Source organism: Papio anubis, chromosome 7 (genome assembly GCF_008728515.1).
Source record: "Papio anubis isolate 15944 chromosome 7, Panubis1.0, whole genome shotgun sequence".
Taxonomy (NCBI): domain Eukaryota; kingdom Metazoa; phylum Chordata; class Mammalia; order Primates; family Cercopithecidae; genus Papio; species Papio anubis.
The window spans coordinates 85,219,335-85,362,815 of record NC_044982.1 but is presented as its reverse complement, the minus strand read 5'-3'; the positions used below and the strand labels follow the sequence as shown (position 1 = coordinate 85,362,815).

At 41.1% G+C, this 143,481-nt stretch overlaps 2 protein-coding genes, 1 non-coding gene and 2 pseudogenes across 19 annotated transcripts; 1 reads left to right on the top strand and 4 right to left on the bottom strand.

The window, feature by feature from the left end:
* Window positions 1-23,731: 23,731 nt before the first annotated feature.
* On the bottom strand, window positions 23,732-25,968 carry LOC101021137 (olfactory receptor 5AU1). The gene has a single exon (XM_003901529.4). It carries the CDS (start codon window positions 24,947-24,949, stop codon window positions 23,972-23,974), a length of 978 nt encoding a protein of 325 aa, XP_003901578.3. The 5' UTR covers window positions 24,950-25,968; the 3' UTR covers window positions 23,732-23,971.
* Window positions 25,969-30,543: 4,575 nt separating this feature from the next.
* Window positions 30,544-37,521, top strand: LOC101021498 (annotated as a pseudogene).
* A 16,135-nt stretch (window positions 37,522-53,656) lies between these two features.
* Window positions 53,657-74,219, bottom strand: LOC110743645 (annotated as a pseudogene).
* Window positions 74,220-75,630: 1,411 nt separating this feature from the next.
* HNRNPC (heterogeneous nuclear ribonucleoprotein C) lies at window positions 75,631-135,067 on the bottom strand. Of its 17 annotated transcripts, none has more exons than XM_009211109.4 (10): window positions 134,646-134,800; window positions 133,971-134,016; window positions 127,962-127,987; window positions 99,795-100,071; window positions 96,859-96,973; window positions 96,219-96,266; window positions 79,170-79,327; window positions 78,032-78,145; window positions 77,630-77,790; window positions 75,631-77,530 (listed from the first exon to the last, which is right to left on the bottom strand). In XM_009211109.4, exons 4-10 carry the CDS (start codon window positions 100,033-100,035, stop codon window positions 77,447-77,449), a joined length of 921 nt encoding a protein of 306 aa, XP_009209373.2. In that variant the 5' UTR covers window positions 100,036-100,071; window positions 127,962-127,987; window positions 133,971-134,016; window positions 134,646-134,800; the 3' UTR covers window positions 75,631-77,446. The 17 variants fall into 17 exon arrangements, with proteins under 17 accessions (XP_009209373.2, XP_021796677.1, XP_021796678.1 ...); XM_021940985.2 differs by lacking the exon at window positions 133,971-134,016 and adding an exon at window positions 128,271-128,480; XM_021940986.2 differs by lacking the exon at window positions 133,971-134,016 and adding an exon at window positions 128,318-128,480.
* A 2,403-nt stretch (window positions 135,068-137,470) lies between these two features.
* Window positions 137,471-137,611, bottom strand: LOC116276299. The gene has a single exon (XR_004185711.1). It is a non-coding gene; the product is annotated as a U4 spliceosomal RNA (small nuclear RNA).
* Window positions 137,612-143,481: the final 5,870 nt, after the last annotated feature.

Sequence of the window (143,481 nt, the reverse complement as noted above, 5' to 3'; positions counted from 1 at the left end):
AGATGTAAATTGTGTCATCAAAAATGCAAAGTGAGAAAGTGGAGTAAAAGTGTAGAGTTTTTTTGTAATCAAAGTTATTATCAGCTTAAAATAGCCTGTTATAACTATTAGAAGTTTTTATAAGCCTCATGGTAACCACAAAGCAAAAACCTATAGGAGATACACAAAAAATAAAGAGTAAAAAATCAAAACATACCACTACAGAAATCTCTTAACCACAAAGGAAAATAGCAAAAGTGGAAGAAAGGAACAAATGATCCACAAACAACCAGAAAATAATTAGCAAAATGGCAGTTAAGTCCTAACTATCAGTTATTACCCTGAATGTAAATGTAGTAAATTATCCACTCAAAAGACATACAGTGGCTGAATGGATTTTTTTAATTAAAAAAGACTCAATTATATGCTGCCTACAAGAGACTCACTTCACCTGTAAGAAGACACATAAACTGAAAGTGAAGGGATGGGAAAAGACATTTCACCCAAGTGGAAACAAAAGCGAGCAGGAGTAGCTGTACTTATATCAGATAAAACAGACTTTAAATCAAAACTATAAAAAGAAGGCCAGGCACAGTGGCAACCCCTGTAACACTAGCATTTTGGAAGGCCAAGGCAGATGGATCACCTGAGGTCAGGGGTTTAAGACCAGCCTGGCCAACATGGTGAAACCCCATCTCTACTAAAAATACAAAAATTAACTGGGCATAGTGATGGGCACCTGTAATCCCAGCTACTCAGGAAGCTGATGCATAAGAATCACTTAAACTCGGGAGGTGGAGGTTGCAGTGAGCTGAGATCAGGCCACTGCACTCCAGCCTCGGTGGCAAGAGTGAAACTCCATCTAAAAAATATATATATATAAAAAGAGACAAAGAAGGTCATTATGTAATGAAACAAGTCAATTCAATATTCAATAAGAGGGTACAACAATTGTAAATGTATATTCACCCAACATCAAAGCTCCTAAACAGGGGTCCTCAACCCCTGGGCCACAGACCAGTACCCATGGGTGGCCTGTTAGGAAATGGGCCACACAACAGGATATAAGCAGCAGGTGAGCGAGCATTACTGCCTGAGCTCCACCTCCTGTCAGATCAGCAGTGGCATTAGGTTCTCATAGGAGTGTGAATCCTATTGTGAACTGTGCATGTGAGGCATTTAGGTTGTGCACTCCTTATGAGAATCTAATGCCTGATGATGATCTGAGATGGAACAGTTTTATCCCAAAACCATCTGTCCTCCCCCTCCCCACCCATGGAAAAATTGTCCTCCATGAAACCAGTCCCTGGTGCCAAAAAGGTTGGGGACTGCTGCTTCTAAATATATAAAGCAAATATGGATAGATCTAAAAGGAAAAATAGACTATGATACAGTAATAATAGAAGACTTCAATATCCCACTTGAAGCAATGAAGAAATCATTCAGACAGAAAATCAGTAAGGAAACATTGGACTTAAACTACACTCTGAACCAAATAAACTTAACAGATATATACAGATTTGACATACATTCAACAATAGCAGAATACACATTCTTCTCAAGTGCACATAGAACATTCTTCAGGATAGATCATACATTAAACCACAAAACAAGTCTTAATAAATTTATGAAGAATGAAATTATCTCGTGTGTTTTCTGCCTACAATGGTATAAAACTAGAAATCAGTAACAAGAGAAACTTCAGAAAATTCACAAATACATGGAAATTAAATACTATGTTCCTAGACAACTAATGGGTCAATGAAGAAATTAAAAGGGAATTTAAGAGGCCAGGCACAGTGGCTCACACTTGTAATCCCAGCACCTTGGAAAGCCAAGGCAGGAGGATTGCTTGAGCATAGGAGTTTGAGACCAGCTTGGGCAACATAGCAAGACCCCCATCTCTAAAAAAGCCAGGGAGGCAGTGGATTAAAAATATCTTGAGACAAATGAAAATGGAAACACAACATATTAAAATTTATGAGATGCATTAGCTGTGTGTGCTAGTCTCAGCCACACAGGAGGCTAAGGCAGGAGGATAACTTGAGCCCAGGAGTTGGAGTCTGCAGTGAGCTATGATCACACCACTGGACTCCATCCTAGGTGAAAGAGTGAGATCCTGTCTCTAAAAAACAAAAACAAACATTTGCAAGATGAGCAGCAGAGGTCAATAGCAATAAATGCCTAAAAAGAAGAAAGATCTCAAATAAACAACCTAATATCTCATTGCATTTCAAGAGACTAGAAGAACAAGAACAAACTAAGCTCAAATTTAGTAGAAGAAAGAAAGTAATAAAAATAAGAGTGGAAATAAATGAAATAGAGACTATAAAAACAAAAAGTATTAACAAAACATATTAGTCCATTTTCACACTGCTGATAAGATACCCAAAAATGGGCAATTTACAAAAGAAAGAGGTTTAATGGACTTACAGTTCCATGTGGCTGGAGAAGTCTCACAATCACGGTGAAGGCAAGGAGGAACAAGTCACATCTTACACAGATGGCAGCAGGCAAACAGAGAGCTTGTGCAGGGAAACTCTGCCTTATAAAGCCATCAGATCTTGTGAGGCTTATTCACTATTACAAGAACAGCACAGGAAAGACCTGCTCCCATGATTCAATTACTTCCCACCAGGTCCCTCCTTCAACATGTGGGAATTCAAGATGAGATTTGGGTGGGGACACATCTAAACCATATCACAAAATGACGAGTTTGTTTTTTAAAAAGATAATCAAAATCAGTAAACCTTCAGCTAGATTAAGAAAAAAAAGAGAAGACTCAAATAAATAAATCAGACCAGGCACAGTGGTTCACATCTCTAATCCCAGCACTTTGGGAAGCTGAGGTGGGAGGATCACTTGAGACCAGGAGTTCAAGACCAACCTGCAGAACAAAGCAAGACCCTGTTTCTACAGAAAATAAAGAAAATTTAGCTGGGCATGGTGGCTTGTGCATGTAGTCCCAGCTACTTGGAAAGCTGAGGCAGGGGAATTCCTTGAGCCCAGGAGTTCAAGGCTGCAGTGGACTATGATCACACCATTGCACTCCAGCCAGGGTGACAGAGTGAGACCCTGTCTCAAATAAATAAATAAAATCAGAAATGAAAAAGGAGATATTACAACTGGTACAGTAGAAATAAAAATGATCATAGGAGACTATTATAAGCAATTATATGTAAACCAATTGGATAACCTAGAAGAAATGGATAATTCATGACACATATAATCTACCAAGACTGAAGCTTGAAGAAACAGAAAATGTGAAGAGACCAATAACAAGTAGGAAGACTAAAAATAGTAATAATAAGTCTTCCATCTAAAAGCCCAGGACCTGATAGTTCACTGCTGAATTCTACCAACAATTTAAAGAACTAATACCAATCTCTCTCAAACTTTCAAAAAAATTGAAGAGGAGGGAATACTTTCAAACTCATCTTATGAGGCCAGCATTACCCTGATACCAAAGCCAGATAAGGACATTACAAAAAAAGAAAACTACAGACCAATATTCCTGATAAACATAGATGCAAAAAATCCTCTGTAAAGGTTCTCACTTATCTGTGGGAGCTAAAAATTAAAACAACTGACCTCATGGACATGGAGATAGAGAGTAGAAGAATGGTTACCAGAGGCTGAGAAGAGTAGTCAGGGTGAGGGGAGGGGGATGGTTAATGGGTACAAAAAATAGTTAGAAAGAATAAATAAGACCTAGTATTTTCTAGCACAACAGAGTAAAAGATAATCTAATTGTACATTTAAAAATAACTAAAAGAATGTAATTTGATTGTTTGAAACACAAAGGATAAATGCGTGAGGTGATGGATACCCTATTTACCCTGATGTGATTATTATGCATTACATACCTATATGAAAATATCTCCTAAATCCATATATATACACCTATATATATATACCATAAATATATATACCTACTATGTACCCACAAAAAATTTAAACTTTAAAAAACCCTCAATAAAATACTGGCAAACAAAATTCAACAGCCCAGAAGAAAAGATGATTCACCATGATCCAGTGAGACTTATCCCTGAGATGCAAGAAAGGTTCAAAACACGCAAATTAATAAATGTGATATGTCACAGTAACAGACTGAAGGAGAAAAACCATATAATTATTGCAATAGATCCAGAAAAAGTATTTTACAACATCAATGTTATTTCATAATAAAAACTCAACAAATTAGGTATACAAGGAATGTACCTCAACACAATAAAGACCATATACAACTAACCCACAACTAACGTCATACTCAATAACATCATACTCAGTAAGGAGAAGCTGAAAGTTTTTCCTCTAAGATCAGGAACAAGACAAGGAGGCTACCTCTGGCCAGTTCTATTCAACATAGTACTAGAAGTCCTAGCCAGAGCAATAAGCCAATAGGAAAAAACAATAAAATGCATCCAAATTGGAAAGAAAGCAGTCAAATTGTCTCTGTTTGCAGATAGCATGATCTTATATATAGAAAACTCTAAAGATTCCACAGAAAAACTGCTGGAATTAATAAATGAATTCAGTAAAGTTGAAGTATACATAATCAATTACAAAAATCAATAGTGTTTCTATACACTAACAGTGAACTGTCTGAAAAAGAAATCAAGAAAACAATCCCATCTGCAATAGCTACAAAAAAATAGGCCAGGTTCAGTGGCTCATGTCTGTAATTACAGCACTTTGGAAGGCTAAAGGAGGATCACTTGAGCCCAGGAGTTCAAAATCAGCCTGGGTAATATGGTGAAACCCCACCTCTACAAAAAAAAGAAACAAAACAAAACCTTAGCTGGGCATAGTGGCACATGGATGTGCTTCTAGCTACTCAGGAGGCTGAGGCAAGAGGATTGCTTCAATCCAGGAGGCTGCAGCTGCAGTGAGCCATGTTCATTCTACTGCATTCCAGCCTAGGTGACAGAGTGAGATCATCTCAGAAAATAAAATAAAATTTGCCAGGCACAGTGGCTCTTGCCTGTAATCCCAGCACTTTGGGAGGCTGAGGCGAGTGAGGTCAGAAGTTCAAGACCAGCCTGGCCAACATGATGAAACCCCGTCTGTACTAAAAATACAAAAATTAGCTGGGTGTGGTAGTGCACACCTGTAGTCCCAGCTACTAGGGAGGTTGAGGCAGGAGAATCACTTGAACCTGGGAGGCAGAGGTGGCAGTGAGCTGAGATCATGCCATTGCCCTCCAGCCTGGGTGACAAGAGCAAGCTCTGTGTCAAAAGTAAATAAAATGAAATAAATAAAATAAGATAAAATAAAATACTTAGGAATAAATTTAACCCAGGAGGTGAAAGATATAGATGTTGAAAACTATAAAACATGGAGGTAGCTCATGCCACCAGCACTTTGGGAGGCTGAGGCAGGTGGATCAACTGAGGTCAGGAGTTCAAGACCAGCCTGGCCAACATGGAGAAATGCTGTCTCTACTAAAAATACAAAAAATTATCCAGGCAGGGTGGTGGATGCCTATAATCCCAGCTACTTGGGGGGCTGAGGCAGGAGAACCACTTGAACCCAAAAGCTGGAGGTTCCAGTGAGCTGAGATCACACCATTGCACTCCAGTTTGGGCAACAAGAGTGAAACTCCATCTTACCAAAAAAAAAGAGAGAAATAAAAGAAAAGAAATTGAAGAAGACAAATAAATGGGAAGATATTCATGTTCATGGAGTAGAAGAATTAATATTGTCAAAATGTCATACTACCCAAAGAGATCTACAAACTCAATGAAATCTCTACCAAATACCAGTAACATTTTTCACAGAAACAGAAAAAAAAAATCTTGAAATTCATGTGGAGCCACAGAAAAACCCCTAATAGCCAAAGCAATCTTGAGCCAAAAGAACAAAGCTGGTGGCATCACATTGCCTGACTTCAAAATATACTACAAAGTTATAGTAATCAAAACAGCATGGTACTGGCATAAAAACAGATACATTGACCAGTGGAATAGAACAGACAGCCCAAAAATAAATCCACATATTTACAGCCAACTGATTTTCAAAAAAGGTGCCAAGAACACACATGGGGAGAGGACAGTCTCTTCAATAAACAGTAGTGGGACAACGGGACATCCATATGGAAAAGAATAGAAGTAGACCCTTACCTCACACTATATACAAAAATCAACTCAAAATAAAGACTTAGGCCAGGCACAGTGGCTCACGCCTGTAATCCCAGCACTTTGGAAGGCCAAGGTGGGCGGATCATGAAGTCAGGAGATCAAGACCATCCTGGCTAGCATGGTGAAACCCCATCTCTACTAAAAATACAAAAACAAAATTAGCCAGCTGTGGTGGTGGGCGCCTGTAGTCCCAGGTACTCAGGAGGCTGAGGCAGGAGAATGGCATGAACCCAGGAGGCGGAGCTTGCAGTGAGCCAAGATCACGCCACTGCACTCCACCCTGGGTGACAGAGCAAGACTCCGTCTAAAAAAAAAAAAAAAAAGAAAGTAAAGGAAAGGCCTTAAACATAAGACCTAAAACTGTGAAACTACTAGAAGAAAACATACAAGAAAAGCTCTATGACATTGCTCTGGGCAATGATTTTTTTTTAATATGAGCCAAAAAGCACAGGCAACAAAAGCAAAAATAGATATATGGGATTACATCAAACTAAAAAGCTTCTGCATAGCAAAGAAAACAGTTAACAGAGTGAAGAGGCAACCTACAGAATGGGAGAACGTATTTGCAAACCAGGTATCTGATAAGGGATTAATATTTAAAATATTTAGGGAACTCAAATCAACAGCAAGAAAACAAATGACTCAATTTAAAAATAGGGCCAGGTGCAGTGGATCACTCCAGTAATCCCAACACTTTGGGAGTCCGAGGTGGGTGGATCACCTGAGGTCAGGAGTTCGAGACCAGCCTGGCCAACACAGTGAAACTCCATATCTACAAAAAATGCAAAAATTAGCCAGGTGCGATGGCACGTGCCCATAGTCCCAGCTACTCAGGAGGCTGAAGCAAGAGAATCGCTTGAACCCAGGGGGCGGAGGTTGCAGTGAGCTGAGATTACACCATTGCACTCCAGCCTGGGCAACAGGAAAAATATAGGCAGAGGACCTGAATAGACATTTCTCAAAAGAAGACATACAAATGGTCAACAGGTGTATGAAAAAATGCTCAACATCATTAATTAGTGGGGAAATGCAAATTAAAACCACAGAGAGCTATCACCTCACAACTGTTAAAATGGCTATTTTCAGAAAGACAAAGAAGTGTTGGTGAAAATGTGGAGAGAAGAGAACCATTGCACACTGTTGATAGAAATGTAAATTAGTACAGCCATTATGGAGAACAGTATGGAGGTCTGTATTATTCTTTCTCACACTGCTATAAACAACTACCTGAGACTGGGTAATTTATAAAGAAAACAGGTTTAGTTGACTCACAGTTCTGCAGGCTGTACAGGAAGCATGGCTGGGGAGGCCTCAGGAAACTTACAATCATGGTGGAAGGCGAAGGGGAAGCAGACACGCTGGAGAAGAAGGAATAGTGGAGGAGGAGGTGCTATACACTTTTAAACAACCAGATCTCGTGAAAACTCACTGTCACAAGGACTGCAAAGGGAAATCCACCCCCATGATCAATCACCTCCCACCAGGTCCCTCCTCCAACACTCGGGTTTACAATTCCATATGAGATTTAGGTGGGGACACAGACCCAAACCATATCAAGGTCCCTCAAAAAATTAAAAATACAATTACTATATGATCCAACAATTCCACTTCTGGATATAAATCCAAAAGAATTGAAATCAGGATATCAAAGAGATATTTGTGTGCACCTGTGTTCATAGTAGTATCACTCACATGGAAGCAAACCAAATGCTATCCGTGGATTAATGGATAAACAAAATGTAGCATATATATGCAATTGAATACTACTGAGCCATTAAAAAGAAGGAAATCCTGTCATTTCAGACAACACGGATGAACCTGGAGGATATGATGTTAGGTGAAATAAGCCAGGCACAGAAAGACAAATCCCACATGATCTCACTCATGTGTGGAATCTAAAAACATTAAACTCATAGAAGTAGAGAGTAGAATGTGGGATACCAAGGGCTACTGCTGTGGTAGGGGAGGGAGTTGGGGAGATGTTGGTCAAGGGATACAAAATTTCAGTTAGATAGGAGGAATAAGTTCAAGATATCTGTTGTACAATATGGTGACTATAGTTAATAACAATGCATTGTATTTTTGAAACATTCTAAGAGAATTGATTTCAAGTGTTCTCACCACAAAATGACAACTATGTGAGGAATTCCATCTTATTTAGCTTGATTTAGCCATTCCACTATATATATATAGGTTTTAAAACATCATGTTGTATATATACAATGTTATCTGTCAATTTAAAAACAAAGCAAACTTTTTTTTCTATCATGACACTGCCTCTTTTCTTTGCTCTCCTTCTATGTCAGTGGGAATTAGGTCTAGTCACATATAACAGAAAACCCAAATTAAAGTAGCATATATAAGATAGGGTTTGTTTTCTTCTATATGAAAGAAGTCCAGAAGTAGATATTATAGTTCCATATAGTCACTAGGGACCCAGCCTCCTTCTGTCTTCCTGCTGTGTCATGTTTAGTGCAAAACTTCCATCCTCAAGGTCACCTCATGACCCAATATGGCAATTCTAACTTCAGTCTTCATTTTATCTCAGTTCCAGGCAGGGAAAAGGAGAACGTTGGGGGCAGGGAGTGACAAAGGAAATAAATCCCAGGCTTTTTTCCACACCTCTGTCCTAAAAATATTTTTATTAATTACCTCCATTTCCCTATATTTCATATTAAATTTTCTGTTCTCATCTGATAGAACTCCCAGTGACATGTGATATGCTTGACCTCACCATACTTTTTGAAAGAATGCTTTCATCTGTTATCAGGGACTCCACATTCTTCTGATTTCTTCATACTTCATTGGCTGCTGCTTCTTAGTCTTCTTTGTTGGATCCTCCTTGTCTTCCCAATTTAAATATCAATTGCCTCTGGCTTCATTTCTTGGTCCTCTTTTTTACATACACTATTTCCCTAATGATCTCATCCAGGCCCATGATGTTAAATACTCCCTTATGCTGCGATTTTATAAGTCTGCAGGTCCAGACTTCTGTACTGAACCCCAGACACGTATGTCATCTCCACTTGGGTGTCTTATAGGGGTCTCCAGAAACATAGCATGACCAAAACAGAACTTTTTTTATTTTTTATTTTTAGAAGGAGTCTCACTCTGTCGCCCAGGCTGGAGTGCGGTGGTGTGATCTCAGCTCACTGCAACCTCTGCCTCCCGGATTCAAGCGATTCTCCTGCCTCAGCCTCCCGAGTAGCTGGGATGACAGGCATGCACCACCATGCCCAGATAATTTTTGTATTTTTAGTGGAGATGGAGTTTCACCATATTGGCCATGCTGGTCTCGAGCTCCAGACCTCAGGTGATCCACCTGCCTCGGCCTCCCAAAGTGCTAGGATTACAGGCATGAGCTACCACAGCCGCCTCCAAAACAGAACTTTACATTCTCATCCTAAAATAAATAAATAAATAAATAAATATTATACTTTATTATTTCCCATCTCAATAAATGACATCACCATTCATTACAGTTACTGTGGCCACAACGTAGGACTCATGCTTGGTTACTTTATTTTCCTCCCTTTCCTGTTCTCTTTATGTCCGAAATATATCCCTAACCCAACAACTCTTATGCCTCAAATGTTCTTGCCCACATCATCACTGTGTCTTGTCTGGTTTATTTTAATAACCTCCTAATATTTTTCTTTCTTCCAGTTTTGTTTCCACTAAAGGTCAGGGTTAATAGTTACAAAAAAAACAGACATTAACTGGCTAATTTAAGCAGAAAAAGAAATAAGATTGGGTGTGGTGGCTCACACCTGTAATCCCAACACTTAGGGAGGCCAAGGCAGTAGGATCACTTGAGTCTAGGAGTAGTCCAAGACCAGCCTAGGCAACATAGTGAGACCCCCATCTCTACAAAAACATTTTAAAAACTTAGGTATGGTGATGTGTGCCTGTGGTCCCAGCTACTTGGGAGGCTGAGGTGGGAGGATCCTTTGAGCCCAGGGGGCTGAAGCTACAGTGATTCATAATTGTGCCTCTGCACTCCAGCCTGGGCAACAAAGCGAGACCCTGTCTCAAAAAAAAAAAAAAAGTTTGGAGGAATACTGCCAGGGAATTTGGAGACAAACTGTGTACAGCATTGGTAAAGTATATAGTAGGATGCAGCAGATAAAATAATTGAGTATTATGCAGTTGTTAGAAGCAACATATTGGAGCTCCTTAACACAGCCTCCATAGATACCATCCACAGTGGTCTAGGATGTTGCCACTAGTTTTACTGTGAAGCCAAAGGCAACAACTGTTCCAAAGCAAACCTGCAGAAAGGGGGAAACAGAATTTTAAGAAGCCTTTTTTCACTCTCACTGCTACCCTCTGCCCAGACTATAGTCTCCCCTGCTTCCCCCTGCTGTGCCCACTCCCATCTTCTCCCACTCCTTCTCACACACTTTAGTGCAAGACAATCTCTAGTTTTCCCGGGGGGTTCTTACAGAGGTAGTGGTAATGATGGTTAATTCCTGGAGTCTATGCTTACCTCTTAGTTTATATTTTCTGCAGGGCTGATTTCAGAAGAAGGAGCCAGCAACCTGAGTTCACTTGCCATCTTAGCAGTCGCAGGTGTGTTCTGATTCTTCACAAGTTCCTGCGGTTATTGGAGGATGCATTGTTACTGAAAGGAGGGGTCGGCCTAGAGATATTTTTAAACCCCAAATTGCACAACTTATAGAAAGCTGACTTAGTGCCACCAGTGCAATAATTACAACCCTGGGAAGGGATCTGTAGTGCATCATGGATTAAGAGTCATCTTAATGAACTCAACAAATACAGTTACTTGGCTAGTTATTGTAAGTCCCTCATGTCGCTAGAAATAAAAATGGGGGGAGTAGGCCAGGCACGGTGGCTCAAGCCTGTAATCCCAGCACTTTGGGAGGCCGAGACGGGCGGATCACGAGGTCAGGAGATCTAGACCATCCTGGCTAACAAGGTGAAACTCCGTCTCTACTAAAAAATACAAAAAACTAGCCAGGCGAGGTGGCGGGCACCTGTAGTCCCAGCCACTCGGGAGGCTGAGGCAGGAGAATGGCGTAAACCTGGGAGGCGGAGCTTGCAGTGAGCTGAGATCCGGCCACTGCACTCCAGCCTGGGCGTCAGAGCGAGACTCCGTCTCAAAAACAAACAAAAAAAAAGTGGGTGGAAAAGCTGTCTCTGCCCCCTAGTGGAGAAGGAGAGAAATTATCTTATAATTGTAATATTGGAAATTTAGATAATTGCTTTAATAGAAGCATGCACAAAGTTATTAGGAGTATGGATGCTTAGCAAAAGGATGTCTTCACAGGAAGGTAGCATTTCAGCAGAAAACTGGAAGAATGTATAGAAATTTTCAAAGAAAGCAAATAGAAAGAAAATGTTACAGGCAAAGAGTACAATACGATGCAAAGAAAAAAGGCTTGAGGAATACAGTGTATTTTGGGAAATACAAATAGATCAGTGTTTCTGGAGCATAAACTCTGTGAAAGGTACCAAGAGATGAGACGAATGAGAAGGCAGCCCTAAGGAATTTAGGCTTTATCTTATAAGTCAATGTTATCAACTTTAGAGAAAATTTTAAGAACAGATTAATTTTAATTTTAGAAACTAATAATAAAGATAAACCACAATTAAAAATAAAAGCTGCCTGTAATACCAGCACTTTGGGAGGCCAAGGCAGGTGGATCATGAGGTCAGGAGATCGAGACCATCCTGGCTAACACAGTGAAACCCCGTCTCTACCAAAAACACAAAAAAATTAGCCGGGTGTGGTGGCAGGCGACTGTAGTCCCAGCTACTGGGGAGGCTGAGGCAGGAGAATGGCGTGAACCTGGGATGCGGAGCTTGCAGTGAGCTGAGATCACGCCACAGCACTCCAGCCTGGGCGACAGAGCGAGACTCCGTCTCAATAAATTAATTAATTAATTAATTAAAGCTAAAACACATTCATCTCATATCTATCTGTGGAAGGGCTAATATTGTTTGTACCTATTACTAGGGTATAATGGTTAATTATACGTGTCAACCTGACTGGGCCTGGGGGTGCCAGATTAAACATTATTTGTGGGTGTGTCTGTGAGAGTGTTTCAAGATTATCCTTTGAATCAGCAGATCAGTAAAGTAGATTGCTCTCCTCAATGTGAGTGGGCACCATCCAATTTGTTGAGAGCCTAAACAGAAAAGGCAAAGGAGGGAGGAATTCACCCCTCTTGCTACCTGCCTGCCTGAGTTAGTTGGGATATCTCATCTCATCTCATCTTCTGCTGTCTGACTGGGATTTACACTTTTAGTCCTCCTGGTTTTCAAGACATCAAATTCAGACTGAATTATACTGCCACGTTTACTGAGTCTCTAGCTTCCAGATAGCAGATTGTGAGACTTCATAATCATGTGATTCAATTCCTAATAATAAACCTCTCTCTCTCTTCTGCCCCCACCCAGCTCCCCCTCTCTCTATATATAGTCGTAACCCAAATAATCATGTTTTGGTCAATGACAGACCTCATATACAGTGGTTGATCCATAAAATTATAATAAAACTGAAAAATTCTATCGCCTAGTGAAGTCATAGCCATCATAACGTCATAGTGTAACACATTTCCTTTTCTATGTTTAGACGTGTTTAGATACACCAATATTTATCATTGTGTTACAGTTGTCTACAGTATTCAGCACAGTGACACGCTATACAGGTTTGTAGCGTAGGAGCAACAGGCTATACCATATAGCCTAGGTACGTAGCAGACTAAACCATCTAAGTTTGTGTAAGTACACTCTATGGTGTTCACACAATGATGAAATCACCTAACAGGGCCAGGCACGGTGGCTCATGCCTGTAATAGCACTTTGGGAGGCTGAGACAGGCAGATCACCTGAGGTCAGGAGTTCAAGACCAGCCCGAACAACATGTGAAACCCTGTCTCTACTAAAAATACAAAAATTAGCCAGGCATGGTGGCACATGCCTGTAGTCCCAGCTACTCAGGAGGCTGAGGCAGGAGAATCACTTGAACTCAGAAGGCGGAGATTGCAGTGAGCAGAGATCGTGCCACTCCAGCCTGGGAGCCCGGGTGACAGAGTGAGACTCCATCTCAAAAAAAAAAAAAAAAAAGAAATCACCTAACAATGGTTTTATTAGAATGTATCTCTGTTGTTAAGCAATGCGTGACTCTATGTGTGTATGTATATGTGTGTGTATATATGTATATAATGATATATAGATATAAATGGTTATATATATGTGTATATATACTGGTCTGTTTCTCTGGAGAACTCTAATACACAAGAGTGTCTTTATACAGCTCAGTGACATATAGAGAGCCACATTCATTTCTTACTCTAGGTGGCATGTATATGTTGTTTGTCTCAAAGAGTTCTGGATATTAGTAAGAAATAGACCCAGAATTTATGCTTTATCAGATACTTAGCATTTCACATGAATCTCAATTCATAAACTCAGGTTTGCAAGAAGTGTTTTTAAATTTTTTTCATTGCCAAATAAAGCACCCATTTAGAAAAAAAAAATGCATAAAAGATAAACATTTACTTTAGTGAACACTCTTGCATGCAATGAGTACCCAGTTCCAGAAATGGAACATTCTCAGCATCCCATTAGTTCCCCTTGTGCCCTTTACCAGTTGAAGTCACCTGCCTCTCCCCAAAAGTAGTCATTTTCTTGAGTTTTATGGTAATCAATTCCTTACTTTTTGAATCCTTTTTCCACCCAATCTGAGAATTTTGTATATATGGAATCATATGTATCTTTTAGCATCTGGCTTTGTTCACATAAGACATTTATTGTTGTTAGCTATAATTTGTTCACTTTCATTGCTATATGGTATTCTATTGTATGAATGTATCATAATTAATTATCCATCCTGTTGTAAATAGACATTTAGTCTGTTTCCATTGTTTGGTTATAATAAATAGGCTTAGCCGGGCGAGGTGGCTCACGCCTGTAATCCCAGCACTTTGGGAGGCCGAGGCGGGCGGATCTCAAGGTCAAGACAGTGAGACCATCCTGGTCAACATGGTGAAACCCCCGCCTCTAGTAAAAAAAATACAAAATTTAGCTGGGCGTGGTGGCACGTGCCTGTAGTCGCAGCTACTCAGGAGGCTGAGGTAGGAGAATCGCTTGAATCCAGGAGGCAGAGGTTGCAGTGAGCTGAGATCGCACCACTGCACTCCAGCCTAGGCAACAAGAGTGAAACTCTGTCTCAAAAAATAAAAACTAAAATAAAATAAAATAAATTTTTTAAAAAATAGGCTTAGCTGAACATTCTTCTACATGTCCCCTCATGTACATGGTCACATATAGCTGTTGGGTGAATATCACAAGGAAAGCTGTTAGATCATAATACATGCCTATTTTCAACTTTAGCAGCTAATGCCAAGCTGCTCCAAAGTGCTTATACAAACCTACATGATACAGGTTTGAAACTTGCAGTTGATTCAAATCCTTGCTATAGACACTCAGGTGAATATATAGTTGGATCCTATTGGTGAGTGCGTAGTATAATTCAGTCTGAGTCTGAATATATAGTTGGATCCTATTGGTGAGTGGGTAGTATAATTCAGTCTGAGTCTGAACGTATAGTTGGATCCTATTGGTGGGTGTGTGAATTATGAGTGTTTTCTTGATTACTAATAAATGAGATATCTTTTTTTTGGATTTAATGACAATTTGAATTCTTTTGTGAAGTGCCTGTTCTTCTCATCTATTTTTTTCACGAGGTTATTTATCTATCTGTTTGGTTCATATATTCTGGATGCTTGTCATTTGTTGGTTATATGTGTGCAAATGTTTTCTCCCAACTTTTGGCTTCTCTTTCTTTGCTTTTAAAATGTCTTTTAATAAACTGAGGTTTAAATGCTGATACAGTCAAATTTAGTCTCTGCCTTATGATTTATAATATTTATGAAGTGTTTTAGAAATGTTTTCCTATCTCAAAGACATGAAGTTATTTTTGTGTATTATTTTCTGATAGTTGTATTGTTTGCCTTTCTCACCTAGATCTAGTGTGCACCTATATTGAAATGTTGTATATGTTTTGATGAAAGTTTTGTGTTGGGTGTGTTGTGTGAATTTCCAGTTTTATTGGTCTCTTTATCCATCCTGGCACCAAAACCACATTGTTTTAATTACTCCAGCTTTATCATAAATCCAATCTAATAGACTATGTTCTCCCACCTTATTTTTCAAAGCATTTAGGTTATTTTTTTGCCATTTGCATTTCTATATGAATTGTAAACTCAGATTGTAAGGTTCTATAAAAAAAAAACCTATTGTGATTGTGATTGTGATTGCACTAAATCTGTATGTACTTTATCAGTTTAGAGAGAATTGATATCTTTTTATAAGAATTTACTTTTCCAGTTCCTGAACCCTGTATATTTTTCTACATATAAGATCTTCTTTACTTTCTCTCAATAATGTTTTACATTTTAAAAATAAGAGGTCTAGGCCGGGCGCGGTGGCTCAAGCCTGTAATCCCAGCACTTTGGGAGGCCGAGACGGGCGGATCACAAGGTCAGGAGATCGAGACCATCCTGGCTAACACGGTGAAACCCCGTCTCTACTAAAAAATACAAAAAACTAGCCAGGCGAGGTGGCGGGCGTCTGTAGTCCCAGCTACTCGGGAGGCTGAGGCAGGAGAATGGCGTGAACCTGGGAGGCGGAGCTTGCAGTGAGCTGAGATCCAGCCACTGCACTCCAGTTTGGGCGACAAAGCGAGACTCTTCGTCTCAAAAATAAATAAATAAGAGGTCTCACCCATATTTTATAATTTATTTATCAGTATTCGATACATTATTCTATTGTAATATTTACAACTCATATACAAAAATAACTGGGATAGCATTAGGAGAAATACCTAATGTGGATGATGAATTGATGGGTGCAGTAAACCACCATGGCACATGTAAACCTATGTAACAAACCTGCACGTTCTGCACATGTGCCCCAGAACTTACGGTAATAAAAAATAGTAATAAATAAAATATATTAAGCTTGTTAAAAAAAATATCTGCAGCCTGGATAAGATAGTGAGACCCCCATCTCTACAAAAATAAAATATTAACCAGGCATGGTGGTGTATGCCTGTGGTCACAGCTACACAGCTACTCAGGAGGTTAAGGCAGGAGGATTGCTTGAGCCCAGGAGTTTGAGGCTGCAGTGAGCTATGATGATGCCACTGAACTCTAGCTTGGGCAACAGTGAAACTCTATCTCTAAAAATAAAATAAAATACATTTTTAAAACATTCTATAAACTATGACTAGATAGGGACTTCTTCAACCTGATAAAACCGCAGAGCTAACATTTTATTTAATGGTGAAAGGCCAGATACTTTTCCCCTAAGATCAGGAACAAGACAAAAATATTCACTCTCACCAGTTCCATTCAGCATTGTATTGGAGGTTCTAACTAGGGCATCAGGCAAGAAAAAGAAATAACAGTTATCGGGTCGGGCGTGGTGGCTCAAGCCTGTAATCCCAGCACTTTGGGAGGCCAAGACGGGCGGATCACGAGGTCAGGAGATCTAGACCATCCTGGCTAACACAGTGAAACCCCGTCTCTACTAAAAAATACAAAAAACTAGCCGGGCGCGGTGGCGGGCGCCTGTAGTCCCAGCTACTCGGGAGGCTGAGGCAGGAGAATGGCGTAAACCCGGGAGGCGGAGCTTGCAGTGAGCTGAGATCCGGCCAGACTGGAAAGGCAAAAATATCCACAAACCTATGTCTATACACAGATTACATAATCTTACACATGGAGAATCCAATGGAATCCGGTAAAAAAAAAAAAAAAACTATTGGAACTAATAAATCAGTTCAGCAAATTTGTAGGAAGTAAGATCAGTAGGCCAAATTTTTATAGACTTGCAATGAACAATATGAAATGAAACTAAGAAAATTTCGGCCAGGTGCAATGGTTCGTGCCTGTAGTCCCAGCACTTTGGAAGGTGGAGGCCGGCAGATCACTCCAATCCAGGACTTTGGAACCAGACTGGGCAACATGGTGAAACCCCGTCCCTAAAAAAAAAAAAAAAAAAAAAAAAAAAATTAGTCAGGCATGCATGGTGGTGCATGCCTACTAATCTCAGTTACTCAGGAGGCTGAGGAGGGAGGATCACCTGAGCTCAAGAAGTCAAGGCTGAAGTGAGCTGTGATTATACTACTGCACTCCAACCTGGGTGACAGAGTGAGACACTGTATCAAAAATAAAATAAAATAAAATGAAATTTTATTTATTACGATGCATCAAAAAGTATAGTAATAAATTTGACAAAAGAAGTGCAAAACTTATACTCTAAAGGCTATAAAACATTGTTGACAAAACTTAAATATCTAAATAAACAGAAAAAAAATCCACGTTTATGGATCAGAAGACTTAATATTGTTAAGATGGCAATATTTCCCAAATTGATCTACAGATTCAACACAATCCATTTCAAAATAGCAGCTGACTTCACCATAGACATTGACAAGCTGATTCAAAAGTTCACATGGAATTGCAAGTAAGCTAGAATAGCCAAAAATATCTTGAAAAAGAAGGACAAAATAGGTGCAGTCACATTTCCTGATTTCAAAACTTACTAAAAGCAACAGTAATCAAGACAGTGTGGTTCTAGGGTAAGGATACACATGTAGATCAATGGAATAGAATAGAGAATCCAAAAGTAAACCCAAACATTTGTGGTCAACTGATTTGTGACAATGGGGCCAAGACCATTCAATGTGGAAAACACTATTTTCTACAAATTGTACTGGGGCAACTGGATAGCCACATGCAAAAGAATGAAGTTTTTCCCTTATCTCACACCATATAGAAAATCAACTCAAAACTGATCAAAGACCTTAATGGAAGAGCCCTGCATCACCTACCTTTTGCACTAGAAATGTCCCCTTTTGCAGGTTTGTCACACTGTCTCCTGATCATAAAAGTTTGGGAGCCTTGAAGTCTCTTTTAATTTTGAATTCTGCCCTTTTTAGCCCAAGAGATCACCCTCCCACCAATATAATCCTTTCTAAAAACTAGGAGTTCCTAGGAGTCTGGTTCAGGTTCACTCTATCAGTCAAAAGCCATACTCACCAATCTCTTCTAGACAGGCCATTCCTAGCTTGGACTGTGGGTCAGGAGGCTGCAGGGTGTCCTTAAGATTCTTTAAAGTCTTTTTTTTTTTTTTTTTTTTTTTTTAAAAATAACATATATATTTTATATATATTATTTTTTTTTTTTTTTTTTTTTTTTTGAGACGGAGTCTCGGCCTGTTGCCCAGGCTGGAGTGCAGTGGCGCGATCTCGCTCACTGCAAGCTCCGCCTCCCAGGTTCACGCCATTCTCCTGCCTCAGTCTCCCGAGTAGCTGGGACTACAGGCGCCCGCCACCGCGCCCGGCTAGTTTTTTGTATTTTTTAGTAGAGACGGGGTTTCACTGTGTTAGCCAGGATGGTCTCGATCTCCTGACCTCGTGATCCACCCGTCTTGGCCTCCCAAAGTGCTGGGATTACAGGCTTGAGCCACCGCGCCCGGCCATGAAAGTCTTAATAAAGGGCCTCTCAGCAACACCCTTAAGATGATCTTTACTCTGAGGTCTTTATTTTTGCTTGTTTTTGTTTTTCGTTTGAGAACATTTTGCCATCTGAATAAGATGGGAAAGAGAAACTACTTTTGGATTTTTTTCAATTAAAAATTTTTTTGGTAGAAATGGAGTCTCACTATGTTGCTCAGGCTGGTCTTGAAATCCTGGCCTCAAGCAATCCTCTGACCTTGGCCTCCCAAAGTGTTGAGATTATAGGCATGAGCTTTCACACCTGGCCCAGTTTTAGTTTTAATCCTAGCAAGCCCTGGTTACTTTATATTCCCTTTAAATTTTGCATACTGAACAGTTTCTTTTTTATTTCATCTTTTTTTAGCCATATTTCTAGTGTAGCCATATCTCGAGTGTGAATCTGATGTAGCTGTATCTCTTAGTATATGCAGCCAAATAAACCATTTGGCACCTTAAACGTTCTGCTTGAAAATCTCCTTTGTCAGATCTACCAGTTCATTAGATACATTAGGTACATTCTATTTTTGATGTTGCCAAAATCAACAGTTTCACAAAACTTCTTATCACCACATAATGTGTCATATCTTCTCCAGCTCCAATAACATTCTCCTCATTGTCCTTCAAGCTTTCACTATCAGTCTCTTCATGGCCCTTCCAGTTTCTGCCCACTGCCCAGTACCAATGTCAATGTCACATGTTTTTGTTACAAAAGCACTCCTGACTTCCAAGTGACTAATTCATTTTTTGTTATCTACTGCTGCGTAATAAACTGCTCCAAAACTTTCCAATGACTTTCAACAACAGGTATTTTATTACAATACATCTCACAATTTCAGAAGTCAGGAATTCAAACAGGGCTCAACTGGGGTGATATTTTTTTCCACATGACAGTAACAAAGGTTACTCTGTGGTATTCAGCTGGCATCTGGGCTGGTCTGAGCTGGTCATTCATACATCTGGCACTTTGATGGCGAAGGCTGGGCTCAGCTGGGAGCTTCAACTGGAGTGTCTACACGTGGCCTCTCTAGCATCACAGCCTCAAGGTAGCCAAACTTCTTATGTGGCAGCTCAGGGATCCCAGAGAGTGTTCCCAGACAGCTGTGCCAAAGGTGCAAGGCCTCTTATGACCTAAGCTCAGAAGTCCTAATATCTGCTACATTCTAATGGTCAGACCAGACAATAAGGCGAACCTAGACTCAGGGGAAAGAGAATTAAAATCCATCTCTTACTGAAAGAAACAGAATAGAGTTTGTGGCCCTATTTTGACATCTAGATTGATGTATAATTGCCATACAATAAACACAAATATTTAGAGTGTAAAATTTGGTTAAGTTTTGACACATATATATCCACGAAACCGTCACCACTATCATGATAATAAACACATTCGTCATCTCCTACAGTTTCTTGTGTCCCTTTGTAATCTTCCCTGCTTTCCCTCATGTCTCTTCAGCTTCCATCACCATCTCCTGACCTGTTGTTCTTCTGTTATTACAGATTATTTTGCATCTTCTAGAATTGTATACAGATGGAAATGTACAATACATACATTTTGTCTGTTTTCTTTTATTTGGCATATTTTGAGATTCTTCTGTGTTATAACATGTAAATATTAATTCATTCATTTTATTGCTGAGTAGTATTGCCTTGTAGGGACTGGGGGTTTTTCCCCTCATTTACCTGTTAATGGACATTTGGGTTATCTCTCGTTTTAGAGTATCCCAAACAGAGCTACTAAGAACGTTTGAACACAAATCTTTTGTATAGTCTACCATATACAACAACTATTCCATTTATTATATTCCACCAAGAGAAATAAAAGCATATATCATAAAGCATATATATCATATGCTTTTATTTCTCTTGGTAGAATATAATGAATGGAATAGTTGTTTAATATGGTAGTTATCTATCGAACATTTTGTGAAACCACCGAACTGTTTTCCAATGTGGTTTTACCATTTCACATTCCCATCAGCAGTGTATTAGAGTTCCAGTTGCTTCACATCCTCACCAACACTTGCTATAGTCAATCTTGTTCATTTTACCTATTTTTAGGTGTTTTGTTATCTCGTTGCATGTTAATTTAACTTGCATTTTAATCTGCATTTCCTTATGATGTTAAACATCTTTTCATGTGCTTTTTTGCCTTCTGTGTATCTTCTTTGGTGAAGTGGCTGTTCAAATCTTTTGCCTCTTTTCTTACTGAGATGTTTTTATAGAGCTTAGGGAGTTTTCTATGTATTCAGGATGCAAGTGCTTTATCACATATACAATTGAAAATATTTTCTTATAACCTGTGGCTTGTTTTGTGTGTGTGTATGTGTATGTGTGTGTACATATATGTTTTCAGAGACGGGGTCTCATTATGTTGCCCGGGCTGAAGTGCAGTGTCTATCCACACGTGAGATCATCATACTGCAGCCTCCTTGAAATCCTGGGCCCAAGTGATCCTCTTGCCTAAACCTCTCATAGTGAGGACTACAAACACACACCGCTGCACTTGGCCTTTTTACTAGTGTAAGTCTCTTTTGATGTATTTTAGTTTGAATGAGGTTCAATTTATTAATTTGTTCTTTTATATATCATGCTTTTTGTGTCATATCTCAGAAATATTTGGCTACCTCAAGGTCACAAAGGGTTTCTCCTGTGTTTTCTTTTTTAGAAGTTGTATAGTTTTAGGTCTTACAGTTAGGTCTACGATCCATTCATAATTGTTCTTATTTGGTGTGATGTATGAATAAAAGTTGATTTTTATACATATGGATAACTAAATATTCCTACGCCACTTGTCGAAAAGACTATTCTTTCCCCGTTAAATTGCCTTGGCACCTTTGTTGAAAATCAGCTGTCCACATATTCGTTTGTGGTCTAATTGTGGTCTCTCTATTCTGTTCCACTGATCTATTTTTACAGCAATACCACACTGTCTTGATTACTGTAGCCATATAATTCTTGAAATCAGGTAGTCAGACTTTCAACTTTGTTCTTTTTCAAAGTTGCTTTGGTTACTCTAAGTCTTTGCATTTCCATATAAATTTTAGAATCGATTTGTCAGTATCTATACAAAGCCTGGTGGGATTTTCATTGGGATAGAATTGAATCTCAAGACCAATTTGGGGAATATTTACATCTTAACAATATTAAATTTTGTAACCAACAAACTTGGTATATATCTTCATTTATTTAGGTGTTCCATATCTTTAAACAGTATTTTGTTGTTTTAAATATACAGCTCTTTTATATTTTTTGTCAGATTTTTTTTTCAGATAAAAGTCAATTGAGCGTAATCCAAGGGATTATTTCTTGATTCTCAATTATATTCCATTAACCTAAATACTCATCCTTATGCCACTCCCCCCATTATTTTGATAATTATAGCTTTATGGAAAGTTTTAAAATTTGGTCTGTATTCCTCCAACTTTGTCCCTTTTCTTAAATTTTTATTTTTAAGACAGGGTCTTGCCCTGTTGTCCAGGCTGGAGTCCAATGGCACAATCACTGCTCACTGAGGCCTCAACTTCCCAGGCTCAAGCGATCCTCCCACCTGAGCCTCCTGAGTAGCTGGGATTAAAGGCGTGCACCACCACTACCAGCTAATTTTTGTATTTTCAGTAGAGACGGGTTTTTTTCCCATCTTGCCCAGGTTTGTCTTGAGCTCCTAGCCTCAAGCAATCTGCCTGTCTTGGCCTCACAAAGTTCTAGGATTACAAGTGTGAGCCACCAAGCCCAACCTGTCCTTCTTTTTAAAATGGTTTAGGTATTCTGGTTTATTTGTATTTGCATATACATCTTAGGACCAACTAGTCAAATTTTTAAGATACAGCCTCTGAGATTTTCCTAAGGATTATATTGAATCTACACAACAGTTTGGGATGTATTGCCATGTTAATGATATTGATTATTCCAATCCATGAACATTGAAGTTCTCTCCATTTATTTAGGTCTTCTCTAACTTTTCTCAGTAATGTTTTATAATTTCCAGTATATGAGTCTTGAATTTATTTTGTCGAGCTTTTCCTAAATATTTAATTTTGGGGGGACACTATTGTGAAAGAATTGTTTTGTTAATTTCATTTTTGGATTGTTTCTTAACAATATATAAAAATATAATTAATTTTTCTATATTTTTGTATCCTATAATTTTACTGAACTTGGTTATTAGTTCTAGTGGAGTTTTTTAATAGATTACTTGGAACTTTCTATATTCAGGATCATGCTATCTACAAATAAACACAATTTTTCTTCTCCCTTTCCAATCCAGATGCTTTGTTTGTTTGTTTTAATGTACTTGCTATAACCTTCAGAACAACGTTAAACAGAGATGGCAATAGAATACATCTTGCCTTGCTTCAGATCTTAAGGGGAAAGCAGTATTTCACTAGTAAATATAATGCTGGGTGTAGATTTTTCATAAATGCCCCAGATGAGGCCAAGGTAGGAGGATCACTTGAGCTCACGAGTGCAAGACCAGCCTGGGCAACACAGGGAGACCCCATCTCTACAAAAATTAAAAACAGCCTTCTGAAGATGAGTCTTATTGAGGGCATTTGGCTTTGTAGATGAAATTCTGTCATAGAGAGGGTCTTATCTCCTTGGTTGACTGGTTGGTTAGTTGATAAGCATTACTTGAGCAGCAACGGAAAATATAAGAGCAATATCCACAATTTGGTCTTGGGGATCTTAAAAATTCTAAGTAATGAAACAGTCACTCACCAAGTATATATTCATAATTTTCCATATGCTCAGCTCTGTGTTCTCCCTAACAGGAATTTAGCCAGGTATGGTGGCATGCACCTGTAGTCCCAGCTACTCAGGAGGCTGAGGCAGGAGGATCACTTGAGGCCAGGAGGTTGAGGCTGCACTGAGCAATGTTCATACCACTGTGCTCCAGCCTGGGGGGCAGGGAGAGAGAGAGAGAGAGGGAAAGAGAGAGAGAGAGAAAGAGAGAGAGAGAGAAAGGAAGGAAGGAAAGAAAGAAAGAAGGAAGGAAGGAAGGAAGAGAGGGAGGGAGGGAGGGAGGAAGGGAAGGAGGGAAATGAAAGGAAATACACAAACTGGGAAAAATGAATGAAGTGTCTCAACATGGATAAATAAATCTTGCCAACAGGTTGAATTATGCAACAAGCAGACACACCCTTCTCGCTTCTTAGTCTCTAGGACACCATCAGTTCTTCTGTGGCAGGTAGATGCAGAAGCACCTGCAGACCAGAAGGCATGCCCAATATTCACAGGGGCAGGCATGGGAATGTGCTCAGGGTGACACCACCTAAGGTAAAAGTTCCCTCGGCTTCCTAAAGATGTGTGGTAATGCATTGAGAAATCATTCCATTGTTTTCCTACCCCAAACCTTTATTAAAGCCTCCTTCACGTCCTTGTTTCTCAAAGAGTAGATGAGGGGGTTCAGCATTGGGATAACCACTGTGTAGATCACAGCAACTGTGCGGTCCTGGGTCAGTGAGTAGCTGGACCTGGGGCGCAGGTACATAAAAAGTGTTGTGCCAAAGAAGAGGCAGACAGCAGTGAGGTGGGATGCACAGGTGGAAAATGCCTTAAACCTGCCCTGGGCTGAGCTCATTCTCAGGATGGTGTTCAGAATTAAGAAGTAGGAGATCAAGATTGTGAGGGTGCAGCTCAAAAGGTTGAAACCAGCAAAAATGAAGAGCAGGATCTCACACAGTGAGGTGTCTACACAAGACAGGGACAGGATGGGTGGTCCATCACAGAAGAAGTGAGTGACCACATAAGCACCGCAGAATTTCAGACTAAAGATACAGCTAGTGTGGATAAGAGAATTGAGGAATCCTGCACTGTAGGAGCCCACAATCAGCAAGGCACAGACCTCAGGAGACACGACAGTTGGATAGAGCAGGGGCTTACAAATAGCAGCATAGCGGTCATAGGCCATGGCAGCGATGAGATAGCACTCACTAGTGGCAAAACCCGCATAGAAGAACATCTGAGTCATGCAGCCAAAATAGGAGATCACTTTCCTCTTGGCTAAGAAGTTCACCAGGGTCTGGGGCACAACTGTGGAGGAGTAGCAGAAATCCAAGAAGGAGAGGCTCTTCAGGAGGGAGTACATGGGTGTGTGCAGGGTGGCACTCACATGGATCAGGAGGAACATGACCAGGTTGCCCAGCAGAGTGGCGGTGTACATGCCCAGGAACACCACGAAGAGCAGCTTCTGGAGCCGGGGGTCAGTGGTGAGGCCCAAGAGCTCAAACTCAATCCCTTGGCTCAGGTTTGCCCCTTTCATGCTTCTCCAGTGCTCTGTGGTGGAGAAAGAAGGCACCACCATAAATTAGATTGAACACCTGGGGCTCTCACTGAGTTTAATTCTGCCTAAGGACAGCCTTCTGAAGATGAGTCTTATTGAGGGCATTTGGTTTTGTAGATGAAACTCTGTCATAGAAAGGGTCTTCTCTCCTTGGTTGGTTGGCTAGTTGGTAAGCATTACTTGAGCAGCAGTGGAAAATATAAGAGAAATATCCACAATTGGTCTCGAGGATCTTAAAAATTCTAAGTAATGAAACAGTCACTTACCAAGTATATATTCATAGTTTTCCATATGCTAAGCTCTGTGTTCTCCCTATCAGGATTTCAAGAGTGCCTGACCTCGGGAAGCTTATATTCTATAGACAGTATATTTTGTGTTTAAGCCACACATACTGCAGTGTCAGACTGCCAAGGTTCAAAGTTGGGACTTTGCCATTAACTAGCTGTGTAATCTCAGGAATGTTACTTTACCTTTCTGAGTTTCCATTTTTCCATCTGTGAAATAAGGATAATAGCACCTGTCTGTAAAGATTATTATAAAAATTCAATGAGTTATTTCATGCAGAGAACTTGAACAAATTCCAGCACTTTGAGGAAGTTCAAAGAAGGTTAGCTATGAGCATTCTCACTAAGAAAATAGACCCAAAACCTAAATAAACATGATAAATAAGATGAACCCACAACAAAGCTTAGCAAGCAACCTACCACCTAACAGTATCGACAGAGACATACGTGCTATGCAAGCGTTACTAAACAGGCCTTCAGAGAGGCTGTAGATGGCTCATTGGGTCAGCTATAAAATTGGCTCTGTGAAATCAGCACTAGCCAGGCAATAACGTTAGTACTTAAGGTAACAAGGGCTGAGAGTTTGGAGGGGTGAAGGTGGTATAAGACTGCATGTGGGATCCTCCATCAACGGGAGAGTCTTCTCATCATCCACAAAGCTGCCCATCATTTCCAGACAACAAAATTACCCTGGACTCAGGGGATGTTGTGGCCAGCAGGGAAGGAACGAAGTGAGTGAGGCTTTGTGAAAATGTCTTTTCTATTTAGAGAGTGAATAAGGCTGTGAATGCATCACCTAAACACCACGCTCTCCTCTGCCCCATTGGCTCCTCTACCACATGTCTTCCCAAGTTACCTCTGGATGCTGAGCCAGTTAAGCACCCCGTGCTCTTGGGTGAAGACTCTCAGTTACAAAGACTTTGAAGCCAACAGATGTGGCTGAGTAAGACAAAAAAGGTCAAAAGTGAGCTGCCTCCTCCTGCCCTGAGGAGAGTAAGTGAATAACACACCTGTGAAAAGTGTTGGAAGAATTTGGGAGAGGAAACAGCTGGATTGAGCAGGCAAAGATTCTGACTAATTCCAATGGCATAATTTCCAGAATCATCAAACTATCTGGGCAGGAGAAGATTCTGGACATATGTATAACTAAATTTAGTTGTCAGGCAGGGAATGAGGCACTATTTGTGTTGATAGAATACTGTGACTAGTGACTAGAAAAAAGCTTTTAGAAATGCCCAAAGAGGTAACATGCCCTAATAAAATTGAGACACAAAATATAAGTGCAAATTTGAACACAAAACGTTAGCAATTGCTTTTAGAGCACGTGGAATGCAATTATGTGACTCATTTCAAGTCACTTAGATGTAACATTCAGCTATCCTTAATCTAACAGCTGTCATTGTATAATAAATCCCACTATTGTAGAATGTGGGCAGCCCTAGATTTGGGTTGCAAATGTCTTTGGCGCCATTGGTGACAAAGGCCAATTCGACTTCAAGGCAAATTAGAGGAATTCAGATAAATGACTGTAAAATTTCCAGAGTGGAAATAATTTGCGGGCACTTTAAAAAATAGAAAGGTGGTCATTAAGAGTGGAGTAGAATTTTGAGACCCAGCTTCCCATCTTCTTTCTTTGGTGGGCTGTTTCAATTTAGGTAACAGGTCTGCAAGTATCTCTCTGATTAAAAGAACAAAAGAAGAGAAAAACAGGAATGTGTGCAACGCTCAGGACAGTGTGGATGAGGCAGGAAGTATACACTGGAATGGAGTGGTGGGATGGGATGGGGTAGGGTGGTGGGTAATACAGTGGATAGCTGGTCAGAGCCTCCAGATTTATCACTTGCTTTAAACCCACTCTCTCCCTCTTCTGCTCCCCTTTCCTCTTTCATCTCTCTTCTCCAATCTGCACTAAATTCAAAATTCCTCAGAATTTAGAGTGACTCAGGGAAAGGATTATGGAGAAATGGGCATCTCTGACAGTTGTTCAAAGGATGCTGCAATTACCACTATTTCTATTGGCTGTAGTTTGTACCTGTGAATGAAATGTAGGAGGAAAACTTGAAGGTGATCTTATCATATCGGAATGGATTATGGAGTGGAGTGCATAAGAGTGAGAGCAAATGCCTGGGGCCTGTGGATGAGGGAGGCATAGGGAAGAAGCTCTATGTATACCCTCCTCCCTGGGATACCACAGTGAGAGCACATGGATATACCAGGAGAGCAGCCAGTGAGACTCCCTTGAGCAGCAGTGATCCCAAACAATTGTTCTTAAACAGTAGGCTGCCTTGCCCAAAATACAGGAAGAAAGCTTGTTATATGTGCAGGGTTCTTGGGTCCCAGCCCACAGAAAATTTCATCCAATAAGTCTATGGCTTGGCCCCAAAGTCTGAGTGATTCTGACTGAGACAGGAGGTCTCTGAACCTCACTCTAAGAAACAAACCATGGGGTGCCCAGGAGCACACGGATGTTTCCTGAGCCACATACATGTCTACTTCCAACTTGCTAGACTTGTGTCTGTGTCCTGGGAAATCAGCCTGTGGGTAGGATGGTCATCCTGGACATGCCCTTCCCTCCAGAAGACTTATCTGTGGTTAACAATTTCCAGAAATCTGGGTTACTACCTGATGATGATCTAACACCAGAGCATTTCCTCCTTCAAAGTTGCTTCAGATGGCCTTCAGCAAACCATGTAATTCTAGCAAAGCACCTGGCTTAATGTCAGAGCTGCTGCTGTGGGGGTCAGAACACAAGTCGTCCATAGAAATACAACGAAGACAAAGCCAAACTCGTTGTGTTCATAGACTGAGTCTGGGGATCAGAGCCTGCCACTGGCTTTCGTCTCTCACGTTGTCAGAGGTGCGGGGCAGCCCCACTCCTTGCGAGCTCCTCACACTGATCTTGTGCTGGCGGGAGCCACCCCAGAGCCACCTTTTCCCCTGGCAGCCCAGCAGCTCACCACTGGGGAGGAGGATGCATTCACTGATTAAAGTTTAAAAGGCAGGTGAGGAAGTGGGACTAATTAGCCCCACGAAGGCCCATTAAAGTGTTTGAAAAGTTACTAGCATCTCTGAGAGTCTACCCATGAGGAAACAAGGGGCTGGGAAACTGGGAATGAGGGGAATAGATCCACACAGATCCCTGCAAATATGCTGAGCACTCGCCCCAAAACACTACTCCACCTTCACCCTAAACTTAACTCTTACGTGATTATCTGTATTTCCTCGACACTGGAAAACCAGGTTTTTCTTTTTTCTGTGCCAGTTACCCAATGTACATTTGTGCTGTAGATGAGAGCTGAGGACCTTCCTGCCCTTCAAGATTATAGTAAAGTTAGAGGCATGTTATGTGGTTCCCAAATATTTGGGAACTTTCTAGGTATCTTTCTGTTATTGATTTCCAATGTAAAAGTATATAGTCAGAAAATACATTGTGTATGACTTGATACTTTTGAATTTATTGAGATTTACTTTAAGGCCCAGAACAGGACCCATCTTGGTGAATGTTCTATGTCCACTTGGAAGGAAACTATCTTCTGTTTTGTCGAGTGGAGTGTTCCATCTGTAACTGCCAATTAGGTCAAGTTGGTTGGTATTGTCGTCCAAGTCTTTCTAATCTGCTGTTAATCTCATCCAGAGTATGTTTTCATATCAGACATTGTAGGTTTCATCTACAGAAGTTTGTTTTCAGTCTCTTTTTATATCTTCCTGTCTTTACATTTTTTGTACATATGGAATACCATTATAACTTTAATGTACAGTACAGTTTTGAAATCGGACAACTTGTTGTCAAATCCCTGCTTAAGAATTTGTTAGCTAGGTAACATCTAGAAAGTTTATTAACTTTGCTAATACTCAGTTTTCACACCTGTAAAATGTGGACGATAATAGTACCTGCCTCACATACCTGCTAAGACTGAATTTAATAAGACAACATATGTAATGATCCCCACAATAAATATTTCTTATTACTGCTTAACAAAGTACCCTAAAACTTAACGTTTTAAACCAATCACATATTTGCTCAAATATCTGTAATCTTGGCTGGGCTCAGCTGAGTGGTTAGACTGCTGATGTCACCTGAATTTATTCATGCGGCTACAGTCATCTAGAGCCTCAATTAGGGCTGGATGGTTCAGTATGGCTTCACTCACATGCTTCAGCGTGAGGGGCTGGAATAGCTGGAGGCAAGCTAGACCTTTCCCTTCATAGTATCTTCAGCAGAATTATCAGACTTTTCATCACATGGTGGCTCAGGGCTCAAAGAGAGATATAGAAGCTTCCAGGCATCTTAAGGCTGGACTCTGGAACTCTTCAAGATTATAATAAAATCAGAGGCATCTTATGTAGTTTCCAAATATTTGGGAATTTTCTAGGGATTTTCTGTTATTCATTTTTAATTTAATAGCATGTGGTCAGAGAATACACTTTGTATGACTTGATACTTTCAAATTTATTGAGACTTATTTTAAGGCCCAGAATATGATCTGTCTTGGTGAATGTTCTATGTCCACTTGAATGTTCTATTTCAACTTGAAATGTTGAGTGGAATGTTTTATCTATAACTTTCCAATTAGCTCTATAACAACCAATTAGGTCAAATTGGTGGATATTGTTGTTGAAGTCTACTACATCCTTTCTAAATCTGCTGTTAATCTCATCCAGTGTGCGTTTTCACATCAGACATTGTAATTTTCATCTACAGAAGTCACCAGTGTCACTTGCGCTGCATTCTACTGGTCAAAGAAAGTCAAATGGGCAGCACAGATGCAAGGGGGAAAGAAAATAGACTCTATCTCTTGATGGTGGCAATGGCGTGTATGCATAGGATTGTGAAGAACTGTTAGCCACAAGAGTGTCAGTCAGAAGAATCGCCATGTTTGCGAAAGATTTAGCATAATAGATCACAGTTGATCATAGTAAATATTAGCTATCATTATTCTTGAGTTTATATAAACTTGGAGTTGAAGATGTAGCCAAAAGGGCATGAATATAGGTAGGAACTGAACTTAAACAAAAAAAAAAAAGCCCGAAGTGAGATAAGGAAAAATATTTGTGTTTGGGTTTCTTTCTTTTTTTTTTTTTTTTTCTCACTTTTTTTTTCTTTTTTTTTTTTTTGTTTTGAGGCAGAGTCTTGCTCTGTCAGCCAGACTGGAGTGCAGTGGCACGATCTCAGCTCACTGCAACCTCTACTTCCCAGGCTCAAGTGATTCTCCTGCCTCAGCCTCCTGAGTAGCTGGGATTACAAGCATGTGCCACCACGCCCGGCTAATTTTTGTATTTTTAGTAGAGACGGGGTTTCACCATGTTGGCCAGGCTGGTCTTGAACTCCTAACTTCAGGTGATCCGCCCACCTTGGCCTCCCAAAGTGCTGGGATTACAGGCATGAGCCACTGCGCCCGGCCTCTGTTTGGGTTTCTTAAGAAGGCCTGGAAGAGAAAACAGAAAAAGAGGAGTGAAGGGAGAAAAATGATAAAGAGAAAGAGAAGAAAAGAGAAATCTTATAATCGAATTTACCCACAGGAGACTTTAACTTCCAGCCAAGACGGAGTCATGGGGACCAAATTTACCTCCCGACCTAAAACCACATCAAAAATTAAAAAGAAAATAACTTAAAAATACATAAAACAGTTTTTGAGATATCAGACATGACACAATGAAAGACAATGACCCCAAAAGGTGGGAAACAAATGAGGTGAACACAACAGTTGCCCCAGCTTACCGCCTTTGGAGAGTTTCCAGACCACAAGGCAGAGAGGGCGGACTGAGAAGGATCCTGGAGGACACTCTGACTTGAGAAGGAGCTGGTACTTTGGAAAGATCTATGGGGCCAATGTTCCTATGACAGAGTACTAGACAGAGAAATTTCCATAAAGGGAGAACCCCAGAGGGCTGTCTCTCAAGTATTCATAAGAGTAGTGATGAGAGGACAAAGGGAAGCGAAGCCGGAGCTGCGGGCGCTTTTTCTGCCTGCAGTGTCTCAGATTCATTCTTAGGAACTGAGAATTTAATCTTCTAAAATGTCAAAAAGACCACCTTATGCCCCACCTCCCACCCCAGCTCCTGCAAAACAAATGCCCAGCACACCAGCGTTTGTGCGATACAGTCCATACAGTCATCTCGCCCACAACAACTACAGGCTGGGAGCGAACCCGGGTGCCAACAGCCGGGTCAGGCATCCTCTGGTATTATGATTCCAAAGCCACCAAAGCCACCAGAGAAGCTGCCGATATCCTACATGAGGTACAGCAGAAAGGTCTGGGACCAAGTCACGGCTTCCAACCCTGACCTCAAGTTGTGGGAGATTGGCAAGATGATTGGTGGCACGTGGCGAGATCTCACTGATGAAGAAAAACAAGAATATTTAAACGAATACAAAGCAGAAAAGATAGAGTACAATGAATCTATGAAGGCCTGTCATAATTCCCCCGTGTACCTTGCTTACATAAATGCAAAAAGTTGCGCAGAAGCTGCTTTAGAGGAAGAAAGTCAACAGAGACGGTCTCGCATAGAGAAAGGAGAACCTTACATGAGCATTCAGGCTGCTGAAGATCCAGGTGATTATGAATGATGGCTTTTCAATGACGCATACAGCCACTGCCTGTTTCCAGAGAAACCACAGCCTCCTCAATGAAATCCTTAGTGACAGTGTGGTGCTAGACATTTGGTCAGTTGTCACAACTGCTAGAATGCAGGTCCTCAAACGACAGATCCAGTCCTTAATGGTTCATCAGTGAAAACTAGAAGCTGAACTTCTTCTAATAGAGGAACAATACCAGGGGAAGAGGAGGAAATTCCTGGAACGCACAGATTCATTTAGCAATAACTTAAAAGGTTGTGCGATCTGAAGGTAGAAGTGGATATGGAGAAAATTGCAGCTGAGATTGCACAGGCAGAGGAACAGGCCCGGAAAAGGCAGGAGGAAAGGGAGGAGGCAGCAGACCAAGCTAAGCGCCTCTAAGTTTTCTACTTTATTTACTTCCTGTCTCCTAACATTTGGAAAGCTTTTGTCTGGTCAGGTACGTCTATGTTCTTTTACTCCACAGTTTAACTGGCTACATTTTTACTTTATACCAAGTTCTCTTCAAACACTAAAATTCTCCAACAGAGTGCCCCTTCCTAGTGTGAATGAGGTTCCTAAAGGTACTCAGACCATAATCCACATGTTATATGTAACGATTAACTGGTCAATCATTTCTACATAATACGTTTAGCTGAATTCTCCTAATAAATAAAAAGGTCAACTATCAGCAGGAATGATTCCATTCCAACAAGGTGGAGAAACAGGGGCATGTTTCTCCAACATTCCAATGGAGACAGAGGAGACATACCTTGAAGAAATGACAGAGAGCCAACAGAACGGTGAAGAAGGCACATCTACTCCTTAAGACAAGGAGAGTGGGCAGGAGGGGATCGACAGTATGACAGAGGAAGGAACCAGTGATAGTAACACTGGCTCGGAGAGCAACAGCGCAACAGTGGAGGAGTCACCAACAGATCCCATACCAGAAGATGAGAAAAAAGAATAAATGTTGCCTTGTTTTATGTGTTCTAAATACTTTTTTTAATGAAAAAAAAAAATGTTTTTTGGTCTAAAAAAAAAAAAGAGTAGTGTTGAGTACATCATATGGAGAAACTACCCAAGGACAGGGAAGGAACAACCTGAAAATACCAGAGGCAACATTGCCCAGTGCTTACAGAGGGCCAATTACAGTGCCGGTTCTACCAGCTGGACAGGAAAAGCTCATAACTCATGGGGGTTTGGGTGTTCCAGAAGTTATTTCCTCAGTACTGCGGAATAATTAGCCCTAGTCTGACCCTGCTGTGGACCTGCCAAACAAATCGTGAAAGGAAGACCAAAAGGCTCAGACTGTTGCCAAATAATTTTAACTGCGTTCCAGAACCAAAGACACTTATAGGATTATAAAAATATCCACCACTCAACAAGATAATATTCACAATCTCTAGCATCGGAAAAAAGATTATTTAGATTTGTAAAGAGACAGGAAAACATGACCCATGAAAAGAAAAATAATCGACCAACTGAAACTGACCCAGAAATGACACAGACGTTAGAGTTAGTACAGAAGCACATTAAAACAGTTATTATAATTGTCTTCCATATGTACAAAAAATAAGTAAAGACAAGAAGACATAAAAAGAGATTGAAAACAAACTTCTGTAGATGAAACCTACAATGTCTGATATGAAAACATACTCTGGATGAGATTAACAGCAGATTAGAAAGACTTGGACGACAATACCAACCAACTTGACCTAATTGGCAGTTACAGATGGAACACTCCACTCCACAAAACAGAAGATAGTTTCCTTCCAAGTGGACATAGAACATTCACCAAGATGGGTCCTGTTCTGGGCCTTAAAGTAAATCTCAATAAATTCAAAAGTATCAAGTCAAACACTATGTATCCTCTGACCATATGCTTTTAAATTGGAAATCAGTAACAGAAAGATACCTAGAAAGTTCCCAAATATTTGGGAACCACATAACATGCCTCTAACTTTACTATAATCTTGAAGGGCAGGAAGGTCCTCAGCTCTCATCTACAGCACAAATGTACATTGGGTAACTGGCACAGAAAAAAGAAAAACCTGGTTTTCCAGTGTCGAGGAAATACAGATAATCACGTAAGAGTTAAGTTTAGGGTGAAGGTGGAGTAGTGTTTTGGGGCGAGTGCTCGGCATATTTGCAGGGATCTGTGTGGATCTATTCCCCTCATTCCCAGTTTCCCAGCCCCTTGTTTCCTCATGGGTAGACTCTCAGAGATGCTAGTAACTTTTCAAACACTTTAATGGGCCTTCGTGGGGCTAATTAGTCCCACTTCCTCACCTGCCTTTTAAACTTTAATCAGTGAATGCATCCTCCTCCCCAGTGGTGAGCTGCTGGGCTGCCAGGGGAAAAGGTGGCTCTGGGGTGGCTCCCGCCAGCACAAGATCAGTGTGAGGAGCTCGCAAGGAGTGGGGCTGCCCCGCACCTCTGACAACGTGAGAGACGAAAGCCAGTGGCAGGCTCTGATCCCCAGACTCAGTCTATGAACACAACGAGTTTGGCTTTGTCTTCGTTGTATTTCTATGGAAGACTTGTGTTCTGACCCCCACAGCAGCAGCTCTGACATCAAGCCAGGCGCTTTGCTAGAATTACATGGTTTGCTGAAGGCCATCTGAAGCAACTTTGAAGGAGGAAATGCTCTGGTGTTAGATTATCATCAGGTAGTAACCCAGATTCCTGGAAATTGTTAACCACAGATATGTCTTCTGGAGGGAAGAGCGTGTCCAGGATGACCATCCTACCCACAGGCTGATTTCCCAGGACACAGACAAGTCTAGCAAGCCGGGAAAAGACATATATATGTGGCTCAGGAAGATCCGTGTGCTCCTGCAAGTACCCCATGGTTTAGTGTTTCTTAGAGTGAGGTTCAGAGACCTCCTGTCTCATTCAGAATCACCAGGCTTTGGGGCCAAGCTATAGACCTATTGGATCAAATTTTCTGTGGGTTGGGACCTGGAATCTGCACGTATAACAAGCTTCTCCTGTGAACCTTGGGCAAGGCAGCCTACTGTTTAAGAACAATTATTTGGGATCACTGTTGCTCAAGGAATCTCACTGGCTGCTTTCCTTGGCTGCCTGCCCTTCATATCCAAGTGTGCTCTCACTGTGCTATCCCAGGGAGGAGGGTATACATAGAGCTTCTTCCCTATGCCTCCCTCATCCACAGGCCCCAGGCATTTGTTCTCACAGCAGGAAATTAAACTCCTTTTAAGAAGGGTCTCTATGATGAGAGTTATAGATATACAGTGAGAGACCCGTTTTAAAAGGAGTTTGGTCTCCAGCTATGAGAGGAATGAAAAATATTATTCCTTAAATACATAAAATGAAGGTATCTTTAGACATTGTGCCACCTAAATTACAAGACTTCAGTTGTCCAAGCAACTGAAGTTCCCTTTCTTCTTAACTGTCACCTCAGAATTTTGCTTTTGTCTTCTAAGACAGTGATTCATAAAGTATGATCCAAGGCCAAGAGCCAGGAATTTGTTTTTTAAAAATAAAAGTTCTTTCTATGGTTTTTTGGAACCAAATATACACCATTCTTTAGATTTTAACTTCTATGTAAATCTAAGAGTTATTTGCTGGTAATTTTTACATGATTAATTACGAAATCCTAAAATGCTGTGAGGGTCATGGTTTTTTAAAAAGGCAGCATTTTTCAGATTTTTGAGAGGCCATGTCTTTCCTCAGGTAAAAGGAAAGGGCGTCCGTCTATGCAAAATAACAGAAATAGGAGCCTCTTTCCATTTTTTTTCTTCCTCATAGGTGGGACATGAAAAAGTCCCTGTATAACTCACAAGGACCCCTCAGAATAGTTTGAATAACTGCTCTAAAAAGTTTACTGTTTCTTATCGGAGGGGAATGACCAGCAGGGAACAAAAATAATAGCTATAGAAAAGTGAGAAAGATCAAGAAGATGAGTTTGAATTAAAGTATTACCGACAGATCAAATTAACCCCTCTCCCAAAGTGAGGATGGGGAATTTCTGAGACTGGAAGAGATAGAAAAAAGAACAAAGTGAAACCTGAAGATAAAATTTTACTAGCCAAAAATTCTCTGTAGGGAAATAATAACAGGATAATCCATTAGTAATCAATGATGACCTATTGAAAAAAATTTAATTTATATCTGCTGCAGTAGACTCCTCTGGAAGGAATAAAAATTTACCTTTATCACTCATAAGTAATTGAGTAGGAGAGGAGTTGTGAAGACTACAAAGTCCAGGGAGCTGTAGGACAGCAGCCTCCAATGTTTTTGGTACCAGGGACTGGTTTCGTGGAAGACAATTTTTCCACAGACTGGGGTAAAGGGAGGGAAGTGGCGGGATAGTTTCAGGATGAAACTGTTCCACCTCAGATCATCAGGCATTAATTAGATTCTCGCAAGGTGCATGCAACCTAGATCCCTTGCCTGCACAGTTCGCAATAGTGTTCCAGCTCCTGTGATAATCTAATGTCGCCACTGATCTGACAGAAGGCAGAACTCAGGCAGTAATGGAGGTGATGTGGAATGGCCGTAAATACAGATGAAGCTTCACTTGCTTACCCACCACTCACCTCCTGCTGTGTAGCCTGGTTCTACAGTACCAGTCTGTGGCCCAGGGGTTGGGGACCCCTTCTGTAGGACCTTAGGAGAAAATAGCTGCAGGTGCTCCTGGATAGAAACACCATGGCCTTGAGACCTAACCTATTGCAAAAGGGAGAGGAGATTCTAGCAGAGCAGCCAAACTTGGAAAAAAAAAAAAAACACTTGGATTTACTAAAAAGAGTAAGCAAACAGTACACTTGCCTCCGACAGAATAGCAACATGAGAAGAGGGTCTTGTGATATTAATTCTGAAATTTGTGGTTTAACACATGGTCTCTCTACTCAGTTCTGATATAGGTATATGCAGTTACACATATAAAATAGGTAAAGGTATATCTTCTTAATTGAAAGATGAAATGTTCTACCCTACCAAATTTTTAACAAGTCCATTTCAGATAGAAAAATATTAAAATCTTCCAATGACTTTGGATTATAAATTTCTCCCTCAAGTTCTGTTCATTTTTGCTTTTTGTATTTAGAGGCTATGTTGCTAGGTGCAAAACATTCGTGATTGTATCATTTTGGTATATCATTAATTTGGATAAATAAGTGATGCTATTTCTGATTTATTTTTTTAAAAATAGCTTTGAAGCGGGGCTAGCCAAGACGGCTGACTATAAGCAGCTAGTTCATGTTGCTCCCACTGGGAGAAAAGAAGGGGCAAGTAAATACAGCATCTTCAACTGAAACATCCAGGTACATGCGTTAGGACTCGTCAAGAAAACAACTCGACCCAGGGAGGATGGAGAAAAGGAAGGCAGGACAACTGTCCACCTGGGAGCAACATGGAGCCAGGGGAGCTGCCCCCACCCAGGGAAGTGGTGAGTAAGTGAGTGAGCAATCCTGGGGACTCATGCTTCTCTCAAAGATCTTGGCAAACCTCAGGTCAGGAGATCCTCTTGTGAACTCACTCCACCAGGGCCTGTGGTCTGACACTCAGAGCTATGTGGAGTCCCAGCACAGCAGCCACTCAGGCACACATGGAGCCCCAGGAGCTTCAGATATCTGGGCTTCCCAAACAAAAGCAGCTGCAACTCTGTCCAAGAAGGCTAGACCCGGCCGGATACAGTGCCTCACGTCTGTAATCCCAGCACTTTGGGAGGCCAAGGCGGGCAGACCACCTGAGGTCAGGAGTTCGAGGCCAGCCTGGCCAATATGGTGAAACCCCATCTCTACTAAAAATACAAAAATTAGCCGGGCGTGGTAGCAGGTGCCTATAATCCCAGCTACTCAGGAGGCTGAGGCAGGAGAATCGCTTGAACCCGGGAGGCAGAGGTTTCAGTGAGCCATTGCACTCCAGCTTGGGGGACAAGAGTGAGACTGTGTCTAAAAAAAAAAGAAGGCTAGACCCCTGTACATATCTCTAGGAAAGGGGCTGAATCTAGGGGACTGAGCAGCAATGGTGTGCAGGCCCTACTTCCATGGCACGTCACAGGAGAAGACCCACTAACTTGGAACTCCAACCAGCCACAGTAGTAGCATTACATCTTCCTGAGATGGAGCTCCCTGAGGGAGTGGCAGACCACCATATTTGCTGTCTCACAGCCTTAGCTGTTGTTGCCATCTGATTCTGGGAAGTCCAAGATGAGTAGGGACTGGAGCAGTCCCCTGGCACGGCACAGCAGCTCTACGGAGAGATGGCCAGGCTGCTTTTTCATGCGGGTCCTGGATCCCATTTGTCTTCACTGGCAGAACCTCCTGACCGAGGTCTCCATCCACCCCCTCAGGTGTTTGCCAGCTGGCAGCAATTCCAAACCCCCATGGGACAGAGCTCCCAGAGGGAGGCGTGGGCCACCATTTCTGTTGTTCAGATACTAAAAACTATGAGGTAACTAGGGACTGGGACGGACCCCGAGCATATTACAGCAGCCCAACAGAAAACTGGCTAGACTGTTTGCAATGTGAGTCTCAATCCCTTAACTCCTCACTGGGTGGGTCCTCCTGGCCGGGGTTTCCAGCCACCCCCTCACTGGGGCTATCAGGCCAGTAGCAGCTCTGAAACTTCCTGAGACAGAGCTCGCAGTGGGAAGGGCGGGTTGCCATCTTTACTGTCTTACAGCCTTTATCCTTACTGTCTCCAGGCCCAGGAGAGTCTGTGGGGACCAGAGGCTGGTCCAAACCCCCAGCACAGAGCACCCACCTTGCAGAAAAGTGACTGGACTGTTCTCCACCCAGGTCCCAGTCCTTACTTCTCCTCACTGAGCAGGGCCACCCAACCTGGAACTCCAGCACAACCAACCTACTCGCGCCTGACCACTTCAATCACAGAGGCAGCCCAGCATTTCTCCAAGGAGGAAATCCCAGAGTCAACCCACAACCCCTCCACTACTGCAGTTGAAGTGGTACAACCCTAACAGCCCTTGGGCTGGGGAAGGAACAAGGGGCCTAGTCACTACACTGGCACCTCCAGCACGCCACAGCCACAGTACAGAGAGGAGTCCAGCCCCTCTTCCCTGGGAACCCCTGGCCCCTACTCTTCACTAGGCAGGGCCCCCAGCTCATGACTGCAGAACAGTTGTCCCACCCACAGTTGATTATACCCATCGGAAGTGACCCAGGGTTTTCCCCAGAGGCATCCAACTGCCGCTCTGCCACTACCACAGCAGCAGTTCCATCCCTGCTGCCCTTGGTCTGGGGAAGAAACAAAGAGCCTGAAGGCTATACCTGAGCTACACACCACAGTAACCATATGAAGAGGAGACCAGTCTCTCTTCCAAGCAAGCCCTTGACCCCCGATCCCCAAGCAGAGCTCCAAGCTTATGCCAGCAGTTCAGCTGCCCCACTCCACTGGCTGAACACTCCCAGTAACAGTGGCTCCACATTCCTCAGAGGTGAAGCCCTCAGGGGCAAATGAAAGCCCCTCTACCACTGTCTCTGCAGTGGAACTGCCCTTGCTACCCTGAGACTAATGAAGGAGCAAAGACCTTAAGTACCTTATCCACACTTCCAATAAGCAGCAGTCTACCCAAGGAGAGGAGGCCAGTCTGTCTCCCATGGGTCCCACCTACCCCTCACCTCCCCCTCTCCACTTATCACCCAGCAGGGAACCCTCAGCTTGGGCCCATAGCCCCATTCAGGGCTGATTGCACTAAGTGATTGCTGACCTGTGTCTCTCTGGGGTAGGGCTCCCAGGAGATAAGGGAAAGACTTTCAGCCACAACCACTGCTAAAGTTCATTCCTCTGATGTCTCCAAGTTAGGGAGGAAACATAAACCCTAAGAATACCCTAGAGCTGCAGTGGGAAGTCTGGGAGTGTCAAGCCACAATCTACAGGCAGCACTCAAGTGGGAGAGGAGGGCACATTTTCAGAGCATTGAGAGGGAGCATGGCTGCAACTGTGAGGAAATATAGGGGAGCCACAGGACTGAGCAAGAGCCTACCAACTGACCACTACGTCTGAGTGCCACCTACCGGATCACACCCCAAAGCTTCAACACCAAAAATACCTCACTAACCTACCCCTCTGTGAAACCAAAGATAAGTCAGCTACAAATAATAACCCCGCACAAAGCCTCAGACCCGTGAAAATATCCAGAAAAGAAGTCAATTTTCTGTACTCATTCTACACCACAGCTAAAGGAACACCCAAATGCAGAGATAAAAAATGACCAACGCAAGAACTCTGGCAACGCAAATGGTCAGAGTGTCTTATGTCCTCCAAATGATCGCACTAGTTCTTGAACAAGGGTTTTTAACCAGGCTGAGTTGGCTGAAATGACAAGAAATAGAATTCAGAATGTGGATAGGAGTGAAGATCATCAAGATTCAGGAAAACAGCAAAACCCTATCCAAGAAACTAAGAATCACAATAAAACAATACGGGAGCTGACAGACAAAATAGCCAATATAAAAAAGAACTTAACTGATCTGATAGAGCTGAAAAACACACTAAAAGAATTTCACAATGCAATCACAAGTATTAACAGCAGATCATGCTGAGGAAAGATCTCAGAACTTGAAGACTGGCTTTCTGAAATAAGACAGTCAGACAAAAATCAAGAAAAAAGAATGAAAATGAATGAACAAAACCTCCGAGAAATATAGGATTATGCAAACAGACCAAATGTATGACTCACGGGCACCCTTGAAAAGGGCAGGAATAAAGCAAACAACTTGGAAAACATATTTCAAGATACTGTCCATGAAAACTTTTCCAACCTTGCTAGAGAGGCCAACAGTCAAATTCAGGAAATACAGAGAATCCTTGCAAGATTCTACACAAAAATACTGTCCCCAAGACACATAATTGTCAGATTTTCTAAGGTCCAAATGAAAGAAAGGATGTTAAAGGCAGCTAGAAAGAAAGGACAGGTCATCTACAAAGGGAACCCCATCAGGCTAACAGCAGACCTCTATAAGCCAGAAGAGATTGGGGACCTATATACAACACCCTTAAAAAAAAATCTTAAACCAAGAATTTCATATCCAATCAAACTAAACCTCCTCAGTGAAGGAGAAATAAGATCCTTTTCAGATAAGCAAATGCTAAGGGAGTTTATTACCACCAGACCTGCCTTACAAGAGATCTTGAAAGGAGCACTAAATATGAAAAGGAAAAACCACTACCAGCCAATCCAAAAATACACCTACATACACAGACCAGTGACACTATAAAGCAACCACACAAACAAGCTGGAATAATAACCAGCTTACAACACAATGACAGGATCAAATCCACACATCAATACTAACCTTGAATGCAAATGAGCTAAATGCCCCATTTAAAAAAGCAGAGTGACAAGCTGGACAAAATAGCAAGACCCAATGGTAGGCTCTCTTCAAGAGACCCATCTCACACACAGTGACACCCATAGGCTCAAAATAAAGGAATGAAGAAAAATCTACCAAGCAAATGGAAATAAGAAAAAAGCAGGGGTTGCAATCCTAGTTTCAGACAAAACAGACTTTAAACCAACAAAGATCAAAAAAGAGACAAAGAAAGGTATTACATCAGTGTATTAGTCCATTCTCATGCTGCTATGAAGAAATACCTGAGACTGGGTAATTTATAAAGAAAAGAGGTTTAATTGACTCACAGTTCTGCAGCATTGCTGGGGAGGCCTCAGGAAACTTACAATCATGGCAGAAGGCACCTCTTCACAAAGTGGCAGGGGACAGAATGAGTCCCAGCAGGGGAAATGCCAGATGCTTATAAAACCATCAGATCTAATGAGAACTCACTATCACGAGAACAGCATGGGGGAAACCACCCCCAAGACTCCATTACCTCCCACCGGGTTCCTCCCATGAAACGTGGGGATTCTGGGAACTACAATTCAAGATGAGATTTAGGTGGGGACTCAGAACCAAACCATATCAATCAATAAAGGGTTCACTTCCAACACGAAGACCTAACTATCCTAAATATATATCCACCCAACACAGGAGCACACAGATTCATAAAGCAAGGTCTTAGAGACCTACAAAGCGACTTAGACTCCCACACAATAGTAGTGGGAGACTTCAACATGCCACTGACAGTATTAGACCAATTTCGAGGCAGAAAGTTAACAAAGATATTCAGTACCTGAACACAACATTGGACCAAATGGATCTGATTGACTGCTACAGAACTCTCCACGCAAAAACAACAGAATATACCTTGTTCTCATCACCACATGGCACATACTCTAAAATTGATCACACAATTGAACATAAAACAATTCTCTGCAAATGTAAAAGAACCAAAATCATACTAAACACACTCTCAGACCACACAGCAATAAAAATAGAAATCAAGACTTTAAAAAAAATCACCTAAAACCATGCAATTATGTGGAAATTAAAAGTCCTCAGTGGCTTTTGTGTAAGTAAAAAAATCACAGTAGAAATCAAGTTCTTTGAAACTAATGAGAACAAAGATACAACATACCAGAATCTCTCGGACACAGCTAAGGCAGTGTTAAGAGGAAAATTTATAGCACTGAACTCCCCAAGTAAAAGTTAGAAAGATCTCAAATTAACAACCTAACATTACAACAAAAAGAACTGGAGAAGCGAGAGCAAACCAACCCCAAAGCTAGCAGAAGACAAGAAATAACTAGGCCGGGCGCGGTGGCTCAAGCCTGTAATCCCAGCACTTTGGGAGGCCGAGATGGGCGGATCACAAGGTCAGGAGATCGAGACCATCCTGGCGAACACGGTGAAACCCCATCTCTACTGAAAAAAAAAAAAAAGTACCAAAAAACTACCCGGGCGAGGTGGCGGGCGCCTGTAGTCCCAGCTACTCGGGAGGCTGAGGCAGGAGAATGGTGTAAACCCGGGAGGCGGAGCTTGCAGTGAGCTGAGATTCGGCCACTGCACTCCCGCCTGGGCGACAGAGCGAGACTCCGTCCCAAAAAAAAAAAAGCAGACAAGAAGTAACTAAAATCAAAGCTGAGCTGAAGGAGACTGAGACATGAAAAAACCCATTCAAAAGATCAACAAATGCAAGAGTTAGGTTTTTTAAAAATAATAATAATAATAACATAAATAGGCCACTAGCTAGACAATAAAGAGAGAAGATCCAAATAAACAAAATCAGAAACAACAAGGGATGCTATCACTGATCCCACAGAAATACAAATAACCATCAGAGACTACTGTGAACACCTCTATGCACACAAACTAGAAAACCTAGAAGACATGGATAAATTCCTGGATACATATACCCTTGCAAGACTGAGCCAAGAAGAAATTGATTCCCTGAACAAACCAATAACAATCTCCAAAATTGAGTGAGTAATAAATAGTCTACCAAACAAAAAAGGCACCGAACTAGATGCATTCACAGCCAAATTCTACTAGATATACAAAGAAGAACTAGTATCACTCCTACTGAAACTATCCCAAAAAATTGAGGGGAGACTCCTCTCCAACTCATTTTATAAGACCAGCATCATCCTGATACCAAAACCTGGCAGAGACACAACAATAAAAGAAAACTTCAGGCCAATATCCTTGATGAACATTGATGCAAAAATCCTCAACAAAATACTTGCAAATTGAATCCAGCAGCACACCAGAAAGATAATCCATCACGATGAAGTAGGCTTTATCCCTGGGATGCAAGATTGGGTCGACATACACATTTATTGATATAAATGAATAAATGTGAATAATCACATAAACAGAACTAAAGACAAAAATCACATGATTATCTCAATAGATGCAGAAAAGGCTTTTGATAAAATTCAACGTCCCTTCATGCTAAAAACTCTCAATGAACTAGATATTGAAGGAACATAACTCAAAATAATAAGAGCCACATATGACAAACCCTCAGCCAGTATCTTGCTGAATTGGCAAAAGCAGGAAGCACTCTCCTTGGAAACCAGCACAAGACAAGAATACCCTCTCTCACCACTCCTATTCAACACAGTATTGGAAGTCCTGGCCAGAGCAATCAGATAAGTGAAAGAAATAAAGGGCATTCAAATAAGAAGGGAGGAAGTCAAAGTATCTTTGTTTGTAGATGACATTATTCTATATCTAGAAAACCCCACAGTCTTGGCCCAAAAGCTCCTTCAGCTAATAAACAACTTCAGCAAAGTCTCAGGATACAAACTCAATGTGTAAAAATTACTACACTCCTATACATCAACAACAGCAAAACCAAGAGCCAAATCAGGAATGCAATCCCATTCACAATTGCCACGAAAAGAATAAAATACCTAGTAATACAGCTAACCAGGAAGGTGAAAGATCTCTACAATGACAATTACAAAACACTGTTCAAGGAAATCAGAGATGACATAAACAATGCAAAAGCATTCCATGCCCATGTACAGGAAGAATCAATATCATCAAAATGGCCATACTGCCCAAAGCAATTTACAGATTCAATGCTATTCCTATAAAACTGACAATGACATTTTTCACAGAACAAGAAAAAATTATTTTAAAATTCATATGGAACCAAAAAAGAGCCCAAGTATCCAAGGTAATTCTAAGCAAAAAACAAAACAAATGAACAAAAAAAAACAAAGCTGGAAGCATTATGTTCCCCAATTTCAAAGTATACTTACAGGGCTATGGTAACCAAAACAGCATGGTACTGATATAAAAACAGACACACAGACCAATGGAACAGAATAGAGAGCTCAGAAATAAGGCCACACACCTAGAAGCATCTGATCTTCAACAAACCTGATAAAAACAAGCAATGGGGAAAGGATTCCCTATTTAATAAATGGTGCTGGGATAACTGACTGACTGACTAGTCATATGCTAAAGACTGAAACTGGACCCCTTCCTTACAGCATATACAAAAATTAACTCAAGATGGATTAAAGACTTAAATGTAAAACCCAAAACTATAAAAACACTAGAAGACAACTAGGCAATACCATTGTGGACATAGGAATGGACAAAGATTTCATGACAAAGATACCAATAGCAATCACAGCAAAAACTGACAGAGGCTGGGCCTGCTGGCTCATGCCTGTAGTCCCAGCACTTTCGGAGGCCAAATTAGGAGGATAACTTGAGGCCAGGAGTTCAAGACCAACCTGGCCAACATAGCAAGACCCTATCTCTTAAAAAAAAAATTGAAAAAACTGACAAACGGATCTAATTAAAGGTAACGGCAGGACAGGTGTGGTGGCTCATGCCTGTAATCCCAGCACTTTGGGAGGCCAAGGTGGGCAGATCACCTGAGGTCAGGAGTTTGAGGCCAGCCTGGCCAACATGGTGAAACCCCGTCTCTACTAAAAATACAAACAAATTAGCCAGGTGTGGTGGCAGGCACCTGTAGTCCCAGCTACTTGGGAAGCTGAGGCAGGAGAATCACTTGAACCCAGGGGGTGGAGGTTGCAGTGAGCCGTGATTGTGCCACTACACTCCTGCCTGGGTGACAGGGCGTGACTCTGTCTCAAAACAAACAAACAAAAAAAGGTAAAAACTTCTGCACAGTAAAAGAAACTATCAAAAGAGTAGACAGACAACCTACATAATTGGAGAAAATATTTGCAAACTATGCATCTGACAAAAGTCTAATACCCACTATCTATAAAGATCTTAAATTTACAAGAAAAAAACAAACAGCCCCATTAAAAAGTGGGAAAAGGACATGAACAGACACATTTCAAAAGAAGACATGTAGCCAAAAAGCATATAAAAAATGCTTAATATCACTGATCATTAGAGAAATGCAGATCAAAACCATAATGAGATACCATCTCACATCAATCAGAATGGTTATTATTAAAAAGTCAAAAAATAACAGATGCTTTCAAGGTTGTGGAGAAAAGGGAATGGCTATACACTGCTGTTAGGTGTGTAAGTTAGTTCAACCATTGTGGAAAGCAGTGTGGCTATTCCACAAAGAGCTAAAAACAGGACAACCATTTGACCCAGCAATCCCATTACTGGGTATATACCTAAAAGAATATAAATTGTTCTACAATAAAGACACAAGCATGCATATATTCATTGCAGCACTGTTCACAATAGCAAAGACATGGAATCAACCTAAATGCCATCAATGGTAGACTGGAAAAAGAAAATGTGGTACATATACACCATGGAATACTGTGCAGCCATTAAAAAAAAGAATGAGATTATATCCTTTGCTAGAACACAGATGGAACTGGAGGCCATCATCCTTGGCAAAGTAACACAGGAACAGAAAACCAAACACCACATGTTCTCACTTATAAGTAGGAGCTAAATGATGAGAACACATGGACACAAAGAGAAGAACAACAGACACTGGGGCCTACTTGAGGGTGGAGGATGGGAATAGGAAGAGGATCAGAAAAAATAACTATTGGGTACTAGGCTTAGTACCTAGGTTACTAAATAATCTGTAGAAAAGAACCCCATGACACGAGTTTACCAATATAACAAACTCATGTATCCCTGAACCTAAAATAAAAATTTTAAGAAAAGTAAAAACAGCTTTGAGGTATAATTCATATACCATGCAATTCACATGTTTGAAATGTACAAAACAATGGTTTTTAGATTAACTCAAAGTGGATGGAAAGAAAAAATTTTTTAAGAAATGGTGTTTAAAATATATTTACATATATGTGCAACCATCACCACAGCCAGTTTTAGAACGTTTTTATCACATGAAAGAGAAACGCCATACCCTTTAGCTGTAACTTTCCTATCCCTCTGTCCCTACTCCCACCTCAGCCTGAAAGAAACACTAATCTACTTTCTGTCTGTATAGATTTCCCTGTTCTGGACATTCATTTGAATGAAATCATAAAGTCTGTGGTCTTTTGTGGCTGGTTTCTTTCCCTTTGCATACTGTTTTCAAGGTTCATCCATGTTGTAGCATGGATCAGTGTTGCATTCTTTTTATGGCCAGATAGCTTTCTGTTGTATGGATATACTATATCTTGTTTATCCATTCTTCAGTTGATGGACCTTTGGGATGTTTTATCCTTCTGGCTAATATGAATAACGCTGCCATAAATGTTTATGCCCAAGTTTCCATGTGTATGTTTTCATTTCTCTTGGGTATATACCTAGGAGTGGAATTGCTGGGTCATATCCTAACTCTGTTTAATCATTCGAGATACTGCCAGACTGTTTTTCAAAGCAGCTGCATAATTTTACATTCCCACTGCCAGTGTAAGAGGGTTCCAATTTCTCCACATCCTCAACACTTATTCTTTTCTGACTCTTTTAGCCGTCCTAGTTGCTATGAAGCAGTATGTCACTCTTGTTCCTAATGACTAGTGATGTCAAGCATCTTTTCATGTGGTTTTGTTTTGTTTTGTTTGCTATTTGTGTGTCTCATTTGAAGGAATATCTATTCAGATCCTTTGCCCATTTAAAATTGGGTTATATGTTTTTCTGTTATTGACTTATAAGAGTTTCTTATATATTCTAGATACAAGTCACTCATCAGATATAGATGATTTACAAATATTTCTCCCATTACATGAGTTGTCTTTCACTTTCTTGATAGTGTCTTTTGAAGCACAAAGTTTTCATTTTGATGAAGTCCAATTTACCTGTATTTTCGTTTGTTGCTCATGCTCCTGGTATCATATCTGAGAATTCTTTGCCAAATTCAAGGTCATTAATATTTACCTTCTAGCCGGGCGCGGTAGCTAACGCCTGTAATCCCAGCACTTTGGGAGGCCGAGACGGGCGGATCACAAGGTCAGGAGATCGAGACCATCCTGGCTAACACGGTGAAACCCCATCTCTACTAAAAGTACAAAAAAAAAAAACTAGCCGGGCGAGGTGGCGGGCACCTGTAGTAGCTACTCGGGAGGCTGAGGCAGGAGAATGGCGTAAACCCAGAAGGCGGAGCTTGTAGTGAGCCGAGTTAGCGCCACTGCACTCCAGCCTGGGTGACAGAGTAAAGACTCCGTCTCAAAATAAAAAAAAAAAAAAATTTACCTTCTAAATGTTTTCTTCTAGAGTTTTATACTTTTTGTTCTTACATGTAAGTCTTTGGTCTATTCTGAGTTAATTTTTGATGGGAAGTCAGGGTTCAGCACTGGCTGGAAATGAAGAGGAGAGAGAGGCATGTGTTCTTGGCTGCGGTAGTCAGGAATCAAATATTCCTCGCTAGAGCAGTCTTATTTCAAATACCACAAACTCTCACCTTTCTTACCAAACTTGTGTACATTTTCTCAAGTAGATATTTGTTCACTTCCTGCTTACTCTTAGGACCATTTCCAGAGGCTTCATGTGACTCGTGTGTGTGTGTGTGTTTAATAATTTTCTTTTTTTTAAATTTTTATTTATGAGGTGAAGTCTCACTCTGTCTCCCAGGCTGGAGTGCAATGGCACTATCTTTGCTCACTGCAACCTCTGCCTCCCGGGTTCAGGTGATTCTCCTGCCTCAGCCTCTGGAGTATCTGGGATTACAGGTGTGTGCCACCACGCCTTGCTAATTTTTGTATTTTTAGTAGAGATGGGGTTTCGCCATGTTGGCCAGGCTGGTCTCGAACTCCTGGCCTCAAGCAATCCGCCCACAGCCTCCCAAAGTGCCGGGATTACAGGCGTGAGCCACTGTGCCCAGCCATTTAAATACTTTTTGTCAGTTTCAATGAAGACAAGGTCAGCAGAGCGCCTTATGCTGTCATGCCAGAGGTCTATCTCTTAGTGATTTCTTATTAATGATTTTCATGATAAGTTATATTTTGTCTTATGTTAATATTGCTACACTAGCTTTATTTTGGTTAAGTTTGTTTGTTTGTTTGTCTGTTTTTGTTTTTAGAGGGAGTCTTGCTCTGTCTCCAGGCTGGAGTGCAGTGGCACGATCTCAGCTCACTGCAACCTCGGCCTCCTGGGTTCAAGTGATTCTCTTGTCTCAGCGTCCCGAATAGCTGGGATTACAGGCTTGTACCATCACGCCTGACTAATTTTTGTATTTTTAGTAGAGACGGGGTTTGCCCTGTTGGCCAGGCTGGTCTTGAATTCCTGACCTCAGGTGATCCGCCCACCTCTGCCTCCCAAAGTGTTGGGATTACAGATGTGAGACACCGCACCCGGCCTATTTTGGTTAGTATTTGAATGACACGTCTTTTCCTCTTCCTTCGTGTTCGGCTTTCCTGTGCCATTATGTTTGCGGAATTTCCCCAAGTAGACCTGAAATCTGCTTCTTCTAGGATGAAGAAACATTTACTTCAGATGTAACTCGCCTCACAGTAAACATTCAGAAATGTTCTGAGGCTTTATTAAAAGAGCTGGTGGCCGGGCGCGGTGGCTCACGCCTGTAATCCCAGCACTTTGGGAGGCCGAGACGGGCGGATCACGAGGTCAGGAGATCGAGACCATCCTGGCTAACATGGTGAAACCCCGTCTCTACTAAAAATACAAAAAAAATTAGCCGGGCGAGGTGGCGGGCGCCTGTAGTCCCAGCTACTCGGGAGGCTGAGGCAGGAGAATGGCGTGAACCCGGCAGGCGGAGCTTGCAGTGAGCTGAGATCCGGCCACTGCACTCCAGCCTGGGCGACAGAGTGAGACTCCGTCTCAAAAAAAATAAAATAAAATAAAAATAAAAGAGGTGGTATGACTAGGCAGAGATAAAACAAACCCTATGAAAGAAAATTTTATTAAGGATGGAATGGAATTTTCACTTCAATCAGATGTATCACAGGCAGCTGAATAGCTTTATGAAGATTTGAAAGCCAAGAATAATTGCCACATTGACAGAGTACTGCTGCGTCTTCTTTATGCAGGTATCTTTATGCAGTTAATTTATCAGATCCCTTATTTATCATAAATACATTTGTGTCTTAAAAGATTTTACCATCACTCTCAGCTTCATCTTTAGACAATTTTCCTAAAAGTACCCTAAATTTAATCTTTCCTACTTGCTGTTTTATAAAAATTGACTACTAAAAAGTATATGTATTTATGATGTACAACATAACATTTTGATATATGTATATATTGTGGAATGGCTAAATCAAGCTATTTAACATATTCACTACCTCACATACTTACCATTTTTTGTGGCTAGAATACTTAAAAATCTATTGTCTTAACAATTTTCAAGTATACAATGTATTGTTATTAACTATAGTCACCATGACATACAATAGATGTCTTGAATTTTTTCCTCTTGTCCAGATAAAATTTTGTGTCCTTTGACCAACATCTCCCCAATTCCTCCACCTCACAGGTTCTGGTAACCACCATGCTACTCTCTGCTTCTAGTAGTTCAACTCTTGCAGGTTCTTGAAAAAGGTTTGTTGATTATATATTTTTTTAAAAATCATTTTTTTTTTTTTTTTCGAGACAGGATTTCTCTGTGTCACCCAGACTGGAGTGCAGTGGCACAATCTCAGCTCACTACAACCTCCACCTCCTGGGTTCAAGCTATGCTCCTACCTCAGCCTCCTGAGTAGCTGGGACCATAGGCACATGCCACCACACCTGGCTAATTTTTGCATTCTTTTGTAGAGGTGGGGTTTCGCCATGTTGCCCAGGCTGGTCTCAAACTCTTGAGCTCAAGCAATCCACCCACCTCAGCCTCCCAAAGTGCTGGGATTATAGGTGTGAACCGTCTTGCCTGGCCAAAAATAAAAACCCAAATCCAACTCAGTATTGTTGATACTTCTTACCATTTTTCTAGTCTCTATTTAATTTATTTTGCTCTAATCTTTATTTTTTCATTCCTTCTACTAACTTTGGGCTTAATTTGTTTTTCTTTTTCTAGTTCCTTGAAGTGCAATGTTAGGTTGTTTATTTGGGATCTTTCTTCTTTTTTGGTGTAGGCATTTATCGCTACAAATTTCCCTCTTAGAGTTGCTTCTGCTGTATCCTATAAGGGCTGGTATGTTGTGCGTCCATTTCCATTTGTGTCAAGATTTTCAGAGACTGGATTTCAAAAAGGAAGGATATTTCTAAATTTCCCTTTTAATTTCTTCTTCGACCCATTGGTTGCTCATGAGCATGTTGTTGAATTTCCACGTAGTTGTGAATTTTCTGAAATTCCTTGTTATTGATTTCTAGTTTCTTTTTTTTAAAAAAAATTATTTTCATAGATTTTGGGGGAACAGGTATATTTGGTTACATGAGTAAGTTCTTTAGTGGTGATTTGTGAGATTTTGGTGCATCCATCACCCGAGCAGTATACACTGAATCCAATTTGCAGTGTTTTATCCCTCACCCCCATCCCACCCTTTCACTTGAGTCCCCAAAGTCCATTGTATCATTCTTATGCCTTTGCATCCTTATAGTTTAGTTCTCGCTTATGAGTGAGAACATCTGATGTTTGGTTTTCCACCCCTAAGTTACTTCACTTAGAATGATAGTCTCCAGTTCCATCCAGGTTGATTTGAATGCCATTAATTCGTTCCTTTTTATGGCTGAGTAGTATTCCATCTTGTGTATATATACCACAATTTATTTATCCACTCTTTGATTGACGGGCATCTGGGCTGGTTCCTTATTTTTGCAATTGTGAATTTTACTGCTATATTTATGTGTGTGCAAGTATCTGTCTTGTATAATGACTTCTTTTCCTCTGGGTAAATACCTAGAAGTGAGATTCCTGGATCAAATGATAATTCCACTTTTAGTTCTTTAAGGAATCTCCACACTGTTTTCCATAGTGGTTGTACTAGTTTACATTCCTACCAGCAGTGTAAAAGTGTTCCCTTTTCATTGCATCCACACTTACATCTATTATTTTTGATTTTTTAATTATGGCCATCACTGTAGGAGTAAGGTGGTATCACAATGTGGTTTTGATTTGCATTTCCCTGATCCTTAGTGATACTGAGCATTTTTTCATAGGTTTGTTGGCCATTTGTATATCTTCTTTTGAGAATTGTCTATTCATGTCCTTGGCCCACTTTTTGACGAGATTGTTTGTTTTTTCTTGCTAATTCGAGCTCCTTGTAGATTTTGGATATTAGTCCTCTGTCAGATGTATAGATTGTGAAGATTTTCTCCCACTCTGTGGGCTGTGTGTTTACTCTGCTGACTGTCGCTTTCATATCATTATGGCCAAAAAAGATACTTGATATAATTTCAGTCTTCTTAAATCTGTTAAAACTCATTTTGTGGTGTAACATATGATCTATCCTAGAGAATGTTCCATATGTGGTTGAGAAGAATGTGTGTTCTGCTGCTGTTGGATGGAATCCCAGTTGTCATTTGTTAGTGTTAGCTTTACTTGCCATCTGTAGATGCTAGACATTTTTTGACCCATGAATTAGTGCTCCTTTTTGTTTTAAAAAAAGGCTGCTTTATATAAGGGTTTTTTCTATAACTTATCTCTCTTCTCTCATATTTTACTTTAAGAAGTGAGAAGAGGCCGGGCGCGGTGGCTCAAGTCTGTAATCCCAGCACTTTGGGAGGCCGAGACGGGTGGATCACGAGGTCAGGAGATCAAGACCATCCTGGCTAACACGGTGAAACCCCGTCTCTACTAAAAAATACAAAAAACTAGCCAGGCGAGGTGGCCTATAGTCCCAGCTACTCAGGAGGCTGAGGCAGGAGAATGGCATAAACCCGGGAGGCGGAGCTTGCAGTGAGCTGAGATCTGGCCACTGCACTCCAGCCTGGGCGACAGAGTGAGACTCTGTCTCAAAAAAAAAAAAAAAAAAAAGTGAGAAGAATCAGAAAATGCTTTTAACATCCATCCTGAAAGCCTCCTTAGATCACCCATTTCACTAGGTACCTTTTCTACCTTCCATTTTACTGCAGATGATAGTGGTGCTAAACTTTTTGCCACTAGGTGATAAGAATCCATGTTTTTCTAGTTTTTTCAGTTTATTTTTATAGTTTAAGGGGTACAAGTGCAATATTGTTTCATGGATACGTTACATAGCCGTGATGTCTGGACTTTTGGTGTAGCCGCCACTTGAATAGTGTACATTGTACCCATTAGTTAATTTCTCATCCCTCACTCCCTGGTACCCTCCCCACCTTTCTGGTCTTCAATGTCTATTATTTCACTATGTCCATGTGTACACATTATTTAGCTCCCACTTATGAGTGAGAACATGCAGTATTTGACTTTCTGGTACTGAGTTATTTCGCTTAAGATAATGGCCCCCAGTTCCATTCATGTTGCTGCAAAAACATGATTACATTCTTTTTTATGGTTGATTAGTATTCTATGGTATGTGTATATACACACACACATTGTATATATATGTAAATATAACATATATATGCATATATGTGTATGTATATACTCCATGGTGTGTGTATATATGTATATATATGTGTGTGTATATGTATACATGTTATATATGTATTTATGACAGATACATGTATGTTATATAGGTGCATGTATGTGTATATACATGTGTGTGTCTCCCATGGTGTGTACACTACACATATATATATAAAATGTTCCTAGTTGCATGTGGTGGCTCACACCTGTAATCCCAGCACTTTGGAAGGCTGAGACAGGCAAATCACAAGGTCAGGAGTTCAAGACCAGCCTGGCCAACATAGTGAAACCCCATCTCTACTAAAAATACAAAAAATTAGCCAGGAGTGGTGGTGGGCACCTATAATCCCAGCTACTCAGGAGAGTAGACCAGCCTGGCCAAGGTGGTGAAACTCCGTATCTACTAAAAATACAAAAATTAGCCAGGTGTGGTGGCACACACTTGTAATCCTAGCTACTTGGGAGGCTGAGGCACAAGAATCTCTTCAACCCAGGAGACAGAGGTTGCGGCCTAGGCAATGGAGTGACACTATGTCTAAAATACATATATTTTATATATATATAAATATATTTTTATATATTATATATTATAATATATAATAATATTATTATTTTATATATTATATATTATATATTATTATAATATATAATAATATTATTATATTATATAATATATAAAAATATATTTAAATATATATATATTTTTTACCAGCACCATTATTGAAGAGTGTCCTTTTCTCAGTGTATGTTTTTGTCAACTTTGTCAAAGATCAGTTGGCTATGACTATATGGCTTTATTACTGGGTTCTCTCTTCTGTTCCATTGATCTATGTGTCTATTTTTATACCATGTTGTTTTGGTTACTATAATCTTGTACACTGGCTATGTTAGACAAGAGTGTTCTTTCAGAACACAGCTTGGCTGTGATTTTCCACATTTTTGTTTCACTGTAACAGTTTGCACATCTTGTGCTAGAAAATAATTTTCCACAGCTTATGTCAGCTCAAGTTCTGAATTATTTCTTTGTGCAACTTGTTCTACTCTGGGTGTGGACAATTTATTTGCATCTAGGAATAATTCAATAGATGCATTCTCTAAAATGTCACTGAGATATTACACTGCTTTATTCTATTCTGTCTTCTGGGAGTTGAAAGACTTCGTTTTCTTTTTAGTTTGAGGTGACTTCTTTGCCAAAACCTCTTGTTCAGGATTTGCCTGAACTAAATTTGTAGATACTTTTGATTTCTCCCAATCATTACAATCTTACAATAGAGTAAGAAGACAAGTCTGTTGGTTCAATTCAATGTTTCCAGTAATGCTAAATATCTCTGTCAAGATTTAATGTTTCTATGTATGTAAACTCCAGCTGTTTCTGAAATTTATCAGCCTTCACCTGATTCTGATCAAAAAGACTTTATTCTCAGAAGTGCTTCTGTAAGTAACACCAAAATATTCACTAAAAGAGGCAAGCACATTCCTATCAGCTTTAAACTGGTCTCCAGTTTTCAGTAACACTTTCCTCAAGTTTCTTTAAGTGCACACTTGTAGCCTTCTCAAAGGCTATCAGAATTTACTAACAGTCTCCTCAAGAAATTTTAGGCTTTCAGTGACACTTTCCTCAAAGTTCTTGCAGCTTCCTTCCACTGTGAATGCCACTCCAACTTTTTAGATTTTTACAATGGCAGCATCTCATATCCATGTACCAAAATCTGTATTAGTTACTTACTACCATGTAATAAATTGCCCTAGAAGTTAGCAGCTTTTAAAAAACAATAAAATATTGGCCGGGTGCGGTGACTCATGCCTGTAATCCTGGAACTTTGAGAGGCTGAGGAGGGCAGGTCACCCTGAGGTCAGGAGTTTGAGACCAGTCCAGCCAATATAGCGAAACTCCGTCTCTACTAAAAATACAAAAATTAACTGGGTGTAGTGGCCCATGCCTGTAATCCCAGCTACTCAGGAGGCTGAGGCAGGAGATTCGCTTGAACCCAGGAGTCAGAGGTTGCAGTGAGCTGAGTTCGTGCCACTGCACTCCAGCCTGGGCAACAGAGCAAGACTCCATCTCAAAAACAACAACAAAAAACAATAAAACCAATAAACAGTTACAATTTCACAGTTTTCTATGGATCAGAAATTTGGGAGCATATAGTTAGGAAATTGTGGCTTGGCTGTCTCATGGGGTTGCAGTTAAGTTGTCAACTGGGGCTGCAACCTATTGAAAACAGGAAGGACATGCTTAGAAGATAACTTACTTATATGGCTGGTGTCAGTGCTAACTGTCAGCAGGAGGCCTCAGCTTTTCTCCATAGGGCTGAGTATTTCCTAAAGGAGTTACGACAACTGCCTCCTACATAGAAAGTAATAAAAGGCATTTTATGAATTTGGGAAAGTCCTACATAGCTATTCCTAATATCCTATTGGTTTTGTAATAACCTTGTATTCAGGGTTGGTCAGGGTCAAGAGGTGCTCGCTACAACGGTCAGATGTGGAGGATAATAGGAAATGCATTTAATATCTTGAAAACTAGCAAAAGAAAAAAAAAGGAAAGGATTACACATGCATCCTGCATTTCTTTTGTAAACTGCATCTAAAATATAAGGGAAAAGACTGAAAGTAAACGAATGAAATATATATATATTTTTAATGAAATATATATTTAATATATTTAATATTAAATATATTTAATTTTATTATATATATATATATATATTTTTTTCCCCAGCACCATTTATTGAAGAGCGTCCTTTTCTCAGTGTATGTTTTTGTCAACTTTGTCAAAGATAAGTTGGCTATGACTATATGGCTGTATTACTGGGTTCTCTCTTCTGTTCCATTGATCTATGTGTCTATTTTTATACCATGTTGTTTTGGTCCTCAGGGAGGATCACCTGAGCCCAGAAGGTAGAGGCTGCAGTAAGCCAAGATGGCACCACTGCATTCCAGCCTGCACAACAGAGTGAGATCTGTCTTTAAAAAAAAAAAAAAAAAAAAAGAAATTCTTACAAAAAAACTCTAGGTCCTGCTAGGTTTATCAGTAAAATTTCCAGGGGAGGCCTGGGCACAGTGGCTCACAACTGTAACCCTAGCACTTTGGGATGCCAAGGCAGGTGGATCACCTGAGGTCAGAAGTTTGAGACCAGACTGGCCAATGTAGCAAAACCCCTTCTCTACTAAAAATACAAAAATTAGCCTGTCATGATGGTGGGTGTCTTTAATCCCACCTACTTGGCAGGCTGAGGCAGGAGAATCGCTTGAACCCAGCGGGAGGAGGTTGCAATGAGCCGAGATTACACCACTCCACTCCAGCATGGGCGAAAAAGCAAAACTGCATCTCAAAAAAAAAAAAAATCCAGGGGAACATGTTCTTGGGACCCCCAAGGTCTGTGTGCGAAAGAAAAATTAAAAGAAAAAAAAGTTAAAATTCCCAAACATTTAAAGGATAAATAATATTTATATTACACAAAATATTCCAGGGATTAGAAAAAGAGAAAATACAGCCCAATTCATACTAAGAGGCCAGCATAACCTTGACACCAAAACCTGGAAAAAATGTTAAAAGGAAAGAAACCTATAAGTCAATTGCTCTCATAAACATAGACAAAAATTCTAAATAAAATATTAGCAAGACAAATCCAGCAATCTATAAAAGGGTAAATGTTATATGATGTTGAGTTTATTCCAAAAATATAAAGTTGATTTGACATTTAAATTAAAGGATAAAAATGCAGTTGTCACAATTGATGGAGAATAAACATTTGATAAAATGCCATACCCATTCAGGATTTAAAAAAAAAATCTTTGCTATGCATTTGTTCAGCAGCAATAGAAACAAAATAAATAAAAACTTTTTTAGAAACATTTTTAAGTAGTGATCAAAGAGTGTGCCCTTAATTAATCTGAGAAAAGATTACTATAAAAAAGTATAGCAAACAAAGTATTTATTGCCAAATATTAGAAGTTTTCATCCTGGCCCGGTGTGGTGGCTCACGCCTGTAATTCCAACACTTTGGGAGGCTGACATGGGCAGATTATGAGGTCAGGAGATCGAGACCATCCTAGCTAACACGGTGAAACCCTGTCTCTACTAAAAAACACCAGGTGTGGTGGCACGTGCCTGTAGTCCCAGTTACTCGGGAGGCTGAGGCGGGAGAATCGCTTGAACCCAGGAGGCAGAGGTTGCAGTGAGTCGTGATTGCGCCACTGCACTCCAGCCTGGGCAACAGAGCAAGACTCCATCTCAAAAAAAAAAAAAAGCTTTCCCCCTGAGATATGGAATAAAATGAGTTTATCCTCTGTTACTGTTTTGATTCAACATTAAACTGGACAGTTTATATTTAACAATGTGCAATGAGGTAATAAGGAATAAGTATGTAAGTACTGGAAAAGAAGAAACAAAATTTTCATTATTCACAGACAACATAAAAAACTCAAAATGAGGCCAGGCGCGGTGGCTCATGCCTGTAATCCCAGTGCTTTGGGAGGCCGAGGCGGGTGGATCACGAGGTCAGGAGTTGAAGACCAGCCTGGCCAACACAGTGAAACCCCGTCTCTACTAAAAATACAAAAATTAGCTGGGCATGGTGGCTTGTGCCTGTAGTCTCAGCTACTCAGGAGGCTGAGGCAGGAGAATCACTTGAACTGGGGAGGCAGAGGTTGTGGTGAAACGGTATCATGCCACTGCACTCCAGCCTGGGGGACAGAGGGAGACTTCGTCTCAAAACAAAACAAAGCAAACAAACAAAAAACTCAAAATGAATCTACAGAATTAACAAATAAATTTAGCAGGACCTGAATACAAAATCAACACATAAAAATAAATTATTGTTAAAAAATAAATAATTGGAAAATAAGTTACCTTAAATTATAGCATTTACATCAGTATCCAAAATAAATTAATTCTAATGAAAGATGTGCAAGATCTGTATGCTAAAAGCGAGTAAATAATATTAAAACAATTAAAGACCTAAACAAATGGAGGGTTATAACATTTTCATATATTGGAAGACTCAGAATTCTAAAGATTTATTCCATTTTGCTTATACAATCCCAGTTAAAATCCCAGCAGCTGGTTTTTAAAATTGCCAGCTGATTATTATATGGCAGATAAAACTGTCCCCCAAACCCCAATTCTTTCTCCAGCCAAAGAACTGGAAAATGGGTGGCCTAGTTGGAGAGAAAATCTTTTGACAACATTTACACTACTCCAGCCAAACTTCATGGCAAAAACTGCAGACAGAGCTGAATAAGGAACCTATATTTCCACCTCACCTAGCAATAATGAAGCACCATTCTCCCTTCCTGCAGTGTCCACAGAAGCTGAGCTGGGCGTCTAGATTTCCACCCCTGCCTGCCAGCAACAGTGCCCCCCTCCCTATACCTGTGATAGCAGTGGAGGCTGAATCGGGTGTCTAAATGTCTACCCCTACCCAGCAACAATGAGGCACCTTTCCTCATGTCAGCAGAGGCTCAGGGAGGAGCATGGACTTGCACCTCCAGCCAGTAGTAACAAGATGGTATCCAGGCCCCGCATGGTGGCTCATTTCTGTAATCCCAGCACTTTGGGAGGCTGAGGCAGGTGAATCACCTGAGGTCAGGAGTTCAAGACCAGTCTGGTCAACATGGTGAAACCCCATCTCTACTAAAACTTCAAAAATTAGCCAGGTGTGGTGGTGGGCATCTGTAATCCCAGCTGCTCACAAGACTGAGGCAGGAGAATCTCTTGAACTCGGGAGGCGGAGGTTGTAGTGAAGCAAGATCATGCCACTGCACTCTGGCCTGTGCAACAGAGCAAGACTCTGTCTCAAAAACAAAACAAAACAAAACAAAAACCAAGATGGTGTCCCTTCCTCCACTAGCAAGGTGTCAGTGGAGGCCTGCTAAAATATAAAATTTCAATAAGATCCAGAAAATCATAAAATAATACCAGTATGTCCAAGATACAATAAAAAAAAAAATCACTTGTCATACCAAGAACCCAGAAGAACCTCAATTTGAATGAGGCAATGATGGCAGCGGCTGCTCCAGATGGCCTGCCACTACCATCACACCAGCTGCAGCAGGGAGGCACCCGGGGCTGCATGCTTAGTGGAGCTGGAGGGAACAAGCCAGAGACCCACCGCTTCTGAGTTGGGGCAGGAAGTCCCTGGATGTTGCTGCAGCTACCCAAACTGTGGCTGCAGATCGGGCCGCCCTCTTGGGCGGAGCTGCAGCTGCACAAATTGTGGCTGCAGATCCGAGCCTCCCTGCGCTCTCTGGGGGCTGGGAGCAGGCAGGATCCTGTCCTCCAGGGCACAGCTGCAGCCACCAAAACTGCAACTGCAGACCTAGGCCTCCCACTCAGAAGAGCAGGCAAGAGTGCTGTCCCCCCTCCCCACCCCCACACGCAGCTCAGCCACCCAAACCCTGACTGGAGACGCAGACATCCCTGCACTCTTGGGGACCCGGGAATGCCCCCCTGCCCTCGCAGGGTCGGAAGCACCTGCTCCCACTGCCTGGCTTCTCCCTGCTGTTCACCCTTCCCATCTCAGAGTAAAGTCTGGGAGGATACCATAAATGACAGCAGGAGGCAGATAGATTCCTGGAAGGCGGTGGGTCCCTGGTGAGACCCCACCTTCAGGCCAAGGAGGGCTGGGGGCTGGGCTGCCAGTCCCATGGAGTGGGAACTTGTGGTGCCTTTTCCCAGTCACCGATGGCTGCGCATGGACCAACTGTGCACACTTCCTCCCCTCTGAGGCCCATAAAAGCCCTGGGTTCAGCCAGAGCTGAGCAGAGGACAGGACAACCAGCTGTAGAGAGGAGCTACCCACTCTAAGGCCTTCTCTCTGTTGAGAGCTGGGAAGATGACTGGAAGACCTGCTTGCAGAAAGGAGAAACCCACTTTAGTGCCTCCTCTGTACTAGAAGCTGAACACTCTTGGGACACCCTGGCTGCAGACCCTGCTGTGGGTCTCCTGTAAGTTGTCTATTGCTCAGTAAAGCTCCTCTTCATCTTGCTCACCCTCCACTTGTCTGCATACCTCATTCTTCCTGGTCGCAGGACAAGAACTCGGGATCCACCAAATGGTGGAGCTAGAAGAGCTATAATACAAACAGGGCTGAAACATGCCCCCTGTTTGCCACATTGCAGGTGAATAGAAGGAGAGAAGAGCTGTGACTCCTCAGGGAGCCCAGACCTGGGAGCTCCCCAAGCCAGGACTGTGACTCCCTCTTTGGGGTCCTGCAGTGCCTGGCGTCTTCAAGCTTCCAGGCACCACTGCATTTCCTGGTGCTAGCCAGGGAAGCTGCTTGCAGTGTGCCTGGTCCAGCCACAGCCTCGCAGAGAGCCAGGGCCCTTGCCAGCACCTGGAGCTGCCCGCCCCACTGCAGCAGCTAGCATGTCTGACTGCAGCAGTGACTTGCTCACACACCCCTCACCACTCCATGCCTGACTCATCCTTGGCAGATGTGGGATCCATGCCGGTAGTGTGAGCTGAGTGCAGCCTGCAAATCCAAGTGGGCAGAATGAGCCCACAGGCCTGAGCAAAACTCAGGCAAAGGCACCACTGGCCAGAGGTTTCAGGCCAGAAAAGTGACACCCCAAGGATCCCGTAACAGTAACAGATGCCAACACTAAAATGACACAAATACTGAAATTATCTGACAAAGATTTGAATGTAGACTTAATAAAAATGCTTCAATAAGCAATTATAAATATGCATACAACAAATGAACGAATAGAAAATATACGCAAAGAAAAGTGATCTAGCATTTGTGTGATCAGAGTCTTAGAAAAGAGAAACAGAATGGGGATGAACAAATTTCATAAAAATAATGGCTGGATTTTCCCCAAATTTGGCAACAGACATAAACCTAAAGATTCAAGAAGTTGAGGAAACTCCTGACAGATGAACCCAAAGAAATCCACAAGGACATCATATTCAAACTTTTGAAAACTAAGGACAAAGAAAACATCTTGAAATCAGCAAAAGGTGCATTACCTAGAAGGGGACAACACTCTGCTTATTTTTATTTTTATTTTATTTTATTTTTTAAATTCAAATACCAACTCAAACCAGAAGAGAACAACAATTCAAATGTCATGAGAAATCATAGAGGCCAGAAGGATGTGGCACATTTTTCAAGTGCTGAGAGAACAGTCAACCCAACATTTTATATGCATAAAATATCCTTCAGGATGGAAATTCAGTTACATACATTTTCTCTCTCTTTCTTCCTTTTCTTTGTTCCTTTGTTTCTTTCTTTTCTTTTCTTCCTTTCTTTTTCTTTCTCCTTCCTTCCTGGCTTTCTGCTTTCCTTTCTTTCTTTTTCTTTCTCCTTCCTTCTTCTCTCCTCTTCTCTTCTCTTCTCCTTTTCTTTTTTTTCCCTGCAGCCTTGTCCTCCCAGGCTTAATTGATCCTCCCACTTCAGCCTCACGAGTACCTGGTACTACAGGCGTGTGCCATCATATCCAGCTAATTTCATACAGGGTCTCACCATGTTGGTCTTTAACTCCTGGGCTCAAGCGATCTGTTCACCTCGACTTCCCAAAGTGCTGGGATTACAAGTATGAGCCACTGCAACTGGCAAAGACATTTGCAAATAAAGGAAAATTAAGAAATTTTGCCAGCCAGTCTATCCTTTAAAATGGCCAAAGGAAGTTTTTGAAAGAGATGGGAAATGATAAGAGAAGGAATCTTTACATAGCAGTAATGAGAAAAGGACAATGGAAAGGGTAAAAACATGGTTAACAAAACAACAACAACAACAAAATTCTCTTCTTGATTTTTAAAAAGATTACATTTGATAGTAGTGTTACAGGTAGTCAGGCATGAGTGGCACAGGAGAGGGCTGTCCCTGCACCCATTAGAAATGTCCGGTGATAGTTTGGCAAGTATCACATTACCCCTCTAAAAATGATAATGTGGCAGGGCCAGGGAAAGGCCATTTCCTGATGGTCCATACCTGTTAACTGAATGCAGGTTGCAGGGAGAAGCAACTTCCTGGGCATGGATGTTAAGAGACAAAAATGGTGAAGTATAATTTTCTGGGTACACTCCACCAGAAAAAGGAAGAAAGCCTCAGATTTGGGCATGCATGTAACTCCCTGAACACTGAGCAGGCTTGATTCCAAAGGGTAAGGAAAGCACTGGGCATATGGAAAGCCCACCCTAAGGGAAGAATCATGGGAAACAGGCAAACTTACAAAAGTCCTAGGATAATGGTTAAACGGGGCATTTAACCTTCTCTATTAAACCTCACGTGCCGGCTTTTTTTTTTTTTTCAAACGCGCCTTCCTTTCTTTCCTATTCTAAGGCCTTTTTAAATAAACTTCCATTCCTGCTCTGGAACTTGCCTTCATCTCTTTTTCTGCTTTATGCCCCTCAGTTGACTTTCTTCTGAGGAGGAGGCAAGGACTGAAGTTACTACAGACCCATACACATAGGCTGCTGGTACCTTAGGGTAACTCAGATCTCTGCCATTGCTAACAGTAGAAGCAAAAATCATAAAATTATTTAATGAGGTTCTCTAATAAGTACAGGAAATATTTAATACATTGTATTATGAATGGGGAGGGTAAGGTATGTAAATAAGGCAAATTTTCTACATTTCACTTGACATGGTAAAACAATAGTAGTATACTGTAATCCATTTTGCATGTATAAGGTAATATGTAGAGCAACCACTCAAAACAACTATAAAAAGAGATACCCTCAAAAACACTGTAAAATACTACCCACAGAGTGAAAATGCAATCACAAAATGGGAAAAAAATATTTGCAAGTCATATATCTTATAAGGAATTGCTATATAGACTATATAAATAACTGCTACAATTCAACATTAAAACAAACAACCTGATTTTGAAATGGGCAAAGAACTTGAATTAACAAACATTACGCCAAAGAAGATATATAGCTGGTCAATAAGCACATGAAAAGATGCTCACCATCATTAATAATTAGGTAAATGCAAATCAAAGCCACATTGAGATACCACTTCACACTCCTTAGGGTGCTATTATAAAACAAACAGGGCCAGGCATGGTGGCTCATGCCTGTAATCCTAGCACTTTGGGAAGCCGAGGTGGGCAGATCACCTGAGGTCAGGAGTTCAAGACAAGCCTGGGCAATGTAGGGAGACCCCATCTCTTAAAAAAGAGAAAAGAAAACAGGCTGGGCATGATGGCTCATACCTGTAATCCCAGCACTTTGGCAGGCTGAGGAGGGTGGATCACCTGAGGTCAGGAGTTCGAGACCAGCCTGGCCAACATGGTGAAACCCCATCTCTACTAAAAATACAAAAATTTGCTGGGCGTGGTGGCGGGTGCCTGTAATCCCAGCTACTCAGGAGGCTAAGGCAGGTGAATCACTTGAGCCTGGGAGTTGGAGATTGCAGTGAGCCAAGATCACGCCACTGTACTCCAGTAAAAATAGTAGTAGAAAAAACAGTAAAACCAGTAAAAGAGTTCAGTAAGGTTGCAGGATATAAGATCAACATATAAAAATGAATTATATTTCTTTCTTTTTTTTTTTTTTTTGAGACAGGTTCTTGCTCTGTTGCCCAGGCTGAAGTGCAGTTGTATGGTCTCAGCTCACTACAACTTCTGCCTCCCAAACTCAAAGGAGACTTTCACCTCAGCCTCCCAAGTGGATGGAACTACAGGCATGTGCCACCACATCTGGCTAATTTTTGTGTTCTTTGTAGAGATGGAGGTTCACAATGTTGCCCAGGCTGGTCTCAATGAATTATATTTCTATAGACCAGCAATAAACATGGAGAAGGTGAAATTAAAACACAATATCATTTGCAATCATTAAAAAAATACTTAAATACTTAAGTGTAAATCTCACAAAACCTGTACAGGATCTGTATGGTCAAAACTACAAACAAATGATATAAGAAATTAAAGATCAGAATAAATGGAAAGACATACCATGTTCATGGATTGGAGGACTAAGCATGGCAAAGACATCAATTCTCCCAAATTAATATACAGATCTAACATATTTCGTATTATAATGAAACCATCATTGCAAAATTATAACTGAGACAGTGAAAGAGATCTGACCTAACCTCTATCCTGCTTCTAACCTCTAAGCTGCTCTTGTTTATTCCTGAGAGTAGGCGAAACTAACTTTGGGAGGAACTTAATGTACAATCTATAGTTTGAAACAAAGATAATAACAGCCCTTTCCCAAAACAAACCCCCTTCTTGCCTGGGGACTAGAATGCCTTTGTAGGACCAACAAATTAGCTAAAAGATGAGAAATTATGGTTTAGGATTCACGCAGCTAGAGGCTACAAGATTCTGACCCTTCCCAAATTGATCCAGTGGATAACAACACTATTATAAAACCTAAGATAAGTGCTTGAAATATTTTGCAAATCCTGTACTCAGTGGATGGGCTGATACCACCCAGATCAATAAACTGGCTCATTTGGTTTTGTGGCCCCTACCCAGGAACTGACTCAGCACAAGAGGATGGATAGCTTTGACTCTCTATTATTTCATCTCTGGCCAATTAGAACTCCCTGTCTAAACTCAGACTCACTTTCTCCCTACCCACCAAATTATCCTTAAAAATTCCAATCCCCAAATTCCCAGGGAGACTGATGAGTAATAAAATTCCAGTCTCCCTCACAGCTGGCTCTGGTGTGAATTACTCTTTCTCTATTGCAATTTCCATCTTGATAATTTGGCTCTGTCTAGGCAGCGGGAAAGATGAAACTGTGGGACTGTTAGTTTACAACCTAATCAATATTTTTAGAAATAGACAAGCTTATTCCAAAATTCATATGGAGGCCGGGCACGGTGGATCACGCCTGTAATCTCAGCACTTTGGGAGGCTGAGGCAGGCAGATCACGAGGTCAGGAGATCAAGACCACCCTGGCTAACACGGTGAAACCCCGTTTCTACTAAAAATACAAAAAATTAGCTGGGTGTGGTGGCAGGCGCCTGTAGTCCCAGCTACTCAGAAGACTGAGGCAGGAGAATGGTGTGAACCCAGGAGGCGGAGCTTGCAGTGAGCTGAGATCATGCCACTGCACTCCAGCCTGAGCGACAGAGCCAGACTCCATCTCAAAAAAAAAAAAAAAAAAAATTAAATAAAAAAATAAAAATAAATGAAAATAAAAATAAAATTCATATAGTAAGGCAAAGGCAATAGCTCAAACAATTTTGGGGGGAAAAAAAAGAGAAGAAAGTGGGAGGAGTCACCCTACCCAATTTTAAGAATATTAGCTATAATAATCAAAAATGTAGTATGGGTAGATGAATAAATACATTGACCAATGGAACAAAACAGGGAACTCACATACTGAAGAAATTGCATATCCATTGGAAAACACAAACACACACACACACAAAGAAACCTCCTCAATCTCGGCCGGGCGCAGTGGCTCAAGCCTGTAATCCCAGCACTTTGGGAGGCCGAGATGGGCAGATCACGAGGTCAGGAGATCTAGACCATCCTGGCTAACACGGTGAAACTCCGTCTCTACTAAAAAATACAAAAAACTAGCCAGGCAAGGTGGCTGGCGCCTGTAGTCCCAGCTACTCGGGAGGCTGAGGCAGGAGAATGGCGTAAACCCGGGAGGCAGAGTTTGCAGTGAGCTGAGATCCGGCCACTGCACTCCAGCCTGGGCGACAGAGCCAGACTCCGTCTCAAAAAAAAAAAAGAAAGAAAGAAACCTCCTTAATCTCAACCTCATACCTTGAACAAAAATAACTTAAGATAGATCATATATTTAAATGTAAAACTATAAAACATTTTAGAAAAAACATAGGAGAAATCATCAGGACCTAGGTCTTGGTGAAGAGTTCTTAGAAATAGCACTAACAGCATGATCCATAAAAGAAAGAAAAATGGGTCGGGCATGGTGGCTCATGCCTGTAATCCCAGCACTTTGGGAGGCTGAGGTGAGTGGATCACCTGAGGTCAGGAGTTCAAGGCCAGCCTGGCCGATATGGTGAAACCCCGTCTCCACTTAAAATACAAAAATTAGCCGGGAGTGGTGGCACGTGCCTGTAATCCTAGCTACTTGGGAGGCTGAGGCAGGAGAATTGCTTGAACCCGGGAGGCAGAGGTTGCAGTGAGCCGAGATCGCGCCATTGCACTCCAGCCTGGGGTACAAGAGCAAGATTTCATCTGAACAAGGAGGGAAAGGGGAAGGGGAAGGGGAGATGATAAGCTGGACTTCATCAACATTAAAAACTTTTGCTCTGCAAAATCTGTTAAGACGAAAAGATAAGTTATAGACTGGGAGAAAATATTTGCAAATCACCTGGCAAAGGACTTTAATCTAGAATATATAAAGAATTCTCAACACAATGGTTAAAAAAACAATCCAATTATAAAATGGGCAAGAGGCATGCAGATACGTTTTACCAAAGATGACATGGGTGGCAAATAAGCACATGAAAACATGTTATACATCATTAGCCATTACGGAAATGCAAACAAACAAAAGCCAGTATCGATATATCTCTATTAGAACAGTGAAAATAAAAACTAGCGCCAATTCTATATCCTGGCAAAAATGCAGAAGAACTGCGTCTCTTATTGTTGGTAAGAATTTAAAATGAGGTAGCAACTCTGGGAAATAGTCTGGCAGTTTCTTATAAAACTAAACATACACTTACCATATTATCCACCATCACACTCCAGGAAAATTATCCCAGAGAAATGAAAATTTATATGCACAAAAACTTATACACAAATGTTCATAGCAGCTTTATTTTTAATAGCCCAAAACTAGAAATAACTCAATGTCCTACAATAGATGAGTTAGCAGTTAGACAAACCGGTACATCCACAGCAATTTTTTAAAAAACGAAAAACTATCGGTACATATAGTAAAACTTGGATGGAATTCAAGAGCATCATACTGTGGAGAGGAAACCCATTCTCAAAAAGTTACATATGCTATGTTTGTATCACATATATATTATGCCATTCATAACTTCTTGAAATGACAAAATTACAGTGAAGATTAGTGGTTTCCAGAGGTCAGGGAGGGTGGTGAAAGGATGGGTGATAAGGTGTGAAAATAAGTGGGTAGTACAAGGGTTCCTTTGTGGCAATGGAACACTTTTATATATTATGGTGGTGGTTAAAGTGCACAACTACACACACACACACACACACACACAAACTGGTGAAATCTGAATAAGATCTGTAGTTAATAGTAATGTGCCAGTCAGTGTTGGTTTCTTAGTTTTGACAAAGGTACCATGTTAACATTAAGATATTAACATAAGGGGAAACTGGATGAAGGGTATATAAGGAACTGTACTGTCTTTGTAACTTTTCTGTAAATCTAACATTATTCCAACATAAAAACATTTATTTATAAAAGCAAAGAAAAAATTTTAATATGACACTATTGCACATCAACCAGAATGGCTGAAATTACAGTGAAAATAGCAGGTAGGTAACATTAGCAATACTCTATTTTCCAGTAATTTCCTTTTTAAGCTTTATACCCAGCAGAAACGCATACATATGTTCAACAAGACAATTCTAGAATGTTCATAGCAGCTTTATTCATAATAGCCAAAACTGGAAACAGCCCAAATGCATAGTAACAGAATGAATATAGTATATTTATACAATGCAATACTGTATACAACAGTATGAATGAACAAACTACAACATGCAACAAGTGAGTTATATAGACATATTGTTGAGTCAAAGAAGCCAGACACAAGAGTACATGTTATTTCATTTATTTGAAGTTGAAAAACAGGCAAAATATATCTATGCTGTTGAATTAATAGACGATCCTTGGGATAGTGGTATAGTAACTGGAAGAGAACATGCATAGGGCTTCTGGAGTACTGGTGATGTGCCAACTCTTAATTTCGTACTGGTTTTTGTATGTGTTCACTGTGTGAAAAGTCACACCTGTAAACAATTTGTGTGATTTTCTGTATGTAAATTATACTTCAATAAAAAATTTACCAAAAAGCAAACAAACACCAAGTGAGATACCACTATACATGCATTAAAAAGCCTAAAATTAAAAGGGATATCAATCAATACCAAGTGCCAGCAAGGATGTGGAACAAATGAAATGTTCATTTACAGATAGTGAGAATATAAATTAGTATCATCACTTTAGAAAAATGGTTGGCAACCTCTATTAAAGGTGAATATGCACATTTTCTATGAATCAGCAATTCCACCCCATTATATACCCATCAGAAATATACACATACATGTTCTCAAAAGACATGTACCGGAATGTTCATAGCAGTATTATCCCAAACTGAAAGTAATCCAAATGTCCTTCAGTGCTGCTGGAGCTTATTAAGGTCAATTACAGCTCAGAATTGGCATCCCCCAATCAATTGGAAACAGCAGCTAGTGGAGAAATATTTCAGCCTCCTGTTCGGTCAGACTATTCTGGGAGCATTATATATCCAACCTGCATAACACTCTTCTACTGATTTTTCTTCTGTCTCTCTCTACCATCTTCCCCACTCCTGCATCCTGGAGCCAAACCCCAAATAAACTACTGTACTCAGGTTTTTTTCTCTGAAGATCTGCTCTCAGAGAAGCCCGAACTTCCATGATTCCATTTATATGTGGCTTCAAAACAAGTAAAACCTATCTATGGTGATACAAGTCAGAAGAGTGGCTAGGATAACCAGTGGTGGTAATAATGGGAGGGAAGTTTCTGGAGTGCTGGTTATGCTCCACATCCTGATCAGAGTGGTGTTTAAACAGGCATGTTTACTTTGTAAATCTTCATCAAGCTGTATGCTTAAGATGTGTCCATTTTATAGTATATAAATGTTTTAACTTTAAAAATTAAGGAATGCAGGTGTTATGTGGTACAAGAGATTCCCACTAAGAAAAAAGTGGTCTTTGTAAAGGAAACTGAACTTAAAGGTATTGAAAGACAGATGAACAGCCGGGCATGGTGGCTCACACCTGTAATCCCAGCACTTTGGAAGGCCAAGGCGGGCAGATCACAAGGTCATGAGTTCGAGACCAGCCTGACCAACATGGTGAAACCCCATCTCTGCTAAAAATACAAAAAAACAGCCGGGCGAGGTGGCAGGTGCCTGTAAACCCAGTTACTCGGGAGGCTGAGGCAGGAGAATTGCTTTAACCTGGGAGGCGGAGGTTGCAGAGAGCCAAGACCATGCCACTGGACCAGCCTGGGCAACAGAGCAAGACTCTGTCTCAAAAAAAAAAAAAAAAAAAAAGACAGATGAACTGCAATGGCCACACCCAACTTTTTTGGACAATGTTCCTCTCTCATCCTGGGCATGAGAGTGCTGATTATAAATTACTGACGGATTTGTTGGAGACTGATATTAGGAGAGGAATGTGAACTACTATAGTGAAAGTTGTAGTAGTAAAACTTACCCATAAGAATGCACCCATTTGAGACTGGCACAAGACATTACAACACTCCTCTAGGTGTGTGGTGAATAGTTAGTTCTTCGGCTTTGCTTTGCATTTCTGCTGTTTGCAAGACTGCCTCACAGACAGCCAATCCTCCCCTTTTTCCTCTCCCTTTTCTATTTATTCATTCAACATATATTTGTTCTAGACACTGTGTTAATCACTAGGAATATATTAATCACAAGTAATAGATGTGGTCCCTGCTCTGAGTTTCCTTCTAATTAAAAAAAAAAAAAAAAAACCCACATTAAAAACCATACAAATCAATGAGTAAGATTGTAGTACTACAAAGAAGAGATTCCCAGTTTTGACAGCCTATCGGCCTGGTTAAGAAAGAAAGGGTAGGCTTTCTGGAGGAAGTGATACAAATTGAAATCTGAAAGATGAAAAGAAGTTAACTAGGGAACCAAATAGGTGAGGAGCATGAGTAGTAAGAGGAACAAAGTCCAGTGTGGTTGGAACAGAGAAAGTAAGAGGACATATAGTAGAGGCTGGACAGATCAGCAAGGGTCAGGCTATCTCTGGCCTTGTGAACTGTTAAAAAGTTTTGTTATTATCCTAAGGGCAAGTAATGCCAGAAATGGTTTTAATTCGAGAAGCGCCCTGATTATATGTGTGTTTTGAAATAAAAACAATATGGCTGTTTTATGAACAAGTGATAGGAAAAAGATAAAAGTGGATGAAGGGTAGACAGGAGGATACTGCAGTAAGTCAGGAGCAAGGTGATGGAAGCTTGGATTGGGATGGTAGCTGTCAAGATGGAGAGAAGTAAAACTATTCCAAAGATACTTAGAAGGCACATGGGCACTAATAGTAGCTATAAAATATGACGTTCCATCTTCATTTCTAAACAGAACAAATACACTAATGCATTTTCTTAACCTTGGCTATTAGTCTTGAGTAGCACATTTCTTCCTAGGGAAAAAGTTATGTCACCAGATTGTACCTTAACTGTGTGTGGGATATTCAGAAGCTGCTAAGGACGAATGTGCTCAAGAAGAGAATTGAGCCGGGCATGGTGGCTCACGCCTGTAATCCCAGCACTTTGGGAGGCCGAGGTGGGCGGATCACGAGGTCAGGAGATCAAGACCACCTTGGCTAACACGGTGAAACCCCATCTCTACTAAAAAATACAAAAACTTAGCCAGGCATGGTGGCGGGCGCCTGCAGTCCCAGCTACTCGGGAGGCTGAGGCAGGAGAATGGCGTGAACCCGGGAGGCAGAGCTTGCAGTGAGCTGAGATCCGGCCACTGCACTCCAGCCTGGACAACAGAGCGAGACTCCGTCACAAAAAAAAAAGAAAAAGAAAAAAAAGAGAATTGAGCATTGCCTTCAAGTTGCAAAAGAAGGGGGGACAAGGCTACAGAACCACCAACGAAGTATTAACACCCAAAAGGCATTTAAAGAAAGAGAAGATAGACAAGTGTACAAACAGAAGGGCAGGCAAGAGGCTGCCATCTGTGTGGGAAAAGTTTAAATAGGACTATTCAGATAAACCAAAGCTAGGACAACGCTTCCCAAGACCTACAGAGATTTCTGAAAAATGAGCCATCAAGACATTTGAATGAAGACTGCAGACTCCTCAGGAAGTGAGAAACTCTTGAGGAAAGATGTCTCTACACATTCAGGTCAGTGCTTAAAACAAGGCAGCATATACTTCACCGAGGAGTGCTGCCATATTCCTGATCCCCATGCTGGGGCAGTTGGTGAGGGAACAGCAGGGCCATTATGTTACAGGGACAATTGTATTTTCAGGTGAGAGGGGATAAAAGAGTAAACACTAAGGCTGTCTCCAGAGGTGGAGGGCTAACAGTGAGAAGGTAAAGCTGCTTAGATTTCCCCTGGGGAACTAGATTCTATCAAGGGCTACTCCTGCTTCTCAAGGCAAAGAGCTGGGTCACCACTAAAAGGAAAAATATTGAGGGTCAGCCCCGGATGGGGGCAGTGGCAGAGCAGATCACAGCATTTCCAGCATGTTTGAAAACAACTGTATTAGGCTGTTTTCACACTGCTGTATAAAACTTCCCCACGACTGGGTAATTTATAAAGGAGTCTTGTAAGACAGTTCTGCATGGCTGGGGAGGCCTCAGAAAACAAAATCGTGGCAGAGTGAAGCAGGCAGTGTTTTACGTGGCAGCAGGCAAGACAGGGTTTGTGTAGGACACGAAGCGGGAAGAGCCCCTCATAAAGATCTCATGAGAACTTTCACAAGAACAGCATGGGGGAAACTGCCCCCATGATCCAATCACCTCCCACCTTGTCCCTCCCTCAACATGGGGATGCGGATTATGAAGATTACAATTAAAGAGATTTGGGTGGAGAAACAGCCAAACCATACAATTTTGTCAACTAGACCCCAGTGGCACCTGGGACCTTGGGACTGACCAAACTGGTGCTGCAGAAGCTTTTCTGGAGAGTGGATATAAAGTTCTGGGGAAAAGGTAAGTTTGGGGGGAATAAGGAAACTAATTTGAAGAATATTGTAGATCTGGGCAAAGTTGGGCTGGCAGCTGACTCTAGCAGACTACCCTGTGGTTTGAGGTAATTTCCCCCAGGAGGGCCAACGGGGACTTTGAAGTATTCATGCCTCTTTAAAAACTTAGTATCCTTAAAACAGGGAAGGACAATAATTGCAGCAGACCAAGACATTATGGTCCATAGAAAGGTTAAGCCTGGATGGAAACTAGTAAAGTTGTTAACCAACGACCACACTAGAAATGGAGTCTGAGTCATTGAACTTGACAGGAGGATTCCTGGATCGAGAATTTTGGGGAGGGAAGGCTATGTCCCAAATTCACTGCAACTTCATTATTGTGGTTTGTGAGGGTCTGCAAAAGTGACTGAATCTTTGTCACTGGACCTCTTTCACATTAATGTCCCTGTGGGAAAGACCAAGTCTTTTTTTAGAACTCCTGCAATGTCACTGCCAGGTGCTTGTAATAGTCCATGGTAGGCATTGAGTACAAACTTTGGCTAGACACGGTGGCTATCTGTAATACCACCACTTTCGGGGGCTGAGGTGGGCGGAGTTCGAGACCAGATTGACCAACACGGGGGAACCCCATCTCTACTAAAAACACAAAAAACTAACCAGGCTTGGTGTTGAGTGCTACTCAGGGAGCTGAGGCAGGAAAATCACTTGAACCTGAGAGGCAGGGGTTGCAGTGAGCTGAGATGGCGCCACTGCACTCCAGCCTGGGTGTCAGAGCAAGACTCCAAAAAAAAAAAAAAAAAAGAAGTAGAAACTCATGAGTAGTTTTTCCAAGATATTTAGAAAAGTTTATCTTCTGGGCCAGAAGAAATGGTTTAAGATACATGTTGTGAGTAGGAGAAACTGTATTTTCTCTATATCCTGCTTCACTTCTAAAGCCCAACAAAGTTGCATGAAATGGCAGACTTTCAGCTGTTAGCCAGGAACTTGTCAATATGCTCTTGAAACTGTTCAGTCTATGAATGACTCTAGCCCTCAGTAGTAGAATGAAGAGAAAAATGGCATGGGGATATTTTTTCCCTTTCGTTAACTTAGAAGTTGCTAGGATCTTAGTCTGTTACCTCTATTTGGGAAATAGTTTATCCAATTTCTATGACTACAGACTATAGTTCAAAGACACCATTTCCTCTTCCAAGGTCCAAAACCCATGGAGTTAGACTATAGATCAAATAGTTGGCTCTACCATTTGCTTCAGGGGCATGTTTCTCCAAACTTTTACTTGAGTGCCACTTGAAAATCCAATATGCTTTCCTCTTCCTATCTGCATTTATCTTGGGTTTCGACTCCTTCCTACTAATCGGTCATTTGCATTCACCCCATTACACTGTTCTCCCCCTCTTCCTCTATGCTTTGTAGTTCTACTCACAAAGGGCGTTAACTCCAATACTCTTTAAAGCAGCCCTGCTTTTCAAAATTGAGATTTAACTTGAAAGTCACTAATGCAAACACAAATTCTGCAGTTTTCTACTTTACTTCCTGTCTCCTAACATTTGGAAAGCTTTTGTCTGGTCAGGTACGTCTATGTTCTTTTACTCTGCAGTTTAATTGGCTACATTTTTGCTTTATACCAAGTTCTTTTCAAACACTAAAATTCTCCAACAGAGTGCCCCTTCCTAGTGTGAATGAGGTTCCTAAAGGTACTCAGACCATAATCCACATGTTATATGTAACAATTAACTGGTCAATCATTTCTACATAATACATTTACTACTGTCGACTGGTTTTCTGGCCAGGGTACTTTTTCTTGGATGCTTCTAAATTCCTATGAAATGCATTTTCTTGGTCAATGTGATGTGAACTAGGGTCCAGAAACTGAAACTCCATTTGACATCAGTGTAGCTGAATTCTCCTAATAAATAAAAAGGTCAACTGTCAATAGGAATGAGTATGTTTTCTGGTTTTCCCCTGAAATAAAATTGGTCAGTCAATGCTGACAGGCCAGGCATATGTTCCTGAGCTGATCTCATTAAATATACACCATTTCTCTATCCTGCAACTACTTCCAAAAGCACATTGTTTCATCAAGGTTATCTCAAAACACTAATACTTACATATAGTATATCATCTGTTCTGTATTTTCTACATTATATACTGGGTTTTGCTTCCCCTAACATTTGAGTAAAACATACTGCCAAGTTACAGTGGATTTGTATGTTGACACTTCAAGGTTCTCTTATGGCTTAAATGATGGTTACGTCTATTGTACTATTACATTCTTCCCAATCCTAATTTGACACCCGTTCATTTCCTTCCAATTTACCACCTTTGTGTTCCCATTTACATTACTTTCCTTTTCTATTACACCCTGTTCCCTCTGAAAAAGAGGCTTTAAACCACATAATAAGTACTCATCACACAGTCTTTGCAGGTCTCGCATGATCGGGTAATATTAACATCAGAAGTGAAATCTAAGACGAACCCTCTTTTTGAGAATCCCAAAGTTAGAATCCATTCCCACCCGACCACTTTCAGTTAGCTCATCCCACTGAGACAATGGCAAATGATTAAGTTCCCTAGACAGAGGGCTCCAAAGTTTCCCAATTATACATTATGCAGCATCAGAAAAAAATGTTATTATGGATGTTTTATTCATCTACCTCCTCTCCTGCTTTCTAACCCTGAATGAAAACTGCATTCCTGAATGATTGCAGGACATTTTCTTAGATTTCATGGCATATTAAGAAACTTGTGTTCTGAATTTTATCCCAAATTAAAATGTTTTTACTTTTAAATCTTACTTCCAACTAGTATAATCAGACTATCAATCTGAAATCCCTCAATTATTAAATCAGAAATCCCTCAATTATTAACTGTCAGATCTAACCCCTTTGCCTGCACCGCCATGCCTACTATTCTCAATTTCTAGAGTCAACTCAATTCCTACTTTGCAGGGCCCAGGGTTAAGTAATGTCACACCGACTAAAAGCATATCATCTGATAAATGGTCTTTAAAAACACTAGCCCCTTTCCCAAAAAGCCTGTACTTATCTGCATTGGATCAGATTTCAAAAAGCATTTTACCATATGGTATTTCAATCCCGGTCTCTACTTTGCTACAGTTTTGGCCTAGGAACCTAAATGTCAAAGTATTAAATGAGCACACCTGTTGATTATAGAAAACCTAGAGTACTGTTGTCTTAAACACATGAGGAAATTTAATCCACAGTAGCCTAAAACCAAGAGTGTGAAACGACTTCCTCATCAACACAAACTAAGAGATGTTAGTATTCCAACAATAACCCCACCATATGTATGTGTAGATTTTCAATGTGTGATCATGCTCTACAGCTATCTGCAAAAGTAACTGCGGCTAATTAAAAGTAATGGCAAAAGGCACAATTACTTTTGCACCAACCTAATATTAAGTGCTTTCCACAGCTTCATTCAGTATCTGCTTTCCTACAGAATTAAATGTATAGTTGGCCCTCCATGTTCGTGGGTTTTACACATGCAGATTCAGCCAACTATAGATCGAAAATACTAGTAAAGAAAAAAACTTAAAAAAGTAACAATACAAATAAAAGTAGTTACAACTATTTACATACCATTTACATTTTATCAGGTATTTTAATGTAGAGATGATTTAAAGTATACAGGAGAATATGCATAGGTTACATACAAATACTATGCCATTTTATGTAAGGGACTTGAGCATCTGCAGATTGTGGTATTCACAGCTAAATAGACTGCTCTGTGTGAGGAAAGAGGCCCTACAGTGAAGTGAAAAGTAGACACTTGATTGTGGACTAATTTTTCCAGTATTTCCCAAAAACTTACAACTAACAACATAATATTAAACATGTTTTATTAGCATCTTATACATCTGACACTCTCTCCTAAGCATCCAGTTTATTTTCTAGTCATGGGTTACTTACTAAAAGTCTATGTAACATGAGCTCACATCAGATCAGAAAACATCAAGTGGGTAGTATTTTTGACCGAATTAACATACAAAAGAAATTGCCTATATCATGTATATGGGCTCCAAGGGTAGTTCATAGTTCAGCCTCTTCATTCTTTTCTGCTTTTGTCACCTGATATAGAAAATGATCTATAAAATCCTTATAAATAAGACAGGAGTTTTGCCTGTAATGAGTAGGATGAAAAAAGGCCAGTGCTGCATGCTATGAAACAATAGCAACTTTATAGGGGAATCCAAGGTTTGTGTGCACAAAAATTATAAACTCCATTTTCTGCTGTGCTGGAAAAACTGAAGTTTAAAACACAAATCAACTAAGCCTTTCAAGGATGAGGTATCACAACACTGGTAGCTGTTTAATATATTCATTTTAAGTAAGACTGGATGCTAAAAATACAATAACTGTAATTAATAAAGTTGAGGGAAAACACAAAGATCAGCTAATAGGGGTAAAAGATCATTTAAGGTAAAATAAATGTAACATTCTTTATGTTCTCAATCACCTGGGAAGGCAAGACTGTGGAGTATCAGGAAATAAGAGTTTTCTCGTTTTCAGTAACATGGAGATATACACTTCAGAATTCAGAAGGTAACTGAGGCTATAAATAGTAATTAAAAGAACAAAACAGAAGAAAGCAGGGGGAGTTCCATTGTCCAGCTGTTGCAATTTTCCTGAAATCTTGTTTTTGAGTCTCTCCTATTTAAGGACAAAACAATTTAGCACACAACAAAAACCTCAAAAAGGGTGCCAGCTGGACCACAAAGCACTGAACTTTCATTAGGATGTAAAAGCCATTTTGAAAAACAATCGCCACTGTATGTCAAGTTATTTGACTCCTCAATGCAACATGCAACTCAATGAAATATAATTTGAGTAGTGTTGTGTTGGTATGTATCATGATTATGACTCCAAGAAAAATGTATCTAGTACATTCAGAGGTTTTGTGGAGGACGCTGTAAAACAAAGTTTGAAGCAAACAATAATAAAATACAAAAATAAAAAACCAGGGTTTTTTTTCTCCAAATTCCTGGTTTAATAAGGACTTGTTTATTTTGAGGAAAAAAGGTCCCAAACATCAGGCTGTTCACAAAAATAACCCACAGTATCAACTTTAGAAAACAAATCTTAAGACTATAACACTAATTATTTTTCTAGAGGATGCATCTGACATGCCAACTCTCATTCACAAAAATACATTGTTACATTTGTGTTGAACTGCCCCACACAGCACACTAATGTGGGGGTGTAACACACATACTTCTAACTCAAAGCTGCTTTCAGGAGCTACTCAACTAAATGAGATTGCCTTTGCAGTTAGGGAAGCAACTACTGAACTTATGTATGAATGAAAAGAACTGTACTCCCTGCATAACAAGAGATTATTTTGGAGACAGTTGATAAAAACCATACATCCTTTTTATTGTTAAGTCATAAAGAGGTATCAAAATTAAAAGCAAAAATTACAGGGTAAGACTTAACAAAACTACTAGGAGCGTCAAAGGAAGTGAAAATGGGACTAGGCGCGGGGCAATATGAATTAATGAACATGGGAAGGACAAGGATGGGGAGAACAGTGAGCATGTGCTGAAGATACTAGGGGAGAGGATCTGGTGAAAAATTTGATCTTAGACAAGCGCCTAGGTAAAGAAATAATGGGATAAGATTTCTAAACCCCACTATGTGCTTAAGAGTCATCCTCGCCATTGGCGCTGTCTCTGTCATCCTCTCCTTCCTCAGCCTCTTTTTCATCATCCTTGATCAACTCCAGCTGTGAGAAACAGACACAAATAGGATGGAGTTAGAGGCACTCCATGTGTCCCTGAGCCCCCCTCCACCACCTTTTTCTTTCCTTTCCCGTGGTTTTCACCTGGTCATCCCCCCGATCTTCATTATCATCATCATCCAGTAGGTCCCCCTCCTCAGCAGAGTCATCTGCACCCCCCTCAGACTCCATCTTCACATTAGTCTCATCTTTCTTCACGGAGCTGCTGCTCTGCTCCTCTTCTGACTTATCGTTCTTCATCTCTACTGGGGATGAGAAGGACAAGTCTGTCTAGGGGCAGTAATGTCCACAGGATGTAGACAGTCCCCACTAAGGATCACAGAACTGCAGCACAAATCTAAATCCTCCCACACAAATACCCTTCCCAATTCACACTCCCCAAGTTTCATATTACATTGCTTTATATTCCACTATTCCAACATATACTTTCAAGTGCCTTACGTAACTAACCCAACTATATACCCAACAAGCAGAAAACCCATTTACCTGCTTGTTTGCTCTGTTCCTTTTCAATTTTTTCCAGGTTTTCCAGGAGAGAATCCACTTTTTGTTTTATCTGGGTCAACTCCTTCTTAATGGCCTGAAGGTCATCTCCTTTCACTTTAACATAAACAAAATAATGGATTAAAATCAAATGTACAGAAGATATGAGTTAGCAAATACACTGGCACTAGACTACATCAGGAGCACCCAGGGAGAAACAGAGCCAGTACAGATTTCCCTGTAATAAAGGCCCTTGGTTCTACTATAAAGCTTATAATTACTTACTGTAATTTTTTTTTTTTAAGTATCTTTTAGACTTGGGTTATCGCTACATTGCCCAGTTCTGAGTGCAGTGACTATTCACAGGTATGATCACAGTGAACTCCTGGCCTCATGCAATCCTCCCACCACAGCCTAAATCCCCAGGGTCTTAGCCTCCCCCTAAGCATCTGGGGCTACAGGCGTAAGTCACTGCATCAGACCTTCTGTTGTTTTACTGCCTTCCATATTTCCAGTTACAGGAGTTCAATACAGAAAAGTTTAAAAATCAATATACTGAACACTATCTGAATTTTAGTTTTTAAATAACCCACAAAAAAACCCTCAGAAACTTAACACACACCTCAACTAAATAAAGTCAAATGACATCTTTCAAATCACCTAGCTGTTGCAGTCTAGAATTGGCCACTCAGTCACAATCTCGTCTCCTCCATTATTTTGGATTTTTAAAATTATTTTTCTTGAGATGGAGTTCGCTCTTATCACCCAGGCTGGAATGCAATGGCACAATCTCGGCTCACTGCAACCTCTGCCTCCTGGGTAAAAGCGATTCTCCTGCCTCAGCCTCCCAATTAGCTAGGATAACATGCATGCACCACCATCCCTGGCTAATTTTTTGTATTTTCAGTAGAGATGGGGTTCCTCCATGTTGGACAGGCTGGTCTCGAACTCCCGACCTCAGGTGATCCGCCTGCTGGGCCTCCCAAAGTGGTGGGATTACAGGCATGAGCCACCACACAGCTGGCCTCTTCCATTATTTTGAATACACAAAGTCATGTGGCACAACAATATTTTAACTGCATTAGCTTCCCTATTTCAAAACACAAGAGATACCAAAATCACAAAATGAAATAATACATACACTTTCCAGACTTGGAAGATCCCCGCTGTCCACTCTTAGAATTGAAGCCACTTTTGCCCCTTCGTGAGGTGTTTCCTGATACACGCTGACGTTTCGAGGGCACTACAGCCCGAGCAATAGGAGGAGGAGGAGGTACACGTGCTGGGTAACTGTACATCCTATTGGATAAAAGGAAAATGGAATTCATTCAAACCTAACATTATCTCAGCACAATTCAACATACCTTATGATAAATAATAAACGAATATTGTCTCTCAGTCATTTCTTTTTATTAAATTTCATTAAGAAGGCCAGCAAAAATCTCCATAGTGGGGTTTAGAAATCTTATCCTATTATTTCTTTACCTAGGCATATAAAATAGTTTTAATATTGCAGCAACTTTTCCTTAAGAAAATCATACATATCAAATTGTACGGTTGGCTGGCCTTTAGCACTGGATATAAATGGCTTCTCTGTACTAGTGGAAGTATTAACAGGGCATTTATTATAATGAATAGCCTTTGTTTGGATCTTATTCTTTTCATATATACATTACAAAAAACAATTCAAATACTCTTAAAAAGGTTCCAATTAAAAGGGTATGTAAACAGTGGTATTTAGCATTAGCGAAACCTGATTCTTTTCACCCACAGAAGCACAAAAATTATTACAACTAGTGATAAAAGGCTGAACCACATAAAATTTCAGATCTATAAAATCAGGGCAATTTCATGTAACTGGGAATCATAGCAAAATGTGTTCGCTGGGTATAAATACTACTGATATAAAATATCTCATATAAAAACAGGTAGTATTATTTCTAACTAAATTTACACTTAATTCCAACAGGGCAGAGACCACTGTCTATCTTGTTCACTATTTACCTGTGTCTAAATTCACTGGCCAGTACACACTTAGCACTCAAATAAATACTGGTTGCTCAACTAACTGATGTTTCTATTAGAAATCTTAATTTCAGGCCAGGCGCAGTGGCTCCAGCCTGTAATCCCAGCACTTTGGGAGGCCGAGATGGGCGGACCACGAGGTCAGATCGAGACCATCCTGGCTAACACAGTGAAACCCCGTCTCTACTAAAAAATACAAAAAACTAGCCGGGCGCGGTGGCGGGCACCTGTAGTCCCAGCTACTCAGGAGGCTGAGGCAGGAGAATAGTGTGAACCCAGGGGGCAGAACTTGCAGTGAGCTGAGATCCGGCCACTGCACTCCAGCCTGGGTAACAGAGCGAGACTCTCAAAAAAAAAAAAAAGAAATCTTAATTTCAAATGTCTTATAATAATAAATTTAGTATCCCAGTGATTGATAAAGATACTCCAAAGCAGTAGCTTGGTACACTTACATTTGTAAACAGAAAATTCAAAACAGAACAAATACTTCTTACATGGACATCAGTTCTAAACTTTATACATTCCACATTGTCATTTCCATTGTGGCAACATATGAAAAAGTCCTTTAATTCTACAAGCTTTTTAAAAATGCAACTAACTTAATGCAAAGGCCCAGGTACTCTATAAAAATACACCTACCAACTGCTCTGCCTAACTCCAAAGATTTCTTAAAAAATAAATGTGATGTAATCAAGAACTTTAAAAATTTTATTAATCATCCTTGTCATGATACTCCCTCTTATACATATACAATGGTGGCAAGTTATTCTGAGTTGTAGTATCTCCAATCTTCCTGTAGTAAAAACATTTACAAGATCTCATTGCTAATTCTCTCCCCTGTTAACCTAAAGTGTTTTCCACGCTAGATCAACAAAGTAATGTTTAATCTTGTCCCAAGAGTGGCTATGGACAGGAACATTTTCCTAAATTAAAAAAGAGCAAGGAAAGCTGAGGTGGGAAGACTGGTTGAGCCCAGGAGGTGAGAGAATACCATGACTGCACCACGGCACTTGAACCTGGGGAACAGAGCAACACTATCTCAAAAGAAAAAAAAAAAAAAAGTTGGCATTTCCCCTAAGTATGGTTAATCTGTTAGTTTAATCCATTCATGGGAATTAACGCAAAAAAAAAAAAAAACTTTTTATTATCACTACTACTTTCCCATTTTGTCAAACTTTTGCTCTTTTTGACCAAAATATTTCAAAGTATGATACAGAAACTATAAAATATCAGTGTTCAGAAACTGATACCCTTTGTGTGAGATAACACTTGCACAAATTGCGTAATAACAATTTCTGGAGGTAAATCAAAATGAGTTATCCGTATCCATGAGCATTAAACTGAGCTTAAGCCCCAGTCCAATGGATATATCTAATCTACCTCCTAAGCCACTAACCTTCACCAGCACCTGCATCTAAACCAACGAGCTAGCTACCTAGTTCCCTACTGTCACTGGAATTTCCTTTTAAAACCTACTATTTCATCTGACCATAACCAAAATGAAGCAAGTAATACAATTTTGTTTTGAATCTATGTAACAGTCCCATGAACACAATCAGGAGTCAAATTCTCTACTTTTCTGAAGAAAAATATTTCACACTATTTCAGCCAGTAGGGCTTAAAGGGCTTTTAGTTACACAGAATGCTGCTCAGGCAGAAATGGACTCTCATTCACATTTGAGGAAGTAGTCCTTGCCTCGAAAAATGTTAAGTGTGAAAATAGAAAAAAAACATACATAGTGTGACAACCTTTAAGTTAAAAGGGATATATATTAAGAAGCTCAGTATGACTACTTCAAGCACCAGCTAAAAATTAACTAGAAATTCTCACTGAGAAAGCTATACAATAGGCAACAATAGCTGCTGATTATTTACTGATTAAGCCTAGGCTGTTTAAAATCTTTTACCAGGGGAAAAAGAATTAACTCTAGGAGAATTATAACTGTACCCATAATCAAACTCGATGGTTAAGTGTTGGTATAAAATCAAGTCAGATTAAAAGTAATTAACTACCTCTTGAAAGAAATTAAAACACTCCAGAGACATTAATTACCTGAACAGATTAAGACAAAACACAGCCAGGCGCGGTGGCTCAAGCCTGTAATCCCAGCAATTTGGGAGGCCGAGATGGGCAGATCACGAGGTCAGGAGATCGAGACCATCGTGGCTAACACTGTGAAACCCCTTCTCTACTAAAAAATACAAAAAAACTAGCTGGGCGAGGTGGCGGGCGCCTGTAGTCCCAGCTACTTGGGAGGCTGGCGGAGCTTCCAGTGAGCTGAGATCTGGCCAATGCACTCCAGCCTGGGCAACAGAGCGAACTCCACCTCAAAAAACAAAACAAAACAAAAAAGACAAAACACACCAGCCAGGCATGGAAACTCACGCCTGTAACCCCAACATTTTGGGAGGTGGAGGCAGGCAGATCATGAGGCCAGGAGTTCAAGAAACGCCTGAACAACATGGTGAAATCCCATCTCTACTAAAAATACCAAAATTAGCTGGGCATGCTGGCACACACCTGTAATTCCAGCTACTCAGGAGGGCTCAGGCAGGAGAACTGCTTGAACCCAGAAGGCAGAGGTTGCAGTAAGCTGAGATCATGTCATTGCACTCCAGCCTCAGTGACAGAGCAAGACTCCGTCTTTTAAAAAAAGAAAAAAGAAAAAAAAAGAAAGAAAAAAAAAGACAAAACACACCAGCTGGATGCAGTGGCACACCTGTAATCTCAGCTACTCAGGAGGCTTGAACAGAGGAAGGAAGCAGCGGGGGTTGCAGAGAGCCACTGTGCTCCAGCCTGGGAGACAGAGTAAAAGCTTTTATCTCCCCTACCACAAAAAAAAAAGACAAAGAATGTCTACCCCAATCTCCAAATGTAAAAGCATTACAAGATACGTACTAAGAAAAGGTTTTCAAAGGGAAGATTCTTAAATCGAAATTCTGACCGTAAGACATTAGCTGCAACACAGTGACATTTCCTGGGCCTCAAAAACCTGACTAATAAGACATGTCAACACTATACCAGAGTAGAAAAAATTAGAAGTTAATCTATTAATAAAGCTATCATTTGGTGCATGGACTTACTTAATGGACCACAGCTGGTTCTCATCTTAAAAATGTCAACAGATTTTGCCAGACAGGGTGGCTCACACCTGTAATCCCAGCACTTTGGGAGGCTAAGGTGGGCTGCTCATTTGAGGCCAGGAGATGGAGACAGGCCTGACCAACATGGTGAAACCCAGTGTCTACTAAAAATACAAAAACTTAGCCAGGTGTGGTGGCACACTCCTGTAATCTCAGGTACTGAGGGGGCTGGGGGACAAGAATCGCTTGAACCTAAGAGGTGGAGGTCGTATGTCAAGATCGCACCACTGCACTCCAGCATGGATCACAGGGTAAGACTCTGTCTCAAAACAAAAATTAAGAGAACCAAAGAAGTCGTTTTTATGAACTACCAATTGATGACAGACATCTGCCTCAAACTCTTAACTGTGTGGATAAAAAGATAAACTGATATAAAAGTTTAATATAGGTTTATATTACAATTTAAATAACAATACGTCAAACTGTGACCAAGAATAAAATCTATTCATAATGTAGTTGGAATTCTTGCTTTTGTGCTTAAAAATAAAATCAACCAGCAAAATTTCTGTACCTTGTGTTTTATTTCTAAACTGAAATAGATGATTTCTAATGTTATTTGCAAGTACTTCACCACAAACATCTGTCTTGGTTAATCTAGCACCAGTTTACCCAGATACTATCAACTGCAAGCACCACTCATTTAAAATATAAAATGATTAAATTGTAAACCAGTATCTCATTTGCTCACCACTGGAGCTATACAAGGTATTCACCACATGGGGAAACTAACATAATTTTTAAAGAAAATATAATTCTGGTAATTAAGGGGGAAAAAATGGAAACAAGTTATTACACCACATTGTTGGGTTAGCCTTGTCCAAAGATCACTGATACGGGTTGGGGAACACCACATACATCCCTACTACCAAGAATAGGTAGCAATAGCTCCTATATTGAGCCAATGGCATCAATCAATAATTGGTTCTGTAATATTCTATCAGAAAGAATTACAGATATTAGTATTTAGGGATATTTTTGCAAATTCTAAGTCATTTGACTGAAAATGGCTCCACTGACTGACAACTTGGAAACAGAGAAGAAAAAATACATTAAATGTACATACTTATTTTAAGAGGAATAAAATTTGACATCTTAAAATATGCAAGATAGCATATTAAGGGAAAAAGTGATTTCATTAGGAAACTATCTTAACACAAAACCAGACAATTTGAAAATGCACGTGAAAACTTTCTGAGTCAAAAAGAATCTAGTCTGTAACATGCAGGTTGCTTGAGTCCTAGATCAATCCTCAATTCAGAAACTTGACTGGATTGAAAACTGTTTTAAGAAAGGGGGAAAAAAAAAATCCCTGACTTTTCTTCTGTATATGGCCTCAGCCTCCCAAGTAGCTTGGATTACAGGTACACGAAAATTACCAAAACAAGCCAAACTAGGTTTTGTAATTTTTGTAGAGATGGAGTTTCACCATGTTATTAGCCATGCTGGTCGTGAACTCCACCAGTCTCAACCTCCCAAAGTGCTGCAATTACAGGCATGAGCCACCGTGCGCAGTACCAAAGAATTTTAACATTATTCGTCATGATATTCAACAATACACATACTCCCATATGTCAGTATCGATGTTCACCAAAGATAAAATTTTAAACCAACAGTGTGGTGCAATTTTTATTTTTTAAACAACTGAAATTGAGGCTAGGCGTAGTAGTTCATGCCTTTAATCCTAGCACTTTCGGAGGCAGAGGCAGACGGATTGCCTGAGGTCAGGAGTTAAAGAGACCAGCCTGGTCAACATGGTGAAACCCAGTTTCTACTAAAATATAAAAAATCAGCAGGGTGTGTGGCACGCACCTATAGTCCCAGCTACTCAGGGGGCTGAGGCACGAGAACTGCTTGAACCTGGGAGGCAGAGGTTGCAGTGAGCTGAGATCCCACCACTGCATTCCAGCCTGGGAGACAAAGCGACACTCTGTCTCCAAAAAAAAAAAACTGAAATTGAGTCGCATGCAGTGGCTCTGTGTAATCCCAGCACTTTGGAAGGCCAAGGCAGGCAGACTGCTTGAGCCCAGGAGATCAAGACCAGCCTGTGAGACAAAGAAAAAAAATTGCATTGGCTCATGCCTGTAATCCCAGCACTTTGGGAGGCCAAGGTGGGCCAATCATGAGGTCAGGAGTTCAAGACCAGCCTGGCCAACATGGTGAAACCCCATCTCTACAAAAATACAAAAATTAGAGCCGGGTATGGTGGCGTGTGCCTGTAATCACAGCTGCTTGGGAGGCGGAGGCAGGAGAATCACTTGAACCCAGGAGGCAGAGGCTGCAGTGAGCCAAGACCACGCCACTGCACTCCAGCCTGGCGACAGAACGAAGCATTTACAAGGAAGGGAGGAAGGGAGGGAGGGAAGAAAAGGAAGAGAAGGAAGAGAAGGAAGAGAAGGAAGGAAGAGAAGGAAGGAAGGAAGGAAGGAAGGAAGGAAGGAAGGAAGGAAAGGAAGGAAGGAAGGAAGGAAGGAGGGAAGGAAGGAAAAGAAAAAGAAAAAAAATAAAAAGAAAAAAATTATTTTTAAAATAAAGCTGAAATTACGTAACAGTATTTTGAAAAACATGAGCCCACTGATTCCTTTATTCTCATTCCTTTATTCTCATTTTATCAAGATAGAAGAGTAAAATACAATAAAATAAATTACAAAAATAAAATACAATAAAATAAAATACAAAAAAATCCTTACAATAAAATTGTTTTCAAGGAACAGATATGATTGCTAGGGAACAGAGTGAAGGAAAAGTGGTTGAAGACAAAAGTGTATTTCAGAGAATTGGGAACTATTTCTATCTTGGTTATAGTAATGGTTTTATGACTATGCATTTTGTAAATCAAATCTGATGCAGGAATTATACACCAAAAGGGTGATTTTTATTGTATGTTTTCTATGCTGACTCCAATTTCTACCTTTCCATTCACCTGAAATACCTGTGTGAGATTTTTGCCTTTACCAGTACCTACCTTTGTCAAAGGTCACCAATGACACTGCTAATTCAAAAAGACATTTTCTAAATTCTCCCACTACTTGAACTATTAATGACATGTGACAGAGCTCGTTTGCCTTTCTACTCTTTTGACATATGTTCATACAGCTTCCAAGATACTTCATGCTTGTATGTTTTGTCCTATTTTTCATTTTGGCATTTTCAATCTCCTTTGCTCATTTTTTCCTTATCACCACATTCTTTAAAGGTCACAGTACCCCCAGAATCTCTTTTCTGTTTCCACTCATCCAGTATTGTGCTTTTATAAACTCTAAGCAGATGACTCCCTTAGAACCATATAAACAACTGCTTAATCTCTCTCCAAATGGATCAACTTTAACATGTCCACAACTGATCTATGATATTTGCTCCTCACCTTAGCTCCTCCCAATCACTATCACTGTAAATTCCATAATTCCAGTTGTCCAGACAAAAACACTGGCTACAACTCTGATTCCTCTCTCAGGCCTCACACCACCAGCAAATTTCTCAGCATCACCTTCAAAATCCATCTGCTTTTCTTTTTTCTTTTTTTTTTGAGACAGAGTCTCGCTCTGTTGCCCAGGCTGGAGTGCAGTGGCCGGATCTCAGCTCACAGGAAGCTCTGCCTTCCGGGTTTACGCCATTCTCCTGCCTCAGCCTCCCGAGTAGCTGGGACTACAGGCGCCCGCCACCTCGCCCGGCTAGTTTTTTGTACTTTTTAGTAGAGACGGGGTTTCACCGTGTTAACCAGGCTGGTCTCAAACTCCTGACCTGGTGATCCACCCGTCTCGGCCTCCCAAAGTGCTGGGATTACAGGCTTGAGCCACCGCGCCCGGCCCCATCTGCTTTTCAACACTCCCACTGCCGTTTCTGTGGTCCCACCAAAAATCACTGCTTCTCTGGTGGATAAATCTAACAGCCACCCATTATCTTTCTCAGTAAGAGTGATCTTGTTAAAATATGAGTAAGACCCTCCCATTGTCTTCACAAAGCGTCTAATAGCTTCCCATCTCATTCAAAGTGAAAGCTAAAGACATTATGCCTTATGCCACCACGCCTAGCTAATTTTTTGTATTTTTGGTAGAAATGCGGTTTCACCATGTTAGCGAGGCTGGTCTCGAACTCCTGACCCTCAGGTGATCCACCTGCCTCTGCCTCCCAAAGTGCTAGGATTACAGACGTGAGCCACCGCTTTCGCGCCCGGCCTCTATTTCTTATTATAGTATTCCTGCTATATACAATGCCTCACAGCAGGATCATAACAAATAATTGTTGAGTAAATAAATGAAGTTCCCAACTGCTTCTAGGAAATAATAGTCCATAAATCACACAATCAACAATGTGTAACAAACCAAACCCTATCTATGTAATAGCTGAAAAGGCAGAGGACTGCTGTTTTGATTTTCTAGCTTGATAAGGACCAAGGGAGAGGATTTCCCAATGAAAATCAGAAAAAAGTTGAATATCATACTTTACAAAAACATTGAACGTATTTTCAAGGTTTTTTTTTTTTTTTTTTTTTTTTTTAGACGGAGTCTTGCTCTGTGCCCCAGGCTGGAGTGCAGTGGCGCGATCTCGGCTCACTGCAAGCTCCGCCCCCCCGGGTTCACGCCATTCTCCTGCCTCAGCCTCCCAAGTAGCTGGGACTACAGGCGCCCACCACCTCGCCCGGCTAATTTTCTTGTATTTTTAGTAGAGACGGGGTTTCACCGTGTTAGCCAGGATGGTCTCGATCTCCTGACCTCGTGATCCGCCCGTCTCGGCCTCCCAAAGTGCTGGGATTACAGGCTTGAGCCACCGCGCCCGGCCTTTTTTTTTTTTTTTTTAAATCAGCTGTTGGCCAGGCCCAGTGACTAATACCAGGAGTTTGAGACCAGCCTGGGCAACATGGTGAAACCCCGTCTCTACTAAAAATACAAAAAAAAAAGTGTGGTGCTGCACCTGTATTCCAGGAACTCAGGATGATCCTTTGAAACTGGGAGGTAAAGGGGGCAGTGTCAGATGTTGTATTCAGAGTCTTGTTTCCAGAATATATAACAAATCCTATACAAAAATCGGCAAAGCATCTGAATACATTTGTGGAAGAGTAAACAAATGGCTGGGCCAGGGGCAGTGGCTCACACCTGTAATCCGAGCACTTTGGGAGGCCAAGGCAGGCAGATCACGAGGTCAGGAGATTGAGACCATCCTGGCAAACACGGTGAAACCGCGTCTCTACTTAAAAATACAAAAAAATTAGCCAGGCGTGGTGGCGTGTGCCTGTAGTCTCAGCTATTCAGGAGGCCGCGGCAGGAGAATGGTGTGAACTCAGAAGACAGAGCTTGAGATGGCGCCACTGCACTCCAGCTTGGGTGACAGAGGGAGACTCGGTTTCAAAAAAACAAGGGGGGGAGCTGGAAAGCACATGAAAAGACATTCAATATTTTTGAAGAAAATGCAATTAAATTCTGACTGAGATACCACTACACTCTAGAATGGATAAAAGCAAGAGACAGATATGAATGTAAGCTGAAGAACTGGAACCTTCCACATGACTGATGAGAATATAAAAGCGTACAGCCACTTTTGGTAAACAGTTTGGCTGTTGGTCAGGCTGACCATATAATCATCATACAACCCAGCACTTCTCCTAGGTATACATACTTAAAAGAAATGAAAACACATGACCATACAAAAATTTGCATACCAATCTCCACAGCAGATTTTTTTTTTTTTTTTTTTTTTTTTGGGAGACGGAGTCTCGCTCTATCGCCTAGGCTGGAGTGCAGTGGCATAATCTCAGCTCACTGCAAGCTCCGCCTCCCAGGTTCATGCCATTCTCCTGCCTCAGCCTCACCAGTAGCTGGGACTACAGGCACCTGCCACAAGGCCTGGCTAATTTTTTGTGTTTTTAGTAGAGAGGGGGTTTCACCGTGTTAGCCAGGATGGTCTCGACCTCCTGACCTCGTGATGTGTCCTGTCCCGGGCCTCCCAAAGTGCTGGGATTACAGGCGGGAGCCACTATGCCTGGCCACAGTGGCATTTTCAAAGATGTACCAAAAAACTCAAATGTCCATCAACTGACGAAAGAATAACAAAACGGAGTAACCATAAAAGGAAAGGAAGTACTGATACATGGTACAACATGGATGAACCATGAAAATATTCTAAGAGGACAAAGCCAGTCACAAGACATATATTGTACAATTCCACTTATATGAATGCCCCAAATAGGCAAATCCATACAGAAATAATTTGTAGTGTGATAGAATGTTCTAAAATTAGATCACGTTCCTAACTGCACAACTCTGAATTTACTAAAGTGAACTGTATACTTTAAATGGATGAATCTTCTGGTATATGAATTAAATCTCAGTAACGCTAATTAAGGAAAGAAAAAGCAACACCAGCTGGGCATGATGGCTCACGCCTGTAATCCCAGCACTTTGGGAGGCTGAGGCAGCCGGATCTCTAGGTCAGGTGTTCCAGACCAGCCCGGCCAACCAAACACCCCGTCTCTACTAAAGAGCCGGGAGTGGTGGTGTGTGCCTGTCATCCCAGCTACTCAGGAAGCTGAGGCAGGAGAATTGCTTGAACCCAGGAGGCAGAGGTTGCAGTGAGCTGAGATCGCGCCACTGCACTCCAGTCTGGGCAACAGGGTGGACTCCATCTCAAAAAGAAAAGCAACACCAAGGAGGCTAACAAAATCTACCTGAAGAATGCCCTCAAGAAGATTTGTAAACACCAGTATTGGGTAAAAATTTAATCAGACCACCACTCAACTCAGTCATACAGCAGACTGATTCAGACCCAAATGCCTCTCCTACAAAGAAGTATCTCCCACCTACTCAACAAGTCCAGGACACAATAAGAAACTAATCTAAAAGGAATACTAAGAAATAAACATTTTATCAAAATTTAAGTCCAGCCAGATGCCAGGGCTCACGCCTATAATCCTAGCACTTTTTGGAGGCCAAGGTGGACACATCGTTTGAGCTCGGGAGTTCAAGATCAGCCTGGGCAACACAGCGAAACCTAATCTCTACTAAAAATACAAAAATTAGCCAGCCATGGTGGCCATGTGCCTGTAGTCCCAGCTACTCAGGAGGCTGAGGTAGGAGAATTGTTTGAACCCGGGAGGCAGAGGTTGCAGTGAGCTGTGATGTGCCACTGCACTTGAGCCTGGGCAACAGAGCCAGATCATGTCTCAAAAAACAAAAAAGTCTAGTAACTGATTTATGCCAAAAGTGTATACTAATCTATGTCACCATCTAAAATCCTTCTGGCACCTATATGTATGACACACAGGTTCCCAAAACAAAGATATAACTAATAGTGTAGCTATGAGCAAATCCAAAACTTCCAAGCCCAGGGTGCCCTCTCCACCTAAAATGACACGTCTCAGAGTCATCTGTTAGCTTTTCAAAGTAGCCTAGAAGTCTCCTACTCTCTGAAACACATGCCTTTCAATGCAGAAAGTCCCCAGTTTTCAAAATTCAAATAACGTATTTTGGCACTCTCTCCTTTCATAAATATAAATATAAACAAACCCATCTCTCAGGTATGGTGTTACTCAAAAACATCAGCTTTTGACTATTATTTTCCTACAAGCATCTACTTTCATACCTTTAGTCCAACCAACCACATCAAGACATATTCTATGTTATGTCATACTACTGTTGTGTCTACTACTACTTCAAAAATTCTCCCAACCGGCCGGGCGCAGTGGCTCAAGCCTGTAATCCTAGCACTTTGGGAGGCCGAGACGGGCGGATCACAAGGTCAGGAGTTCGAAACCAGTCTGGCCAACATGGTGAAACCCCGTCTCTACTAAAAATAGAAAAAAAAAATAATAATAATAATAATAATTAGCCAGGCATGGTGGCAGGCACCTGCAGCCCCAGCTAATTGGGAGGCTGATGCAGGAGAATCACTTGAAACTGGGAGGTGGAGGCTGCAGTGGGCCAAGATCGAGCCACTGTACTCCGGCCTGGGCTATAGCGCAAGATTCTGTCTCAAAAAAAAGAAAAAAAAAGAGATGAGAAGAAAAGAGCTGACAGTAAATCAGTCTCTATGAAGGCTAGCAAGATGTCCCACAATGACTGAGAGTTCTTTTAATTCTAAAAGGTGTCCATCCTCAGGCGTAGGAGTTACCTTTTGAGGCTGGTAGCACCAGAGTTTCATTTATGTCTTTAACTGGCAAGTATCCTGGTGTAGGGTCCATGAGATATGACAAAAAAGAATGACTGTCCATAAGTCAGTGATGTATCCTTTTTCAACTGAAATGTCACATCTGTTTTCAATTGAAATGTCACTCACATACCATAAAATTCAACATTTAAAAGGGTGCTGCTCTGTGGTTTTTATTAGTTCTGCAATATCACCACTATCTAATTTGAGAACAATTTCATAGGTGATCAATTATAAGGGAAAGTGGTGCTGCAATTTACTACATCTGAAGAAAATATATCTAGTTTTTATCTAGTTTTAGTATGAAAATACAGTAGTATTTGTGGCACAAATCGGAACACATATATATCAAGCCTTTTATCAGAATTTTTTAAAGAATAGTGCCAGGTTTGGCCAGGCACAGTGGCTCACGCCTGTAATCCCAGCACTTTGGGAGGCCAAGGTGAGTGGATCATAAGACAGGTCAGGAGTTCAAGACCAGTCTGGCCAACATAGTAAAACCCCATCTCTACTAATAATACAAAAAATTAGCCAGGTGTGATGGTGTACACCTGTAATCCCAGCTACTCGGGAGGCTGAGGCAGTAGAATCGCGAGAACCCGGGAGGCGGAGGTTGCAGTGAACCGAGATCGCACCACTGCATTCTAGCCCAGGCGACAGCATGAGACTCCGTTTCAGAAACAAAAAAAAAGCATAGTGCCAGGGTAGCTGTTGACGAACGTCAATTTCATGTACATGCCAGATCTATTTTTAGATATATTTTTAGAGTACTTCCCAATCTTGCTTAAAAGATCTATTTTTAGAGTACTTCCCAATCTTACTTTTTAAAAGACTCCTCAATAACTATAGCTTTGAATACTTGTGCATTCCCAACATCGTGATAAAAATTCACTTTTAGGCCGGGCACGGTGGCTCAGGCCTGTAATCCCAGCACTTTGGGAGGCCGAGACGGGCGGATCACGAGGTCAGGAGATCGAGACCATCCTGGCTAACACAGTGAAACTCCGTCTCTACTAAAAAATTCAAAAACCTAGCCAGTCGAGGTGACAGGCGCCTCTAGTCCCAGCTACTCGGGAGGCTGAGGCAGGAGAATGGCGTAAACCTGGGAGGCGGAGCTTGCAGTGAGCTGAGATCCGGCCACTGCACTCCAGTCTGGGCGACAGAGCGAGACTGCGTCTCAAAAAAAAAAAAAAAAAAAAAAACAAATTCACTTTTATTACACCACTTTTCACAAAACAAAACCAGTGCCTTCAAATGAGTACTATTAAAAGAGGGTGGGGTGCAGTGGTCCACACGTGTCATCTCAGCACTTTGCATGGCCAAGGCAGGAAGATCTCTTGAGCCCAGGCGGGTGGACCACCTGAGGTCAAGAGGTCAAGACCAGCCTGGCCAACGTGGAGCAACAGTCTCCACTGAAAAGACAAAAATCAGTTGAAAATACAAAAATTAGTTGTGTGTAGAGGTGCACACCTGTAATCCCAGCTACCTGGGAGATTGAAGCAGGAGAATCACTTGAACCCAGGAGGAGGCAGAGGTTGCAGTAAGCCGAGATCAACCCACTGCACTCCAGCCTAAGTGCCAGAGTACGGCTCCATCTCAAAAAAAAAAAAAGAAAGAAAGAAAACCTCCTGGACACTGATTTTTACTCCCATTTGAGTAGGAAGACCCAGAGCTTTCAAACACCTCTGAGCCAATTTCCCATCTTCTTTTATTAAACAATTTAACATAGTCAATGCAGTATCACTATGTTACCATTTAGAATAAACCTCTAAACCTTATGAAGATGAATCTTCAGAATGACTTCTGAGAAGATATTAATACCATTTTTCTAAGTTGTTATTCCACCAGGTTATACCCAACCTATTTCTCAGGTCCAAACTGACCTAATGTTTTCCAAACCAGCAAATAACTCCTGTATCTGCCCCTCTCCCCACTAACCAAACACTCCTCCTCCTTTCACCTTCATTAACATCTATCCTATAAGACACGGACTCAATTCTCCAATCCAACTTAAGTTCCCTTCATGTGGACGCCTCCTAAAATTCATTTTCCCAACAAAGATCTCAGTACTATAAAAGTCAGCTCTTTGCCAGCTATAACCTAGTTGCTCCACTAGTTACCAGTTATCATTATCTACTAGCTGACATTAGAACAAAAGTTAGACGTTAAAAGCTGACATTAGAACAAAATAAGACATTACTTTTCATTGACACTCAATAGAACTCAATAGAACAAAAGAAGACATTACTTTTCACTGACACACAATATGCAGCAATATATCAGACAGTAACTACTAGCATCAGCTGGGGCAAAAATAATTGCGGTTTTGCTTTTTACCGTTCAAAGAAATGTCAAAACCGGAATGACATTTGCTCCAACCTAATATATTTTTGTCTATTGAAAAACTGAAGAGGTCACCAATTTAAGACCCAATGGCATTGGTAAGAAATGTGAAGACATTTCTGCAAACATGTGATTTCTTTAGATTCCCTGCAGTATGTATCTCATTTTCTCAACTAATGTTTTCCAAAGTCCCCACTCAAATTTTCAAAAACATTCTTATTCACAATGTGCCTTGCCAAGAAAAGACTTCTTAACGTGAACTATTTAATGAGAAGACTGCCACCGTATACTGCTAAAACTTGATACACTCATAATTTAAAACATCAACTGAGAGTCCATGACATCCCTGAAATTATACCCACAAAGTGTGAGTTTATTAAATTGGTCTGAATTGAGCTATGACAAAGAAATAGGATAATAATACACAGAAATACAACCACTTCCGTACTCTTTGCAACAATGATTCTCAACTCTGACTGGACAAAAGAATGCACAGAAAGCACTGAAAAATATTCTAGTACTTAAGAAAGTCTGCAAAAGACCAGTTATTTAAGAATCCCTACAGGAGAAGTTGGCATGAGTATGTTTTAAATGTGGTCAAGCAATTACCATGTGCAGGAAGGATAAAGGACAGATGCTTTAGACAAACTCACTGAGTTTCAAGTGCCTTCAAGATACCTGACCAATAACCCATTTATGCCTAGTGTTCCATTACTGGAATGCTAAGCTTGTTGGAGTTATTTATACCCTACTGCGTTAGGTCTGCATTATCAAGGTCTGATTGCAAAAATTCAAAAAACTGCAATCTCAGGAATAAATGGGTTTAGTTCATTAGTAAAGAAAGTCCTGATTTATTTTCACCTGGAAGTTCTGCATTGATTCTTATTTTATTTTTTGAGACCGAGTCTCACTCTGTCACCTAGGCTGGAGTGCAGTGGCACGATCTCAGCTCACTGAAACCTCCATCTCCCGGGATCAAGCGATTCTCCTGCGTCATCCTCCCGAGTAGCTGGGACTCTAGGTGCACGCTACCACGCCCAGCTAATTTTTTATTTTTTAGTAGAGACAGGGTTCCACCATATTGGCCAGGCTGGTCTTGAACTCCTGACGCCGTGATCCACCCGCCTTGGCCTCACAAAGTGCTGGGATTACAGGTGTGAGCCACTGTGCCCGGCCAATTTTTAAGAATTTCAAAAATTTCAACAAAAAAAAAAATGAAGAATTACAAAACTCCTTAGTTTTCAAAATGTTCACACATAACTGTAAAAATCTGAGGAAATGGCCGGGCACAGTGGCTCACACTTGTAATCCCAGCACTTTGGGAGGCCACGGTGAGTTAATCACCTGAGTTCAGTAGATCGAGACCAGCCTGGTCAACATGGTAAAACCCAGTCTCTACTAAAAATACAAAATTAGCTGGGAGTGGTGGTGCATGCCTGTAATCCCAGCTACTTGGCAGGCTGAGGAAGGAGAATAGCTTGAACCGAGGAGGCGGACGTTGCAGTGAGCCAAAATCACGCCACTTCACTCCAGCCTGGGTGACAAGAGCAAGAGTCCATCTTAAAAACAACAACAACAACAACAACAACAACAATCTGAGGAAACAACAACAACAACAACAACAATCTGAGGAAACCGCTAATGTCAAATAAAAAAAAAAAAAATTTTGATGATGCATTAAGTATGCTCAACCGCACCATCTTAATAGGGCATTCAAGGCCCTTTACAATCTGGATTTAAATTCTTTTTCAGGCCTTACTCTTCTGGCCTTTTAATGACTACCTGCCATATTCTATGACGTTATTTCTCAAACAGAAAGTGTATACTTTCATGTCTGACATTTTCAGTGTATACTCTATGGTATTTAACAGCTGACTTGATTCCTTTACACAACTCCCATGTATGACTGATTAACTCAGTTCAAACGTTAAGCATTTGTCAATCAGTAATTTTTACTCCAAAATCAGAGACAGAATTGTTATATACAGCAATAACATTAAAATACTAATGATTGGAATACTGGTATTCTAAGACAAATAGTAGTACTATGCTTCATATAAAGTAATGCGCTTTATATATTGCATTTTTAAAGTGTATTGCATGTAACAGTTTGCTCCATATACTTACATATACTGCATGAGTTTAAACACAACAAGCCAAATAAGTCTAACATTTACTTCATGTTAACTGAGACTGATACCAGATTGTCAATGTGGTAACACTCTTAAGCACATCATTCTATTTCCTGTTTAGTATTTGCTATCATCAGTTCTAAATCTATTACCCAAAGCCACCCATAACCCAGTCCCTAGTCACCACACTCAGCGAATTCTTTTGTATTTTTAGTAGAAACAGGCATTATGAAATAACGCATTAAAATCATTATCACCCTACCTAATAATCTACTTAAGGTTATGTTTTTCTTTTGGAGGAAAGGGAGTATGTTTGGAAACATCTTTGATGTTCATCACCACAAACTAGAAAAACAAAATGGTTCTCATTAATAGCTGTTTAGCAGAAAGACAAAACACTTTTAACATACCTATCATAATAGTCCCGTTGAAAGTCATAGTCCAAGTCAAAAGAGGAGCTGAAAAATAAATACCGAAAAGGGTTATTTTGGAAACGTTGCTACTAATTCACAACATCAGGTGAGGGGAGAATCATGCCAAATAAACCACAACAGATAGATCAACAAGATTAGCACTGAATGATCCCCAATCATTCATACAATAAATCACTCAATTCCAATCACCTTAGACCACTGGAAATGTAGTGGTCAAATTGGTAATTCAGGTTAAAATTCACTAAGATTTCCACATACGACATAGTTAAACTGAACACTGAAAAACAGAACGGTAAACTAAACATTCTTATACCACACTTCTTCCCTCTCTTACTCTCTGGTGTCTTAGAAGCTCAACGATCCTGTAGAAGTATTTCAGGCTATGCTATAAATATCAAACTACTCCTAAATATCAATAGCAAAAAGCTCAGGGATTTTTAATTCTCTAGTAATTTTCTCTAGGGCAAAAGAGAGACATATTAACACAAAAATAATAAAACCTTATTTATACACAGATAAAGCACAGTACACTTAACCCTCCCCACATCCAGAAAACAGATAGAGAAGATGCCCACTGATGGACACAATGCAGTTATAAATAATAAAGTTTCCGGACCTGAGTAGAGGGGACGGAGAAGGGTGTTCTGTTACTGACCCGTACATCTCCGCTGCAGATCGTTTCACACCTGCTTTTCCTCGGTTCACTTTTGGCTCTGCAGCCAGGTTAATATCTGAAAAACAAAAGCAAAAATTTTAGTGACAACTTTGTATCCAGGTAAAACAAACTACAAAGTTAGTTTTTTTATTTTTGAGACATAGTTTCGCTTTGTCGCCCAGGCTGGAGTGCAATGGTGCCATCTAGGCTCACGGAAACCTCCACTGCCCGGTTCAAGGGATTCTCCTGCCTTAGCCTCAAGAGTAACTATGACTACAAGCGGGCACCACCATGCCCAGGTAATACAAAGTTTAGAAAATCACAGACATAAAAATTAGAAAATATGAAACAAAACAACTCATCTTTCCTTTTTTTTTTTATTTTATTTAAGAGAGGGTCTCACTGTCATACAAGCTGGAGTGCAGTGATGCAATAATGGCTCAATACAGCCTAGACCTCCAAAGCTTGGGTGATCCTCCCATCCAAGTAGCAGGCACCACCAAGGCTGGCTAATTTTTCTGTTTTTCATAGGGACGAACTCTTGGGGTCAAGTGATCTGCCTTGACCTCCCAAAGTGCTGGAATTACAGGTGTGAGCTACCATGCTGAGCTTCATCTCTCCTTTTAATATTAAAAAGGCTCATAAATTTTTACAAGGCTAAGACTTCATCTTCTATATATTTGTACTCTGTTCTGTACCACTAAAGTGTTCCTGAGACATAACATTAAGTCTGTCTTTGGTACTCTCCACCCTCAGATCCCACTTTAACTCAACTCTCCCCATTCAAGACACTGACTGTTCACTCAGTTACTATTACAAGAGAAAACTATCAATGGTTACCTTTCCAAGAATGGTTCAGTTCATTCTGAATTATTACAAATATATTAAAATATACGCCAATCCACAAAACAATATAGTGCAGTGTGACACCCTCAAATCATCCTCAAAGGCAACTTCAGATTTCCCTTATAAGTAAGGATTAGCTGTACTGCATGTAAAACATCCGGGGTTAACAACTGCTTTCTGAATAATTCATAAGTTGCTTAAATAAAAAATAAAAGAGCAAAGGGAAACCCTAGTTTTCAAATACAATTTGTAACACGTAAGCCCAGCTACCTACCCTGCCACCCATGACCTTCCAAACAAGAATTCATCTTCTCCTTGTTCTAAAAACCCCATGTCAGAAAGCCAACTCAGTTTTTTAACTTCCCAGTCGTGCTAAAGCACTCAGTCAACAATACCTCCATTTTCATATATACTGCTTTAAAATTAGTCTCATTTTAATACACACATGCCCCAAAATATACAAATTCCATATATATATATTTTTAGACGGAGTCTTGCCCTGTTGCCCATGCTGGAGTGCAATCACGGCTCACTGTAACCTACGCCTCCCGGGTTCAAACAATTCTCCTGCCTCAACAGCTTGGATTACTGGCGTCCGCCACCACGGCCTGCTAATTTTTTGTATTCTTAGTAGAGACAGCTTTTCCCGGTGTTAGCCAGGATGGTCTCCATCTCTTGACCTCATGACCAGCCCAACTACGCCTCCCAAGATGCTGGGATTACAGGCATGAGCCACTGCACCTCACCAAACGTGCATATCTTAAACTTAATCCTTTATATCTTACCTTTTTATACAAAAGGAGCTCATCAAATGAACAACTGAAAACCGCCTGAGGCCAGGTACAGGGGCTCACGCCTGTAATCCCAGCACTTTGGGAGGCAGAGGCGGGAGAATCACCTGAGGTCAAGAGGTGAAGACCAGCCCGGCCAACATGGTTAAACCTCGTATCTACCAAAAAATACAAAAATTAGCCAGGTGTGGTGGTGCACTCCTGTAGTACCAGCTACTCGGGAGGCTGAAACAGGACAATCGCTTCAACCTGGGAGGCTGAGGTTGCAATGAGTCAAGACTGCACCACTGCACTCAAGCCTAGGCGACGGAACTAGACTGTCTCAAAAAAAAAAAAAAAAAAAAAAATTGAATATACTGTCTATTTGCTGAACACCATTACATGAATAACCTTCAGGTTTTGGTATGTTAACCTCATTTATAATTCTGACTTTGAAACCATATAGTGTTTTAAAACTAAAGATAGAATTTCTGAAAATGCAATCCAGTAAGATGTAAAAACAATGAAATAGACCCAAATTGTGTATCTGGTTGGTTACATAACATTATCAGAGAATTGTTTCATGTAACTCTAACCTATCATGCTATGAGTCAACAGACATAGTAGAATGTATACAAAGAATAAAACCACAAATATAAAATTGAAAATAATCATCTTAATTTTGTAAAAACACAGGTATGATTATTTTGAAACTGAGGCACAACGTACACATAAAATGGGAAGTTAAAACAGACATCTAGTACAACTAATCAAATAAACATGTGGACGCTGCATTCTGGCTTGAATAAACCAAATTATAAGTAGTACTCTGAGGTGTCATTACATTTGAAAAGACAAGAAAATCTAAGACTGAGCCAAACTGCAACTGGCCCAACAATGGAGCGAAACCCCAATGAGGAGACAAGCAGTCAACAACACTAGAGGGGCTCCACCAGTCTGCTGTGGGGAGGATGTAACCATTTAGGCAACATTTTAACACTGTGAACTGTCATTCCCAGGTCGCCCTAATCACAATTGCCAAATGAGAGTTGTCCTATCTCTACTACACAAAATGGTACAATGAAGAATATCCTTTACTTAGCCAATTATAACTATAAGCCTAATGTATTTTTATTAGACTGAATAGGCACAATATCCAGAATATCTCAGGCTGTCAGTTTTACAGACATAAAAAACAACAAAAACAAAAACAAAAAAACATGAATCGAAAAACTCCGGCCTGATCATCAATGAAAAAAATTAACTTAATGGAGACCTTACCTAAAACCTGGCCAGCAATCATTCTGCCATCCTCTCCTGCTACAGCAGCCCGGGCATTTCTCTCATTAACATATTGAACAAAGGCAAAGCCCTTATGAACAGAGCAGCCCACAATTTTGCCATACTTCGAAAAGATTGCCTCCACATCAGATTTCTTGACCACAAGAGTGTTGAGATTCCCAATGAACACACGGGAGTTCATGGAGCGAGGATCTGTCTTGTTGGTAACGTTGCTGGCCATTGTGTTTGATGATAAGGTTTCTCACAAAGCTGAAAACTGTAAAGCAAAAAAAAGTATTCAGGTGAACAGATGCTAAAAACAATATGCCTTGATAAAACATTCTCCACTCTCACTCTGAATCACTGTTAACTGCCCAGAGTATCAGGCAACTTAAAGGGACTCACAGCATTATGTATTTACTAATAAATTCAGAGACTCCAGCCTCTGAATATGTTCTAGAAATTCAACTTCTTCCTCTTCATTCTATTTCAGCGGCACTAAACTCTAAATTATCAGGAAAAAAAAAATTTTCCCTGGCAGGTCATTGGCAATATAATTTCCTTGGACGTAATTCCAAGTGGCCCTCCTCTAATAACTCAAGCAAATTAGAACTGCCTAAATTCTGATACCAGTTTCTGCTGTTTTTCACATTACAGGTCATGCTAACTATACCCTGCCATCAATAATCTTGATTCACGCTGCTTTTATTGAGTTTTACCGGTTCTGTATATATACACACAGCATAGCAAATGTCAGCTTCTGTCCCAAGCCATTCATTAGCTAGATTAATATGGATAGCTTACACTTACCCATTAAGTATAATTTTCTTCAAAAGGCAATAAACAGAATCAATTCATTTATACTGGAAACGCCTATTTCCAGATACTTCAATTAATTGCAGGATGCTTTAGATACGTAAGTATCAATACCATTTTTTTACAGACTGCAATGACTCCAAGGCTACTTTTTATATAACCTAAAATATAGGACATTTAATAATATCGGATGGTGATGATGATAAAACTAGCCAGTGGAACATGGCATGAACCAAATTAAGGATCGGGGAACTAAAGAAAAATACACAACTTTCCACAAATTATTTAAAACCAAAAATTATCTGTCTTTACATATGTGATGGAGGCTCAATACTATCATAACAATATGAAGATTCACAATACCATCTCAGGTCCTGTATAAGTGAAAATGTTTTATTTCATTCGTTCAGCATTGTTTCCTGCCTCTTCCCACTCCAACCCCCTATCTTGAACAAGACTTAAAAACATTCTTAAGATTTCCCCTTCATCCCTTTGAAAGGTTCCGATGAATCTCAAAATATTCCAGTCTTTGTTATCCTTCCAATCCTCAAGTGAATCAGACAAACTAGTTCTTATGGATGATGTAAAAATGTCTAATGTATACATACATGTACATAAAAACAGGTAGTATAACACCATTTCATTTATATATGACTCCTACCATTCTGATGCTTAATACAGTCATTTAACAGGCAGTACTGATTTAAAAGCTGCAACAAAACTTCACTTCCTTCCAAATCTTTCTGAAATTCGTCTGTCTTTATGTTACTTTCTAAAGTACATCTTTACAAAAAGTTCTTAATATTTTAAGACTAAGCAATAAAAATTAACAAACAGTAGCCACTGAAATTCATCAACAATCTTTCAGCTCTTAAGTATGCCAGAAAGGGCCGGGCGCGGTGGCTCAAGCCTGTAATCCCAGCACTTTGGGAGGCCGAGACGGGCGGATCACGAGGTCAGCAGATCGAGACCATCCTGGCTAACACGGTGAAACCCCGTCTCTACTAAAAAGTACAACAAACTAGCCGGGCGAGGTGGCGAGCGCCTGTAGTCCCAGCTACTCGGGAGGCTGAGCCAGGAGAATGGCGTAAACCCGGGAGGCGGAGCTTGCAGTGAGCAGAGATCCGGCCACCGCACTCCAGCCTGGGTGACAGAGCGAGACTCAGTCTCAAAAAAAAAAAAAAAAAAAAAAAGTATGCCAGAAAGTCTGAGGACACTAAAAAGAGGAATTAAAACAAAAATCTGCATTAAGGCCTAACTGGTTTCAGATACTACTGCTGGTTTACAATATTTGCTATTACTACAAGTGGAGAAACAATCTGGTTTTAAGCAACTATTTTTCACAAACAATAGGTATACCAACAGGAAATATAATCTCCATAGTTTTAATGAGAAGAAATTACCAGGGGTGAGGGGCTCCATAAGCCACCACAGAATACTGAACATAAGGGAAAAAACCCATCACACCACAGTCCAATGTTCCAAATGGACATTTGCAAAAAAATATCAATGTGACTGAAAGGGGTACCCTCTGGCACCACAGACAAAAATGGATCTAAATGACCATTTTCTCAATTTTCACAAATCTGAGTACATACCTAGAACTAATCAAGATGTATGGAATTCATACCCCACGGCATTTTTCACGTGTATCAGGGCTTAATTCTCTCAAAGATCCACACAGGAAAAGCTTGGTAGAAAAGCATCCAGGCATACAAGTAAAAGGATTCTAGCAATGGTTGTTATCTCTGAGTTTAAGGATATGATTTCTCATTTTGTTTATGGTCTGGTTATTAACTCTGCTACAAAAATGATGAACTACTTATTTTTAAAAATATAATAATCCCAACTTTCAAAGGTTGCCTAAAATTAATACCCATACTTACTATGAGGATTTAAATTCAAGATGGAGGCAACAGTAAAGACAGATGTACTCACAAATACCAATTAATTCCACTCTTAGTAACATATCCTCCTAAGGAATGAACAGTCACTACAAGCTCATTTGTTTTGGGGGTCAAATATTTACTAACCACGTGCTGAGTACCACATTCCGGGAAAATCCAGGCGACAAATAATAACAAAGACTGTCCTGAGAGCTTCCTTAAATTTTAGTGGTAGCGCTATGTCCAATTTTATGGAAGAGGTAGATTTCCCGAAGTTTTAGAAATAACCAAATGATGTCCAGTCACGCCTCATCCCACCTCAAAATTTTAAGGTACCATACAGGTGAAATTTCCATACAGGGAGGAGGACAGCCAATACTGAAACACAAAGAAACTACTGGAAAAGGACTGGGATTCTTGGAAAGGGGCAGCAAGAGCAGAGCTAGTTTTGAATCTGACTCCCAACAGAAGACTCAAGATGGCAAAATCACTATCCTACAGACAGCATTTACAACAAAATTCCAAAATTCAAGGCAGTAAAGGCAAGCCAGCTTATATGGTTTCACTGACTGTAGGAGTACTGGAAAAGAACTGGGATTCTTGGAAAGGGGCAGCAAGAGCAGAGCAGTTTTTGAATCTGACTCCCAACAGAAGACTCAAGATGGCAAAATCACTACCCTACAGACAGCATTTATGGTTTCACTGACTGGGAGAAATAAAAAATATCCTACAGCCAGCATATATGGTTTCACTGACTGGGAGAAATAAAAAATAAGCAACTTGGAGAATAAAAGACTTAGAAATACAATACCAAAATAACCAGCAGGTATTTACTGAAAAGCAAGAAATTTTAGAAAAGCAGTTAAAACTTGTAAGTTTTACCTGCTCCAATAGTGGGTGAGCACAAGGAACTTCAATAAAAATGTGTGAAGGTGCAAGAGCAGTTGCGTCCCTGTAAAGCCTCATAACTAAACAAACCCTGCGTGGCCAATTCCACTGCCAATCCCTCTTCCTTTCACCAAAAGGTAACAATCATTCTGACTTTACTAGTACTTTCTTACTTGTAAAATAATTCTAATGCCTAAATGTGTAACTGTAGACATTCTTGTCTTCCCAAAAAAATAAATGTGATGCATTTAAGGCATTTTTGTAGATAAGTCCCACTTCTATTGCATTAGGTTAAAATTTATCTGTTTAAGAATCCAGGGTATTGACCTGTTGTTTCCCAGTCTGTATTTTCCAGAATTGATACTCTTGGTACAATTCCACATATTCTTAATTCCTGAAAAGTGGCAGCTGGGACCGAAGGCTTATTCAGCCTCATCTGCAATATTTTGGCAAGACTACATTGTCCTATAAGTGGCAATACCTTTTTGTGTTGTCATTAATGCTTAAACAATACCATTTCTCTCTAGGTGGTATGGTGTGGTTTCTCGAGCACCACATGTTATGCAGACTGCTGTTAGAAATCCTAAGAACAGTCCCTCTGTTCTTTCATGTAACAGGTTGCCAGCATCCTTTTATAGTAGTACAACATAGTAGAATGTACCTGTATATACTGAAATATTTTGAGGTCAAGGCCCGTTATTATATTCCCCCCTTCTTCTAGTTGAAGGGGTCTAAAATTTTTTTTTTATAATGCAAGCTAACCCAGGGATCCTTCTCTAAAATAGTCCACAATACGCTGTTAAGTGCCGCACGGTGGCTCAAGCCTGTAATCCCACTTTGGGAGTCGGTTGCGGCTGATCACGCAGGTCAGAGATCTACTGAGACCCTGTCTCACAAAAACAAAAACTAGAAGTATAGGTGGCGGGCGCCTCAGCTACTGGGAGGCTGAGCAGGAGAACTCCGGGAGGAAGTGGAGCTGTGCAGTGAACTGAGATCTGGCCACTCTGTGCCTGGTAACAGAGTTTAGACTCTGTCCCAAAAATAAAAATAAATAATAATAATGCTGTTAAATAATAAAGTGACATTAATTTACATGAACTAGATTTAACATTAAGAAATCTTGGCCATGGGTGGCTCACTACTAAAATGGAGGCCAAGGAAGGATTTAAGGTCAGGAGATCAGAGACCATCCTGGCTACACACCATGAAACCCCTGCCTCACTAAAAATACAAAAATTAGTCAATGTGTGGGTGGCGATGAAGTCCCAGCTAACAGAGGCTGGAGGCAGGCATGTGTGAACCCGGGAGGCTGAGTCAGACATCATGCCACTTGCAGCCTACATAGGAAACCCCACCAAAAACCGAAATCTTGATGGAGACTAGCATGTCCAATTCATGAATTTACAGTTCACATATTCCAAGCCGGGTGAGGTGGCTCACACCAGTAATCCCAGCACTTTGGGATACAGGCAGTTCATGTGAGGTCAGGAGTTCAAGGTCACTCTGGCCAACATGGTGAAACTAAAAATACAAAATTCAGCTATACGTCGTGGCCTACACCTGTAGTCCCAGCTACTTGGGAGGCTGAGACAGGAGAACTGCTTGAACACAGGAGGCAGAGGTTGCAGTGAGCCGAGATCGTGCTAGTGCACTCCAGCCTAGGCAACAGAGGGAGACTCTGTCTCAAAAACAAACAAACATACAGTTCAAATATTCCAGCTTCCATTATTTGTAAATCAGAAGGTTAAATACTTCAAAAGTGAAGTCTAGTCACATTCCAGCCAGGCACTTTGGGAGGCCGAGGGGGGCGGATCATGAGGTCAGAACGACACTATCCTGGCTAACATGGTGAAACCCCGTCTCTACTAAAAATATGAAAATTAGCAGGGCATAGTGGCACACACCTGTAGTCCCAGCTGCTCGGGAGGCTGAGGCAGGAAAATTGCTTAAACCCAGAAGGCGGTGGTGCAGTCAGCAGAGACAGCGCCACTGCACTCCAGTCTGGGTGACAGAGCGAGAGTCCGTCTCAAAAAAAAAAAAAAACTTCCTCAACAAATGAGAATCTTAAGTGCTATTTCTTTCTTAAACTCAACACTGAATAATACACAAGAGCTCTGTCATGAAAAGGATAGACTTTAGAAACCTAAATTAGGCCAGCCACGGTGGCTCACACCTGTAATCCCAGCACTTTGGGAGGCTGAGGTGAGCAAATCACCTGAGACCAGGAGTTTGAGACCAGCCTGGGCAACATGGTGTAACCCAGTCTCAACTAAAAACTAGTTGAGTGTGGTGGTGGGTGCCTGTGATCCCAGCTACTTGGGAGGCTGAAACAGGAAAAATCCCTTGAACCCGGGAGGTGGAGGTTGCAGCAAGCCGAGATCATGCCACTGCACTCCAGCCTGGACAACCATGTGAGACTGCGTGTCTCAAAGAGAAAAAGCAAAAGGATTTAAAAAAAGAGGAAAAATAGTGGTAGTGTTCAAATTTCTATTATACACATGGACAAATGTGTTTGTGTATTATACACTATACTTTCATTACACATTCTTATTACTGTTTTTAATCAAAGCATCACCAAAGACCTGTTTTATTTAGAAAAGTCAAAACCAGGAATACTAAGTTATCTCTACGGCCCAAAAACCTGTGTTTTTGTCTGATATGCTTGTCTGTTTTATCACATGCTCTATCCTAAAGCAATATAAGCAATCTGACCGGGCACAGTGGCTCAAGCCTGTAATTCCAGCACTTTGGGAGGCTGAGACGGGCGGATCACGAGGTCAGGAGATCGAGACCATCCTGGCCTACACAGTGAAACCCCGTCTCTACTAAAAAAAATACAAAAAACTAGCCGAGCAAGGTAGCGGGCGCCTGTAGTCCCAGCTACTCGGGAGGCTGAGGCAGGAGAATGGCATAAACCCGGGAGGCGGAGCTTGCAGTGAGCTGAGATCCTGATCTGGTCACTGCACTCCAGCCTGGGCGACAGAGCGAAGACTCCGTCTCAAAAATATATATATATATACATACACACACATATATATAAGCAATCTGAGATTTTAATAGTAGTGGTAAGGACAAGAATTTCCTGAATACAGAAATTTGTCTCTACTCACACTCTCACCATCCCAGCCACAGCTTAAAAGCAAAAAATGAGTAAAAACTCTATCTAGGTTGGGATATAAGCCAAAGTCAATTTTATTTCCAACTGTTCATTCTAACAGTGAGGTGCTATCATGCCTCTTCACCCTTTTAATGGAGGCAAACCAATCTTGGATTGTCAATCTAGCAAAAAATTTGAAAAAAATATTTATAAAAATACTCCATTTCCATTACATTGACTTTAAATCTCAAGTAATTCAATTCTACTTGGAAAAGGTACGGCAGTTTGCATTACCTGAAGATTTTTTACATTAAATAAGGTTCAAGTGGTCCACAAACAGGTTATGACAGCCCTGGTATCCACTGAGAGCGGAGCCAAAACGAATTTAAATACAGAGTCAAGCCTTCAGCTACCTTGCTTTTTTATCTGGACACTGTATGCCAGCTTTGATAGAGTTTGGGGCATAGGAGATCAGCGCCACTCTATCCAACTGTTTTCAGTATATCTTGGCTTATTTAGTGCAAAAGTACAAAAGTTAAAGTACGCTTATTTAGTGCAAAAGTACAAAAGTTAAAGTACAAGATGTTTCTACTGGGCATTTATTTCTGCAAGCCCTGGCCACCTCTCCACACAGGTTAATCACATTATGCTTAAAACCCATTATCCATTGGTCCAGGAAAAAAAAATTAAAGATGCTGTCACTTCCACTTACCAGATATTATCTCATATTAGAGACAAAAGAAAATATATATTACCTCAGATTAGGAAATTCAGAACCCTGCCTTACAATTTCCTTTATTACTATATCGTAAAACCTAAAGTAGGCCAGGTGCAGTGGCTCACGCCTGTAATCCCAGCACTCTGGGAGGCCAAGGCAGGCAGATCATGAGGTCAGGAATTCAAAACCAGCCTGGCCAACGTGGTGAAACTCTGTCTCTACTAAAAAGACAAAACGTGGTGGTGGCAGGCGCCTGTAATCCCAACTACTCAGGAGGCAGAGGCAGCAGTGAGCCGAGACTGCACCACTGCACACCAACCTGGGCAACACAGCAAGACTCCTTTAAAAAACAAACCAAAAAAAAACAAAAAAAAAACCCTAAACTAGTCCCTGCATTCAATTCAAATTAAATGCCAATTCCATGTACTAAATATGCTATATGTAGAATTTACCTTCTTTGCAGAATTTCTAAGACAAAAGTGACACTAGATGGCAGCAATGAGTTGTCAATTCTTTTTTTCTTTTTTCTTTTTTTTTTTTGAGAGGAGTCTCACTCTGTCACCCAGGCTGGAGTGCAGTGGCCGGATCTCAGCTCACTGCAAGCTCCGCCTCCCGGGTTTACGCCATTCTCCTGCCTCAGCCTCCTGAGTAGCTGCGACTACAGGCACCCGCCACTTTGCCCGGCTAGTTTTTTGTATTTTTTTTTTTTAGTAGAGACGGGGTTTCACCGTGTTAGCCAGGATGGTCTCGATCTCCTGACCTCGTGATCCGCCCGTCTTGGCCTCCCAAAGTGCTGGGATTACAGGCTTGAGCCACCGCGCCCGGCCAAGTTGTCAATTTTCTAAAAGGATTACTAAATATTCTGTATTCCAAAGTCTTCAGTCATTCACAATTCCTTAAGTTTCTGAATACTCTTTGGATACTATAAATTCCTCTGGCATACTTGTATCATCATCATTTGATCTAAGTTGTTTAACACACTTCAACTCTTATTTGGCCTATTTAGGTCCAGCTACCCTATCCCACATTACTTTCTGTCTCTTGTCACCATTTTTGTACCCTGCTTCCTATGGATCTTTACTGCTTTCAACTATTTCCCCTTGGTCTGGTCTCTTCAGAGGCCAACAATGCCTGGAAAAATATGTGCATTTTAATTTGCTGCACTGCCAAGAATCATTGGCTCATTTAATCAAAAACAGTATCTCAAGGTATATACTGTGAGAAATCTCTGAGAAAACAGTAGTACCTGGTGATATTACTAAGACATTTTCAGCCTATGAAGAAACAAAGTTGGCTACTTTTAGATAACATTATGCTAACTGCTATGTTTATTAGAACTAAGAATACCTAAGACCTTGTAAGTCATGGGGGGGAAATGAGTAATTCAATACATGGTACTACTAGGTAGCCATCTTATTCAAAAATTGGAACTAACCTCACTCTAAATCCTAATATAAATACAAATGGATCATGCAAAAAAACTGTATATGCAAAGGTCAAAACCCAAATGAAATAAAACTTAATTCTCAAAAGGAAGAATAACAAAATTTTAAAATGGCAGGAAATCCAAACAAATGGATCATAAACATTATAATTATAGTATATAATAATAACTTAAAAGGTGTGGGACCTGGTAAGGTCGTTCACGCCTGTAATCCCAGCACTTTGGGAGGCCAAGGTTGGAAGATTACGAGGTCAGGAGTTCGAGACCAGACTGGCCAACATAGTGAAACCCAATCTCTATTAAAAATACAGAAAATTAACTCGGTGTGGTGTCGGATGCCTGTAATCCCAGCTACTCTAGAGGCTGAGCCAGGAGAATTGCTTGAACCCAGGAGGTAGAGGTTGCAGTGAGCCTAGATCACGTCATTGCACTCCAGACTGGTTGACGGTGCAAGACTCCGTCTTAAAAAAAAAAAAAAAAAAGATGTTAAGACTCATTATTTAAAATCTATCACACATTGGTGAGGATTACACCAATTTAACAGATGAGTCTACTGTCAATGTATGCTAAAAGCACCAGGTAAAACTTGGTGAGTGGAGTACAGGATTTGAGAACAGATTACACTATAATTACATAGGGGGTAAACGTACCTTTACAATGAAGACCTGGAGGTCACAACCTAAACTAAAGGATCAAACTTAGAAAGTTGTAGGACAACCTAACATTGCATGCCTCCTGATGTGACACACTTAAACACGCATTATCACCTACACATTATTCTCAGCAAGAATTCTAGAATCTGTATAAGGGGGAAACAATCAGACAATTTCAAGTTTGTGAGAAAGCACAATACAACTGGTTTGGACATCTCAAAAAATAAAAACTAGGGGCCCTTTTCTAGATTAAAAAAGCAGTGCCAGCCTGGCCAACATGGTGAAACTCCATCTCTACTAAAAATACAAAGATAAGCTGACTGTGGTGGCACATATCTGTAGTCCCAGCTACTAGGGAGGCTGAGGCAGGAGAATTGCTTGAACCCTAGAGGTGGAGGCTGCATTGAGTCAAGATTGAGCCACCTCATTGTCTCAAAAAAAGGGGAGGTGGGAGATGGGCAGTGTGATGAATTTTAGCCTAGGGAAAAGAGACATTTTTATCTAGATAATTTTACTATGAATTTTTTAATTACTGAATTGATATTATTGTTTTGAGAATATTTTGGTGGCATATATTTCCTTTATTCTCAGGAGATGCAGCCACACACAGAAGCTCCTAACTTCAGTGTGTATCATGTTTGCTGAAGTGTCATGTCAGCAAACTTTGAAATCATTCAGGAGAACAGTAAGTGTAGAGAGCAAACATGGCAGTTGCTATCCCAAGAGTGGGGCTTAAACAGGAATGGCTTGTTCTATGTACGTATATATTATTTGTTCAAAAGTTTTCTTAAGATGCTATATATAGCATTTTCAAAAATGATACATACCAGATTGCACACTTTACCAAATTCCCAAAGAAAAGTACATCTTTTTTTTTTTTTACATCTTTTTTTTTCTGTCAAATCTGCTTATGTAATAGTGATCATACAATGAGGTGAAGGAAAAGAAACTGGTATTTCCATTGTTTTAACTAAGTAAACCAGTACATGTTTTGTAGGTTCATTTGAAAATTCTCAATAAGAATTATCAAGCAATGAGAAGGTACGTCCCTCTATCTGTATTCATTAAGCAACTGAGGATATTCAAGTACTCCCATGTTTACTTGGAACAGAAAACGTAATCTTTTATAAATCTGTGACAAAAGATACTTGACAGTCATTAAACAAAAACGTGGTGGAATACTTAGTGACTGGAAAACATCTACCACGTAGAGGTTCAAACACCGTAATAATTACATCTTAGTAAAATACACACATACACACACACACACATATATATATACCTGTAGCTATATGACAGAGGACTAGAACAAAACATAAAAATGTTGATGGTGGTTACCTCTGAGTGCTGATGACGTAAGTAAATGAGTAAATACTATTTTTATCTGCATGTTTCCTGCAGCTTAGCTCTTGTTGCCCAGGCTGGATTGCAATGTTGCGATCTCGGCTCACTGCAACCCCCACCTCCAGCGTAGCTGGGATTACGGGCGCCCGCCATCACGTCTGGATTATTTCTTGTATTTTTAGTAGAGACGGGGTTTCACCATGTTGACCATGGTTGGTCTCCAACTCCTGACCTCAGGTGATCCGCTGACCTCGTCCCCTTTCTCACCAATGGTGGGGCTTTTGAATTGCCATCAACGTCGGAGAACTCACAATTTAATGATATGCAATTCTAAATCATAGTTGACTCCTAATTCTTCCCTTAGCTCTCTTCTTTGAATTACATTCATTAGTAAGCCAATTAATCAATCACACATTGCTTAATGACAGTGATATGCATCAGAACTGTATCGTCATGCAATTTTGTCACTGTGGCAATGGCATAAGAGTATACTTACCCAATACCAAGCTAGATGGTATAGCCTACCACACACCTAGCTTGTATCATATAGACTATTGCTCCCAGAATACAAACTTACATAGCATGCACAGTACTGAACACTGTAAGAAGTTCTGACACAGGCCGGGCACGGTGGCTCACACCCGTGATCCCAACATGGAGTTTGAGACCAGCCAGACCAATATGGTGAAATCCCGTCTCTACTAAAATAACAAAAATTAGCCAGGCATGGTGGCGTGAGCCTGTAGTCCCAGCTACTGAGGAGACTCAGGCAGGAGAATCGCTTGAATCCTGGAGGCAAACGTTGAGCTGAGCCAAGATCACGCCACTGCACTCCAGCCTGGGAGACAGAGTGAGACTCCGTCCAAAAAAAAAAAAAACTGAAAGAGATAAACAAGGGCTGAGTCTAAGTTCTAACACAATGTATTTGTGCACTTCAAAAAAGAAAAGGTACAGTAAAAATACAATACAAAAGATTTCAAAAACAGGCTGGGCACGGTGGCTCACGCCTGTAATCCCAGAACTTTGGGGGGCTGAGGCGGGTGGATCACTTGAGGCCAGGAGTTTAAGATCAGCCTGGCCAACATGGTAAAACCCCATCTCACCTAACATAAAAATTAGCCAAGTGTGGTGGTGCATGCCCATAACCCCAGCTACTCGGGAGGCTGAGGCAGGAGAATCACTTGAACCCCCGAGGTGGAGGTTGCAGTGAGCCAAGATCACACCACCACACTCCAGCCTGGTGACAGAGCAAGACTCTGTCTCAAAAAAAACAAAAAAAAAAAGAGAAAAGGTTTCAAAAATGGTATACCTACATAAGGCACTTAGCATGAATGGAGCTTTCAGGACTGAACTTTGCTCTGGGTGACTGGTACTGAGTGGTGGGTTTGAAGCCCTAAGACATTACCATACACTACTGTAGACTTTATAAACATGGTACACTTAAGGCTACACTAACGTTTATAAAACAAATTTTTCTTTTATATACTACCCTTATTTAGTTTACTGTAACATTTTTATTTTGAAAAAACTAACATGTAAACATTAGCCTAAGCCTATAGATGTTCAGGATCAGTAAGATGTCACTAGGCAACAGGAATTTTTCAGCTCCACTATAATCTCTTTTACTTTTTTGTTTTTTTGAGACGGAGTCTCCCTCTGTCATCCAGACTGGAGTGCAGTGGCGCAATCTCGGCTCACTACAACCTCCACTTCCTTGGTTCAAGCGATTTTCCTGCCTCAGCCTTCTGAGTAGCTGAGAACACAGATGTACGCCACCATGCCTGGCTACAGGGTTTCACCATGTTGGCCAGGCTGCTCTTGAATTCCTGACCTGTGGTGATCTGCTTGCCTCGGCCTCCCAAAGTGCTGGGATTACAGGCATAAACCACCACACCTGGCCTGCTCCATTATAATCTTAAGGGGCCATAATATATGTGGCCTGTCATCCACCAAAACATCTCTGCAGCACATGGCTCTTTATTTTTCTTTGACAAAACATTTCATACCAACTCTTCCCCATCCTAACCATCTATGAAAATAAATGCCTTATAGGCCGGGCGCGGTGATTCACGCCTATAACCCCAGCACTCTGGGAGGTCGAGGTTGGCAGATCATGAGGTCAGGAGATCAAGACCATCCTGGCTAACACAGTGAAACCCCGTCTCTACTAAAAATACAAAAACAAAAAATGAGCCGGGCATGCTGGCGGGTGCCTGTAGTCCCAGCTACTTGGGAGTCTGAGGCTGGAAAATGGCGTGAACCCGGGAGGCGGAGCTTGCAGTGAGCTGGAGATCACACCACTGCACTCCAGCCTGGGAGATGGAGCAAGACTCCATCTCAAATAAAAAAATATATTATAATAATAATAATAAAGAAATGATGCCTTATAACAAATAAAACTTAGTCTGCCAATTTCCCTTTAACACAGTACTCCAAATTTTCACTTCCCTTGGAAAAGAATGGAATAGTCTGGATGCTATCCAGATGCTACTTTTCTGCTTGCTTATGGCACTGTCAACGCATACAGAATCAATTACAACTGACCCTTGAACAATATGGGTTTATACATGGATTTTCTTCTGCCTAAACCATCCAAGAGAGCAAGACCAAGCCTTTATCTTCCCCTTAGCCTACTCAATGTGAAGACAATGAGGAAGACATTTGTGATGATTTACTTCTACGTAACAAAGTCAATATATCTTCTGCTCCTATTTTCTTTTCACTAGCTCACTTTCTTGTAAGAATACAATATATAATGCATAATATACAGAATCTGTGTTAACTGCTTATCAGTAAGGCTTCTATGCAGCAGTTTTTGGAGAGTCCAAAGTAATATATGGATTTTTTATTTTTGAGGGGGTGCGGGCAGCTGGTGCCTCAACACCCCTTGTGTTAAGTGTCAACTGTAAATAAAACAATCCTTATTTATCAATGTAATCCTAACCTCTATGTTTTGACAACTCGTTTGTTGGACTTTTTACATTAAGTACACGGCTTGCTTAGCAGTTCTTATTTCATCCTCTTCTACCTAGTTCTTAATCACTACAGATCACACATAGCTCCAGCATTAAGAAAATTTCAGCCTTTGATTTTGCTGTAAAGTATAAACAACCCCTCTCAATTATGTATCCTTCACTAATAGGACATAACCTCACAAGTCTCATCATTACCCAATTTTCCTTCAACACAAACTTTTTTTGTACCCTGAAAAGTTATACTCTGGTTTAGTTTTTAACACAACCAAGTATGTTCAAAAAAATAAGTCAAAATTTTAGGTAACTCTTATTTCCAAAAGAAAGTAAACTGACAAAGTAGATAAAAAGAGACCTATCCTTGGCCGGGTGTGGTGGCTCACACCTGTAATCCCAGCACTTTGGGAGGTTGAGGCCAGTGGATCACTTGAGGCCAGGAGTTCAAGACCAGGTTGGCCAACATGGTGAAACCCCATCTCTACTAAAAATACAAAAACACAATTAGCCAAGCATGGTGGCAAGTGCCAGTAATGTCAGCTACTTGAGAGGCTGAGGCATGAGAAAGAATCGCTAGAACATGGGAGGCGGAGGTTGCAGTGAGCCAAGATTACGCCATTGCACTGGGCGATGGAGTTAATACTGCATCTCAAAAAACAAAAAAATAACCAACAAAAAAAAGTACCCCTCACAAATTCAAGCCACGTCCACCATGACCAAACCTTAACATGAGGTCACATTTTATTTAAAATAAAATATGATCTTTAGTGAAAATGGGATCTTTAGTGATTTAAAATGTGATCTTTAGTGATTATGAACTAGGTAGAAGAGGATGAAATATGAACTGCTAAGCCTTGTACTTAACGTAAAAAGTCCAACCAACAAGAGTTGTCAAAACATAGAGGTTAGGATTACACTGATAAATAAGGATTGTTTTATTTACAGTTGACCCTTAACACAAGGTCACATTTCATTTAAAATTTAGAGTATAAACATAAAAAACTTTTGGAGGCTGAGGTGGGAGACCGCTTGAGCCCAGGAGTTAGAGACCAGCCTGGCCAACAACGCAGCAAGACCTCATCTCCACAAAATTTAAAAATAAAATAACGCCCAGCTATCTTTGTTATACTTTTAGTACAGACAGGGTTTTGCCATGTTGCCCAGCTGGTCTCAAATGCCTGGATTCAAGTATCTCCCCACTTCAGCCTTCCAAAAGGCTGGGATTACAGGCATGAACCACTGCAACCAGCCTAGACACATGTGTTTCAAGATCAACAACTTGCTAGAGGCATGCACTTTCTCTGGGAAGTCAATCTCTTTGAAATTCAGGCTCCTTAACTGTAAAATGAGTATAATTGATAGTATTTGTCTCACAGGATAGGAATGAAGCATAAATGAAACAAGGCACACAAAACACTGGAAATGATGTTGCCTGGCACTATCAAGTGCTGCTGCTACTACTGTTATTATTTACTATTATTGGTACAGACCAACAAAAATGGCTCAAGGACACAAACAGGTTATTAACAATACTAAAGGTATATAAAGATTAAAAAGATTAACACTATCAAGGAAATATAAATTAAACCAAGTACCATGTTCCACCTACCAAACAAGCTTACACATTTTTAATTACAGTATCTACTGAAGCAATGGTCAAAACAAATGGTCCGTATGAACTCATACTGCATTTCCAGAAAACAACGGGATTATTTCATCAAAAGTTTTAAAACTGCGTATTTTTTTACTCAGTAATTTTACCTTTGAGAATTCATCTGAAAGAAACAATGGTGTGAACACATTAACAGTGAAAAAGTAGAAAACAAGTGTCTGACAATGAATGAGTACAAATTACTTCAGTGCACCAATCCAATGGAATACAATTTAAATGACATGTGACATTGACGTGGAGAAGCATAACCAAAACATGCACAAGTTATCTAGACGATTACATACCAAGGTGACATCTAAGGATGGGATGGGGTTTGGAGTTCTTTAAATTTTTCTCCATTTTTCACTAATAATCATAATGCTTTTGTAATTTTTCTTCTGCAAAGATAACAAAATGCCACCCTGAAAGTCATCATAATATACAGATAACTGAGAGTCTGCAAAGCTTTTCTGCAAAACTCTTAAGTAAAAATTGGGCCCTTCTCTTCACCGAGCGCAATTCAGAACTAAACAGAATTAAGGAATTGGGGCCGGGCACACTGGCTCAAGCCTGTAATCCCAGCACTTTGGAAGGCCGAGGCAGGTGGATCAACAGAGGTCAGGAGTTTGAGACCAGCCGGACCAACACGGTGAAACACCACCTCTACTAAAAATACAAAAAAAAAAAAAAAAATTAGCCTGGTGTGGTGGCACGTGCCTGTAATCCCAACTACTTGGGAGGCTGAGGCTGGAGGATTGCTTGAACTGAGAAGCGCAGATTGCAGTGAGCCTAGATTGTGCCACTGCACTTCAGCCTGGACAAGAGCGAAACTGCATCTCAAAAAAAAAAAAAAAAAAAAAAGAATAAAGTAATTGGGCACCTCTAGATTCACTGAACATTATGTTACATATTTTGGGGTCTATTAGCCATTGGAAGTCCCAAGATACATAAAAATTTCTCCCTACATTCTCAACCTTCACACTTAACTGTGCCATCATTAAAATATTTTGGGGTGTTAAGATACAGAAGTCCATCATACTCTTACCTGGAGCACCTTCTGTTTTGAAAACACTTTTTAAAGAAAAGTGTTCCAGAATCTGTAAGTATTCAACAAACATCAGGAATACTTTAAAGAATGCTTTACCTAGGTTAAGATTTAATGTTTCAAAATTACTTCAGTAAGGTCAGTAAATCTTGACCGAGTGAGTACTGAAACATCAAGAGAACATGCAATATGCAAAAATAATAAAACACAGGAAGGTCCTATTTCTAAAATAACTGATAATCTATGTGAATGAAAACAACAGCATGGTCAGTGTGACTACCTATATACTAAATCCACTAAAAAGTACAAAAATTAGCTGGGGGTAGTGGCGCACACCTATAGTCCCAACTACTTGGGAGGTTGAAGCAGGTGAATCACTGTAACCCGGGAGGCAGAGGTTGCAGTGAGCCAAGATCCAGCGTGGGCAACGGAGCAAGACTCCATCTCAAAAAAAAAAAAAAAAGAAAAGAAAAGAAAAAGAAATCCACATTTAAATACTTAGGGATCTTTTGTCTTCAGTCAGCAATTTCCTTGCAAATGGTTCAGCAAAAAAATAAAATGAAACATGGCCATCATGGTAGAAGGAATCTTAAGAATTCATTATACTGTTCTGTATGTTTACGTATTTTCCTTAAAACACTGAAAGAAAAAAACTGTCGTAACTATGACAGATCTACCTTGTTTGCAAGGTATGTGGAATGTTAATCTTAACATTTATAACCAAGAATTAAAGAATGGTTATATTATGCCAAGATGTAATATGATCTGCATTAAGAGTTCAGATAATTCAAAGCATATATCTCAGAATAGCATGTTATTTCGAGCCTGCCAGCTTTGAAGTTACTTGTTAATTATATTTGTAATTTAGAAGTCATTATTTCAAATTTTGCAAATAAAATGTCATGTTTGATATTGTACTATTTCCAACGTACATTAACCGTGACTACACTGTGGTCTTCAACATTCTCAACAAACATCAAAAACCACTCTTGCCAAAAAGTGCACCAAAATTTGCAATTCCCAAGCCAAATAATAAAAACGGAGTGAAAAGTGTTCTAGATTAGTTCTTTTCAATGTGCATATCGGTACTACTGGGGCAGGGTGAGACTCTATTCCTAGGTAGCTCCCAGATGGTGATGATGCTATGCTGGAGCACAGGCTATTTTCTGAACAGAAAGGGCCAACATTCATTCACAAGACTTCATTTCCTTATTATCTTGTATAAAGTTTCAATTTTATCAGTGACCTCAGACTGAGCATGAGTTGTAACAAACTATACTTTAAGTCTACTCTGGTCTCTTGTTTACAATGCTTGGGGCTGGGTGTGGTGGCTCACACCTGTACTCCCAACACTTTAGGAGGCAGAGACAGGCAGATAACTTGAGGTCAGGAGTTCCAGACCAGCCTGACCAATATGGTGAAACCCTGTCTCTACTAAAAATACAAAATCTAGCCAAGTGTGGTGGTGGTGGGTGCCTGTAATCCCAGCTACTTGGGAGGCTGAAGGAGGAGGACTCCTTGACCTGGGAGGCAGAGGTTGCAGTGAGCCAAGATCGCGCCACTGCACTCCAGCCTGGGCTACAGTACGAGACTCCATATCAAAAAAAAAAAGAAAGAAAAAGATAACACCAAAGATGTGTATGTTCCTGAAAACAAAAATTACATGTGAATCTCAAACTATACACAGAAATATAGTTGACACTGTAGCAACGTTTCACTAAGAATCTACACCTCTATCAACATTTTTACTACTCAACTTAAAAACTTACCAAACCCTTCAGAATAGAGGGTCAAAACTTAAAAGCAAAAGATCCAAAGTAATTCACAAAACTAGAAATTAAGTATTAGTGGCCACTAACACTGCCAATAAATTGCTACACTTATTAGCTTCTGGAGAGCAAACTTTAAGAACTTTTTAAAATGTGCGGCCAAGCCCGGTGGCTCAGACCTGTAATCCTAGCACTTTGGGATGCTGAGGGCAGGCAGATCACAAGGTCAGCAAATCGAGACCGTCCTGCCTAACATGGTGAAATTCCGTCTCTACTAAAAAATACATAAAAAATTAGCTGGGCATGGTGGCGGGCGCCTGTAGTCCCAGCTACTCAGGAGGCTGAGGCAGGAGAATGGTGTGAACCCAGGAGGCAGAGCTTGCAGTGAGCCGAGATCGCACCACAGCACTCCAGCCTGGGCGAAGAGAGTGAGACTCCGTCTCAAAAACAAGTGCATACTCCCTGCTCCCCCACGACCTCCACTCCCCGCAAAAAAGTAAAGTGTGCATACCCTTGAACAATTATATTTCTGGGGCTTAATTATAAGAAAATAAAGATACGTACAACTGTAGTTTTAAGACTGTCCAAAGCTTTGTTTACAAAAAAAAATTGGGAAGGTTACAACAACAGTGTATTGCTAAAATACAGTATAAGTATGCAATGTACCATGTACTACTAAATAGTATATAATACTATGTAGCTACTACAAATTTTTCAGAGATCTGTATCTACTAACATGAGCTATTCAGTTTAAATTATTACTTAAATATATATGCAGTATGACAGGGCTTTTTGAAGATTATATATGCCCCAAAAAGCCTGGAAGAACACACCAAAATGTTATCTTTGGATAGTTATATTTTCTAAAACTGTCTATGAGCATGTATTACTTTACCGGGATCAAAGGTAAGATAAAGATGAGGTACCTCCTCTCACAAATCCACACCAATCTTCAGTCACTTGACCAGTATTCCTTTTTAAAGGAGTAATAAAACTCCATTTTAAACAGCATAAACAGCCATAACTCTAGCATGAATTCCACAAACTTTTAAGGATAGTAGCAACAGAAAACTTTTCTTCTATCTCTGAAGCTAGAAAATCCACTTATGTGAATGATGATTTTATTTAAAGGATCAATACAGGGAGTGACAATGCATTATAAATAGTTTATCCTCTTCAGAATACCTATTTTAGTTAGAGGGCTAGAGGAAAAATTTTGTTCAAAATGTACTCTACTAAACTACTCCTAGGGCCAGGTGCGGTGGCTCACGCCTGTAATCCCAGTACTTTGGGAGGCCGAGGCGGGCGGATCATGAGGTCAGGAGATCAAGACCATCCTGGTGAATACGGTGAAACCCCATCTCTACTAAAAATACAAAAAAATTAGCCGGGCGTGGTGGCGGGCGCCTGTAGTCCCAGATTCTAGGGAGGCTGAGGCAGGAGAATGGCGTGAACCCGGCAGGCGGCGGAGCTTGCAGTGATCGTGCCACTGCACTCCAGCCTGGGCGACAGAGCGAGACTCTACCTCAAGGAAAAAAAAAAAAAACCTACTCCTAAACGTTATTTCAAGACTAGCCAGAAAAGCCTAAATCTGGTTCAATGAACTCCCAGAGTTTTTTCAGTTTTAAAATCAACTCAGGAGCCATAGGTCAATATAATTAGAAAACAGGAAGAATATTTCAGACTGGTAAAGTCAGAATCAGATTAGGTAGAAACGGAAAAAAAAAAAAAATGTTCTCTAATGCACTATGGCTACCTCTTACAAACAGCCATACTTTCTCATTAGAGAATACATATTTTTAAAATGGTTCTCCCAAATGTTGACACAGGCAACATCACGGTAGTCCATGTGCTCAAATGCTAACTCGACTCATTTCATCATAGCTAAACCTTTTAAAGAAGTTTTCTTCAACTATTAACACTGCTTACTTAAACCCCTATTACACAGACTAGCTATGCTATTTATACCCACACAGAATCACAAGAGTTGATGTACATTTTTAAGCTTTTTAATTAGAAAGAAAATATTACCGTATTGGTCATTGTAACACTCAGTCTTAAGCACATAGAGCACAAGTTTCAAATCTCCTAAATCCCACTTCTTGCCCAGAGGCAATCAATGTTAATTGTTTGGCATGTGTATTTCTGGACACACCTCTTATGTCTTTACACAGCATAAAACAAATTCTACAGTTGGTGGTAAGTGCTAAAGCAAATTTAGGAGAAGGGGAGCTTAAGGTGCTAAATAAGGGAAGACACATCACTAAGGGGGTAGCTTCTGAGTAAAAATCTCAGAACTGAGGAACCAAACTGTATGACTCAGAGAAAATTCCAAGGAAAAGCTCTAAAGGGGAAACATATCCAATGTGTTCAAGACAGTTACGAAGGCCAGTGTGGCTGAAGCACTGTATAACAGTAAGGGAAAGGACACAACAAATCACATAGGATGCCCTGTAAATCACAGAAAAATTCTGACTTCAATGCTGAAAAAGGCAGCCATTAGGTTGTTTTCAGGCAAAACATTTTTCAACAGCCAGGCGCACTGGATCACACCAGCACTGAGAGGTGGAGGTGGGCAGATCACCAGGTCAAGAATTTGAGACCATCCTGGCCAACATGGTGAAACCCTGTCTCTACTAAAAATACAAAAAAAAAATTAGCCGGGGGTGGTGGCAGGTGCCTGTAATCCCGGCTACTTGGGAGGCTGAGGCAGCAGAATCGCTTGAACCCGGGAGGCGGAGGTTGCAGTGAGCCGAGATCGTGCCATTGTACTCCAGCTAGGGCAAAAAGAGCGAAACTCCATCTCAAAAAAAAAAAAAAGGAACATTTTCCAAACATTACATTTTAGGATAAATCTAGCTACCACTTTAAGAACAAAACTAGTGTGGAGGGACAAAAGAAACACAAACCTATTTTATATAATAATGCACAAGATACAATAGTGGCTTGAAATTGGACCAAGTGTCAACAATATGCAGCATGATTTTCTTTTCTTTTTTTTTGTGACAGGGTCTTGCTCTGTAACGCACGCTGGAGTACAATGGTGCGGGTGCGATCTCGGCTCACTGCAACCTCTGCCTCCTGGGCTCAAGCGATTCTCATGCCTGTCTCTCAAGTAGCTGGGACTACAGGCACATGCCACCACTCCCGGCTAATTTTTGTATATTTTTGAAGAGATGGGGTTTCACCACGTTGCCCAGTCTGGTCTCAAACTTCTAAGCTCAAGTGATGCACCTCCCGCAGCCTCCCAAAGTGCTGGGATTACAGGCGTGAACGACCACACCCAGCCAACATGATTTTCTAACAGGCCAAAGGTGAGAGATGAATAAAAGTCAAGGATGGCTAGCCAAAATCTTTGGCTCAAGAGACACAAAAATTGTTTCATTAACTGAAAAAGGCAACAGTACACAAGACACTGGTTTGAGGGATGAACATCAGGAGCACAGTTTTGCACTTTTAAGTTGACATACTGGATATTCAACAGAGTTGTCATGTAGGTAACTTGACTGGCATGACATTCGAACGTATAGGCTATTGATCTTGAGTGTGGATATCAGCTTATAGGTGGTATATTAAATCATGAATGAATCTGAAATGACCCAGATTGTGGACAGAAAAGAGAAGTGGAAAGACTGAACCATGGGGCACTCCACCAGAAAGAGGTTTAACAGTCAGAAACATCTAACAAAAACCTGGAAGCAAAGTAAAAAAAATTAAAAAAAAAAAAAAATTTTTTCAAGGAAGAGATCTGGTTAAATGGAACCAACAGGTCAAGTGAGATGAGGATTGAAAAAGGACCCCTGGGCTTAGTTAACGCATCCCTCTGGGTGGTTTTTTTTTTTTTTAACCATAAATAACTTTTTTTCAACTAAAGTTCACTTCTTATGGTTTTATGATAGTTTTAAAAAAAGGAAAGTTCACTTTTGTTTTTTTACTTTAAGAGACAGGGTCTCTTGTCGCCCAGGCTGGCGTACAGAGGCACAATCATAACTCACCCTGACCTCAAACTCCTGAGCTCAAGTAATTCTACTGCCTCAGTCTCCCGGGGAGCTACACTACAGCTGTGTGCCACCACGCCCAGCTTTTTGTAGACAGGGTCTTGCTATGTTGCCAGACTTTCCTGGCCTTAAGCTATCCTCCAACTACAGCCTCCCGAAGTGCTAAGATTACAGGCATAAACTGCTGCATCTGGCCTAAAGCTCACTTTTAAAATGTGCTTGCTTCCCTACTAACAATGCTATCACAACCACGGTAACATTTTACCAAGATACATCTACCTGAACAATTTACTACCTTGTACATATACACACATCTGTAAGCCATTTAAGGTGTTGGGAATTCAAGGGCAAAAATACAAACATATTTAATTTTAAAATTTTTAAAATAAAAGTGCAAGGTTATTCTTTGGAACTTTAACCAAACTAAAATTTGTTTTTCTAGAATGCTCAGTTGGACACAGTAGCTCACGCCTATAATCCCAGCACTTTAGGAGACCGAGGTGGGCGGATCACGAGGTCATGAGTTCTAGACCAGCCTGGCCAACATGGTGAAAGCCCATCTCTACTAAAAATACAAAAATTAGCTGGGTTTGGTGGTGCATGCCTGTAATCCCAGCTACTCAGAAGGCTGAGGCACAATAATCGCTTGAACCCAGCAGGTGAGGTTGCAGTGAGTCAAAGATCACGCCACTGCACTCCAGCCTGGCGAAAGAGCGAGATTCTGTCTAGAAAAAAAAAAAAAAAAGCTCAACATATCAAAGTGAAGAAAAGAGTCTACTATCATTAAGTGTTGAAATCTGCAGCCTTAATCCCTGGGTTGAATCCATGCTAAACCACTAAAGCAGTTTAACTTTAGGCAAGTTATTTACATGCTGTAGTACAATATTCTCACCTCTAAAACATGAATGATTAACAGTATCTACTCCTACTCAAGGTTTTGATGATAATTAAGTCAGTCAACACAAACTCAGAACTTTAACAGTGGTGGACATAGTCAAGAGTTTAGAATACTTCCGTAAGAGAGAAATCAACGTCCTGCTACTCTTCCCTGCCAAATCAAAAAGCCATTATATGACCCAACAAGGTATCACAGAACTAATTAGTAATTTCCGGGAGCCTGATCAGTTCTCTTATTCCGACGATTTTGCACATTAATACACCCAATAAAAACTCATTTGAAAAACCAGGTCAAGTTATTGTTAGGCCTGGGATGATTATTTTCTCCAAGAGATTGAGACAGTAGCCTACTCTAATACATTGGTCTCCTAACTTACTACCCTACTTGCCCTGTTAGTCCTCATCACTAACATTCCCTACACAACAGCCAGAAGATAAATTAGACCTCTTTTTCAAAATCCTTTAATAGATTCTACCTGTGACCAAGATAGGATCTTAAACAAGACCCTCTAAGGTTGTGCTATGAATGTTTGATCCTTGCCTACCTCTCCAACTCCATCCCTCATCTATGTATACTTGGTAATTATTTTCCAGTATTATTTCTTACTTGGAGGCCAAGTCTTGTTCCCCCTCATTACCTGTGCTTTCACATATGGTTTTCTCACAGAATGAGCTTCACCATTAGCTACTTCCATATAGCCAAGCTTCCCTGTAGGGAAGGTTCCTTCCCTGGCAGCATCCCCCAAATTCCATGTTCCCTTGCTATCTTCTCATCCACCGTGTTCTTTTCCTTCATCGATCCTGACTATGAAAAGTGCCGTTTACTTTGTTTCTTCCCTCAATGATCTGTAATATCCATGACGGCAGGGGACATGTTTCGTTCTTCCCTATATGCCCAAACCTAATAATGACTTTCAAAATAAGTACTCAAATATTTAATAAACATCTTATACGTGAATGTTCCTTGAACACCTCCAAGACGTTTAAAACATTCTTTTTCCCACCCTCAAACTATAATCTGCTCCCTTCGTTTACCTTCCCCAGTTATCTATCCCTATCCCAGAAGCTAGAAACCAGCAATCATGCCAAATCTATGTCCTTGTCCACCCTCTATCATATCCGTCCTGAGATGCTCCTAATTTTACCTACTAATCTCTAATCTCATTAGCATTACCTTTGTCCAAACCAGGTCGTTATTCTTCCTTGGATTTTAGTATCTCCCTTATTAATCTCTTACTTCCAATCTCATTTCCTCTACACTATTTCCATACTGTTATTACAAAGACAGTCCTAAAAATTAAAATCTTCCAGTAGTTTTTGAGACCAGCCTGGGAAACAAAATGAGACTGTCTCCACTAAAAAAATAACAATAAAAAATAGTCAGGTGCTATGGTGCACGTCTGTAGTCCCAGCTACACAGGATGCTGAAGCCAGAGGATGGCTTGAACCCAGGAGGTCAAGGCTGCAGTGAGCCTTGTTAATGTTTAATGTCGCTGCAATCCAGCCTGGGTGACAGAGCAAGACCCTGTCTCAAAAAATAAAAATAAAAGGAAAATCTGATGTCACTTTCCAGTTTAGAATCTTTCTAAAATGGTTCACCATTAGTTTCTGGTTAAGATATAAACTCCTTGGCATGTATGTCATTCAAACTTTTATTCTCTGGCCTTAAGATTCTTTTCAGTACACTACCTCTCTTAAAAGGATCCCGTTGACCAGGCATGGTGGCTCACGCCTAATTCCAACACTTTGGGAGGCCAAGGTGAGTGGATCACGAGGTCAGGAGTTCAAGACCAGCCTAGCCAAGATGAGGAAAGCCCGTCTCTACTAAAAATACAAAAATTAGCTGGGCATGGTGACAGGTGCCTGTAGTGGTGTGAGATCACACACACCACTGTACTCCAGCCTGGGTGACAGAGTGAGACTCTGTCTTATTAAAAAAAAAAAAAAAAAAAAAATCCCTTTATGTGATTAAGGTAGAAGAGATAAAAATAATGAAATAAAAAAAAAGATCCCCTCACCTCTTAGGGTTAGTTAGGTAACCATTTCAGCATGCCTTTTTTTTTTTTTTTTTTTTTTTGGAGACGGAGTCTCGCTCTGTCGCCCAAACTGGAGTGCAATGGCCGAATCTCAGCTCACTGCAAGCTCCGCCTCCCAGGTTCACGCCATTCTCCTGCCTCAGCCTCCTGAGTAGCTGGGACTACAGGCGCCCGCCACCTCGCCTGGCTAGTTTTTTGTATTTAGTAGAGACGGGGTTTCACCGGGTTAGCCAGGATGGTCTCGATCTCCTGACCTCGTGATCCGCCCGTCTCGGCTTCCCAAAGTGCTGGCATTACAGGCTTGAGCCACCACGCCCGGCCTCATGCTTTCTTTTTTTAAAAAGAGATGGAGTCTCACCGGATCTCTACAAAAAACACAAAAATTTAAGGCCCGGCGCAGTGGCTCACGCCTGTAATACCAGCACTTTGGGGGGCCGAGGCAGGCAGATCAAGAGGTCAGGAGTTTGAGACCAGCCTGGCCAACATAGTGAAACCTCGTCTCTACCAAAAATACAGAAATTAGCCAGGCATGGTGGTCTGTGCCTGTAGTCCTAGCTACTCGGGAGACTGAGGCAGGAGTATCGCTTGAACCTGGGAGGCGGAGGTTGCAATGAGCCAAGATTGCACCACTGCACTCCAGCCTGGGCAATAGAGCGAGACTCTGTCTCAAAAAAAAAAAAAAAAAAAAAAAGAGAGAGATGGGGTCTCATTATGTTGCCCAGCCTGGAGTGCAGTGGATAATCATATCACACACTAAAGCCTGTCAACTCCTGGGCCAAAGGACCCTCCTGCCTCAGCCTTCCAATTAGTTGTGACTGCAGGCTTACCAATGCCCCTAGCTTATTTCGGCATGCTTCTATAGGATCGGTATTTACCTCTCATCATATATGGACATTATTTCATTCATGAGTCTCCCTAAGCTGCAAAGCCCGTAAACATAATAAACTATATTTTATATCCCGAAACAGAACATGTCCCATAAAAACAATAAATTTGTAGAATTAACAAGGAGTAAATCTAACTAAACCTATAGTGAACAGCTTCCATATACTGACAGCAGCAAAGAAGTAGAAAAAATAGCTCTCATACAATAGAGGGCATCAATAAAACTTACACCTATTTAAAAAATAAAAAGATTCCCATTATTTTTCTAGATAACCTCCAGGAATCTTTTCCTTAACTTTCTCCCATTCTGTTTTGAGTGTACCTTTGGTTTTCACTTAAACTAGATTTTCCTTTTCATCCAAGTATGATATAAGGGGGCAAGTTTGTGATTTACCCTAATAAAACAGTACCGAATATGCCTTCAAAAAATTATTCCAGGTTAGGTGCAGTGGCTCACGCCTGTAACGTCAACACTTTGGGGTGTCAAGGCAGAAGGATTGCTTGAGCCCAGGAGTTCAAGACCAGCCTACACAACATAGTGAGACTGTCTCCATAAAAAATAGAAATACTTTAAAATAAAATCTAATTATCCCCCAGCTTGAAATCTATCAGAGCAACTCTAAAATGGTTATCTTACTCTTTGGCTATCCACATCTTTATTAATCTCTACACGATTCCTGTGAATAACACAGAATTCATTCCTTCTTACCATTAGGAATTCTATGAATTCACATTAGAATTCCGAAAATCTAGCTGGGCCTTGAGTCACCATTGTAAAAGGGGTCAGCCTGAGATGGTTCCTGATTTGGATGTATAGGTTAGAGTTCCCTGCTTTGTGAGGTCAAAAAGCCTACCTTTTTTCAAATTTTTAAAAACCTTCCAGTGAGACAGCATTTTAATATTATGTTGTATCTCTTGTGGTTTGACTCTTGTGAAATTTTAATGAGATAAAAAGTCTAAATAGAATACAATCCAAAAATGTCATGAACCCAAGAAATACGTTAAATGACAGAAAATGTTTACTAATTTGTAATAATCTAAAAAAAAAAACGGATTCCCCAATACGTTGCCTTGTTACTAATCATTAATGCAAGCCACTTTCATTTTAAACTTCAGCTGCTCTTTCCAAGTACCCAAAATGTTCTAATCAGCCCAAGTTAATTAGAAACTCCTATTATTCCATTAGTTTACAAATAACTGAGGTGGTCCCCCTTGGGAAACACTTCAAGATGCACATACAAAACGCTTAATCCAAACACTTCCAGAGGCTATGACCTATACACATCAGCTAAACTGTTAAATGGGTTTATTTCCTAGTCTTTGTAATGAATCCAAGTGGACCTCACACCTCTTACCATCACCCAGGAAGGGTGTGCATCTGTTCCGAAGGCCCCCCTGGCTCCAGGTCATCCTGGCTGCTGCTGCTCCAGGCTGGGCATCCATGTTGCTGCAGCTTGTGGTTTGTGAGGGGTAGTGTACAGGAAAAGCAGGATGGGATTTCAAGGGAAACAGGAGGAAGATGGCTTTCAGGGAAAATGCCATCACGATCATAAGTGTTAAGTAGTACCACACACATTTTATTGCAGCACAGTTTAAAAATTTAACAAATGAAAGATTAAAAATAAAAAAACAAAAATAAAAAAAATTAAAAATACAGACGTCCAGAGATGCTCTAAAACAGTTAAGTTAAAGATCAGGAAAAATAAGGTCATAGACTTAACAGCCAGTAAAATTCTGTTCAGTGTGGGGAAGGGGATAAGGGCAAGGGTGGGGTTGGGAGAGAAAAGGTTTATGTGATCAATCCACTTAAAAATACTAATGCCTTCGCTTTCTCTCCCAAGATGCAAAACTCCAAAGTCAATCAGGAGGCCGGAGAAATTCTTAGAAACATTCAGAAAAACTCGATTTTAATCCGGTTAAAAATCATCAGTGTCATTATCATCATCATCATCACCATCATAAGTATTAATATAATAATAATAATAATAAGTAATAGTAACTAGTAACAACAATAAAAAGGAAATCAGCGGAAAGTCAGGAAAAATGTTAAAAAAAAATTGGAATAACTTACTGTAGCTGAAGATCAAAAAAATCTCACTGTAAAAAAACAAAAATAAAAATAGCCCAGATTAGAAAAACGGGAGGTGCAAAAATGTCAAGTCAGTAAAGTTCATTTCTTTTCTCTTTCCAAAAGCAGTTTCCACAAAAACCGCAAGGATAAAGTTTTCAGTAGCAGACAAGCAAAGCCCTTTCGACATCATCAATCAATCTTAAAAATACACGAGGAAGTAGAGAGGTCAGTTTATGAGAGGCTAAAAGGCTCCTCCTCCTCTAACCCAACTGCTGCAGAAAAAATAGAAATAGAAATTTTAAAAATTACATCTTAAATCCAGGTCCCGGTTTTGGAAACAATTAAAAAAAAAACACCTGTACATTTGCCGTAGTGCACACCAAGTTGCATCATTATGTTTAAAATGTCTTTATAAAATCAGTTTTGGAATGGAATGTGTGTGTTCTGGAAGGGTGGGGAAGGGAGGTTAAAAATCAAAGCTGAGCTCCAGTGAGTAGGGATGGGGTTCGCCTTGCTGCCCTGTGAAAGGAGAAGGGACAGATTGAGTCAGAGTTCCTCAGAAATGTTGTGCCCTAAACCCCCAAGACAGAAACATCTGTCTATTGCAGCTAACACATTTTGGTCAAGCATTAACATTCCACTGGGATGGGACAGCCTCCATAGAATCACCTCTACCAGTGACTGTCTTCACAATTCTTCAACATCAATAGGTGACTAAAATTAACTAAATCCATGTCAATATGCCCTTGAGGGTCTCAAAAAGAGTATATCCAAATATTCATCTTGATAATGAGCAGTTTGGGCAAAGAAAATACAGAAAAACTGGGCCAACAAATAGAGGTGAAATAGTGAGCAAATGTCAAATATTGAGACTGTGAAAATTAAGCAGATTCATGGGTTTTAAACTTAAAGCCCATGGAATTTCCACTATGAGTAACAGACTGAAGGTGAATGGCCTACCATGAAGATCTATACTAGTGATACTAGATCTATTTTCAAAACCAGTGAGTGATCAAACCACAAGACCTAATAGGTTCTATTGTTAGGGGGAAAGATGTTTTAAATAAGGAGCACATTATTTCACTCACTGACAAAACGAAAATACAAATGGAATAAAAAAAGACTACTATGGCTACTGAATATTTAAGGTCATAAAATAGGTGAAAAAATTAAGGTCCTTATGTTAATACTTCTTTTGTTTCTGTAGTCCACTGTTTACTATGTAGCATGTATAGCTAATTTCAAGTTATGGATTCTAAAAATCTGGTACACAATACCACACTAAAATAATTTCCATGACAAACTGGTTGTTTCATCAGCTAAAATAAGAACTACAATTGGACTGTAGCTCCTTGTGCAAACAATGAACTAGCTGCACTCACTTTTCAATTTAGCCATAAGGTCTTATTCTCTTTTGTAAATTTCAGGAAATTAAAATATTTTAAGGCCAGGTGTGGTGGCTCACACCTGTAACCCCAACACTTTGGGAGACTGGGGTAGAGCATGGCTTGAGACCAGCCTAGGAAACGTGGCAAGACTTTATTAAAAACAAAAAACATTAACAGGGTGTGGTAGCCTGTAATCCCAGCTACTTAGGTAAGTCTGAGGAGCGAGGATCACTTGAGCCCAGGAGTTTGAGGCTGCAGTGAGCTCTGATGACGCTATTGCATTTCAGCCAGGCCAACAGACAGAGACCCTGTCTCAAAAATTTTTTTTAATTGAGCATTTACAAGTGTTCCTTGAGCCGGCCAGGCGCAGTGGCTCAAGCCTGTAATCCCAGCACTTTGGGAGGCCGAGATGGGCAGATCATGAGGTCAGGAGATCAAGACCATCCTGGCTAACACGGTGAAACCCCATCTCTACTAAAAAATACAAAAAACTAGCCAGGCGAGGTGGCGGGCGCCTATAGTCCCAGCTACTCGGGAGGCTGAGGCAGGAGAATGGCATAAACCCGGGAGGCGGAGCTTGCAGTAAGCTGAGATCTGGCCACTGCACTCCAGCCTGGGGGACTCCGTCTCCAAAAAAAAAAAAAAAGAAGTGTTCCTTGAGCCAACTATGCATGAATGACTACAGCAGCAACAGGTACTGTAACTAAAACCATAAATTTTTAAAAAGTAGAACAGTGCAGGAAGGACAGTTAATTTTTACATTTGATGTGTGAAACTGTACGAATGTACAAACTGCGGAAAAAGTCTGAAGAATTGTAGGAAATATACATCTGAATGTTCTTTTCCTGTTTATGAAATACAGTTATGGTGAAACATTTCATTTTCTTATTTGGAGCCACAGCCCAAACCTGGTAATCAATTTTCAAGATATGTAAGTTTATAGTTCAACCACAACCAAATCCTTTGTACAGATGCCACAAGACATAAGCTTAAAAGGAAAGAAAAATGTGAAAAGAAACTAATTCTATGTTTCAACATCAAGAAGTTCAGGTATCTCCCAAGATTTTATGTTAAACTGAAGAGCTACCACTCATAAAAAGACCAACTTTAGGCCGGGCACGGTGGCTCACGCCTATAATCCCAGCACTTTGGGAGGCTGAGGCAGGTGGATCACGAGGTCAGGAGATCGAGACCATCCTGGCTAACACGGTGAAACCCCGTCTCTACTAAAAATACAAAAAAATTAGCCAGGCCCGTGGTGGCAGGCGCCTGTAGTCCCAGCTACTCGGGAGGCTGAGGCAGGAGAATGGCGTGAACCTGGGAGGCGGAGCTTGCAGTGAGCCAAGATTGCGCCACTGCACTCCAGTCTGGGGGACAGAGCGAGACTACGTCTCAAAAAAAAAAAAAAAAAAAGACCAACTTTAGCACTATTTTCAATCAAGAATATTCCTTGAGGTCAGGCGGGGTAGCTCACTCCTGTAATCCCAGCACTTTGGGAGGCTTGGGGCAGGCGGATCACCTGAGTTCAGGAGTTGAAGATCAGCCTGGAAACATGACTCTGTCTCTACCAAAAATACAAAAAATTAGCAGGGCTACTGAGGCTGAGGGCACCCTTAAGCCTGGGAGGCAGAGGTTGCAGTGAGCTGGGATGACGCTACTGCATTCTAATCTGGGTGACAGTGTGAGGCTCTCAAAAAAAAAAAAAAAGTATCCTTACATAAAGCTCAAAGGTAGTTTTTAAAAAAAGTATCTCTAGGTTATTATTTGTCAAAACCTGCCTGAAGTTTGGATCCCTTCTTCTAAAGGGGTCCCTCTCAGAATGAGTGATGCATAAGCATCATCACCTGGAACTTACTAGAAGTTCAAACTCTCAGGCCCCACCCCAGACTTAATTAGAAAACCTGGTGGTATAGATCATAGCAATCTGTTTTAACTAGCCCTATTGATTCTGGTGTTGGCTAACGTTTGAGAACCACCGTGAAGATTTTAAATCGGGAATCTCTCTCTTCCCCAGTTTATAATCAATTATTATTACTTATTATTATTTGAGACGGGGTCTCGCTCTGTCGCCCAGGCTGGAGTGCAGTGGTGCGATGACTCACTGCAACCTCTGCCTCCCAGGTTCAAGCTATTCTCCTGCCTCAGCCTCCCGAGTAGCCAGGACTACAGGCGAGTAGCCGGGACTACCTGCGAGCGCCACCACGCCCAGTTTGTTTGCATTTTTAGTAGAGATGGGGGTTTCACCATATTGGCAGGTTGGTCTGGAACTCGTGACCTCGTGATCCACCTCGTGATCCACCCGCCTCAGCCTCTCAAAGTGCTGGGATTACAGGCGTGAGCAGCCGCGCCTGGCCTCTAAAATCAATTCTTTAAACAAAGTGCCTGTCCTTCCAGTGTACTGGGACAGAATCAAGTTAGAGCACCAAATGATGTTTTCCTGATACAATATAAATCCAAAAACACATAACCTATCACAGTAAATGTACCAAAGAAACCTCTTTCCTTTGGTTAAGAAACCAAATTTTCTTGTAAGATTTTCTTATTAACTAAAGAAAAATAAATTTTCTTTGGTTAAGAAACCAAAATTTCTTATGTTAATAAATCCAAATTTTTCAATATCGAGAAAACCTGTAGTTATGCCACACCTCAACTTTCTAGTTCTCACCAATCCTCTAGTAAATGTAGTATACACAAAACCAAAAGCTTCCCATTTCCAATGAGAATACAAGAATATGCATATTAAGAGCAAATAATGCTCCCCAGAGACAACTACTAATTATTTGAAGACTGAAATAATGTGGTTAAGAATAGTAGTAACTACTACTAATTTAGAAAACTGGGGCCGGGTGCCGTGGCTCACACCTGCAATACCAGCATTTTGGGAGGCGGAGGCACGAGGATTGCCTGATCTCAGAAGTGAGACCAGCCTGACCAACACGGTGAAACCCCGTCTCTACTAAAAATATAAAAATTAGCCCGGCGTGGTGGCGCACGCCTGTAATCCCAGCTACTTGGGAAGCTGAGGCAGGAGAATCGCTCAAACCCGGGAGGCAGAGGCTGCAGTGAACCGAGATTGTGCCACTGCACTCCAGCCTGGGGCAACAGTGAGACTCCGTCTAAAAAAAAAAAAAAAAACTGCTTTAAAAAGACTGTATCTGTACAGTTTTTAGTCTTCTGGCAACGAAAAATTTGAATTAGAAACTAAAAATTCAAATAAGTTTAAAAAAAAAGTCTAAGTCCTCTTATTTAAGCAAGGAGGATTAAAATCTATTTCTCCTCCTAGGCAAACTTACTCCCTATTCAACACCTCACATTCAACACTTATATTAAGTTTTAATAATTTGCCCCTTAGTCTTTAAAATTAGAGCAACTAGCTATTTGAGTTTATTCTTTGTGTCGCACTGCCATTCCATCCAAAACAAGGTCGAATGCCATGTCAAATCCTCTAAGAGATTTAATTACAAACGTAAGCTGTTTAAATTCTCCACAGAAGGAACATCAACTACCAAGTATTCCCAAGAGTGGCACACGAATGGGGGGGAAAAAAGGTCAGAAAACCTGCAACCTGGCCATCCTTCAACTTTTCCCCCTAGCCAATACGCTAGCCAATACGAAAATGTTACTAAATGCCTATCCAGTTGAGAACACACCTGGAATTGTGATATAAATGTCGTGGCAAACAGTTCTTGATATTAAAGAATTTTTGGTACGCTGATACACATACTGATCTGATATACATACTGTCGGAAGGAACCCGTATTTCTAACACCTCAAAGGCAAAGAAAAGTGCCCGTCAATCAATTTCAGCTATTAATAACTGTTCTTAAATACTAACTTCTGACATTTCTCATTGCCAACATTTTTACTACATGATTTCCCAATTAATCTATTTTTGCCTTTACCTCATTTCTAACAGTTTAGCACGATGATAAACTTTAGTTTTAAGTTCCTGTAATAATATATTTAAACTTAAAGGGGTCGCGATGTTTTTGACCCTTATTTTACTTCCTATCAAATAGGTTGCCTTACAGATAAATTTCTTACCCGGCAGAATTGGTTTAAACTGTGCTTAACAGCTTTAGTTTTTGTGAAATTAACAGATTGTAAAAAATAACCAAATCTCATGTGAGGATTTAAAAAACCGATTTCCCAGATAAGTGAACGTGACACTAAAGATCTGTAACTTTAACTTACAAGTTTTTAATCAAATTTCAGCACCGAGCAAATAACAGCACTGTTAATATTTGCTTAATAAAATGTAGCTGTGAATTTTTGCCCAAGTTTAGGTGGACGGGAAAATTAACATCAGAATAACCCGAAAGTCAAATTTTGTCATCTTACACTTAGGAAGTTACGTTAACAACAAATTCTCAAGTCTCGTAGTATTTTTCTTAAGCGCAATTTGGGAATTTCCAGTTACCTCGTGGTTTCCGTCATCAGGTTCTTGCAAAGATTCAAATATTGTACTTTTAGAACCCGGTATTCCATTAACCAGGTAAAAACCACTCGACTGACCTCGTGGTCAAATTCCTTAGTAGTTCTGCTACTGACTTAATTATGACCCTAGCAACCAACACTTTTCTGCCTCAGTTTCTGTCTGAGAAAGAGAGTTAATACCTACCTCAAGCAAAGTTCCACTAACTTATATATTTCAAGTGTTTTGTAACCTGCAGATGAAAAGTCAGCTGTAATTATTAATATAGTTAAACACAATATTTCCTTTTACAAACGTAAGTGAAAATAACTACTTCGAGCTCCATTATTTGCTCATAGAGAGGAATAAAATAAAAAGTTATCAGTAAAATGCTAAATCTTTTGTTAAACCTTTCTCGTAGGCCACGCGGCACGATGCAGGATTTAAAGGCTCGCGATACATCTACTTGGTAACCTTCCCCCTCCCCCTCCCCCAATTTTTACATGTAAGAAGAACCGAGGTAATAGAAGGCATCGGCGCTATGTTAACTTCGACTATATTAATGAACATCGCGATCTTCATTTTCAGGATCCCGGAGTCCTCGCGGTCGTAGAAAATGAAAGGAAAGCAGCCGTTAACACAGGAAGAGCGAAAAAAGGGCATTTTCCCTGGCGATCGTGGCCCAGAGGACACCAGGTTAAACCTACGCAGAGGCTGAGGCCTGTAAAACCGCCTCCCGCTTCAGACCTAATCCCCCAAAACAAACAGAATAAATGAGGGCCCGGTTAGTTAGGGGGAAGGGTTCCCTCATATTCTCTCCCACACCCCCTCTCGCTTCCCAAAAAACCCAGCGCCTTCCCTGCGTCCGCCCTCTCCACTTACCAGGAGGGGGGAGGGAGAAGAGATTCGATTCTGAGTCTCCTACTCCCGGATTCGGCGTGGAGAAACCGACTGCTGGTCGAGGTCGGCACCGCGGCCACAACCGCTCAGTCTTCGTCTCTTCACAAAATGGCCCCCGAGTCTCCTCTGCCGCCGAGGCGAAGGCCTAGTCCCCGCCCCATCCCTAAGAATCTTCCTATTGGCTGTGTGTTTTTTCGCTCCCGCTCCTAATTAGACAGTTCAACCGCTTCTCACAATGATATCCAGTCACAATTGGCAGTGGGTTAGACTAAGCAGAAGAATTTCCACATGCGTGAGAGAAACTAGTTTGTAACTGGTTAATTTTCTTGTCATTTATCGTCTGGGGAATGTTTATTGGCTATTGCACCGGACGACCCTCTGGGTGGAAACTCGCCTTTGTATCGCGCACCGTCTCACATCCGGGTATCTGGAAGGCCTGATTGGCGGCCGCGGTGTCCTATCGCTGCTCGTTAGAGTGCCTAGTAAAAGGTTCGCCCAGACCTCGGATTTCCGGCGGCGCGGGGGCGGGGAAGGGCTTGAGGGGCGTTGTTAGGTGACGGGCGCAAAGGACTTGCCCTAGCCCCGGGCCTAGGAGAAAAAAAGCGCGAAATGAAGCCTCCGGCGTGCAATGTGAATAAAGAAAGAACTTTACTTAAAATGAGGAGGGAGCAGCGGTGACTAGGCCGTGTTAAAGTGTGTAGAAAACTAACCAGCCCTGCCGTTTTTCCAACCCGAGAGCCTTTCTCAGGTCCAGATTCGAATGTCAGCTACCTCGTAGACATCTCTGCTTCTCAGCCTATTAAACCCTTCTTCAGACAACACATATTCCATCCAAACCAACTGACTTCCTTATTCCTCTCCAATATGAAAAGTAAATGAAGTGCAAAATCCCGGCCTCTGGCCCAAGTCATCTCACTAATATCTTAAGTGCCAGTAAAATTGGCCCATCCCTCCGAATCTGCTCCCTTAATTTCCCTCCTCTTAAAATGGCTTGTCTCCTACGTACCCCCGTCACCTGCCAGTCCTTCTGGTTACATTATAGGAACTGCGCACACAGTGGATTAGCATCAGCTCTACTAAGGGAGCCATTTCTTTTTTTCTTTTTTTCTTTTTTCTTTTTTTTTCTTTTTTTTTTTTTTTTTTTAAGGCAGAGTCACTGTCGCCCAGGCTGGAGTGCAACTGCCTCCAGTTGAGGTTGATTGGCGGCCGCGGTGTCCTATCGCTGCTCCTTAAAGCGCCTAGTAAAAGGTTCGCCCAGACCTCGAATTTCCGGCAGCCTAAGGAAATCCTGAGTGACAACCTCCGCCTCCTAGGTTCAAACGATTTTCCTGCCTCGGTCTCTCTAGTAGCTGGAATTACAGGCGCACGCCACCATGTCCAGCCAATTTTTGTATTTTAGTATAGATGGGGTTTTGCCATGTTGGCCAGGCTGTTCAGGTGATCCACTCGCCTTGGCCTCCCAAAGTGCTGGGATTACAGGCGTGAGCCACCGCGCCATACCGCTTTAAACTATTTTAAAAAGCAAACACAAAAAATACGGGAGAAAGTATACACTGAAGTGTTAGTAGTGGTTCTCTCCTGGTAGGAAAATTACATGTGATTTTTTTTTTTTAACTTTTTTTTTTCGAGACGGGGTCTCGCTCTGTCACCAGGCAGTGGTGCGATCTTGGCTCACTGCAACCTCCGCCTCCTGGGTTCTAGCTATTCTGCCTCAGCCTCCCTAGTAGCTTGGACTACAGGTGCGTGCCACCACACCCAGCTATTTTTGTATTTTTAGTAGAGATGGGGTTTCACCATGTTGGCCAGGAAGGTCTCCATCTCTTGACCTCCTAATCCGCCCGCCTCAGCCTTCTTGCTGGGATTACAGGCGTGACCCACCATACCCGGCCTTAAAACCTTATTGTACTTTTCTATATTTTCTAAATCATCTACTTTGAGCAAGTAATCAGAGGGAGAATATCCTACGAGTGCTTAAAGCCTCGACTCAATTGCCACATTGCAATTTATTTAAAATTACCTCGTAGCACCATGGGTAGTTTTACACTCCTCTTCTCTCCCTTCCTGGATGGTAAGATTTTTTGATGGCAGAGTTTAATTCTTACCCTTCAATATATTTTCCTTGTTACTACCTCTTAATAAATTAATGAAATATTAATTAACCATTAACTTGTATTTATCAGGGGAAATTGCTATTTTTCCAGGACAAGCAGATAGACTGTCCTTTTTTCTCTCTCTTTTGAGATGAGGTCTTGTTCTGTTTCCCAGCCTGGAGTGCATTGGCATGATCCCAGATCATTACAGCTTCAACCTCCCAGTCTCAAGCAATCCTCCCACCTCTGCCTCTGTAGTAGCTGAGACCACAGGTGTGCACCACCACGCTGGCTAGTTTTTTTAATATTTTGTAGAGACAGCGTCTTGCCATGTTGCCCAGGCTAGTTTTGAACTCCTAGGCTCAAGCAGTCCTCCCTCCTTGGCCTCCCAAAATGCTGGGATTACAAGCGAGAGGCACCATGCCAGCCCTGTTTTTTCTTTGTTGTATATTTTATGTAGTACTTACTCAGAGAGGCCTGGAGTCTGTCGGGTCTGGTTGACACATAATTTATATTATTATTATTATTACTATTATTACTATTATTTGAGACAGGATATCACTCTGTTGCCCAGGCTGGAGTGCAGTAGCACCATCAGGGCTCACTGCAACCTCGATCTCCTGGGCTCAAGAGATCCTCCCACCTCAGCCTCCTGAGTAGCTGGGACTACAGGCATGTGCCACTAGACAAAGTTTTCTTTCTTTCTTTTTTTTTCAGTCTCTGTAAAGACTGTCAAAAATTGCCAATGCCAACTATATTGCAGGTCATCACGGCAGGGTATTGGGAAAAATTTTCAATTAGCAATAATCACGCCTCAGATAGACCTCATTGGCTAAGATACTGCCACTGCGCAAAGCTAGTTTTCTAATTTTTGTAGAGATGGGGTTTCACCATGTTGCCTAGGCTGGTCTCAAACTCCTGTGCTCAAGCAATCCACCGGCTTGGGCCTCCCAAAGTGCTGTGATTACAGGCTCACCCATGTCTGGCCTCTTGACTTAAGTTTAAACAAAACTCTGTCTCAAAAAATAAAAATAAAATAAAATAAAATTTTATAGAGCTCTCTCATTTTAGCTAACACTGCTTTATACTCTTTTTTTTTTTTTTTTGAAATGGAGTTTCACTCTCGTTGCCCAGGATGGAGTGCAATGGGACGATCTCGGCTCACTGCAGCCTTTGCCTCCCAGGTTCAAACGATTCTCATGCCTCAGCCTCCTGGGTAACTGGGACTATAGGCACCCGCAACCACGCCTGGCTAATTTTTGTATTTTTAGTAGAGATGTGGTTTTGCCATATTGGCCAGGTTTGTCTTGAACTCCTGGGGTCAAGCAATCCGCCATAGCTCCCAAAGTGCTGGAATTACAGGCCTGAACCACTGCACCCGGCCAATACCTTTTTTTTTGAGACAGAGTCTCGCTTTGTCCTCCGGGCTGGAGTGCAGTGACGCGATCTCGGCTCACTGCAGCCTCCGCCTCCGGGGTCCACGTATTCTCACTGCCTCAGCCTACTGAGTAGCTGGGACTTCTGAAGCCTGCCACCGCAGCCCAGCTAATTTTTTGTATTTTTTTAGTAGAGACAGGGTTTCACTGTGTTAGCCAGGATGGTCTCGATCTCTCCTGACCTTGTGATCCATGCCTCGGCCTCCCAAAGTGCTAGGATTACAGGAGTGGCACGGCCCAGCCTTTTTTTTTTTTTTTGAGACCAAGTCTTGCTCTGTCACCCAGGCTGGGTGCAGTGACACAATCTTGGCTCACTGCAAGCTCCACCTCCCACGTTCAAGCGATTCTCCTGCCTCAGCCTCCCGAGTAGCTGGGATTACAGTCGCCCACCACCACGCCTGGCTAATTTTTACATTTTTAGTAGAGATGGGGTTTCACGATGTTGGCTAGGCTGGTCTTGAACTCCTGACCTTAGATGATCCACCCACCTCGGCCTTCCAAAGTGCTGGGATTACAGGCTTGAGCCACCAAGCCCGGCCCCAATATCATTTTTAAAAACTAATCCCCTGTTCGAGACATTGAAGTTGTTTCCAGTTTTTCAGTATCATATATCAATTATTTTATTTATTTATTTATTTTATTAATTTATTTTTTGGAGGTCGGGGTGGAGATGGAGTTTCACTCTTTCCCCCAGGCTGGAGTGAAGTGGCACGATCACAGCTCATCACAATCTCTGGAGCGGTGGCTTACGCCTATAGTCTCAGTACTCCAGGAGGCGAGGCGGGTGGATCACCTGAGGTCAGGAGTTCGAGACCAGCCTGGCCAACATGGTGAAACCCCGTCTCTACTAAAAATACAAAAATTAGCTGGGCATGGTGGCAGGCCTGTAACTGGCTACTCGAGGGAGAGCTGAGCAGAATCCTGGGCCAGTGGGGTGGAAGTTGCAGTGAGCTGGTGCACCATTACCTCCAGCCACAGGCAGCAATTGAACTCCATCTCCAAAATAAATAAAATATATAAACAAACAGGCAAAAAAAAAAAAAAATTTGAGGCGGTGGCTCCCAGCCTGTAATCCCAACACTTTGGGAGGCGAGGCGGGATCACAAGGTCAGGAGATGAGACCCGTCTCTACTAAAAATAAAAATTAGCGGTGGTGGTACAGGTCCCAGCTACTCAGGGAGGCTGAGGCAGGAGAATGGCGTGAACACGGGAGGCGGAGTGAGCGGTCAGCCACTGCACTCAGCCTGGGCGACAGCGAGACTCCGTCTCAAAAAAAAAAAGGCGATCACTGTCCAAATGCAGTGGGTCACACCTGTAATCCGGCACTTTTGGGAGGCCAAGGTGGGCAGATCCTGCCTGAGGTCCCTAGGGGGTGCTACAAGCAGCCTGGCCAACATGGTAAAACCCCATCTCTTCTTAAAATACAAAACTTAGCCAGACGTGGTGGCGAATGCTTGTAATCCCAGCTGTTTGGAAGGCTGAGGCAGGAGATTCACTTGAACCCGGGAGGTGGAGGTTGCAGTGAGCCGAAATCATGCCACTGCACTCTAGCCTAAGGGGCAGAGCAAGACTCTGTCTTGAAAAAAAAAAAACCAAAAAAAATCTTTGTCCACTCCACAAAGCTTTAAAACTGGGAGAGATAGCTGGGCACAGTGGCTCACGCCCATAATCCCAGCACTTTTGGGAGGCCAAGGCAGGTGGAAAACTTGAGGTCAGGCTTTCAAGACCAGCAGTGGCGTAGGTGTGAACCCCGCCCCGCCATACAAAAAGTGGCGCTGGGCGCACGTGGTGAGAGCACACTTGTGTCATTAAAAGCTATTCCTGGTGGCTGAGTAGGAGAATCGCTTGATCCTGGGAGGCGGAGGTTGCAGTGAGCCCAGATGGCAACACTGCATTCCAGCCTGGGTGACAGAGTGAGACTCTGTTTCGAAAAAACAAAAAAAAGGCTGGGTGTGGTTCACGCTTCTAATCCCAGCACGTTGGGAGGCCGAGGCAGGAAGATGCAGTCAGGGAGATGGAGACCATCCTGGCCAACATGGTGAAACCCCATCTCTACTAAAAATACAAAAATTAGCTGGGTATGGTGGCGCATGCCTGTAATCCCAGCTACTCGGGAGGCTGAGGCATGAGAATTGCTTGAACCCAGGAGGCGGGGGATGCAGTGAGCCGAGATTGCGCCACTACACTCCAGCCTGGCTACAGAATGGAAAAAAAAAGAAAATAAAAAAAGAAGGAGAGATAAAGTCTAGATTACGACATCCATTCGTGGTTTTGAAATCAAGTAGTATTTGCTTCTAAGTATTATTGACTACTCTTATATTAAATATTAATAGTAAAAATTTACTGGCAGGTAGCGGTGGCTCAAGCCTGTAATCCCAGCACTTTGGGAGGCGAGGGAGGGATCCGCGAGGTCGGGAGATGAGACCATCCTGGCTAACTGCGGTGAAACCCGTCTCTGCTGAAAATACAAAAAACAACGAGGCGGTGGCGGGCCTGCAGTCAGCCTTCCGGGGAGAGCTGAGGCAGGGAAAAGTGGCGATGAACCTGGGAGATGAACTGCAGTGAGCTGAGATCCAGCCACTGCACTCCAGCCTGGAACTGTGAGACTCCATCTCAAAAATTTACTGAGCAGATACCATGTATAAAGCACTTTTGTAAGGGTTTCACATGAGTAAGCTCATTTGATAATTTTATTATCCCCATTTTAAAGATGTGGAAATTAAAGCACAGAAAGGTTAAGTAATTTGCCTAAGGATGCACAACTAGTTTTTTTGTTTTTTTTTTTGAGGCTGATCTCGCTCTATTGAGCTGGAGTGCGGCAGTCTTCACTATCCCTCGAGTTCCACGCCATTCTCCAGCATCAGTAACAAACCTGGCCGCCACCTGCGCCCGGCTAGTTTTTTGTATTTTTTTAGTAGAGCCCGAGGGTTTCGTGTTAGCCAGGATGGTCACCGATTCTCGGCCCTCGTGATCCGCCCGTCTGGGGCCTCCCAAATCTGAGATTACAGGCTTGAGCCACCCTTCCATTACACAACTAGTTTTTGGTAGTGCCAAGATTCTGACGCTCTAGCTAGACACTCCGGAGGCTGTAATCCCAACTACTCAGGAGGCTGAGGCAGGAGGGTCCCTGGAGACCAGGATTTAGCTACCAGCAGCGAGACCGTGTCTCCAAAAGAAAAAAAAAATTCTAATGCTAGGAGGTCTAGTTCTGCAGAAGTGTAAATAACCATTACACTATTATTAATAATATAAGGTATGCCAAGGTGGGATAATACTATCCATTCACTCAACAATATTTATTAACCATGTACTATGCAATTAGCTTATGCCACAAGAACATATAAGTAAACAAAACAGACATGGCCCCTGCCTTTCAGAACAGAATTAAATGGATAATTACTCAATTAATTATTTATAATCAATTGTGAGTGCTACTAAAAATAAGTAAGAAGGTGCTACGAGACCTATATAATAGAGACTTCAAGCCCCTTCAGAAGATATTGTGAAAATAAGCGACTTTATTTTTAAAAACATCTTCCAGCTTGGGCAACATCTCTTAAAAAAAAATTTTTTTTTGAGACAGAGTATCGCTCTGTCAGCAGGCTGGAATGCAGTGGCAGGATCTCAGCTCACTGTAACTTCTGCCTCCCAGCTTCAAGCGATTCTCCTGCCTCAGCCTCCCAGGTAGCTGGGACTACAGGCTTGTGCCACCATGCTCGGCTAATTTCTGTATTTTTAGTAGAGACGGGGTTTCACCATGTTGGCCAAGCTGATCTCAAACTCCTGACCTCGTGATCTGCCCACCTCCGCCTCCCAAAGTGCTGGGATTACAGGCTTGAGCCACTGCACCTGGCCAAAAAAAATTTTTTTTAGTGAAAAATAGTGGGGCATGGTAGTGGGTGCCTGTAGTCGCAGCCACTCAGGAGGCTAAGGCAGGAGAATCCCTTGACCCCCGGAGTTCCTGGCAGTATGCTGTGATTGTGCCTGTGAGCTCCACTGCACTCCAGCCTGGACAACATAGTGAGACCTCATTTCTGAAAACAGAAACAAATAAACTTCCAATTTCTTTCTTGTTTCTTCAATTTCTCTTTACCCTTTCTACTTAATGTTTTTCTCCTACTTTTCCTTTGTCTTCTTTGTTCCTGTTCTAATTTTCATCTCAGCAGTGACCTAAATCTGGCTTCTTGTAGGTTAAGCCTTCTTTAACGTGTTTGCCATCTGTTCTCATTCTGGCTCTGAAGCACAAGATTTTATCCTCTGGTAATTTTTCATTAAGCTAATCTTTGTACAACTTACAAAATGCTTTTTTAGTTGACAAATGTCACATTTCATTGTCAGTGCTTATTTCACTATTGTGGTACAAACTGAGCTTTTGAGCAAATCTAAATGGTATAAAAATACTATGTGAACTATCTGGTCCACATCTTTTCAATGTAAAATTTATCCCGAGGGGGCTTTCTTTTTTTTTGGAGAGTCTCCCTCTGTAGCTTGAGCTGGAGTGCAGAGAGGTGCAATCTGGTTCACTGCGCCCTGCCTCTCCCAGGGTTCGTGGTCTCCTGTGTAGAATGGCTGGAAGCCGAGACATGCACCGCAGCAAACTATTTTGCGTAAAGGCAGTTGCGCCATGTGTCCCGGCTGGTCTCGAACTCCTGACCTCAAGTGATCGACCTGCCTCTGACTCCCAAAGTGTTGGGATTACAGGAGTGAGCCACCACACCTGGCTTGTTTGGTTTTTGTTTTGTCTTTGAGACAGAGTCTCTCTCTGTCGCCAGGCTGGAGTGCAGTGGTGCCATCTCCACACACTGCAATCTCCGACTCCCTGGTGCAAGCTCATCTCCTGTCTCAGCCTCCGGAGTAGCTGGGATTATAGGCAGGCGCCACCAAGCCCAGCTAATTTTTGTATTTTTAGTAGAGACAGGGTTTCACCATGTTGGCCAGGATGGTCTTGATCTCCTGACATCGTGATCTGCCCGCCTTGGCTTCCCAAAGTGCTGGGATTACAGGAGTGAGCCACCACGCCCGGCGTTTTTTGTTTTGTTTTGTTTTTAAACAGTGTCTTGCTTTTTTGCCCAGGCTGGATTGCAGTGGCGCCATCTCGGCTCACGGCAACCTCCACCTTCTGGATCCACTCGATCTTCCCGTCTCACCCTCCCGGGTAGCTGGGATTACAAGCATGCGCCACCACGTCAGGCTAAATTTTTGTATTTTCAGTAAGACAGGTTCTGCCATGTTGGCCAGGCTGGTCTTGAATTCCTGGCTTCAAGTCATTGGTCGCCTTGACCTCCCAAAGTG

Coding starts and splice junctions, on each gene's coding strand:
- LOC101021137 (XM_003901529.4), bottom strand. CDS start 24,949: ATGGTGGTGCCTTCTTTCTCCACCACAGAGCACTGGAGAAGCATGAAA.
- HNRNPC (XM_009211105.2), bottom strand. CDS start 100,035: ATGGCCAGCAACGTTACCAACAAGACAGATCCTCGCTCCATGAACTCC. Junction 78,146..79,169: donor ATCTTCCAAGTCTGGAAAGT/GTATGTATTATT, acceptor TTTATGTTAAAG/TGAAAGGAGATGACCTTCAG. Junction 77,531..77,629: donor AAGATCGGGGGGATGACCAG/GTGAAAACCACG, acceptor TGTTTCTCACAG/CTGGAGTTGATCAAGGATGA.